This window comes from Pseudorca crassidens, chromosome 6 (assembly GCF_039906515.1).
Source record: "Pseudorca crassidens isolate mPseCra1 chromosome 6, mPseCra1.hap1, whole genome shotgun sequence".
NCBI lineage: Eukaryota > Metazoa > Chordata > Mammalia > Artiodactyla > Delphinidae > Pseudorca > Pseudorca crassidens.
Window position 1 is genome coordinate 28,979,470 of NC_090301.1, and position 144,179 is coordinate 29,123,648.

General features: G+C 41.7%; 1 protein-coding gene and 3 long non-coding RNA genes across 16 annotated transcripts in view; 3 read left to right on the top strand and 1 right to left on the bottom strand.

Annotated features, from left to right (window-relative positions):
• Window positions 1-1,562: 1,562 nt before the first annotated feature.
• LOC137226287 (uncharacterized) lies at window positions 1,563-3,041 on the bottom strand. The gene is made up of 2 exons (XR_010944293.1): window positions 2,992-3,041; window positions 1,563-2,593 (listed from the first exon to the last, which is right to left on the bottom strand). It is a non-coding gene; the product is annotated as an uncharacterized lncRNA (long non-coding RNA).
• Window positions 3,042-3,388: 347 nt separating this feature from the next.
• Window positions 3,389-113,280, top strand: KLF7 (KLF transcription factor 7). 11 transcript variants are annotated; one of them, XR_010944297.1, is made up of 7 exons: window positions 3,389-3,977; window positions 44,341-44,971; window positions 64,340-64,482; window positions 97,603-97,726; window positions 110,990-111,454; window positions 112,069-112,187; window positions 112,542-113,280. XR_010944297.1 is itself a non-coding variant. In XM_067740846.1 (6 exons), exons 2-6 carry the CDS (start codon window positions 3,876-3,878, stop codon window positions 111,025-111,027), a joined length of 1,038 nt encoding a protein of 345 aa, XP_067596947.1. In that variant the 5' UTR covers window positions 3,397-3,529; window positions 3,738-3,875; the 3' UTR covers window positions 111,028-113,280. The 11 variants fall into 11 exon arrangements, 4 of the variants coding, with proteins under 4 accessions (XP_067596946.1, XP_067596948.1, XP_067596949.1 ...); XR_010944299.1 differs by having other exon boundaries at window positions 110,990-111,444; XR_010944294.1 differs by having other exon boundaries at window positions 110,990-112,187.
• LOC137226290 (uncharacterized) lies at window positions 52,118-62,562 on the top strand. Its single transcript, XR_010944301.1, has 2 exons — window positions 52,118-54,673; window positions 59,878-62,562. It is a non-coding gene; the product is annotated as an uncharacterized lncRNA (long non-coding RNA).
• A 27,291-nt stretch (window positions 113,281-140,571) lies between the features above and the next one.
• The window catches only part of LOC137225791 (uncharacterized), a 7,030-nt gene continuing 3,422 nt past the window's right edge, over window positions 140,572-144,179 (top strand). For 2 of the 3 annotated variants that reach the window (XR_010944027.1, XR_010944028.1), the window contains exons 1-2: window positions 140,573-140,641; window positions 142,139-142,246. This is a non-coding gene — a long non-coding RNA (uncharacterized lncRNA). Of the gene's footprint in view, window positions 140,642-141,285; window positions 141,448-142,138; window positions 142,247-144,179 lie in introns of all 3 variants that reach the window. The other variant, XR_010944029.1, reaches the window with a different exon arrangement.

Consider the following 144,179-nt stretch of genomic DNA (forward strand, 5'->3'; position numbering starts at 1 on the left):
TTGCTTGGCTGCCAAATTTCCCTTGTGATCTTAATTTGTTGATTATTTTGTACATTCGGATTCTTTCCATGTGCTTTGCAATGTGAACCTAGGGTCTCTAGGCTATTAAAAGTAGCTAAATATGACTAATACTGAAAATATGCCTTTAGGAGCGCCTTGTTACATAAATCTCTTAGATCTCTAATCTATAAAGCTTTGAAAAAACTCATAATGAGGTTTTTAGGATTTACATTGTAAAATTTTGGTTGAGTTCTTCTATAAGTTGGATGGCTGATATTTACATGTGAAAAACCTCAATGGAAGTCTCCCTCTCCACACCCAAGCAATTTTTATAAACAAGTCTTGACTTAAAGCCAAGAAACTCAAGTCTTTCACCTTGCAGAGAGCCCCATGCAGAGCACAGTCTTGGAAGTCAGGTGGTCCTGGATTTGAACCTCTGTTTGGCTGCTTCCTGGTTGTGTGACCTTGACCAACTTAGTATTTCCAAGCCTGGGTATCTTTATCCATAAAGTTGGGGATAATAAAAATACCTACGCTGGGGCTGCCATGAGGATGAAATAAGACACAGCATAGAAAATGTTTATGTGCCCATACAGCTTGGCACATTGTGCTTAAAATCCTCAAAGTTAACAGGTATGTCATAATTTGTTGAAAATGGTAATAGTGTAACACAAAGAAAACAAAAAACAAGTTCAGTTGAGTCTCAAACAAATTATGTTCTTTGGTCTTGCCTTGCTTTTTGCCTCTTGCGTTTCCTACGTTTAAGATCCTTTCCCTCCCCTAGGTGGTGGTGAGATAATTTGGGAGACTGGGATTGACATATATACACTAACATGTATAAAATAGATAACTAATAAGAACCTGCTGTATAACAGAATAAATAAAATAAAATTCAAAAAAAAAAAAAAGATCCAGGCTTCCCTGGTGGCACAGTGGTTGAGAGTCCGCCTGCCGATGCAGGGGATGCGGGTTCGTGCCCCGGTCCGGGAAGATCCCACATGCCGCGGAGCGGCTGGGCCCGTGAGCCATGGCCGCTGAGCCAAAGATCCTTTCCCTCCCCTATTACTCCTGAACATGTCTTCTGCCCCAGTACTTGTCAGTGATCTCTTCCCCATCCCCACACACAATCAGGATAGCATGTTGGGTTGCAGGGGCAGACCTTATTCCAAACTGGCAAGAGGTTTCTACATTCTTCTTCTCTAAGACTGGTATATCCCCCTACAAGTCTGATGGGTTCAGATATTATTTAATTTACTCAGCTAAAGTCAGGAGATAATGATGGCTAACATTTAGTATTCACCTATTAGCACCAGATACACTATGCTAGGTGAGTTAACAAACATTATAACATTTTGATTGTTCATAACAATCAGGCAAGGCAGATACCACTTTTCCTGTGTCTGAGAAGGGTAGCCAGAGGGTTTGAGCCAGTAATTTGCTCAAAGTCACCCAGTAGTAAGTGGCAGTATCAATGGCCATCAAGATCAAGTTAATGCATTAATTGGTATGTGATGGCTCTAAATGGTTTTCTACTTCTGGGAAAGGCCCACGCAGACTTCTCATACTGGCACTTATATGTGTGCTATCATAATATCACTTTATTCGTGTAGGACTTTTACCCTTTTCATACCATTTATCCCCTAGCACCACGAATGTGTATAATACATAATGCTAAATGTACCAAGATCCTTGTACATTCCATGCACACACACTTACAGTACATTCACCAATTATACACTGGATGCTGGAGATCTGACCAACAGAATTCCAGACATCAAAAAGCAAATAAACTAGACTTTCCTCAACTCAATAATTCCCGTTTAATTTCCCCTGGCAAATACTGAACTTCAAACTGTGTTTGTTCTGTAAAGTAGAACTTTCGAAATATTGTGATATGGAGCCCCACATAGTCAGGAGAGACAGCTGAGAAGGGCGATTAAGGTGGATGTGTTTCTTCCATTATGAGTTGAATTTAAGTTTCTCATTTCAGAATAAGTACCAAATTCTGCAATCATTCCAAAAGTGGAAGTTCAGCTCACACTGCATTTTGGGGAAGCTTTAACCACACTAACCATTTAAGGTCAAGCAAACAACCGGTCAACCCTCACAACGTGCGTAGTTCAGCTAAGAGATAATAGGCTCTCTATCTATACATCTCTATATGTCAGCGCCATAGCGCAATTCAGGTCCTCCTCTCACCACCGCAGCTAGGCAGACGGACACCCTCTCTCCAAGCCGCATGGGAAGTCTCACGTTTAAGCCCCCAAGCAAGTTGCCGGCTCCTGCCTGCACCCCACGTCTACAAGGATTCCCTCTATTGTCTTTAACACACGCCCCAGCAAAACGTCCAGTTCCAATCAACTCTAACTGCGAGGCTGACTCCCGCCCGGTCCCCGGCGTCGGCTCAGAAGGCTGGGCGGGCGGGGTGGGGCGGGGCGCGGCGGCACGCACTGGGGCGCCGGCGGGGCTGGGGGCGGGGCCTGCGCGAGGCGCGCAAGGCGGGCCCCCGCCGCTGTTTTCGCGCATTCCCCTTTGTTCTGCTCCATTGTGTGGCGCTTCCTCCTCTGGCGCTTCTTCTCGGCACCCTGGCAGCCTGTGGGGAATTCGTGAAGGGGCTTTTGGTGACTTTTTCTTTCTTCCGCCCTCCTCCCAACCCCCCGGTTTATTTCTGAGGAAGTGAGGAACTCGTTTGCGCTGCCCCGCCCTCGCGGTTCCCTGCCCTCGGGCCTAGAAGGGAGGCGGAGTGGGAAGTGACCTGCCCTCCTCCCCATGCCGGCTTCCTCGTCCTCCCGCCTCGCTCTTCCTCCGGGAGGCATCCTGACCCCGCATTCTGGACTTTCACCTCCTAACCGGCCGCGTCCACGCCAGAACGGCGATACGCGACCCTCTCCCCTCTGAAGGGCGCAGGCTCCGGCCGCCTGGGGCTCCACCTGGCACCCAAGCGAAGGTCGGAGGCCGGTGTGCGGCCCGAGCCCAGTCGCCTCAGCGTACCGGGAGCCGGTGCAAGTGTCGCCGCGACCCTCCCAAACCCTCGCGCTCGCGCTCCCTGGGCGCCGCACGGCCTCTTCAGCCCCCTTATATAGCCCTCTAAAAATAGCTCGCCTCGCACCGCCTTGTAAGGCAGCAGGGAGATTCGCAGCGTGCCAATCCGCGCCCGCCGCCAGGGCCAAGCCCCGCCCCAGGCCCTGCTCCACGCTTCCCATTGGTCCTCAGTGACTTCATGAGCCCCCTGTTTACCATACATGGTCACACGCGGCCTAATGGACGCCCTCCTCCGAGATCCCACGGCTGCGCGGAGAGCCGGGCGGAGGGAGGGAGTTTGGGGAGGGGGAAGAGCGGGAGGAGGAGAAAAGGAGGAGGGGGGGGAGAGACTACAAACTAGCAAGGATGGGGGTGGGGGTGGGGAGGGAAGGAAAGAGGGGGAGAGAAGCGATCGCGAGAAAAAAAAAAATGCCACCTCCCAAAATAAAGAGCAAAGATTGCATTAGGAGCGAACAGCGCTGCAGAAATAGATGGCAGCTTCGTGTCAGTGAGTTTGCATCCCCCTTCCTGATCCACGAGCTGGAGTGATTAGAGCCCTGGAAGGGAATTGTTACTCCCGTGAAGTCCCCTTTTCCTGGCAGCCGTCTGCACTGTACACGCTGGATGCCTCTCTCCATCCACCCCACTCAGTCTCTCCTCTCTCACCTCCTCTCTCCCTCTCTTCTGCATTGATTTTTTTTTTTTTTCCTTTTTAGTTGACTGAAACAAAACAAAACAAAAGGGCCACTGGATGTCTGCCTCCTTGGGGGGTGAGCCAGACAGACTGACAAACAAACAGACCCAACTGTGTTCGGGGGAGGGTTTCTCCTCCCGTTTTGCCCGGCAGCAGCAGCATGGACGTGTTGGCTAGTTATAGTATATTCCAGGAGCTACAACTTGTCCACGACACCGGCTACTTCTCAGCTTTGCCATCCCTGGAGGAGACCTGGCAGCAGGTGAATGATTTAAATTACTTGTGTAAATCGTGTGGTGGCGGCGGAGACGCAGGGGCTGCGTTGGTGTGGGCTTGGGGTTGAATTTTGTTTGTTCGTTTGTTTAATTCCCCCCCCCCCTTTTTGGCTGTCTGTTGTTTAAAATGTTTTCGGAAACAGTCATCTGCTTACCTCTCCACCCACCCCCTAACCCCTTAGTGTGCTGAGCTGAGCGGCCGGTCGGAGCTGCCTGCGTTTCAGTCACCAACACACATCCTTGCGCACACGTTGTGCGGCTCACTGCCCCCCAGCAGAGACCTGCCTAACTTCTGGGGTTCGGAGGAGCCGGGTGGGAAGGTGGTTTGGGGCTTTACGAGCCATCACAGACAGGTACCGCGTCCCTACATGCACGAGCTCTACCTCCTTGGTACCTTAAATCAGGTTCATCTCTTTCAACTGGTGCTAACGACCGTCAGATGGGGGGGAGGGGGTAGGAGCAAAGCGGAGTGTTTTCCTAGTAATTAGCGAGTATCAGTAAAGAATAGGAACTTGATTTTGAGATTAGAAGCTGGGCAGAAGGAAGAGGAGCCCAGTGATAAAGGATACTCAAAGATATCTCGGAAGAGGATGGGAAGATGTGTCTATCTCATGCTGACCGTGCATTGTAGGTTTCCCCAGTGCGGTGTCTTCGGAAGGAGAACACCGTCTGTGGGTGTCCTTGCTTCTCTTTCGTTTGGTGTGCCTCTCCACTTAGCACAACCTCCGACAAAGGGTGGTGTGTGCTTCCATGCCTCTGACTTTGTTTTAGAGGACTAGTCAAGAAACTCCTAAGATGCTGAAGGGCACCGATGCCAAGTTGGCTAGGCGTCCCAGTGAGGGGGAAGCGGGGCTGGTGACAAGTTCACTGGGCTTTGTGAAGTGGAATAAAGAAAGTGCTGGTTAGTGGAAAGTGCGAGATCTGCTGCGGAAACAGTGGTTTTCTCAGTAAGGATTAGGAGCTGCTGAGGGGACATTCTGCAGGAAAGATGGTGGGTGGGGATGGAGGGACACGAATATTCTTTCAGAATTCTACAGTGTGCATCATGGAACGTGCAAGAAGACAGTTCGGATTTGCACATTGGAAGTGTGAACGTGCACAATCCGTCTGGGAGAAACGTGCTTGCCCTTGGGGCGGGCGGCAGGAGGCTTGGTGTGTGGCTGCTCATGTAACTTCTCTGCTCCGTGACAGCAGCTTGTTAAGGCTAATGAACGGTTGAATTTCCTCCGACAGGATACAAAGCGGGATTTGCCAGTTTGAGCCTGGGATGTAACAGTTGCTGCTTTAGCGAGTGAGGTTTGGCTTGTGGTATAAGGAGCCTATCCTGTGTACCATTGTTGCTAGTTGCTGTTCTCCCCTGATTTCGAGGCTGGAGTTTCTCCAGGTACTGGCCTCTGGTGTCTGTGCTTCCACACATACATTCCTGCCCAAGGATGCTGGCAGATGTGTTTGACTTTGTCTTTCCCTAAACGCACGCACAGCTCACATGTTTCTAGCAGAAGGCATTTCTCCAGTGCATCCTTTCCCCCATCCTTGATGAGACTATCTCACGAAGGGTCTCACTAGAGCTTTTTCCTGCTTTTATTTCACATGTTAATTAAACCAAAAGGTTGCCAGAATTTCATTTTCTGAAATAGTCTTCATTTCACACTGTCAGCCCACTGTTGTTGAATCGGTTGCCTATTAACAACTGTCTAGACAGGTTAGGGAAGAGAATCTGTTGATTTAGTCAGCCTGCCCAAGGCAGCCCTTGTTTGTGACTAACTGTTAAGCAGGGTTGGAGGGAAGAAAGTTGGCTTTATTTGTTACAACGTTCCCTCCTGATGAATCACACAACTTTGTTTGGTTCAAGATTTCACAGTAGTAAAGCCTGCTTTGGGGGAAGGCCTCTCCAGAGGAAACCTGCTTTTCTAGATCTGGTTAGAGCATCCTTGAGAAGGTCTAGATCTGTAAAGAAACATCATTGGTTTGATAATTAGAGGATGTACTGGATCTTTTGTTTCCTTAGAAGCCTTCTCCGCTTCCCACCCACCTCATCCTTCATCTCACCTCCTTCAGGGCATCTCTAGCTTAGTTTGTATCTGTGGGCAAATAAATTTTCACCCCCCCTATTTCTTGCGTTAATCCTCTCCTACTGCCAACTGCCCTCAGCTTAAAACCCTTTGCCAAGCTCTTTCAGAGGCATGCTCGTAATCCATACTGAAACATAACTTGTGAGGACACGGTCCTAAATGAGATATCGTTCCAAGGAGCTTTCTTCTGTGGGCTCTGTAGTCACAAATGCTTTCTGTAAAGGTGACTGTGCCTCCCAGTTCATGCTGATGACATAACCTCCAACCTCTGTCTCTTCCTTCCTCCCTCTACCTGCCCCCTCCCTCTTGCCTCTTCTGAGTATGAAGGAGGGGAGTGTGGTTATATGCAACTGTTGGTTCTAAATCAACCATCACATGGTGAAATTTTAAGGCTCCTGTGCTCAAATCAGCTCAAGAAGGTTGCTACAAAGAACCCCAGGCAGGAGGAAGTTTCCTGATGCTCTGGGGTAATCAGATTTTAGAGGTCAAATGAGGAGCAGTTATTAGATGTACTCCTGAAAGTGAACAGTGTACCTTGAGGAGATGAGCGAAGTCCAGAGATTCCAGTAGTCTGATTTGGTTCGTAAGAAACAGAGTGGCTTGGATGATAAACTCAAGACCATCTGTGCATTTGAAAATTAAGGATGGACTCTTTGGAGTTTTTATTTTAAACTCAAGTCTGGGATAATTGTTCTGCTTAATAGTCAGTGAGCTTGTCATGGCCCTCCTGTCACAGGGGTCGTCATTTTGACATTGGGTTTTTGGGCAATATTGTCTTAGCCTCATACAGCTCCAACTATGAAAACCATTGTTGGTGTAATTTTTAAATCCAGATGGACATCCTACATTAACAGCTCTCCATTCCTGGGCTCTGACTGCATACTTAAGCATTTGGCCCAAGTAACATCATCCCTGCCTGTCATATAACTGTAAATTACACTGTGCTTATGTGGTCTATTATTTTATGGAATTCAGCTGACGCACAACTCTTAAGGCTACCAGCCTTAAGCTCTTTGGAAACTTGCAGGAAAATTTCCAAGAGCTGTCTGAGGAAAAGTAGGAAAAAGTCAAAGGTAGGACAGAAACTAAGAGTAGCGTATAGGGTACCACTTGATGATGGATAAAGGGGGACCCATTCATGAGTTTTGTTGCCATTAGAAATCATGATTTTTCTGGACCCACTGCTGACTTGGAAAATAAAAGAGGATTTGGTACAATACTGATGGTTATTTTTCTTTGGGAAGCTACAAAGACTTTTAGAATTTGGATATATTCTTTATACCTAGACTGCTATTTCATGAGTGCAGGTCAAGTAATGATGTTCTAAGTCTTATTTGCGCTTAGCTTTGCTTCATGCCATTGAGGAGCATGGTATGTTTACTTGAAAACTCTTATGGAATTATGCTTGTTGTTAATGCTGATTCATAATTGGCAGATAGGGTCAGTTTCAGGCCTCCTTTTTGCTCAGAGAAAATTTTCCACTGCTACTGGAAACAAATAAATAAATCATAGAACATTCCTCCCTCCTCCCCCATTCCCCCATTGTTTTAAACTAATGGCATACTTGGCTACTGTAAGAACTACAGCGTCCCCATAACACTGCAATTTCATCTTGGTTTCAGGCACCCTGAAACACTTTTTACAAGGGCCTTTGGTATGAAGCATCTCTAGGGGACAACTTACAAAAATGGTTGCCTGCCAAGAACAGCCTCATGGTGCAAGGGATGGGATTTGATCTGTGAGCTACATCGCTTCTCCTATGTTGGGATCTTGCCTTTGCACTGCCTTCTACAGGCCCGAGCAGCCTGGTGCTGTCTCAGCCAGAAAGACAAAGCAAACTGTAGGGTCCCTGCATCCGCAGGTTTGCCTCTGTCCCCAATTTGCAGAAAACCTTGTCATGAATTAGAATTTCTTGGCAACAGCACCACCCAGGGAAATTTGTAGACACAAAGGAGCCTTGCTAACCACACTGAAAGGATAAAATAGCTGGCTTTTTTTTTTCTTTTTTGTATGTGATTTGTGTGCTCTTTAGTTACCATAACTCTATTTTTTTTTTAAATTTGAAACAGTGACTTGATAGATGAAAAAAAAATCAGAACTGCCCCTGTTCTCCAGATTTTCTAAATAAGGATGCAGTCACTCAATAAATGTAGCTTTACAAATGAAAGCACATGTGAATGCCATCTATCACACAGTTGGCCTTTCCATGTTCTTTTTAATTTTAATTTCCATGTTCTTTTTAATAGATACATCTTTGTGTAGATTTAGGGATTCTCAAACATTATCACTCAGTCTACCTGTTTGTAGTTTGGTATTTTGAAGTGAGTGAATGTTACAACGCAGATGTTTTTACTACATCTGTCTTTAGTTGGGGGGATAAAGGAAGTGGTGACTTCTTTGTTCTCCATGAAACTCCCACCCCCACTCCCTACCCTGAGGAGGATGTGATGTTGGGGTCCAATCCATTTAAAGGGCAGAGCAGAAGATGTGACACCTCACCCTGAAATGATTTATGTATGGGTATGTCAGAGACCTTCAGTGTGCAAAATGTGCTCTTCCTCTCTCCCAGCCCATTCTAAATATAAATGCCAGTGGGGGCTATTTGCCTCTCCACTTGAACGGGAATAGTTTAGAGAAGGTCCTAATGCAGCTTTCAGTAGCCATTCTCTTATAAATCTTCAGATTCTTCTCCCTTCAGAGAATTCCTGTATTTTAACTTTTTGAGTACGAGAAGGCAATGCAGTCTTCTTTAATCACTGTGTGCTTATTTGGGAGAGAAGACAGTTTCCTCTGGCCAGTCCGAACTGGCTCATGTTGATGGGATAGCTGGCCAGATCGGGTGGCAGACACCCGCTATCTCTGCAGTTTGTCAGTAGCGTGCAAGGGGTTTTAAATCACCTTTGCTGGACTCCATGATTGGTGAATGCAGAGAACGCCTCTGTGATTCCGGTTCACTCAATCTATCAGTTAGCATGTATGTTTGGAATTGGGATTTGCTGAAAGTTTAGGACAGCTCCCCAACGTAACCTGAGCGATGCCAGAAGGGTGAGGGGTGGAGATTTATCTCTCTACAAATAAACCCCTTTGTTTCCCCAAATTAGCTGAGTGCTTGCTTAGCGTAAACAGGTGGAAATATTTTAACCCAAATTGCCAAATCTTACCTAGTACAGTGATTAGGAAGCTCTATAAGTACTAATGGTGTTAAAGTCGGTGGAGCAAGATGCAGCATCTAATCATTAATGTTACATGCAACATCCACAAGTTAAGAAACACTCCTCCTCCCGGTTACATTGTGTGCTCATTTTAGAGCACCCGCGTGAGAAGCTCTCCTTACTTAGTTTAATTTAAGTGTTCCCCAAATCAAATATCGCATTACTGGAGCAGGCTTTTACCTAAGATCGGTCATGATCTTGTTCCTCTCCCTTCTTGTTCCTTGGCCTTCATTTTCTGCTGCTAATTTGGAGAATCATTTCTCCTGCCTTGAATCCTTTTTGTTTTCCTCACTTGGCATTTTGCTGTGACCCTGAGAACTTGGTCCTGCTAAGTGTATTGTGTCCGTTGCACTCTCCATTAGAGCAGCTTTCAGCTGCCCCATCCACCACATGCGTGACATAGAGATGGACAGCGGGGGGTCGGCAGCAGCTTTGTGATCAGTCCGGAATCAGCCTGCTTGAGGTGGGAGTGACTTCTGATTTCATAGTGATACCATTCCTGACTGAGCATTACTGGAACAGGCTTTTACCTAAGATTGGTCATGCCTCTGAGCTGGTAGAGGCAGTCAGTCACACCTTGTGGGCTTTTCTCTGTTTATATTAAAATATGGAAAATATTTCACCGCCAGTACTTCATTCCTTTGCTCTGGTTATGTGCAAAATACTGTTTGGGTGATGCGAATTTGAATTGGATATAGTTCTGCCCTCTATGAGCTTGACTTCAGTAGGGGAGAGTGAGCATGTTCAGAATTAAGTAATACAGTATTAGAACACAGTTGCCAAAAAAAAAAAGAGATTTTAAGTCCAGTATTTGAACACTGACCCATGCCTCTCTGTACTTACCCACCTCGTTACAACCTTGTTTATAAAACATACTTGAGATTTACTAAATTTTCTTAGGCTTTTTTAGCTAATGGTGTAATGGGGCTGGTGGCCCTTTTAGGGCAGATGAGTCGACAGTGTGAATGAATACGCATGTCCATAATGACCAGGAAACAGCATCCATGTCTGTGTCATTCGGAAATGATTATAGGTAATTAAAATAATTAATGTAGAGCCATATGCAATATCTATTTCTGAATATGGGTTTATTGACATTTCCTGAGGTCATATTGAAAGTCAAGCCCCAGGCCTTGTACCAAAGCTAGACCCAGAGAATTTTAGAATTTCAAATCCTGAAAGGGTCTTGGTTTCTTTAACTCTAAAACACTAGGCTAGGACCAAATGATTGTTGAAGCCAGATGAAGCATTGAACCTTCCAAGGTCACCCAGCTGTTGTTAACATGGATGGTGGTCCCAGGCCCAGTACTCTTTCAGATGCCCAAATCAGTTTGCTTGCTTTTCATCACACGGTTCTGAATATACTTTGAGTCACTTCTCATCTTTCCTCCTCTCTCTTTCCCCCTCTCCCCTTAAAGGGAAGCAAGAAAACCCCCATTTTACTTTGAACAATACTAGTACATGGAATTTTTGAATTGTCTGGGCCCTAAACCAAGATATTGAATATCTTGGAGAAAGCTTATGTGTGTAATTTAATCTCTTTTCCATTTTTAATAATGTGTGGTAACCTGGAAAATGTACACTGTACTGAAAAAACAAAATAAAAGCCCCCAATTGCAACTCCAGCCTTATGAAAAAAAGTGCTGTCACTTAAATGATAACAAACGGAGCGAGAGTAAGAAGGGTGCATTGAGATGTATGCGGTAGGGAGTTGGATGGATGATAGAACTGGGGTTTTATGTGGAAAGCGTCAAATGCGAAGTTTTGAAATGCTTTGTCTCTGACAACTTGCCAACAAAGGGACTGCATGAAACTGTAGCAGTTATCATGTGCCAATTCAGAAAAATCTCTTTTGAAGTGTTTTAAAATTTCTTGAGAGGGTTGGATGGGCAGTGAGGTTGTAATGTTTTACAAATTTAAACAAAAAACATTGCACATTGTGATAAGCAGTTGGGAAGAGAGACAACTTCTGTGCGGTTTTTAAAAAGTCCTTATGGGGTGGGAGGGTGAAGCCAAGGCTCAATTTTCAGTGTCCCTAGTGAGGAAAGGAAACGCAGGGTGCTCTTCACTCTGCTCAGTGACTTTTGGCCCTTCTCCACCCAATCTCTAGTATAGTTATGATGGTGAAAATTCTCTCTTGAAACTTGGCTCACAGATTGGTTTCACCTCTAAGATCTTAGAAACTGAAGATTTCTTCCCAAATGGAGACTTCTTTATTTCTTCAAAGCTGTAATCTACAGCTCCAACTCCAATATTTTCCTGAGTTTCAGGCCCACATTTTTGAACTGGAAACCTGGGGCTGACACTTAAGGCTTTTGGGGTTGTCCCATGAAGACCTCAGCTGAATATGTCCCAAAGCTTGAACTCGTCAACTTCTTTCCTCCCTTTCCTGGCTTCCTTGTTTCTTTTATTGAGTTGACCTTTCTTCTGTGATCCAGGTTTGAAGGTCCAGCCATCTTTGGCTCCTCTCTTTCCCTTCACTCTGATTGGTTGAAAAATCCCATTGATTTGGTTCTTACAGTACGTCACCATGGTCTACCACTTTCTTCTTGCTCTGCCATTGCCCCAGGGCAGCCCCATCACCTCAGCTGGACTGACTTTCTGCCTCCATCACCATGCTCCAAACTGTCAATGGGGCCCTCTTTTACATACTAAGAGTCACGATGTTCCAAGACTGGGTCTAGGTAGTAGTCACAAGTTTCCCCCTTTGTTACCATGTGCGGTAACCGCCATCCAAATTGAATGACTGTACTTTTCCTGCTTCTCTCTTCATTTATGTCATTTCCTTCAGCCTTTTCCTTCTTCTTCCTCTTTGAGTCTCTTTGTCCAAATTCTACCCATCCTTTAACTTTCAGATGGTTGCCACATCTTCCAGGAAACTCCCTCGCTTTCCCTTGGCCAACAGTAATTGCTGCTGTTTCTATACTCTTGTGTAGAACTTTTTACTTCCTCATGATGCTTTTCAGTTTTGTCCTGTAGTATAGTTTTTCTTTTCTTTTTTTTCCCCCATTGCCTTATTTTTCCAGTTAGGTTGCATGATTTAGAGCAGAGTCCATGCCTTGGTTATAATTTTGATAATAAACTTTTAATACATAACCCTTCAGGTTCTTAGAAAGCCTTGCACGTGGTAGATACTCAATAGATATTTAGGGCTTAATGATGTGACTTAAGATTTGACTATGTCTGTAGTAATGGTTCACAACTGTGGCTGCACCCCAGACCAATTAAATCAGTATTCCTTTGGGTGGAACCCAGGTATCAGTGTCGTTTTGTTTTTGTTTTTTTATAAATTTATTTTATTTATTTATTTGTTTATTTATTTATTTATTTTTGGCTGCTTTGGGTCTTCGTTGCTGTGCATGGGCTTTCTCTAGTTGCAGTGAGCAGGGGCTACTCTTCATTGCAGTGTGTGGGCTTCTCATTGCGGTGGCTTCTCTTGTTGCGGAGCACGGGCTCTAGGCGTGCAGGCTTCAATAGTTGTGGCATGTGGGCTCAGTAATTGTGGCCCGTGGGCTCTAGATCGTAGGCTCAGTAATTGTGGCGCCCAGGCTTAGTTGCTCCACGGCATGTGGGATCTTCCTGGAACCCACGTCCTCTGCATTGGCAGGTGGATTCTTAACCACTGCACCACCAGGGAACTCCCTCAGTGTTTTTATAAAGCTTCTGGGTGATTCCAATATGCAGCCAAGGCTTTGAGCCATTAATCTATAGAGGGTTAATATCAGAGATACCAGAGTTGTTGCAGGTGGCTACTACTTATATGGAAATATTTCATTTCTTGTATAACTTGGAATCTAAGTGTAATAGAGGTTTATAATAAAGCAGGACAGTGGATGTACTTCATCCAGCTCCTCGGTTAATAGCAACTGTCCAAGTGTTGTTTCATCTTCCTTGTTTTACTTTCCCTTACCCTAAAGTGTTTCTCATTTAGCTCACATTTCCTATGACCCACTAGAGGTTTGCTTAACCTGGTCAAATTCCATTTCTGGTACCTTTGTGGTGGTGGGCATTAAACTCCAACCATGCCGTGCTTCAAATAATTCATTCTCAGCAAGCTCTCGACCATGATTTTCCACTTACCTCAGCCTGCTCTGTGGTTTTAAAGGGATGGATGCATGCACAAACATTTGTTGGATGATGCCAGGTAGGCATTAGGTAGCAGCTCTACATATTTCTTTCTGACCTCACTGTTTGCAAGTAGACTCTGTTTATAAAGAATTTCAAAGGACCCATGTTTCTAGTAAGAGGAGCAAAAATAAACTGTGGAAGAATTGCCGCTGAGGACATTCAGGCAAGGAGGCTGCCTCCTCATCCATAGAAGGCTTTAGCTCTTGTGGTAATGACTGTGGGCATGTGGCGATGTTCACAAAGAAGCCTTAGAAATGCCTCTATTTCAAACTGTGATGTTTGCAAAAATGTATGTACTGTAGCTACATCCTTTCATCTATAAACTGTCTTTGATGGGGGTACGGTTGGCAAGAGAGAACATCATGAGAGGAGCTCAGAGCTTAGGGTTGAAGGATATCTTTTGGAAAGCTCAACCCGGCCGTGAAAATGGCAATTAGCTGTGGAGCAATTGCTCTGCAAGGAAGTGTCCGCCTGCTCCTGACCCCGCTTTCACACTCACCTTGCAGAGCCGAGGTAGCAGGAATTCAATGGCGTGGTCACAGTGCTGGCTCTTATTTTTGGAGAGGCGGCAAATTCGCTCATCACACAAAGGAGTGGAAATAGATTGCCCCAGCCCTACCTTTTGAGCTCTTAGTGTTTGTTCATATGGCCACTGTAGAGCCTGTTAATAGAGCACAGTTCCTGCCTAAGGGGTGAAGGATGTCTTCTGTGAGGAGGCCTCTGTGCAGGACTGATTCTCCAGTGAGCTCCCTGAGATGCTGCTCAATGACAGACTGCGTCTCTGGCTTTGCTTTCTGCGTTCCAAGATGGCTCAGCCCTCCCCTGTGCCTTTGCCTCCCTATATCAAGGTCCTTGCTTTCTTTGATATGGACCAAGATATGATTTCCTCTGTGACGGAGATGTTCATGTTGGCTTGTGAGAGTCTAACAAACATCTGTATTGAACTTTTTTTTTTAAGGGCTCAGGGTGTTTTGCTCAGGACCTCTTGTCATCGGCACATTCTTTTTGTAACTAAGGAACGGACAGGTATTACAGAATTTCCCGTTCAGAGGTGAGAAAATTGGGGCAGAGGAAGATTAAGCAAGTTGTCTTAATGTGGCCGCAAAGCAAATGAGTTGCAAAACCAGTGGTGGAACACACTTCCCTCTTCCTTTTTTCCACTTGGCTATTCTGCCTCTTATCATAATAAGCATCATAATAATATCTAATATCTGTCAAATACTTCCTAGAGATGATCTCATCTGAGCACTTTATGTGCATCATTTCATTTAATCCTCACACCAACCCTGTGAGATACATATTCTTCTTATCCCCACTTTACAGATGGAGACATTGAGGTTCGAGTTATTAAATGACTTTGCCTAAAGTCACACAACTTGTAAGTGGTTGAGCCAGAATGCAAACCCAGGCAGTATGCTCAGGACTCCAAATTTTTACATTTATACTGACTCCTAGTTAGGCAGGAGACACCAGGGCAAGAGCCAAAGGTCATGGCCTGGGACTCAGTGGAACTGTTTGGGTTTGAACAGCTTTCTGGTCTGTCTTCTTTCTGGGCCTTGGTTTTCTCATCTGAAAAAGAACTGGGTTGTGCTAGGGCTCCTTAATGTTGTAGTGTTTGTAGTAGTCAAATTACACGAGGCCTTGAAATCAGACAGAGCTGGAACCTTGAGAAAGTCACCTAACGTCTCTGAGTCTCATTCTGTCATGAGTGGAATGGAGTTAATAATGCCTAGGTAAGGGCAGGCATGTTGGCTCTCTGGCCCAGTGTCTGGTACATGGCATCCACTCAACAAATGCTCTTTCCTTCCCCGTTTTCAACCATCCTTCCTCCTGTTGAAAACAGTGCAGAGTGACACAATGCTCTTTTTCTAAATAGTATCACTGGTCTCTCTAAGATCCCAGTGATTCTGGAATGTCTAAGAGAAGGTGAATGATGAAAGGCCAGGCCAGGGAGAATGCTGGGCATTGGACATGGTGTTCCTTTATCCATCCCACAAGAGAGCTCTCATGAAGTCACTGGTGCGTAGAAGTGGGGAAATACTAGCAATATCCATTGTCCCCAAAACTCAGCCCCCTTTGATATCCTTGGAATTTGCTTGACTTGCTCACACAAATGTCCAACTCGTTCCCTTTCTTTCCAGTCTTACTTCTGACTTACTTCCCTTAAGTTTTTCCAGCATGCGGTTATTTTTCTTTACGAGCCAGAATTAGGCACATATACTATAATACAGTGCTGGTTACTACACCTGCCTTTTCTGCCTTACCTGATGACTGAGCTTACAGCAGCTTATGAGAGTGAATCAGGTTTTATGAGATCTATAAATATCTCCGATAGGATTTTTATTTCATTTCCCCCCTTCAAATAAGACATAATGGAAGCAATCACATACACAAGGAATATTCTTTCTGTGATAAAGTGGGTGTTTTTGAATTGGCCTCTGAAAAGCAATAATTTGATGTGGTTGTTCCATGTAGCGAGTTTTATGGGGGAGGGGGAAGAATCATGCCTATGCTGCTATAAAACTCGAATATTATTTCCTCATGTTGAAGGTTTAGCCCAGCACCTATGGGGAGATTTATGTTAGAGATGCCAGCCCTGTGTGCAGACTGCATTTCCTCCTTCTGAGGAGTGTGTATTTGTGTTTTCTTAGACACACAGAATCCAGGGAAGGAAGGTCCCATTGGCTGGCAGGAGGGAGGGCTCCCAGAAAGAAGGTTTCCAGTTCTTTGTCTCATCTGTTTCCAGCTGCCCCAAGGGAGGATGTTCTCATCCTTCTCTGCACTTCATGGATTTCCTAGGAAGATTTCACACCACTTAATATATCTCAATGAGATTTTTTTCCCTTGGAATTTCACTTTTTAAAAAAAGAGTCTTAAACTTATCCAATTTTTTAAAATGTACTCTTCCCCAGTACCAAGTATGGAAAGGATTTTCCTTACCTTGCTCTTTGAGGAGTGTCTAGAAGGAACCTTGAACATGTAACTTTAAAGAATCCATTAAAAAAAAAAAAAAAAAAACCGTGAGAGTTCTATGTACCTCGTTTTTCCTGTCTGGAAAATGGAAGTCAGGAGCTCCATTTGCCATTTTACTCAGGACCATTGTGACAAAGTTAATTATGGATTTAACAATTGTTTTTGAAAAATTGAATATCTGACTCTGACTACTTAGGATTTTTTAATTTATTTTTTTGGTACAACTTCTCCTTGCATACATCTTCCCCCAGTTCTCAGAAGCTTTGTGTTTAGCTAGATGATAATATAATTTGGCCTCTGAAAGAATAACCCATGTGAACTTAGTACCTGATCCAAGGACATGCAGGATTTTTACCTTAATGTCATTTCATTTTTTCTATTTAACTTCATCTCAGTGTGTAATATAATCTTATCATTTTGGCTCTGCTACCTACAAACACTATTCCGTGCTTATCATCAAATGATGTGACTTCTCTGGTCCACAGTTTCCTCATGTGTATATAGTAGCGTAGAGTTAGGAATAGTCAGCGATCAGAGATACCAACAGGAAGCTCCTGGGCTAAACTGGCTTCAAGAGCTGTTTTATTTGGTCAGCATACATATTTCAATTTATTTTTAATTGGAATGCTTTTAGACAGATCATGCACTCTTCAATTAACCTTGTCTCCGCTATTTCTACCTCGCTTCGTTTCTGATCTCTGGCCAGGTGAGCATGCATTTGGGTTTGTGACCCCCAGACTGGCAGCTCTCTAAGTCACCTTCCCCTCCAAAACGCTGTGATTTGGGGACAACCTTTATTTCTTTATCAGTCTCAAGCTGGCTTGATTACTACTCTTACTTGGAATCCATTTTCATTTCTTTTTAGATTTCTCTGCCTTGTTGAATGTCTTTGTTTGGGATTCTGTTTTATAAAGCAGATTCCAAATTGCTTCTCAATTTCTCCTAGTCATCCAGGTTCTGTTGTAGATCATCGAAATCTGGGTTGGAAAAGACCATCTGGTTTACCCCTCTCCCTGCCTGGGCTGAGCAGTGTCTGCAGAGCATGTTTATTACTTATTGGTATTTGCAACATTTTCCAATTTGGAAACTGACTCTAAGTTTCCTGAGCTTGCGGCCTCTTCTTGGTGGAAATGGGAGTGAAATGGGACAATACCAAACAAAAAGTTCTTTTGGTCTAACAGCCCTCATTAACAAATGACTGCCATTGTCACTGTTTCTTTTGTCACTCCTGAGACCCAACTGGTCAGTGGTGGGAAAAACTCCTTTTTGTGATAGAAAAACATGTAACCATTTCTGAGGTTTCTTAGTCTTGACATAGAAGCATGTTGTACAGAACCCCATTAACTGCTTTAACTGCTTATTTTGTGTGGAAGTAGATTTTATATGACTTGTTTCGCTGAGGAAGTGATGCTTTTTGTGTGAAGAACTCCAGGGGATTATAATAAAGTACTTTCCTGAGAATCAAGTAATTTGCATTTTTTCCTACGCTTGGCACTCAAATACTGCCAGCAAGGCACTTGGCCTTCATTTTCTAATGCTTTCAGGATGCTAGTCTACATTAGGGGTGTTTAAAAAAATTTATTCTTTTGTATTGGCTCCCTGATATTACTAAGGATATCATTTAGGTTGACCAGCTGGTGATTTTCAGGGTCATTCTTTTCCTGTTAAAAAAACCCCTGTCATTCCATTAAGTTACTTGATGCGGGGTATTTCTCCTTTTCTCCAATCTCCAATTACTTTTTCTTTCTTTCTTTTTTAAAAACTCTGAGTGTTAAGTAAAGGTCCAGGTTCATTATCTTGTTAATATATATATTAATTAATTTTTTAAACTAACAGCTGTTTATCTTACTGGGTGAATTGGCAGCTATTAAAATATTTCTGAAAAAATATCCCTAGAAAGAAAGAAAGAAAGAAAAGAAAGATAGAAAATAAGGAAAAGAAAAGGAAAAAGGAAAGAAAGACATTATGTGGACTTCAAATGTCCTTGCACAGTTCTTCTGTGAAAGAGAAGCGGAATGCAAACCGTTTGTCTTCCTATCCAGGATGTGCCTGCCTACATTTTCCTCCTGTTTTTGCATTCATGATCTCTGTTTTTATGCTCCCTATTCATAGAGACTAGGATTTTACAAATATTAGAATTTGAGGACCGTTAGACATCTCACTGCAATCTGTTTTCTTCTCCTCAATTTGCGGGTAAGCTGCCTGAGCTTTAGAGAACATTATTTAAGTCCAAGCGAGTATTGGACCATCAAGAAATGTGAGCCCCCTTTCAATATTTTATTTATTTATTTTTCAAATTTTTATTGAAGTATAGTTGATTTACAATGTTGTGTTACTTTCAGGTGTACAGCAAAGGGATTCAGTTACACACACACACACACACACACACACACACACTTTGTCAGATTCTTTTCCATTATAGGCTATTACAAGATACTGAGTATAGTTTCCTGTGCTATACAGTAGGTCCTTGTTGGTTATCTATTTTATATATAGTAGTTTGTATATGTTAATCCCAAACTCACAATTTATCCCTTTTCGGTATTTCAAATGCATTCTCATGTTAACACAATGCATGGTGTGGCAAGGCTCAAGGCAGTGCTTCTCAAAGGGTGGGCTGCACTCCAAGGGCTTCGTGAGCACAGCGTTAAATAACAACAGAATCACCTTGGGAGGCCTTATTATTCCCTTTTTAGTTTTCTTTCAATCCTTCTGACTAACTCAAGGAGAAAGACTCAGCTTTGTGGTAGTATGTCTTTAAGGCTTGATAATCTTTTCTTCTCCTCCGCCTTCTTCTCTGTCCTGTCCTCCCTCCCTCCCTTTGTTCCTTCCTTCTTGCCTCTTTTTCTTTCCTCCCTCCCTCCCTTCCTTCCTTCCTACCTTTCTTTCTTTCTCTCCTTCTCTTTCTTTCTCTCTCTCCCTCCCTCCCTCCTTCCCTCCCTCCCTCCCTCCCTCCCTCCCTCCCTCCCTCCCTCCCTCCCTCCCTTCCTTCCTTCCTTCCTTCCTTCCTTCCTTCCTTCCTTCCTTCCTTCCTTCCTTCCTTCCTTCCTTCCTTCCGACAATAGATCCCAGACCCAGAGATTTTGACAGGCAAACATTCAGCTAAAAGTTAATAATATCATTTTGGCTTTATTGTTTTTAATTTTATGATTATCTTTTATTGATGAACATTTACAGGAAGAGTATTTTAAAATATATTCAGCCTTAATACATAATGCCTTAGTGAGGCAGTTAAAAATGTAAATAATAGGGAAATGATTACACAGATGGAATGCTGATTTGGTAAAAATGTATGAAGGTGGAATGAAATGAAGTTTGAGGAATGCTGGTGTGGTAGAAAATCAAGGGACTTGGAGTCAGAAAACTGGAATTAGGCCTGACTTTGTAAGTATAAACCAGGGCAAATTGCTAAGCTGCATTTTCCCATCTGCAGTATGGGGTTTATAATAATAGGATTCTTATAATCAAATGATATATGGCTGTGAAAGTGCTTTGTAAACTGTCATATGCTATATAATGTTGTTGTTTTCTATTCTGTGGTAGGGGAGACTTTAGTCTCAAACCTTAAACTAGCACTCCTTGCTGACTTGCTTCTTCCTTATGATTTCTGTGTAGTGTTCTCAGCAGGGATATAGTAGCTTCTTACTTGTTCAAATGGGGCTATTACTTGTGCCTTAATTATGGCACTTTGAAAAATCTTCCTACTGGTTTTCTAGAAGTGGGGACATAATTTCTAATTTCTTTGTGTGTGTGTGTGTTAGCTTTTAAATAAATTTTGAAAAAGTAAACTTAGTATATAATTTATAGTATGTCAGAACTACTAGATTAAGATAATACATTTAGCTTAATTGATTTTTTAAGATAAATTTTTAAAAGTTAAAATATTTTACCACACTCATGAAACAATTGTGTGCATTTGTGTGTGTATGTGTGTTGGTGCCCAAGGATGAAGGAAGTTTGGATTTTGTATAGAAAGGAGAACCCTGGGGACAGTTTGCTTCTGCAAGTGGAAGTCTGGGGTGGCTAAAATGACTCATTAACAATGTCTGTCTCATGTTGTTTGATGATAAGAAGATGGGGACTTGCCTGGATAGGAAGTCCTGGACTTACCAGGACCTTTCAGCTGACTTACAGGGAAACCCAGCTTATGCTACACAAGGATTGGAGTGACAGAGCAGCATGCGTGCTCTCTGGGACATGGACTTTTATCCTGCCCAAGACAACCCTGGTAGGAGGTAACTGTAGATAAGAAGGGAGGTTGATTTCTCTGACATGAGGACCACACTATGTTGGTCAAGCTCCATGAACTCTTCAACTCAGGATGCTCAGATCTTCATGCTGCTTAAGACAGGTGCCCTATTGACAAGAATTTGGGGGCCCAGAGTGTCAGGTCCAAAGGCCCACTCTCCTACTGCCTCATCTGGAGCACTGGTGGAAATGAGGGTGCATCTGGATCACTGTCTATGAGGCCACTAGGGTTTTAGCCCATCCCTGTTTTGGGGGGTTGAGTAACTCCGTCTGTCTACATTCTTTCAAAGCGAAGGCTTGCAACTTCGATGGCCCTGGGAGCAGCCCATGTGGTGGCTTGCACGGGCCTCTCTTGTTCTGCCTGCCTGGGTCAGATGGCAGCCACGGCCCTCCCCTCACCCTAGGTAGAGTCGGAGGGGGTCCCTGAAGCTCGCAGCTGCCTGTTTGCTGTGGCTGCAGACTTTCAAGGGGAAGTGGAGATGGAGAGGGACAGGAATCTACTTCTGTAGGGGTTTGTCAGGACATACCTTTGGCTCAACCTCCCACATGAGAAATTTGATTCTGGGGTCAGGAATGTGACAAAACACTTAGGTATGCAGCTGGATTTTTGCCATCAATGTGATTTGCAGGGAAGTGTGGCCATAAAATGCTTGAGATCATGAATTGGATGGACTCCCCATCTGGAGAGCCATACCTTTCCCTGCAAAATTAAATATTTATGTACTTTTAAAGTTTAGTTTTGATTTTTTTTTAAAAAGAGGATAGAAACACACTCAACTATTAAGAAAAAAACATAAATTGCTTCAGACCTAGTGGTAACATTTTCAAGTTTGCAACAAACAGCTTTATTGGAAAACATTGTTTTGTTCTTTAAAGAAAATCAAACGCATCCTAAGATGTTTCAAGACCCGGCTGATGCTATAGTCCTGGCCAGTGAACACCATGGAAGCAGCAGAGGCTGGGGCTGGCACTGGCACATTATATTATCAGAGAGCTTTGTCGCCATCTGTTATTCCTTGTCCTCTCGCTTTCAGGTTCCTCCACTGTGGCTTTCCCAGTCAAGTGCTAACTTATTTCATTTTTAAAACACTTTTTATTTTGAAATAATTATAGACTCATAGTAAGTTGCAAAAACAATACAGAGTCCCGTGTTTCCCCCAGTGGCGACGTCTCATTCTATAGCTATCAGATGACTTACTTCATTTTGAGGCACTTGCTCTGAGGGAGTCGGGCCTGTGTGGTAGGAGGGAACACCTTGGAAAGCAGGGTGATGTCCTTGTGGGGCAAAGGGAGCTGTGGGCAGGGGGCAGAGGGGGAATCAAGAAGGAATCCAGGGCTTCCCTGGTGGCGCAGTGGTTGAGAGTCCGCCTGCCGATGCAGGGGACACGGGTTCGTGCCCCGGTCTGGGAAGATCCCACATGCCATGGAGCGGCTGGGCCCATGAGCCATGGCCGCTGAGCCTGCGCGTCCGGAGCCTGTGCTCCGCAATGGGAGAGGCCACAACAGTGAGAGGCCCGCGTACCGCAAAAAAAAAAAAAAAAAAAAAAAAAGAAGGAATCCAGGCCATCCCCTCCCCAGCCTCTTTTTACCTGGGACCTCCCAGCTATCAAAATGAAAAGCCAATTACGTTCTGTGTAAATGAGAAAAAAGAAGAAATAAAGCTGTCTATTTGCTGATATGCATAACATTTCAAATAAAAGGATATACGAAAGCGCTCATTGACAGTTCGAGGAGGAGGAGAGGGTGCTGGGAGATAGAAAAGGGAGATTTTACACCTTTTCTGTTCTGTTTAAATGTTTTTGACCTTCACATGTGGTCATTACTTTTAATTTTTTTAAGACAATCCTGGTGATGGAGTGATGGGCCACTTACATTTTCCTCGTGTTATATATATATATATATATTTTAGTCTTATGTTCATTTAAAAAATACCAAGCCTCTTGAGAAGATCAATAATTATCAACAATTTGGACTGTTGACAGTTGTCTATAATTATACCATGATTGCCATTATTTTAGTGAGGCCAATAAATTAACCCCACCTCTCCCCTCCCTAACCTATTTGAGAAAACAGATACGGGAACCAGAGAGAGAGAGGTTAAATATCAGGTGTAAAAATTGATAAAGCTGTGTTTGGACCCCGCCGGGCGGTGCGATGTCACTCTGGCTTCCCAGTATTTCCTGTCGCCCTCCCGCTGGCGGCTTGTGGGCGGGCCCATCCACGGGAAGTGTGTGCTCCACAGAACAGCAAGCAGGTTGGCAGCCTTGCCTGCCTACCTGGCCCCTCAGTGCTTCCCCCGCGGCAGGTGGCAGAACCTTCCAGGAAGAGGTCAGGGCAACAAGAGAGGAGCACAGGCTCCAGTATTTTTTCTTTTCTTAATGTTTTTTCTCCCAGTATCACTGATCACTTTCTTTCTTGGGCAGGAGTGAGGGAAGGAAGTAAAAAGAAGTTTGGAAGCTTTACTTCCAGGATGTCCTGGGAGATATTTACTTCTGGAAGAGGGAACCCTGTGCCTCTGTGGAGTTCCAGAGGAGGGCAGGGAGAAGCCCAGCACAGCAAGGGGAGGGGCTCAGGGTGACAGTTTTACATTGGTCTGACTCAGGGGTGGGGCTCAAGGGTCCATTGTCTTAGGCCCACTGGCCGGAAAGGAAGGAGGAGCAGTCTGGGAAGGGGAGCGACCTGGAGCGTGTCCGGTTCTAGTGTGTCCTGAATTCCCCCGACCTCACCCTGCAAGTGAAAATGGAAAGAATTTGAAGACTATAGGCAGGTAGCCTTAACAGAAGAGTGGTGGAGGTGGAGAGACGAGAACAGAAGAATCCTGTGTCTCCAAAACACTCTGGTTGTGGAGACTGCTTTGTCCCTTACCTATCCACCTGTCCACTTACCTCTTCTTGGCCACTTCACGTCAGAACAGAGCTCACTCCTAGTCCCTGAAGTCAGCTGGCCCTTGCTGATCAGAGTTTGTCATCCACCAACGAGGGGTGAAGGAGTTGGAACAGTCACACTCGTCTGCAATAAACCATCAGGATTCTTGAGAAAGAAGTAGAGAACGCTCAGTTTTGTAGTTGTGCTTCATTTCTCCTCTTGATTTTTGTTTGGTTCTCTTTCTTTAGGATTTTCTCAGTGATGTCTTGTCCATGAATAGCTGTTAGTTGTTCTTCTTGTGAAGTCTGGAACCACCTATATCACCATCTTAGTGATGTCACTCTTCTGGTTCTTTTTCTTTAATTTATTCATTTAATTCCTCTCTTTCTCCTTCTCTTCCTTCCTTGAGAGCTTTTGATGTGCCAAGCATTGTGCTAGGCACTGAGAATGTAGTAGTGACCCAAACAGATATTGTCCCTGCTGTCATGGAGCTTAGAGTCTAGAGGTGGACCCATAAGATAAATAGGTACATATGGATGTGTGCGTTGTGATTGGCATATAAGGAAAAGAATAGGGCGTCAGGAGAGAGCATTTCTTCAGTGACTTTCCCAGTCACATCTGAAATAGTTAAGGAATTTTCCTATTCATCTCATAGCTTTTTTATATACTTCCCAAAATGTTCTTCTCAAACCTTTTTCCTGGAAGTGTATAGTTACCACTCAAAAAGGAAATATAAAATGGAACAGACATTTTGGGTTGAGGATACTTACAACCTTTAGACACCTGTATTTCATATATTACTAGTCTCCTCCTGGGTATATAAATTCTTTTCTATGTATGTAACTGGAGTTTTAACCTTGCTAAACAAAGAGGTTGTCATGCTCTGTATCCTATATGTATTGTTACTGTTTGAGTAAGTATATTTTTGTTTAAAGGTTTTTTTTTAACCTCAACTCTTTTTTCTAATAGATTTATTTTATTCCTTTCATAGGAAAAAAAACGAGGGAAGTAAAGAAAAGGAAAAGCTAATGGGTCTTTTCACATCACACAGCAAATCATGGCAGGCAAGAGATTTTGACTAAGCATGTCAGTTAAGGCTTTAATGATATGTTACTGTACAGCACTTCCTTATAAAATCTGTATATGAAAAAGCAGTAGGTAACTTATGGTCATCAGTGGTGGCAGTTTTAAAAATATACAGATGCGATGAACATTCTGTTCCTTAAGTTCTGTCTCAGGATTGGTGAGTTGCCATTGCGTCCTGTTGAGTGATGTGAATAATATCGATAAACATATCGGGTCGTATTTGTCTGATTCTGGCTTGGTACATAGCTAAAGGGGAAAAAAACCTTTCTGGGAAGAGTAATGCTTCTTTAACAGCAAATGGATTGAATTGATGTAAGTATGATTTGCAACAGGGGATGCTTAACCTTCTATCTAGAATCAAATGCCGGAATTAGAGGCACTGAAGGCAACAGTGACTTGAACAGCAGTAAGACTTTTGCTGGATCTGCATGATTGGGAGAAGGATTTGGGGATAAAGATGTATCTGAAATCTTAACTTTGCTTACCTTTAACATCTGCCAGTTTTCAGCCTTGCAGTGACAGTTACTGGCATTACCGAGGGATGGTGGCAGGGTACTGGAGAGACCAAGGTACATTTTCATGTGAAGGCAAGCATGAAATGAACCTTGTTCATCGGGTGTGCATGAGATTTGTTGACACTGACTTGGTGATAGAGGCAGTTGAATTGGGTCATGTGACCTATGAGAGGGAAGCAGTGACTCCCAGCTGGTTGGGAGTCCTAAGCAAATCAGAAGGGACACAAGCGTAGGGCTGGTGGTTTCATTTCCATGCAGGTATAACAAAAGCTCTGTATTTTCTTCTGGTGAAAACATTGGAAAATGTTCATTTTGGTACTTGTAGGTGACCCAGGAAAACAAGTTGAAAAGTTAGCAGCAATGGGATGCTGTACAACTTGTGACTCAACATTTGTACGATGTTTTTGAAACTTTTGCCTTGGGTTAGCCTCCTGGCATGACTTTTTGGAAGTCTGCACTAAACAATAACTCTTTGTCATTCAGACCTAGCTTGGTCTACCTGTACTTCCTTCCACTATGACAGCTCCTTGACCAAGGGCAAGATTTTTATGGGGGTGGGGGAGGTGCTATATCAATACTGGCTTCATCTGTAGAGCTTAAACGCATTTGCCTCCTGAGAGTTAAGCCTTTAATGAGGCATCCTTTCCCTTGGAGCCAGCCTGCCTTTCTGCCGTCTTTGCTCTCCACCAAGGCAGAGAGCAAAGCCTTCTGTTATGATATTGCGGAGTTAATAATGCTGCTCTATTGATTTTATGAGGCTCTCAGTCACAGGGGAATGTATGGGGGATGGGGCCAGCACTCACAGTGCGCTTCCTCCAACTCTCTTTCCAGCCCTGGAGCTTTTGTTTTGAATCTGGAAGCTTCCAACCAGGGCTGGATTTCCAAAGGTCAAATGTGCCTGCACATTTTGTCCTTAATGAGTTAGCTTTGCCCTGGAGCCCTCTCTGAACTTGCCAGCGTTCAACCTGAGTGGTAGCAGCAGCTTGATGACCAGATCCAATTGACGTTCCACCCTTGCGAGGTGCCAAAAGGAGCCACTTAGGGTTATTGGCCAGGAGAATGTGGTCATAAATGCATGTCTACAGGAATGGGCGAGGTTTCCTCTTTGCTTAGAAAGCCAGAAAAACATCAACAGAAAGGGGCTACAAAGGAAAAAAACACATCCAGGCACTGAACCTTTGGTCCCCTCACCAACAAAACAGTTGATGGTTTTAATGAGGAAATTTCACTTTTTTTAAAAAGGGGAGATAATCATCTTCTTTTTTCCTCTTGTTCTTTCTCTTTTATTCCACATTTTCTCGTCTTCCTCCTCTTCTTGCTTTAAAGGTGGCATACACAGGTCAACTGATATCTGAGGAACTGATGTTTCTTTTACTTGATGATGAGAATTTCTTAACTCAGTATTGATCTTTTTGCCTTGGCTACCAGGAAAATCAGGGCTGAATTTAATTCTGTGCATGATCCAGTAGCACTTTTTTAAGCTAAGATTTTTGGTAATATTTATCTTCTTTTGTTCTCATTTTAAGGTTTGTTATATGTATGTCTTAAATTAGTATGAATCTGAAACGGAAAATGCCTTAGATGACTTTGTAAAACATTTGGGTTCAGGAGTATTACTTGGTAGCATTAATATGACCATTAGGCCTCACTAATATCTTTTGAGCTCTTGATCTTTCCCTGAATTATCACTGAGGATCTAGAGAAATAGCCATTGCTGTTTAGTAAGTATACTGGTAAAGCTGAACCTAGAACAAACCAGCAACGTCATTGTCAGCCAAAAACTGTTTGCATTTTCTAGGCCCTGGGGATGCATTTTTTGCTGCCCCTTTACAGATACCCCATGTATCAGTCCCCCTAGACTGCTCACCCTTTTCCAAGCACACAGTGGGGCTTTCATGTGTCTACATCATTGCTCATGTTGTGTGCTCTTTCTAGAATGTTATTGTTCCCTTTCTACATTTGACAAAAGCTCACTTATTTTTCAAGGTCTAGCTCAAATGTGACTTTTTCATGTGGCCTTCACTGACCTCTCTAGGAGAGTGAGTTGGTTCCTTTGCTGTGTTGCCATAACACATTGTTTGTCCTAGCTATTGGTCACACATATACCCTGTTCTCTTTAATTGTATGTGTTTCTATCCCTCTGTCCCTACTATACCATGGGCATCTTATAGGTAGATATTGAGCCCTAGGATTCCCTGAAATCTCTAGCAAAGTGTCTGATGTAAAGTGGAGGCTCAGTAAATAATTGTTAAATTAATTTAAAAGAAGTACGAATACAGCACCTGCCCCTGAAAGGCCAACAGAGTTCAAATGGGTGTAACCTACATATCGTAGCAGAGTTCTTCCTCCCTGGCCGTTATCCTGCTAAGACAAAGCTACCAGTCTGATCCAGTCACCCTTGAGAAGAGCACAGAATGATAAGTAATAGTGGCTCCTAATCAAGATTTTTTAAAAAATTCATTTAGGAAGAATTTATTGAGCAGCTGTTGATTATACCGAGCACTGTGCTTAGCCCAAGGGAGGTTTAAAACTTGGTGCCAGACCTCCAGGCTCTTGTAGATTTGTTAGTGCTTACCCTCTCCTGCTTGACTTTTCGTGGTGACATCTCTGCAGATTTCCCTTTCTTGTGTCAAGATTCTTCTTGAGAGCAGGGATTCCAGCTGCGTGGTGCTGGGCAAGAGTAGCTGGTCAGGAGACGAAGGAAGGTGCTGCTCATTTGTGATTTCCTCCAGCTGGGTCTCTCCTCAAATAAGCAATTTCCTAGGAAAACTTGGTGGAAGTGTTTACCACAGTTCCCACCAGTCTCTGCTGTCATATTCTTTTCACTAATGTGTACTAGCCTCCTGGCCCCTGTAGGTGTTTTGAGTTTGTGAATCCTGACCTAGATTTATCAGGCAGGGCATTGATAACTACTAGAGGAGGGGATCCTTAGAAACAACACCTGTCTACCCCAGCATCTCAAGGACAACTATCTGGCCTTGTTTCATGGGACCTCACCTGGGAGGTTGGGCAGAAATTGCAGTCCAGAATCTGAAATTGAGATACCTGAAGACTCCTATAAGCAGAGGGATCAGAATAGTAAATTCCATCTTCATCATGCCTTGCTTCCTTCAGGCAAGCAAGATTTGGTCACAAGAAACCAAGGATCAAAGAAGAAGTGACTTCAGGAAGGCCACAAAGCTAATTACATAGGAGGAGCTGGTAAAAGTCCTCCTGACTTTAGTCTGTGTTCTCTCCGTGACACCACATTGCCTTTGATTTTATATACCTATAAAAAGTCCCAAAGTTGAAAGATTTTGATATCCGAGATTGATTAGGTACCCCTCCCAATAAGGTGCTACATTACTTGATTTTTAATAAAGATGGTCTTTCACAACCACATATTTCTGAATCGCAATAATAATTCTTTCTTCTTAGTTTACTACCAAATGATTATAGATAAAACCACTTTAAAATTAAGGTTTAGGTTCCATGTAGGGAGCAGGGGTAAGTGTCAGTTTTGCCCTTGTGTTGATTTGCTGCCCAAAGTTTGATGGATCCCCTTGGTTAGAGGTACGTCACCTGATAAGAGCTGCTGGCATCCAGGATTTTTACACAGGAGTGAAATGCTTGCTGTTCATCTGTTTTCCATTCCTGCTATTTTTCCTCCTCTTCTTGCTGCTTCTATTCCTTCCATGTTCTTTTTCAAGCTGCATTTTCTATTCGAATCTTGAACAAAAGAAATAAGTGATTGATAATACTGGTGTTGAAAATGGGCTAAGATCCAGTATTCTGAAGGGCACTGGGTTGGGGGGGAATGTTGAATCTGGTTTAGTGAAATATGCATTTTTATGTTTATTAAAACTAGGAGGGCTTCCCTGGTGGCACAGTGGTTGAGAGTCCGCCTGCCATTGCAGGGGACGCGGGTTCGTGCCCCGGTCCGGGAAGATCCCACATGCCGCGGAGCAGCTGGGCCTGTGAGCCATGGCCACTGGGCCTGCGCGTCCGGAGCCTGTGCTCCACAATGGGAGAGGCCACAGCAGTGAGAGGCCCGTGTACTGCAAAAAAAAAAAAAAAAAAAAAACTAGGAAATTTTCTTTCAAATGTTGAATGGCAAATTCAAATACCCCCTTTAAAAAAAGTGTGTCACTTACAGTTTTCATATATTTGGTATTAATCCAATAAACAAGTAAAATTAAGTCCTTAATAAACCATAATTATAAATTTTCTCAGTTCAGATCTTAAAAAGTGATACTGGTTCCATTTCTTTCTATCTCAGTAATGACATTTGATGTTGACAGATTGGAATGACTAAAATACTGTTTACTTCTAACAATCCAACCAAGATTTGGAACAGTCAGAGAAAACTCAGAAATCTCCTAATAAAGGCTGTTGTCAAAACTAAGACCTCTTTTTGTTCTCACCAGGAGAAATTACATATGTAGTTGAAAAGTTTGTGAAATGAAATTTGGGATCGGATATTATGTTTACAATTTGGGAAGATCCTGAACCTTTGTCAGGAATCCTGTTCCTTCAAGGTTACTGCAGATGGTTTGTTGAATTTTTTAGAATGTTTTGAGATCGTGGTAGAGGGTTCAGAGTTGGACCAGAAAAAAAGCCTAAGGGAAAAAGGCAAGAAACTTTTGGTTCTGTTTCTGGTCTATAGTGTGGCTATAGAAGTATGGAAAACCCAGTTTTCTTTACTAGCTTGGGTTCCCCATCAATAGGATGGGGATTTTAATCCTTGTTGTCTAGTTGGTCTCACAGGGGGACTTTGAGGTTACATGAAAATATTGACAACCATTTTCAGAAGCTTTTCACAAAAGAATTATCCGTAAAAAAAAAGGTATATGTCATTTCATATGGATTGGATTGGAAAAGTCCCAGTTTCACCTGGCTGCTATAGTTATGATTTGTTCCCGATTCTGTCAGCCTGTTTTCTAGAGAAAATGGAAGGTTTCTATAGATCTCTGATTCAGTGAATCGTGGGTTCAGAGCTCAGAGTATGCTTTTAAGAACAGCACAGATAAAGCATCCCTGCCTTAGCAAAAGTGATCCTTTCATTCATATAGTTGTTTGCAAATCCTGGTAGTGTGGATGGCATTTTAATTTTATTTTTCCAAGAAGCACATTCAAGAACTCAATTTATATACACTAATATGTATAAAATAGATAACTAATAAGAACTGCTGTATTAAAAATAAAATAAAATTTGGAAAAAAATAACTCAATTTATTGAAGATCAAGCCAAATACAAGCAAATTTTATGGCAATTGCAGATATAGACACAACATCAAAATATCTCCTAAATTAAGGCTGTGGCTCTGCTGGGGCCCACATTCCAGGATTCTCAGTAGAGAAAACATGTTTTCTTTATAGGGGAGTTTTATTAGCAGCAATGTTCCGGTATGTGGTTCAGGTTAATTAATGATGTAGTCACACTGGTGTCTTGCCATGAGTTTTATTCCAGTAAGTAGGGCACTAGGAAGTCTCATTGGCATATCCTGTCATGCCAAAATGGAATCCTTAATTTGGACCATTAAAATACATCTCAGTGAGGTCTGTCAACAAGGTAGTTTAAGAATTTTTAATGTGGATACTACCTTACACTGAGAATTCACTCACCATAAACTATTAAGTAACATGTGCATTGGTTTCAATGAATATATGCCGTTCTAAAATATTTTGTTGGCTGAGATGATTGAGACAATTGAGACCTCAAAGACCCAGACCACCCACAAGCTCTGGTGGAGTTGACCTTCAATTGTGTAAGGAGATTTGTACTAAGAACCACCTTTTCCCCATGAGAGTTTTTATTAATTTTAAATCATGGTGGCGTTTTAAAACTTAATTTTATGTTGTGCATATGTAGCAACCTTCCTTGGAGGTTGAAACAACAAAGCAACTAGATTGGAAATTAGATTTTCCCCCTTATGCTGCTAATGTAGTTCTTGTTCCATTGGGATTTCCCTTTGCATGGGCTGATGATTTCTTTGAAACTGTATGGAAATTGGTTCAAACAGGAACAAAGGGGAGAGGGGATGGCAGTGATGATTCAAATTAGTGTCTCTTCTTCAATGAGAGTCTAGTGCGCCTGAAAGTGCATGTCTTGCGGTACCAGGCGAGCCACCTAAGGTTAAATGAGATGCCAGAGCTACTGGACACCAAACTTCAGGGCCTCAGCACTTGATTCCTCCCTGTCCAGTTGGGTTGAATTGTTAATTTGAAATCTGCAACATCAGAATGTGGTTCAGAAATGGGCCAAGCACGATTTTTCTTTTCTTTACGTGATGGAAAACCCTCTCTTTCTTTCTCCCTCATCTTTTTCCAGCCATCATGTGAAAGCTTCCTATTGCCTAACATAATAAACAAGAAAGGGAATGACTTTGTGACTCTGAGAACAATGACGGGTTTAGAGAAAGGCATCCGAAAGACGTGAAAAAGAATCTACATTTTATTTTCAGTGGCATGTGCACACACACGCATACATGTGTTCATACACACACAGGGACCCTGTACAGCTTATATTCAATATTTTCACCCTCAGCTCTTGCCTAGTTTAAGCGCCATACCCTCTTAATTGGATTTTGGCTTACTTCCAGGTTCAGTGTTTGAGGGCTCTGTATCCGTGAAATAATGATACTGAAATAAATAGCACCTCTCAGTAGAGATATCTTTTTATGTAAAATTCTTAAAGGGAATGGAGAGGAACAAAATGCTTTGTGTTTAGGAATTTATGGGAAAGTCACCAGAATGGGCCAAAACAGGAATTTCCAAGGACCTCACCTATGTAAGTGAAGTGTGCAGCTATTTAGGATGACAAAAAACATGCGTCCTCCCTGCCTGCGAGATTTGAATGCACTGTTTCATCGAAATATCAGTGAATGTGGGGATGCCCGTGTTGGGAACCAAATGGATGTGACCCTCAAGTGCTTCAGAGACCAGTGGCCAGAGTTGCCTTTCTCAGGGAGGTCCTTTTGGGTAATAGAAATGGGAATAAATGATGTAAGATGGTTGAGTCTCTATCTTAAATCTGTTCCCTCAGGGCACCAGTTAACAGGAACCTGGTTGTGGAGGCCAGGAGAGGGTGGGTTTGTTCATCTGAGCGACACTTGGAGCACATGATGCAATACAGACTCCTGAGAAGAAATACCCTCTTTGCATCTGTTTGAAATGTGCAGGTGTGAGGACCCAAGGCTGATCTCTTTGTCTTGAGCAGAGTTTCCATCTTACTGAGTCTGATGAGTATGAGTCAGTGAGTGCTTTCTCGGTGCTAAAATGTGAACGGAGGAGAAACATTGATGGAGTCCTCTGACCTAATAAGGTAGACATTTTAGGATAGCTTTCCTGGCTGGTGAGACCAGCTAAAGTCCTCCCTGGAATTCAGCATTGACTAATGGCTTCATCGATTCATTTACCCATTAAACTAGTATATTTAGATGCCTTTTCCAGGCCCTGTGCTGGGTGTGGAGATTCATTGGCACATAAGCCCAGGTCCCTACTCTGCTGGAACTTCCCTAATAGTATGGAAAGATGGACAATAAACATGAAAACAAATAATTTAGATCTTTCCAGGGCTTGGTAAGTAACTAAAAAACAAATAAAACAAGGTAGTCTGAGGGAGAATGAATAGGGTGTTTGGGTTAGTTTATCTAGGCAGATCAAAGGACTCTCTGAATAGGTGGCAATTAAACCAAAACATAACATTAAAAGAAAGCAGGTATGCCATGACCTGGGGAGTCTGGATTCTGGGGTGCAGGAATAGCAGGCACTGTGGCCCTGAGCTTGGTGTGGTTGTGTGAATGGAAGGGGGGCGGTAAGAGGTGAAGAAAACAAGACTGGTTCATGTAGGATCTGATTTGCCATGGCGAGGAAGTAAGTGTGATGGCAGGCCACTGAAGTACTATCAGCAAGCACTTGAGCTGGAAGGGGTCTTGAGAGGGTGGTTCACTCACTTTGCAGGAAGGGAAAGAACTCCCTGCTCAGGGTTAGTAGTTCCGTGGGAAGGGAAGAGGCAGTGTTGGAAAGGGAGGTGTTGAATCTGATTCCCAGGCCAGGTTCTTTTTACCAATACAAATGAGAGTTGAACAGCACCTTGTCCACTTGTGTTTATGGCTTCTCTTCCTGGTGGTTTCTGGAGGCCAGAGGAGAAAAGATGAAGTGGCAGGAGGAAGAGGAACATTCTCTGAGATGAGGAAATGGCTTTTACTTCCTACACAGGGCTGCCCTATGGCCTTGTGGGAATCTAAATGTGCCTCTCATTTGGGAATGCTGGGTGTATCCCAGACAGTAAGCATTTAAACTTTTTTTTTTTCTTTAATGAAAAACATTGAAGAGACAAGTTAATATCACCTGTAATTAAATATTAAAATACTGCTGAAGCCTACAAGGACTGTTGTGGGTTATATATGCATACATATTGTTTCTGGTGTTCTTTTGGTGGAGGAAGAAGAATTTTGGGCTTGTATCATACTTTCGACCCCTGCCTGAACAGAATTGTGATCAATTGTGTTGACGTTTTGACTGAATTGTTTGTTTGAGAGTTGCTTCATTCATTCATTCGACAAGACAAATGCTTGAATCAGGCCATGAGTCAAAAACAAGTCCGGGTGTCTTCGAGGAGCCCATATTCTAGTGAAGATTATATTTAGATGCTGGCGAGGCTCATATCCACGGTGAACCAGAGAATTCGTTTCATGGTATCTGTAAACTTGGGTTAGTGAGTGTCTTAAGCTTCATGAGCGAGGGCATGAGGTGCCTGTGAAGAGGCCAAAGACCACCTTCTTCTGGGTTTTGCAGCCTCCTTCCTTTCACCAGCCAGTTGGGCAGCAAAACCATTGGTCTGTTCCTTCAAACCTGTTCTGAATGAGCCATTCCCATGTTTCTTTACCCTTCCACCACTATTTCATGGCCTCCTGGAACTCCAGACTAGTAGGTTCCTGAGAACCCCCATCCATTCACCTGGTAGGTGAGAAAACAGCGCAGTGAGGTAGGTCATGCAGCCGGAGTCCCCTGCTCACTTAACCTTTTCCATTCAACAGCTTTGCTTTACCTTGATAATTATTTGGTGTTTTCATCTTCCCTTTCCGTGCCCTTGATATATTTATTTTCTTCTTAGATGTGTAATGAAAAGAACACATTATATATTGGCTATAGCATCCATAGTGTGTGTTTCAGGCCCTGTTATAAGCGCTTGACACTTGAGAGTGATTGAACTCTCACACACTTCTGCAGGGTAGGTTCTTCTGTTATCTCACTTTACAGATGAGGAAACTGAGGCAGAGGGGTCAAGTAACTTGCCCAGCAGTGATGTGAGCTAGTAAGTAGTGCAACCTGATTTTGGACCCAGGCAGTCTGTCTCCAGGGCCAACTCTTAACCCCCTTGCTTCTGCCTTTCAGGGTACACAGGGCCTGTTTCCTTAACTGGGGTGAGCAGCACAGTAGCACACCCACATAGGCACCTTGAATATTTTGGGAAATTGATTCCAAGGACCCTAAATTAAGTAAATGAACAACCATCTATGTCAGGAAAAGCGGCTTAGGGCTTGGTTTCATTATGTCTTTGGCTGTCACTTTTCGAAGTCTGAGGAGCAAAACAAACATTCCTCTTAGTGCCGCTACGTTGTCTTCAGCATTCCACAGTGGAAGTGCTTAAACTCTCTTGGTTTTGAAAATATCCTCTGTGATCACCAGCCACTAAATTGCATCTGCCACTGAGGGCCCCGATGGGATTTGAACCTGTTGTTCTTGGGAAATTCAAGCTTCGAGTGGGTTTGTGTGTGTGTGTGTGTGTGTGTGTGTGTGTGTGTGTGTGTGTATACATTGTACACCTGGGCAGCTGTGCTTTGGGGTGAAAAACAATCATGTATGTATACGTATTTTTTATGGGAGGTAGAGGAAGGATATATTTAATTTACCCGACTGAGAAGGATATAACAATGGTCCAGAAGGGAGTCAATGAAATGAGCTTGCTTTAAAAAAAAAAAAAAAAAAATCCCAGTAGCCTGAGTCAGCCTGTGCAAGTGATTTGGGAGAGGAAGGGGAGATGATGTCATGGGTTCGGCATGTTCCGATCTTGGCCACTCAGTGCAGAGGGGCCCAGGGAGTTTGGGGAGGGTGTGTGCGTGTGTGTGCAAAGTTCACAGGAGCGGGTAGGGGGGTGAGTAAGAGCGGGTTGTAAAACAGGATTAATAACCCCTTGTCAGACCTTTCCCTGTTACTGTGTTTTTCAGTAATTTTGGTTTGAATGAAGGCTCTCTAGCCAATTAATGTTTATTTGTTTCCTTTGGCAAGACCCATTGGGGGAAGGGATGAGATTGGTGAATTTAAAATTTTTGTTTTGTTTTTGCATTTTGGAAGAAGAGGCAAGTAACGTGAGTGTGGGTTTTCAATGAAGGCTCCCCTGCCCACCCGCCCCCTCCCAGCCGCAATCCACCCCTTTAAGAGGCAGGAGGCAAGACATGGCCAGCTGGTGCCTTGAACTGACACAGGTGCAGAGGCAGTGGGGGGGTGGCGAGCCAAGAATAATTACAGGTTTCTGAACCATCAGGCCCCTCCTGACACAAGCGCTCATCGCAAAAACTGCTCTTTATGGAGAATTAATGGTGAAGCTGAGCAACTGTCAGGATCATTGTTCTCGCGAAGCATCACCCCTCAGGGGGGAGGCCTTCTCCCGAGTCCTTGGGCTCTCATGAGTTGCTGGAGCAGGGTGCCCTTCTTCTCGAGCAAGGACTGGTTGGCCCTCTCCCGCGCAGTGATGGGCTTTTCCTTTGGGGGTGTCTCTTGTACATTTTTTTTCTTTCTTAAACCACACTCTCAGCCCAGATCTGGGTCTTTACTCTAGTGTAGGATGATTTTTCCTTGACTATTAAGGCATGAATTTTATTTTGTCTATGAAAGTATAATAACTGAAGCAGAGACATCTAATGAAACTTACTTTCAAGCTCTAAAGTAACAAATGGGATTTCCTCCAGTGTGTGTCAAGCTAAATGGAGACTTAGCTGGGAAGCAAGTTGATAGTGGACCCCAGCATGTTCTGTGATCTAGCTGTGATGAGCAGTGGTGTCTCTCCATGACTCAGAAGTTGAATTTAGTTATAGTTCAGTGGCCAAGTGAGAGCGAGTGACTCTCCTTAAGGGCTGATGTAGGGTAGGTGCAGTAATTGTAGGTAGAGGCCAGAGTGATAGACTTCTCATTGGTGTGTTCTGAAAAGTAACATATGGAAGAAGAACCCTGAACCAAGATAGGATGGCCTCTCGTGCATGGGCCACCTTGTCCCTAGTGGACACTGAATTTTAAGGGTCACAGACACTGTGAAGGAGGAAAGAGCTCTTCCAGGTTGTTGGAGGCCTGGGAGACAAGGAGCACAAGACGTGGGCCCCAACTCTGCGCAGGTTACATGGCTGTAAAATTCGCCTTAACTCTTAATTCGGATTTGAGTTGTTTGGTGGTTGTTGGTTTGTTTGTTTTTAATGCGCTGCAACTAAGGAATCCTTGGGAGATGAAAGGGGTATTTGAGGCTGTCTATTTCAGAGACGTCACGCTCTCCCCAGGCCTTTAATTTTGTCTCCTTTCTCCCCAGCCTCCCCAAAGGAAAAATATACAACAAATATTTTCTTTGTATGTTGAAAATAGTTGGGGGAGGAGAAACACTGAAGGGGTTTTGGTAGAGATTTCCCAACTTTCATGTTTGTTTAGAATTCAGTTAATTTTCATAGCACTGTCTCTCAGAATTTACAGATTACTAGAGGGAAATACTTAATTTGGTTTCAGCTCCAGCAACCAGTCGATGTGAGAGACAGTGGGAAGGAATGGCATCTTACACTGGTTACAGTGCTGTGGTGGTTTTGCGGAGTTCAGCAGTTCTGACAGTGATGGGTAATACTGTTGTACCTCTGGGGTGTGCTGTTGATGTGGGTTCCTTTTTTTTAACCTAATAGCTAAAAAACGCAGTAAGAGATTTTCACTTATACCATATACTTGCTCACCCACAATTTCTAGACAGAATTTATTCTCTCCTAACTTTCCACCCAAATATTTTCTGGCAGTGAAAGTCAAGAAAAAGTGAATGTTTGTTTAAAATCTATCTCTAGGTCTTACAAGTTTGATTCTTGTCACTGGTTCATACCTCCTCTCTGCTACGAGTTAGGTTCACTGTTACATTCTCCTCCTCAGAACTGCTTTGAAATGTCAAAACCCAGGAAGATGGGCAAAAAGTTGAGGTGCCTGTTATGTGAGGTTCTCCCACAGGCTTACTGAGTTTATCAATTATGGTGCTTCCTTTCCCTCCCCCAATCCCTCAGAAAAATTGGTACCAGAACTCTGGCCATGCTTTCAACTTCCTTTCCCATCTTTCAACTCTGACCTAATTTAAAAAGACTAGAAATGTGTCAGAACCATTACATCATACCATCCTTTGAAGGGGGAAAAAAAAAATCACAAAGTTCCCATAAATATCAATCTTTGCAATCCTATAGAGTTTTCAAGTTGGCTTGGAGTTAGAAGAATAAAGATTTTGCCAAAAAGTGTGAAGTGTGAACTTAGTTAATAATATGTTAGAAAGAATGAGTATTTTAGAAGATTGCTTTACAAAAGAAGCACAAATTACCCTACTGTCAGTAGCTTGTTTTGTGTCACTTTGAATTTCCATTCTGGGTTGTGTGTGAATTTCAGAGCACAGAAAAGTAATTAAGCTTTGGGACACTCCCAGGAGAAAGGTAAGAGCTTCGTCTCCCTGTTTCTATACTTCAGACTCTTTGGGGACTGTGGCACCATGGTTAATAGCACGTGACAAAACCACACATAATAAATGTCAGGAAGGGGCTCCCATGGGCAGCTAAGTGCAGTTCACCTGTGTGTGCAGTTCACTGGGTGAGCATTCTTTCTGGAGCCAAAATTCACCCCTTCCTTGCTGGAAGCATCGGCATTATCATCATCATCAACATCAGTAGGTCAAGGTCTGATCTCAGAAGAAGCATGACTTTGCAAGTTTCCATGAAGGAGATTGCTGTTATCTCCCCATATTTTTGCCTCTATGTTCTTTCCCCAGTTTGTTTGATCTCTTTGTTCTTTTAACTCTTGGATCTTTTAAGTGAATGAAATAGGTGGAATACTTAGAATGAAGGGCAGCTGGCTAAAGGGAACACAAATGACTGATAATTGATTATGAACACAGGTAGTAGTGTAGGTGGCACTTTATTTCAATGACTATATTATTCCAGAAAGAAATCATTAGCAAAATGCCATTTCTTTTATTTCTTCTATTTCTTTTTTGACTCACTAACTCAAGTATATGTGGATCCAAAGACTACAAATAACTACTCCTAGTGACACAGTTATTGAGTGGTGGCAAGAATATTGGACCAATGGCTTTGTCTTATGTTCTAATTAAAAGACAGAAAAAAAGCCTAGAACTTTTTGTGTTTTAAAAACATTTGGCTTTAAAGGGATGGCATTGAGGAGGCTGGACTAGAGTCTGCCCCAACCAAACATGGGTATAGTTTCAGTGGTGGTGATGGATGGGGGTTGTGAGGCAAGCTTATGTTTTAGAAAGTTCTTACAGTGCTACACCACTTCAAATACTTAGACATATCTCCCATCTGAGATAGCAAAGGTAGAATTTAGCTCTAAAAGATTATTTTTATTGTTTGAGACCTATGTGATTTAAACAATATGGTCATTGCTTTTAAGGAGATCATAATCTTAATAAACCAGACATGCTACCAATTTATGGACCCTTAGATTCATTTTGGAGACACAGTTTAATTGTCCAGGATTGAGGAGGGTTGTCTTTCAACACTTGACAGCCAGCATATTTTCTTAACTCTGTGTTTCCTAAACCAGGCTTCCTGAAAGAGATAGACTTTATGCTGAACTTTGGATGAAAGAATGATTAGTGGGAGAGAAAATAAAAGATTGTGTCAAGCATATGGGCATGAGGGGAAGTTAAGGAGAGGAAAAATAGGTGAGGGAAACCCTTTAGGGGGAGGGTTTTAGGGGAAATGGCAAAAGCACCTGGAGATATTTGCAATCTTGACTGGCAATTTTCATGTAAATTATGATGAGATAAGGACAGGTTGAACAAGAGCCATTTGGTAACCTTGGCATCATCATGCCCACATATGACCAAGTTTCTTGATCCTGTGAAAGTAACTACCTCTTGCCAACAGCAGGGAGATTTTGGTGAACTTGATTTGTCCTGCAAGACTTGGATTATCCTGTTTTCTGTCAAATTCTGCCTGTGCATCCTATCATAGAAGTAGCAGGTATGGCAGTTAACAGGTTTGAATTTTTTTCTTTTTTAAAAACTAGGTCTTGGATTATCATTTTAATAAGCATGTTTCAACAAGAAGGCTATGAAGAGAATGGAGAGTATTTTAAAATATTTCAGGGTGATCATTTCAAAACCAAATTCAGGTGATGTTTGTTAGGAAACTAGAAGAAGCCATGCATTTTGAAATTGAGATATCGGACAGCCTTCACAAAACTCATCTGTGACTCATAAATAATAAGGAAGTCACTTTGCAGTTGGGTGCGTTTCCTCCCCATTGCTGACGGTAGTGGATTTTTGAGAAGGTGGAGGCTGATCCAGTGGCTCAAACCCTAAGTTGTATTGTTAGGTCAGGCTGAGGAAAGCCTCATTTCTCCAAGGTGAGGTACCAGACAGCCATGATTTATGTCATTAAATTGACATCTGCTGACTCCAATTTGAAGTTTGCTGGCTAGTGTCATTGGGACAGAGTCCCAATCTCTGGTTCTGGTGGACAAACAAACATTTGAACTCTGTATCGAAATTTGCAATCTGGAGACACTCCTAGTGTGCCGATGGGCATTTCTTCTTCTCTCTCTCTCTCTCTCTCTCTCTCTTTTGAAAGTATTTAGACTTATATTAAGTCGCAAAAATTGTACATAGAGTTCCTGTATACACTCTTTGCAGCTTCCCTTAATGTTACATAATCATAATACAAGTATCAGAACAAGAGATTAACCTTGATAAAATACCATTAACTAATTTATACACTTTATTTGAATTACATTATTTTTCCCACCGGTGTCCTTTTTCTCATCCAGGATCCAGGCAGGGATCCATTGCATTTAGTTGTCTTATCTCCTTAGTTTCCTGCAATCTGTGACAGCTTCTTCTTTGTTCCTCATGATCTTCATACTTTTAAAGAATACCAGCCAGTTATTTTGTAGAATGGCCCTCAATTTGTATTGGTCTCATGTTTTCTCATGATTAGATTGAAGTTAGGTACTTTTGGCAAGAATGGCACAGAATAATGTTGTGCCCTTTTCAGCCTATCATGTCCGGGGAGCATGATATCAATACGCTGCAAAATTTTATCATATGGTGAAGGTGGTGCATGCCAGGTTTCTCTACTGTAAAATTATTATTTTTGTCTTTGTAATTAATAAATGTCTTGTTGGGTGGGTGCTTTGAGACTAGGCAAATATCTTGTTTCTCATTATACCTTCATCTATTAATTTTAGCATCCATTGGTGATTCTTGCCTGTACTCATTACTACTTTGTTGTTTGACTAATGGCGATTTTCTATTTCAATACTTCTATTTTCAATACTTCTATGTTTATTAATTGTAATTTTACTATAAGTAGGAGCTGATCTATCTCCTCCATTTATTTATTTATTCAACCGTTTATTTATATCACTATGGATTCTTGGATATTAATCATGTTCCATGGGTTAGAATCTGTTATCATTATTCATTTTTGTTGCTCACGTTGCCTAGATTTGGACTTTGAGAACTCCTTCAGGTTGGCTCATGAGTCTTTTTGACATGCCTCCATCACTTTATGAGCACTTCCTTACCTTCTGGTATGACAGTATATTCTAGTCTCATCTTTATTTTCTTTGCCTCAGCCTTTCAATCAACTATTTCTCCAAGGCACTCTGGTTCCCTTTATTGGATAGTGATATTTAGAAACCAAGATCTTCATGCCAGGTGTGCTCACTGCTACTGGGGTGTCTTTGCTTGTAGACTCTTCTCATTGATGGAGCTAGGAAATACATGTATATATACACATACATGCATATACACATTTATTTCTATACATACCTCTGTGTGTATATGTATTAAAATCTCTGAGTAAATACTGATACCTTAAATTCCAATTAAACATCATAGGCGTTTCTTAAGGGAGTTCTTATAATTATTTTTCAAAAACATTGGTGATAAACTGTCTCTTTTGCTTGGAAATAATCTAACATTGAAATCCTCCTCCTCATTAACATTTTAATCTCCAACACTCCTGTTGAGTTTCTGGTTGACAAAGTCTTCTTTTCTATCTAAGCTTCATCTCCAGCAAATATTACAAGAAGTAGATTTCTCAAGACAAAAATATTCCATAATGATTTCAGAGGGCTACTCAGCACATTCTGATGGGTACTCATGCTTCTCTAACTCTCAGATGGAATAATAATGCCTTGTATTAGGATTGCAAGTGATAACCTCTCTTAAGTGGTCCAGATTTTCCCACATTTAATCATGGGAAGTATCTCCATCCTTAGATAATTAGTGTGATCCATGTGTTCTGGGATTCAATCTGGGATTCAAACTAGGGCATACTGGGTAGGTTATTTTTGTTTGTTTTTTTTTGGTACGCGGTCCTCTCACTGTTTTGGCCTCTCCCGTTGCGGAGCACAGGCTCTGGACGCGCAGGCTCAGCGGCCATGGCTCACGGGCCCAGCCGCTCTGCGGCATGTGGGATCTTCCCGGACCGGGGCACGAACCTGTGTCCCCTGCATCGGCAGGTGGACTCCCAACCACTGCGCCACCAGGGAAGCCCTGGGTAGGTTATTTTTTATCCTCCCTGAAGAGTGTGTAAATGCATTTAGAATATCTCAGTTCCTTAGAATTCCTTAGAGTATGAAGAGATCTGAGCTTCCTAATAATCACAACAATTTCTTAGTGACTTTTGATTCTGTGAGCTAAAAATATGTAAGATGACATGACATCCGAAAGCTGTATCCACAGACACTGGTGACTGTGAGTGTGAAATCGTCCTTGTTTGTGAGGCCGGGAAGGACCTCTTATAACCTATGATTCAGCTGATTTCTACCTGAAACATATCTGTGTCTCTATGGTCTGGTTCTGCTCTTTGGGCAAAGCTAAAGGAGTATTACAATTATGTTCTAGAAGACATGTATTAGTGGTCATTTCTAGGATTGCTAGCCTCAGCCTAGTCCAGGTTAGGGTCAGCAGGTGGCTTTTGTAGAGTGGAGTAGAATAGAATGATCAAAATAATAGTATAAAGTTGATTTTATCTTTGTTTGATAGACATTATGTACCTGATGGGTACCAGACACTGTACTTGGCAGATGATGGTTTAAAAAGGGAAGGGGAGGTTTCAGGGGTAATATCTTATAATTCAGAAGTGAATTGACTGGGGCTAACACTGAGGGTTTCAATATTGGAAAGAAGTAAATGATAATTTTTAGCAATGAGATGGAAAAATGAAAGGGAAAATCTCTGAAACATAGAATTCAGAAAAGGGGCAAATAAGGATAAGACAAATTCCTAGACCTGAGAAGGTGGTAGTACTTGTTTCGGATATAAAGTGGTGGGAAGCTACTCAGCAAGAGCTATTATTTAATCAATAAGCAAAATAGAATCAAACTTACTTTTCCAATAAGCTTTACTTGATTAATACCTCCATAATATAGAGTACAGAATTCATTGTCCACTCATCCCCTAAGAACTTATCAACATACTTTATTGTTATGTTATTTGGTACCACTTTGCTTATAAATTCATGTAATTTTTAGCTGATAATTGTTTATTCTGCACCTACATCACATGGATCTATCACCGTCTTCTTCTTCTAACATACAGAAAGCCTTGCACCTTGCTGTGAACACAGTAGTTGAGTGAACACTTGTGACATGAGGGTTGAATGAAGATTGGAACCATTCATTAGTTTATCCTATTAAAAATCAATAGTGAGACCCAAAGGTGATTCATTGTTAAAAATCTGCTTTTCTTATTCAGTAATGCAGAGTTTTACCAGAAGGCTGATTAAAAACCAATCTTTTGAAATGTCACCAAAATAAAATCCTTGACAGATACAACACAACTAGGTATATCATTAAAATAGATTCTTAACAGAATAAAAACCTAGAATCAGAACATTGGTTGAAAACATAGAAGCTCTACAGAGGCAGTAAATTAGGAGCTAGTCACATTTTAAATTTGCCATCAGTGTTTTCTTTGTTGAAGCCCCAGAAGTTAGAGCAAATTGAACTGATAGTATAAGTTAGCACCATGGTTTTCTACCAGATTCTGGAAGAGTAGGATTAAGTGAGGAGAGCTTTTAGATTATAAACTTAAAATCCGCTTTGGCCATAATAGCGCTTCCCCCATCTTACAAAGACTTACATGCACCATGGATGAAGATTTGTTGAAACTCTGAACCTTTCTGTTTTTTTGGTTTCTTTTTCCTCACTTCTTTACCGGGTGAAAACTTTATGTTGAAATAGATTGTGTCTTATCTGTACCAATTCAAATAGCTATGATTGAACTTATTTTTATTGTGGAGTCAGAGATGTCAAATTATTATAATGGGACTCATGCTCCTTGCCACACAGTATGTAGCAATTGTATTTTGAATAACTTGCTGTAAACAATGGGGGTTTTGTCATGTGCATCAAAGGTTTTATACAAGGCGTTCTTTAGAACAGTGTCCATTCCTGCTGGTTAGGGAATCCATTCCCAAGGCAGGGCTTGCTGTTGGTTCAGCTCATGACTTAGTTTGGGTGGGCATGGTTTATTCTAAAGGGCAAGTTGGAAAACTGGTCTATTTTTGTGACTTGCTAAAGTCTATTTGAAAAATTAAGTTGGACTGTGGGGAGTCTTGATATGAAAATCTTGTCTGATTCTATTTGCTTCTTGCTTGCGCGGGAACTCCTAGGGAGGCTTAGAGCATCTCACCTGCTGAATTGGATTGTGGAGCATGAGACCATTTTAACATTAAATGTTCTCAGGGAACTTGATGGTGTGAGATAGCCCTTCTGGGCTTCTAGTTCCCCATTAACTATAGTAGTTGAACTCATATCATGTGACCCTTGTGAACCCTTCAGAAGTGTCCAGGGAGAAAATAACAAGGTCAGACCTTTCAACAAGAGAATTTCAGATACGAGCCATGAAACATTCTCTGTTCCTTCCTGTATCTTCTTCCTCAGCCTGTCAACATGTGGTCTCGTGGTGTTCTTTGCTTCTGATGGCTGTTTCTCTCCCTCCCTCCTTCCCCTCTGCAGACATGCCTTGAATTGGAACGCTACCTGCAGACGGAGCCTAGGAGGATCTCGGAGACCTTTGGTGAGGACTTAGACTGTTTCCTCCGTGCTTCTCCTCCCCCGTGCATTGAGGAAAGTTTCCGGCGCTTAGACCCCCTGCTGCTCCCTGTGGAAGCGACCATCTGTGAGAAGAGTTCGGCAGTGGACATTTTGCTCTCTCGGGACAAGTTGCTATCTGAGACCTGCCTCAGCCTCCAGCCAACCAGCTCTTCTCTAGACAGCTACACAGCCGTCAACCAGGCCCAGCTCAACGCAGTGACCTCATTAACGCCCCCCTCGTCCCCTGAGCTCAGCCGCCATCTGGTCAAAACCTCACAGACTCTCTCAGCCGTGGATGGCACAGTGACGTTGAAACTGGTGGCCAAGAAGGCTGCACTCAGCTCAGTAAAGGTGGGAGGGGTGGCAACAGCAGCGGCAGCCGTGGCGGCAGCTGGGACAGTTAAGAGTGGACAGAGCGACAGTGAACAAGGAGGGGTAGGGGCTGAGGCATGCCCCGAAAACAAGAAGAGGGTTCACCGCTGTCAGTTTAACGGGTGCCGGAAAGTTTATACAAAAAGCTCCCACTTAAAGGCCCACCAGAGGACTCACACAGGTAGTGGTACAAGTTGGCCGCACGTGGTTTCTTCTTTTTCCTCCTTTAGCCTCATGGTGGGAAGGGCTTCTCTCTGTTCCGAGAAGTGGCATCCTTGCCAACTAGGAGGTGCAGAGAGGCAGGTGGGCCTGGGTGGGGAAGCAGGCGACTCACTCGTTACCTTAGGATCTCCAGGTGTCCTGAGCACAGGACATGGGTTTGTCACTCACTGGCTCGGAGACACTTTCAGAGGCAATAATTCTACAACCATGGTGTAGAATCAGACACTACTGAGGATGCCTGAACAGGGGCTCTGGTGGTGTGACTCACAACCGTACGTGATATGTGCACTTGTCACTTTCCTGGTACTTTTCATTGTTTTATCAGTGTAATTTTGCAGTTTGGATCAACAGTGGAATCCGAGGAGGTACATTTGAAACTCACAATTGAGCAAGGTAGCCAAGGTGTCCCTATTCACTCTTTTTCCAGCATCCCTGATTTTTCATCAAAGTCACCAACAGCAGGAGGGTTTCAGAGTTCATTAGAGGTGATCATTCTATAATTAATTGGCATCTCCTCTTTTGCATTGTTCTCTGGCGCATGCTTTATGGAGAGATGGCAGAATTGCTTTTTAATGAGCTTGTTACTGAGAAGTTGCTAAAGTGATTACATTGCTGTGTGTGTGGTAAGGGCGCTGGGGACCGGTGGGGACTGTATATTTTCCTCAGGACTTCTGTGGTGACTCCCAGGAATCATGTTGATCTTGGGAGCGATGGGATAATTTGGTAGAGGGGGGTTTGCAGAGAAAAGAGTGAGATTAGCATATTCCTTGAATCCGGTCTTTGTTCTCTGGTTTGAGTTGGAAGCTTAGGGCTGGTGGCTCTTTTTCGGGTTAGCATCATAGGAGCAATTACTATCATTGGGGTTTTTTTAATGAGTCCCTGACAGTGTATTGCTGGTATGGTTTTTGCATACTGCGTGCACAGTACAAGCTGAACAGGGAAAACCTCCGAAAGTATAAACAGCAGAATCAGAGTGTTGTCAGGGAGAAATAGGGGATTGGATCTAGGCTAGGAGATGTGTTGGTGAGAGTTCTTTTTGGGCTCACTGCCTGTCTTCCAGGTACTCTGTGGTGGTTTGTGGGCTGTGTCACCAAGGAAGTGTACAGTGCAAAGTTCATTGGCTGGAAAATCAGGAAAACCTGGGTTCTACTCCAGTGCTATTACTAACTAGCTTTGTGACCTTGAGCACATCGCTTTACCTCACTGGCGGCCTCATTTTCCACATCTGCCAAACAATCTGGATCTTAAGGCCCCTCTCAGCTTTAATCTTCTGGGGGGAGGGGGTCTGTGAAATGTCTTTGTGCAGGACAGAGAAGCTTCCCTGAGGTAGGAGTACATAATGTGTGACTAGAAGCCATCACCACCGCGAACCTGGAAGGTACTCCCACGGGGGGATGAGCGTGGACGTTGCTTCTTCACACCACAGGACTTAGGCATGCTGTCCTCTAACTCCGAACTGACTTTCCCTTCTGCCCTTGCTTGGTTCATGGGAAGGTCCCCTAAGGTAACTTTTGAACCTGTGGCTCAGGTTCAGGTGCCACTCAGGGTTCCCATTGGAGATTGGGTTCAAGTCCTCCAGTCCACATACATCAAGGCGAAAGCTTCCTGCAACTTTCAGCTTTTTTTTTTCCTCTCTCTGATATTGTCCTGGAGGTCGTTTTTATTTATATGTCTTTCTTTCTCAAGTCAATGAGTAAAGTAACAAGAAGACATTGCAGTGCTCCCAGGCTTCAGCCATGACTCATCTCCTGTTCCCCGCAGGAAACCAGAGAAGGCAGGATGAGGCAAGAAGGTTGAGCATTGTTGGGGGTGTGGAATTCATGCTTATGAGCACATTTTTTCATTACTGACGTGAGACAGGCTATGTCCTGCCTAGTATGAGACTGGACGGCTCTGGGGAAGCAGAGAGTCTTTTTTGGGGGTGAGTCCAGAGCAATTTCTTCTTTTCCCTATCCCCTCTTTCCAATGGATGTGTTAGAAGGATAACTCTGAGGAGTGATGCATATTTTGTGCTTTGTTTTTTGGGCATTTTCTGTTCAGAGTGATTATCAAGGTGGAGCTCATTATGTTTCCCAGCACCTGCAACCTCTTGCCTTATAGCGAATTAAAGTGCAAAGACTCCTCCCCGTGGGGAGTTTACCCAAGAAGGCACCATGCATTATTAGAAAGGCAGTACTGCAGAGTGGTTAAGAGCAGGGCTTTGCAGTCAGGGAGACTTGGGTTTGAATTCTGGCTCTACAACTTCCTAGATTTATGACCTGGATACATGATGTATCTTCCCTGAGCCTCAATTTCCTCATCTGTAAAAGAGGGATAATTTACCTCCTAGATTGTTTTGAAGATTAAATGAGTAAACATATGTAAAATACTTGGCAGACGGTAAGAGCTCGTTAAGGATAGTCATAGGGTTGGTTATCGTTGTGACTATTGCCGATGATCTTGATTAGCAGTGATTTTGTGCAAAAACAGCTTTATGTAAACTAGAAATAAACCACTTAAAGTTAAATGCCACCAAAGAACAAGAAGCTTTTCTTTCCTCACTTCCATAATTTCAGTGTAGGGGTGATGATACAAGGACATTACTCATGGAGGGTGAAATTGGACATGCAGGCCTTGGCCCATTGAAGTTGGCAGTAATGTAGAGCATGACTTTCCTAAAACAACACAGGAAGCAATGGCCTTGCACCCTCCAGAAGCATTTTGCCAGTAAAACCTTCTGCAGAGACAAGCACGGAGGGAAAAGTAGGTGCTTTGAGAAAGAGAAAGGATAGGAGGGGAGGCAGAAAGGATAGGAAGGATAGGAGGGGAGGTAGAAAGGATAGGAAGGATAGGAGGGGAGGCAGAAAGGATAGGAAGGATAGGAGGGGAGGTAGAAAGGATAGGAAGGATAGGAGGGGAGGCAGAAAGGATAGGAAGGATAGGAGGGGAGGTAGAAAGGATAGGAAGGATAGGAGGGGAGGCAGAAAGGATAGGAAGGATAGGAGGGGAGGTAGAAAGGATAGGAAGGATAGGAGGGGAGGCAGAAGTGGAGATGGATTAGGAGAGGGAATCTGAATTAATTTGGATGAAATGGATGAGAATCGGAAGTATTTATTTGGAATTGGTGTGAAGGGGGCACATGGGGAACTGAAAAAAAGAAAAGTGATAATTTATGTGGTGTGGATGAACTAAGAATAATGAAAAAAGCATGAAGGATGGAATCAAATTAAGTGCAAACATATCAAGGAGGTAGACTAGTAAAAAGCTTGAGGGCAAAGGTATACAGTGATGGGAATTCAGGTTGGAGACGAGTCTGCTGCTAGAAGTGAACGGAGTAGGAAGAGCCGCTGACCAAGTGTTGAAATGAAGTTTAAAAAAATTGGCTCTGGGGCTTCCCTGGTGGTGAAGTGGTTGAGAGTCCGCCTGCCAATGCAGGGGATGCGGGTTCGTGCCCCGGTCCGGGAAGATCCCACATGCCGTGGAGCGGCTGGGCCCGTGAGCCATGGCTGAAGGGCTCTGGTTGGATTCAGGCAAGCTGTTTTAACACAGGGCTCACTTTAATTCAGTGAAAATATTTTCTTATCCTTCAGCTGGGGAAGTGTTCTGGGACATAAAGAGAGAGAGAGAGAGAGAGAGAGAGAGAGAGAGAGAGAGAAAACCATCCAGGAGAAAGAGGGAAAATATTGGCATTTTGTTCTCTAGAGTTATATATATGATCTATCTCTTCTATATGGTAATATGTTGAAAAAGAGACACTTGCAAATGTGAAATAAAATGTGTGGGTCTCTGTCTATGCATAAAGAAAGACAATACGTTGTTAGTAACATGGACTTCCTTGCATTGAAGAATTTTTAAAAGTGTTATCCATTTAATCTTTATACAGATAGGATTTACTGAGCTGGAAAAGATATGCTGCTGCTTCTTTTTTTTTCCCTTCTGTGTCTGTTTTTTGAGGATGCTGAATCCTTCAAACTTTTTGCCCTGGAGGATGTTAGGCAGTGAGGTGGCCTTTCTTTTTTTCAGGTAGCAGATGTTCAAGTTGGTAGCTAGGGCACAAATACTGGTTGCCCAAGGAGGTGAAGTGAGGGATGGGGGAGCCAGGCTGGGGGTTGCAGAAGATGAGGCAGGAACTGGGACAAAAGGAATATTGTGAAGTAGCAGAATCTTAGTGAAAGGAAGCATATAAAAATGGACATATGGTTTATTCATTGGGAAGAGCACTTAGTGCTGGCATGAGCGTAAAAATGTCCTTTAGCAGCCAAGCCATTACAGACCTTTCTCTCCCACTCTGTTTTCTGGTCTTTGTATAATATATTTTTCTTTCTCAATAAGTCAACCATTATGTTCATAGTTTTATTCATCTTCTTGGAGACAGCTAAATAATTCTTATATTTTGACACAGGGGAATCTCTCACTTTCAATTAAAAAAAAACACTTTATTATGCTTATTTTCAGCAAAAATCAATTTGTTAAAATGTTAGTAGTTTCTATTCAAAATGAGAAAGAATAATATTCCACATTTCTTCTTGATCACTGCTAAGTAGGAAAGGAAGAAAGTCTGTGATTGAAATGGTGCTTTGTGTTAAGTGAGCAGACTTTTCTAATATGGAAATTCATATAAAAGCATGTCCACATTTACACTATTAAGATGAGTCAGGTTGGTAAATTCTGGACAAAGGCCAGCAATGAAGTCTTTGGTTGTTGGTCACAGAAGAGGAAGAAAAGAGGCCACGTCCTCTCTTGTGCTACTTGGAGAGCTCTCTATAGACTGGGGTTGCTTTAGCCTAATCCATGGGTGGTGATAGGACATTCTAGATTTTGCACTGAAAAATATAAAAGTATGCTTTCTAAGTGAAAAGATAAAAAGAACGTGCAATTTACTTAGCATTCTATATCTGCTTTGGGGTGGTCATAATGAATCAAGATGTGGCACAATCTCTAAGTTTAATTAGGATTTAGGGAAATTGTTTTTAAATGGAAAGGTGAGTAAAAACATTACAAACAAAAAGATGAGTGTAGTATTTAAGAGGCAAACAAAAGTGCTTATTTTATACACATAATGAAAGTTCTTTAAAGTTTGAAATATAATTTATTTTACTTTTCAACAAATACTTATAAACACTTGCTATATGCCAGGTATTGTTCAGAGTATTAAGAAACAAAATTCGATTGAGTAAATTTTAAAGATCTTATTGGCTTTATTTAGTGATTCATGAATTGGGCAGCATCTCATCTAACAAATAGAAAGGAACTCTGAAGCACTATGCAAAACAAAAGACTTTTATAGACAGAAGGGGCTGGACAAGGAAGTTGTACCAGCAAAGAGTCTGATTGTTTGTGGCAAGGTCACCTTCCTTTAGGGGATGACAGGGATCTATCACGCAAATTACCTCTCTAGTGCTGATCAGGTAATTCCAGATTGACTGGTTTAAGATTCCATTCTTGCGGCCGGTGAACCTATATTAAAATTGTAAGTTTCAGTTTGGTGAAGTGGGGCTTAGCACAAGTGACTCCATTTTGGGCCAGTTGTCTCTTTTTTTAACAATTCTCCCTTTCTGATCAAACTCAGCCTTAGAGATGTGATCAAAATTTAACGCATTAATGCCACTCCCAGCTACTGCTCTGAAGATCTCACAGTTTTTGCTGATTCTCTGTGTGCTATTCACAGGTCATGACTTAAGTTTCACACTTTTTAAGTTGGTCATTCTCTTCATCCCTTTTCTGACATTTCAGTCTTAGGGTGTTACTTGCTTGGTGGTTAGTGACCATGAACATGCACTTAAACGTGCATTTAAAATGTACCAGGAAGACTACTATGATTATTGTAAGCAAGACAAATTCCCAGTGTCTGGAGTGCACTTCAGAGCCATGCTCCCCAAGACCCAAACCAAGCAAAATCAAATACGTCAAGGAAGACCTCATTGAAGGAGTCACTTTTTAAAGCCAAGTGACTTATTCAGTGATTTTATGTAGCTGAGTTTCAGCTTCCCCAGAAGTGTTAATCCAAGTGCAGCAAGTGGTATTGGATGCAGCACAGACACCTTATTGTTCAGCTAAAAGATAATCAAGGGCTATCCCATTATCAAGAACAACCTTGGTCAGAGTCTAAGGAATTTTCTTGGGCAGCTATTGCTTTAGCAGTGGATTTTGCAATACTTTCAAGAGTTAAGGAAGGTTCCTGATCATAGTCTCATTTGTACTCACTTCTAACCAGGGAAGTAAGTGCCTGCCAAAGGAAGCGAATCCTGAGTCCTGAAGCCTTCTGATAGGTCCCTTCTAACTTGACAATGTAAATCAGGGGAATTGACCAATGAGGTGCCTCAGTTTGATTGTGGATGGTTAGGGGCACAGTTAGGTAACCTAAGAGGCATTGCCTGGTTATGTACCAGCCATCTAGGTATGCATAAGCCCAAGGAGAATGATAATCACCACAGACAAAGATTAATCATGTCAGGGCACAAATCATTCCCATGAAGATGGCACTGTTAACGGATTCATTTGCAGGGATCATTGCACTTGCCCATTCAAGCCAGGGGTCAGTTAGTTTTTCAGTGCATTTGGAAAGTAAATCTCCTAGCCCCAAATAAAAAGTTGTTCTAAATTCCTTGCAAAAATGGGTGCAGCTGGTAAGATCTTTTCACGATTGGGGTAAGATCTGATTTAGATAATCATAAGAACGTCGAGGTGCTAATGTACTATGGTTTGTCTAGGTATTGTGTCTAGTTGGGCAAGTACAGCTATAATCAGAGAAAAGTAAAAACAAGGCACTGAATGTCCTGGCCATAAAAGTTAGACCCTCTAAGTGACTTCTAAGGGGGGTTCAATTGTAGTTTACAGGACATTAGGAATAGAAGAAAAATTGGTCGCAGGAAGGACCAGGGGGTCTCTAGCATTATGGACAGGTTGGAGTTTTTAATGGCAAATCCAGCAGTCTAAAAGGTTATCCCCCTTAGTAATGGCCTGGGAGATATGATGGTGGTGTCGTTCCAGGCCAATGCCACAGTAAAGGAAACAAAGAGAAGAAGAAAGGGTTTTTAATGTTTCGTTAAAGTATGAAGTCTTGATTCAGCATCTTGGGTGGAAGCAGTCTATACTGATGTCAGCTACTTCTCTTCCTAGTCAGTTTAATTTGCAGGTCTCCAGAGTTTGCCCAGGAGCAGATGTCAGGTGGAACCTTCTTCAGCTGTGAGATATGTACCCAAGGTTCAGTGCCTTCTATTTTTGCAGCAGTGTCAGTGGTCAGAAGCACTTGGTAAGGTCCTTTCCATGAGTCTCACTTTTGCAAAAATATCAGAGTAAAACAATAACTGCCTGTAAATTATAAAAGACTTTAAAATGCCCACTGTTAAGATCTGATGAGAACTCATTTGCCGAGGACGTGTATTTATTTCTGTGATATACATTTTAAGATAGTAACTGGAATTACGACTGATAACATTTTACCAGAACATTTAACATTTAAGAATTTCATACGATTTCTGGAACACTTATAACATATACAAATACAAAATAGAGAAGACTTATTGTTACCTATTTGGCAATGCTTCTTATTTAATTTAACATGTCAAATAAGCCTATTTAGTTTAACATCTTTCTTTTTATGAGGAGACAGAATAAATCTCTTGAGATGTTCCAGGGGCCCTCTGGAAAATCCCAAAGAAAGTTTGAAGTCAAAAAACTTCACTTAGAATTTGATTTGGGGGGAAGTGTGTCAAAAATATCCATTTAATAGTGACAGTAGATACTGTTAAAGGCAAATACAGAAGGTTACATAGTTGTAAGCAAAACTTAGCTCTTTTAATATTGAGAAGATTGGGTTTTCTCAGCAGTCAAAGACCTGATAAAGACAGTGTGAAGCACAGTAAGTTGCTGGTAAGACACAAAATCTTCACTGTCCAGGCAGATTACTTAAAAAATAAAGAAAATTTCACAATCCATTATCAAAAGCAGACTAAAAGTCCAATAAAACCTTGTAATTTTAACAGAGAAAACCAATTCTAATTTTATACTAGTGTACTTTTGATATTAAAACTCATTTTTTTAAACGTAAATAAATTCATTCTAATCTTAGCCAGCCTGACTACACATAAAATTTGTTTCCAAGTTTCCTTTTCCACAAACTTTCTACAATTTTGTCCTATTTTTTTTTTCTCTTTCTCATTTTGGAACAATCAGTCATTTTACTTTCCTTACCTACTTTTCATACACAGTTGTTTTCCTTCACCCTTATTTTTTCTAAGTAGTTTTAATTACATATATTGATAATATTGAAAATAAGGAATGCATCCTTAATTCATAGTGAAAACTAAGATGTAAGAAATTGTGGACTGTCTCTTATATGGGCATTCTGTGGATTGGCAAATTTATAAATACATTTCATAATTTCTAGAAGTATATTCTTTCTCATAATAAATTTTCCAATGTAGCAAAAAAAAAAAAAAACCCATGTCTACTAATAAACCCAAGTTTCTCAGTAATAAGAAGCTAAAAGATAAACCTGTGTTCAGGACTAATGTTCCAGTATTTATATGGAAATGATCTAGATAGTCAGTGACTATTCATCATTTAATTTAACTTAGCAAAACTTTAAGGTTTCAAGTTACCAAAAAGATTTGGGGAAACTATTTAAGTAGATATACCATAAACCATAGTTATTACTGGAAAGTGGAAACGCTTACCCACTTACATCTATTTAAATCACTTGTTCTTAACAGTTATGTTTAGATTACTCATGAAAATTTTATCATACCAAGTTATTTTTCTTGCTGAAAAATTTTGTAATGGAGATAACATGAACTTATTTGACTAGTAAACCCAGGTAGAATAAAATTGTATGTCTGCATTATTTTCAATGTTGATAACTCTAAAGACATATCTATTTTAATTAAGCCAACAAACTTAAACTAGCTTTTATTTACTGAAGATTATCCTAGGTCACGTGAACTTGAAAAACATTTGAGTTTTCATATTTCTGAGACTATGTTTAATTTATATAGCATTTGTTTTTAAACCAATTAAATGGAGCCCTTTACAAATTAATCTTAGCAATACCATCCAGAGGTAGAAAATACCACACATCTACAACACATATACAGTTGACCCTTGAACAATGTGGGGTTCAGGGGTGCCAACCCTCTGCATAGTGGAAAATCTGTGTGTAACTCATCATCCGCCCTCTGTATACATGGTTCCTCTATATCTGCGGATTCAACCAACTGCAGATCATATAGCACTGAAATACTTACTCTTGGAAAAAACCTGCAAACAAGTGGATCCAAACAGTTCAAATCTTTGTGGTTCAAGTGTCAACTGTGTATATAGACACACATAAACATACAGACTGACTCAGAGACCTTAGAGCTTCCATCCTCAAATTTTAGCCATGAATTAGGTACAATAATACAAAACTCACTAGTTATATAAAATAAGTTGGATCAAAATTGTGTGTTTGGCAGATGGAATAAGTTAAGGCTCAGATGGTTAAAGCTTTTCACTAATATTTGTGAAGAAGACACTTAAGATTTTTCATTTGTCTAAGTTCCAAATAACTCCCTACCCCCTTTTTTCCCTTTGGTAAGAATTACCTCCCTGGAGTTTGCATTTCAAAGAGATATGGCCTAGATACGATTTCCTGGAGAAGACCTGGTAGAACATTTACATCTCAAAGGCACAGGAAAAGAATGTAAGTTCGTCCAAGAAGGACTCTTGTTTCATAAGGCCAGAATTTTTACAATACCTACAAGTCTTTTGAGATGAATAAGGGAGGTTTGGGGATTGGACTTCGAATTGTTTCTAGAGCTGCATTTCTGGTTTTGCAAAAATTTGTAAGATAGGGGCAGTTGCTTTTAATTTCTCAAAGAAGTGGGTTGTAGCCTAAATGATTATCAAGGGCTTGATTTGCTTATTCAACCACATTATCTTCAATTTGCTTTTTTATATTGGGGAGAGGATTTCCAATTAAGATGGAAATGAAAATTTATATTCTGGATTTAGAGCTGTTTGTCTTTGGAATGTTTTAGTAAATCCTTCCACAAAGGCATCAGAATAGTTTTTGTTATTTTATTTTTTTCCTCCTGGGTACATAGTTTCATTTATCTTAGGGGAGGTTTAAAAATTTTTTTCTGTCAGGCTCTGAATATCAGCTTCCAATTTGGCCAACTTCTGCTCACAGAGCTACTTAAAAAATGCTTTCAAATATCTTGTCAGTTTTCAGCTGACACATGCAATAAATATAAATAAATAAAATGAAATAAAAAATACTGGCAGTATTGAACAATCCTATGGACTCGAGATGTCCCCAAAGAGGGTGCAAAAGTTATTACCCTCCAAGATTCAGAGCCACTCCCAAAGATAGCCAAAAGGAGAAAGAAAGAAAAAAAAAAAGACAATTCCCCTGAGGGCTGGCTGTATACCCAAGCTGCAAATGGGGTTTAACCCACATTTCTGTCCAGCCATATCTAGCTGCAAATGGGATGTAACCTACATTTCTGCCCAGTCATATCTTGAGGCCCTCAAATTGACAAGCCAAGTTCTCAGGACGTAAAACAAGACAAACAAGAAGGTAACAGCTGTCCTTGGGAGAGAAAGGATCAATAACCAATGGATCTGGATTTAGAAAGGAAGGAGCAATGTCAAATTTTATTTTCCTCTCCCAACTGGGCATAACAGACAGAAATTCAGGAGAGCTCCCTCTGGTAAGAACACTCACTCTTTGCTGGCTTCTGCCAGTTTCCCAGGATCCCATCTGCAGGCTATAGTATTTACCAGAATTTGACAAGGTTTTTCCATTAATTTTAATTTTATTTTTCCTTGGCTGTTTAAGGGAATAATGTAGCAGTTTACCAGAAAATCTCTCGGAGTCCTGTCAACTCTGGGAGGGGTGCATATGGGGACCTTCCTTTGAGGGTAGATATGGGGGTGTCTGTATGGCCACTAAATTGGCAGACTTGTTCAGTCCTGTAGTCTCTTCAGAATTGAAAGACAATTCAAACAGAAGACAGTAGAAGGAATGTTACAGCAAAGGGGGGTAAAGGGGAGCAGTAGGAACTGTGTCCCTCCTGTGGTCTTTGGTTTTAGGTACCTCTTGAGTCCTTTCATTAGCCTTTTATAACACATCTTTCAGTGAAGGTAGTTTGGAACTTTGGAGCCTCTGCCTGCCAATTACAGTAGGTATCCCATTCTATTTGTTTGATTTGAGAACCCTTGTTTTAAGGCACGCTTTCTTAGATGATCATGTCTAAATGGAACGTTCCCTATAATGGCCGTTGTAATTCTAGGTTGTCTTTAGTAAGGTTTTGCCATTGTTGTTAAGATATTTATAGCTTCCGGGACCATGGTTCTTAGACATGAAATAAGCAGGTGTGCCAGAGGTAGTGTACTCAGTTCTTTGAAACGTAAGGATCCTAATTTTTTTAGCTAAGCCTTGGGTCTCTCGGAGCCAGAATTAATACCCAAGAGGGATGTGTCACTGGGTTGGGGATTGTGTGGTGTTTTACAGCACACCTTGTTGTGTGGAAATTTTCTTGGGATTGGCAGGTGACCTGGTGTCAGTCTAACCTGTTTTGTGACCAGTTTATCCTAACACAGGAGTCTTTTGAGTTAGGTGACAAGCGCTCTAACAGCTTTTAAGTGCTCGACCATACCCATCAATTTTGTGACTTTTGTCTTCTGAGATTCCCATTAGCAATAGTCATTACCTCATATGCACACTAACATACCAGCAGTAACCAAAGACATGTTACTGCATACTGGCCAAGAGAAGGTGCTAGGTGGACACCACCAGCTGTTCCCAATGAGGAACTACAGACTAAACAGTCTCTAATAAATGGGGACTGTGGACTAACCAAGGGCTAGGGACTTGGGTTCCAGGTGGGACCGTCTGCCAGCTCACGCTGACCCACTAAGCCCTGGACTGGGGCTGTGGTCTAACCAAGGGCTAAGGATTGGCACTCTGTTAGAGCCTCCTGTCATACTAGGCTGGCCCGTTAACCTTGCACTGGAAAGCCAATTGGATCAGGAGCTCAATGCAAAGAGAGCAGAACTCAGAGCTGAGAGGAACTTACCCACAGCCCTTGAAAATGATGACACAGAGAACTCAAAGGTTTACAGGTACCAGTGCCTGTGTTTCTCGTTATCTCTGAAGCCATCAGAAGTTTCCTTTGGATCCCGCCACTGCCTCCAAATCTGTTAAAAAACAAAATTCAACTGAGTAAATTTTAACGATCTTATTGGCTTTATTCAGTGATTCAAGAATTGGGCAGCATCCCATCTGGCAAATAGCAAGGAGCTCTGAAGAGCTCTACAAAATGTAAGACTTTTATAGGCAGAAGGTGGCAGGACAAGGAAGTTATACCAGCAAACAGCTGTTTGTGGCAAGATCATCTTCCTTTAGGGGGGATGGCAGGGGTCTCTCAGGCAGATTACCTCACTAGTGCTGACCAGGTAATTCCAGATTGACTTGTTTAAGATTTCATTCTTGGGGGAGGCTAAAACTATAGTTAAGTTAGGTATTAAGTCTTGATTTGATGATGTGGGGCTTAGCACAAATGACTCCATTTTGGGCCTTTTGTCTTTTTTTTTTTTTTTTAACAGAAATCTTTTACAAATATAACCCTTTAAGCCATATTAATCTAATGACACAGGTGCTATTCTTATTTCAAAGAGGAGAAAAATGAGACCAGGAGAGGTCAAGTAACTCGTCCAGTGTCACAGAGGTCCTAGATGGCTGGTCCAAGATTCAAATCAGACAGTATTGCTGCAGTCTGAGCTCTTAACTTCTGTGCTAACTCATGAGGGGAAAAGAAGCCATACAGATATTTTTCTTCATAACCCATTCAGAGGAAATGAGAAACTTATCATTTAAATACAAATTGACAATGAAAACTACTTTAAGTGTCTTCTAAATAGGTAAGAACCGGCAGGATCCTTAAACATACTGCCTCATCAAGTGACTGAGAGCCAGAGCAAGGAAATTACAAAGGGATGATCTTCCGTTTCCAGGCCCATTACTGGTACTGCAATAGTTACTATTATTATGGTCATTACTATTAAACCGTTTTTTTTTAAAATTAAAGAGAGACTTTCTTATAACATTCCCAATTCACTCATTAAAATGACAAATGTTAATAGTCTATCCATATGAAGTAATAAAAACAAGCATTATCACATATAGTGGAAACTGAGGACCAAAACTATAAATATGCCTTAGTCCAGTGTATACGACCTGCCACTGGCAGAATTAAAATTTGTACCATGTCCCTTAGGCTTGCATTCTATTTAGTAGAATTTAGTAGTATTCTTATTTACTTTGTTCATTCAGTCATTCTACAAACAGGTATTAAGTGCCCGTAGATGTCAGGTGCTGTGCCACGGAAATGACCAGCAGTTAAGAAGGGAAGAGCCAGTCAGATAAGGAGTTCTAAAGGAAGACAGGGCATTAAATGAGATTAGGGCTCCTGTCCGTGGTCAGAAGCAGCATGGATGATTCAGAGATACGAAGCCGCTCTTCTCTTTCTGGAAAGGGTGTTTTTTACTGAGGCTGTTCATCTTTTAAAATGATGCCAATGTGATAATACACTAATGTATATAAAATTAGAAATCCTAATTCGAGGTCAGGCGTACCAGCAGGATAAAATTAAATACCTCAGTCTGGAACTGTAGGGGGCCCATCGACCACTTTCAACCTCCTCAGCGCCATAGATAAGAATTCTTTGAATTTATACAATAGCAACTGAAATAGGGCAATTTTAAGACATTAAAGGGCCTTTAATATGCTGAGACACATGGCTGCTAATGAAGTTTATCCATGTGTTGAGGCAGAAACTCATTAAACCCCTATTATGGGATGGAAACTAGCATAAGGGTTAACTGTTCAGTTCACAAGGTGGAGAGAGTTTAATGGGAGGGTTTGATAGTTTGGATTTAGCATATTCAGGGGCTTAAGGGAAAGAGTGTGAAAGAAGGGGCGTGAATGAGGTGGGGAAAAACAATTGATGGGAGAATTTTATGATTCAGGAAAATCTTAGAGCTTCACCACGTGATAATTTAGCAATATGCTAGCTCTTAACATTTATGAAGATAAATTTAGGTAAACATATATTGAGTAGAATGGCTTAAACTCAGCATATACACAGCAAACACATTTATTTTATTATTATAATATGGTAATAACTGCAGGCTTTGTGGGATGCCTATTCCAGGTGTCCTTTTAATGGATAATTGGTAGTCACAAAGTAAATAAATATGTTAAAATAAGAATTGAGGAGAAAGAAAAAATCATGAAATTAAAAAATATTTCACCATAAACAATACTTATTGAACACCCACTATACTACTGTTCCTTCCCCCATCTCTGAGAACCTCATTTTTTGATACAAAAGCCTGAAATATGGTTTCATAAAACCATTATATTTAGAACCTGATTTCAGAAGAGAATAGAGCATGGATTGGGGATGGGAGGTAGGAAGAAGGAAGAGAAAAGAGGAATCTCATTTCAGAAAAGGCAATGGAAGTAATCGAATTTTATAAATTCTAAGATTTAAAGGTTAGGCCAGCTCTGTTTGCTAAAGAGGTTCATGAGAAGTCTGTGCAAATGAAGGAATGGCATTGGGAAGGCCAAGTGTGAACCTGAAAAAAACTGTTCCCTTTAATAAATAATGTATAGACGCTGTTTCTAATACAGTAAGAATATTAATAACCATGATCATTATGGTTATCCTGTATATATTATATTGGGAGGTTGGAAGAAAGTTAAACGGAGCTTTGTAAAGAGTGCAGGCAAAGATAATATTGTAAGAATTAATTGGTGGTAGGCAATAGTTTTTTGTTGTTGTTGTTGTTTTTTTGCGGTACGCAGGCCTCTCACTGTTGTGGCCTCTCCCGTTGCAGAGCACAGGCTCCGGACGCACAGGATCAGCGGCCATGGCTCACGGGCCCAGCCGCTCCGCGGCATGTGGGATCTTCCCGGACTGGGGCACGAACCCGCGTCCCCTGCATCGGCAGGCGGACTCTCAACCACTGCGCCACCAGGGAAGACCCCGGCAATAGTTTTTTTATGTCTCCTGAAGTTGAAATAGTAATGGAGTGATTCTGTTTGAATCAGGAAACAAAGGGGAGTTCAAGAAAGTCATGTGTAATAAAACCAAAACCAAAACCTTTTTTTTTTTTTCAGCTTTGGAATAATCCTTTTGAAAAAATTAGTTGAAATACAAGGACAGATGAAAAAGTATTTGTAAAATGATGTGCCTTTCTTTGAAAAATATTCAGTTTGAATTTTGTAGAAATTGTAGTTGAAACCTTGAATATGGATCATGAGGAAACAAACTTTTCATAGAAAGAAGTTAATTCTGGTAAGCAAATGGAACTCTTTGGGAATCCAGCCTACTATGGATATATGTGTAATGGGACTCAAAGCCAGGCCATCAGCTACCAAATGGAGAGAGCGTGGCCCTTTAAACCAGGCAGTTTCAATTTGTCCCCAGTCTAATGGAGGCGAACTGGATGGCAGCAAATTTGTTTTCTAAAAATCTCAGTTCTTTCCTTCTTCATGCCCCACCAAAGAATCTTATACTTGATGCTTTCCTATATTGAGTCACTTCCTGCCTTGTTAGCCTTCCTTTACCCTTCATTACCTCAGAAAGGATCTGGACACTATTGATTGGTGGATTACATGTCCATCAACCAGTATAAAACACTGAAATCTTTTATTATGTTTTGAATCTTCAGTTATAGGAGACTCAATGGAATTTCAGGAATCTGCAAGCAAGTAGGGAGTCAAGATGGGGGCGTGTTGGAAGCTGGAGCAGCATTCTCCACCTCCCACTCTTTCCCCTTTCCCTGCTGATGGATTTTCTACATTTTCTAAGAGTAACCTCTTTTCAGCCATTTTTTAAAGTAATATATTGACAGGACAGTTATTAAGCTAAATGTTAATAGAAGGAAGACCATTCAAAATAAACAAAAGTTAGTGACTTTTTAATGTGCCGGCTATTTGGCCAGCCAGTGACAGAGTCACCCCCCATTCCTGCAGTGTCTCCATATTTGGTTGCCAGTGTTAGGACCTGACTAGCTTATATAATGGAAGTCAACCTACTTAAATTATTTAAGGGTGTCTGCAGAGAGAATATGCTTTCTGTGGTCTGTCCCATATTTATGTTCACCTTGCCTCCTCCTCTATTATCTGTGCTTATTGAGGTAGGTGAGTTGGAGACTGACCCAGGATGGAAGCCAATAAGTTTTGGGGGATGGAAGACCAGGGCACCCCATGACTAATTCCTTATGGATCCTAGGTCCAGCTTTGTCTTAAACCAGGCCTACTTGGCAGACTTTCTTCCTTTTTGGACTTTGCATCTTTTCCTTTTCTTCCCTTCAAAAGTTACCTGCAGTCAGGTTAGAATCCTTTTATTTTATTTGCAAAATAAAAATGCACTTACAATTTAAAACTCATTTTATATGATAAGCCACTCATCTGGTGTCAGCAAGCATATACTTTAGACTTCTTTTGTTGTTTTTGTCTTCAGAATGTATCCTCTTTCCATTACTGTAATTGACATTTAATTTATGGAACTCAGTAAAGTAAAACAGTATCATGCATACTGTTTTCAAGCAAACAATGTAAAACTTTTTAAAATCCCAAATCTGTTGGGATACAATAGTTTCAACCATTCCACTAGGTGAGCTAAAGTTGACAAAAGCCATCAGTCCTTTTGTTGTGGGCAGGAAGCCAGAAGCCATCCTCAATGGAGAAGGTCCTTTTCCTTCGTGGAAGAGTATTGCCCAGTGAAGTGTGTTATGGTGTCTAATGTCTTCTTCTGGAGCCCTTGGAGTTTTCATAGCAGGGGAATTTTGTAAGAAGGATGATAAATTGTTCCAATATTGAAGGTACTGTTAAAATGAGACAGGTTCTAGGAGTCTAAAGGATGCCCTAAAAATGTGAAATTATATAATCTGTGCCCTGATGACTAGAACCTAGGAAAAAGGTTGACACCAGTACATATTCTAGTATATAAGATGGGCAGTGTGCAATTGGAAATATTTTAGAATAGCTGCACGATAGTCATGTTTAAATGTTTTCTGTCTTCATTTTGTATGTTCATGAGGTTTAATATCACCTCACTGGAATTCATTACTATGATTGTGAACTTACAACATGGCGTTTGAATCCCCTTACTGCGGTATTCACACACTCTTCACCTGTACTCAACTTCTATTGTAGAAAGGAAATAATGATTTCTCATGCAGAATTCTCAATTGGTCATGAGCCTATTGGACATAGTATCAGTATTTTAAAAAGAGCAACAAAAGATACATCTCCCTTCTCTGATATAGGTAATAAGAGATTTTATGTTCCCAGTGTTCAGGAGAGAGTGTCAGAAAATCAATATGAATAAATTCAAGTACACAGAGGATTCAGCCTATTCGAAAATGTAGTGTATGGAAGAATGACGGTATGCATTATTAAATGTTTCTTGTTTCACTCACATGTGAATATTAGCACGAAGAAAAGGTACCATAGGCTACTTATAAACTTAGGCAGAAGGCGATTTGCTGGCTTTTTTGTTTTTTTCGTTCTTTGTTGTTGTTGTTTAGTGTCTCAAGGCTTACAGCTAATCTGAATTTGAAACTAAATACTGTCATTACAGAAGATTTTTTTCTGAGTTCTTCCAATTTCTCTGGGGACAAAATAATGGCTGCTTGAAGCAGTGGAGAAACAGTAATTAGGGCAAATAGTAATACTGTGCATGATTGAGGAAAATGTGAGGAAGGGAGGGAGAAAATGCAACAGACAGACTTGTACAGCCTGTTACTAGGAAACCACATCAGCATTAAATACAGTGTGCTAATTGGCTATCCTGTTTCTGCCTGGGTACCAGCCTGGGCCTGCTACACAGCTGTTTCTGCTCTTTCTGGTTGCTAGGTAACTGCATCAATTTTTTTCCCCCTCTTTGTATTCTGGAGGCTAATTGGCTACTTCTGCTCCTGGTGTTGCTGCTGGGTACCAGTCTGGGCCTGCTGCTCTGCTGTTTTCCAAAGGGATTTAATGGGGGGAGGGGAGGAAAAAGGGAAAGGAAGATATGCTGGCAATTAATGGAGCATAAGTGCAAATTCTACACAATGTCTGGCACCTGCGTCCCTTCAGCCTGCTTTCTCAACTAAATCCTTTAGCTATGAAAACACATTAGAATCTTGAAGTCTTTCTTCTCTCTGCTTACCTTTTGAATATAGTTTAAAAGAAACAAGACATTTGAAGACTTATTACTTCAATGATGGATCTGATCTTAAGAAAGAATGGGCAAATTATTACACATCTATAGTTGATATGGGCACTAATAGAATTTGTGCAAACATGAACATTTCTAACTTAATAACAAAGAAGCATCTTTAACATCTTAAGGAGAGTACCACTTTATCTCTTAACTGGACCAAATTCCTTTGTAGTCATTCTTCTTGATATCATACAGAGTATAAAGTAAGAAATCAAATGGACTAAAAGCAACTATAGGATTTTCCCAACTGTTTTATTCATTAAGAAAGAGTAAAGGGAAGCTTCTAGACCCATGCCTTTCCATTATGGATTTCATTTCTCTGATGTGCACAGCGCATGTCCTAAGTACTCTTTGGTGATACATTGCATTTACATAGAAATAAGCATGTTTGCACACCTTATTTTTCTTTCCTTATAGCAAACAAACAAATGTGGTGCAAAGCAAACCTAAAATCAGTTTTGTGATTTTTTTTAAAAAAGTGTAATTACTTTCCATATCATTTTTATTTCCTATCTAAGTAGAGGTTTCCATTTCATCATTATTGAAATTCTCCCTGGAAGTATGGGGAGGAAGATTCTTCAGAAGTGAAATGATGCTTCAAGGAGGTTTCACTTTAAATGGTTGAGAAAGTATATGTAAATTGAGGCCCCTTGAAGAGGCAACTTCATCCCCCTGGGAAGGAGCTGTTTTATTGAGAAAACTCAGAGCATGTTGTGTGACTGTGCACAGAAATAGTTAGCAGAGGCAACTCTTACTCAACGCTAATGGCTAGTGCTGGCTTCCCATACTAATGAGATCTACCCTCCTCTATTGAAAGTGAAGAAGGAGAAGCTCTATTCTGAGCAACAGCCCTGCCGCTAGTAGATCAGATCAGGCTCTATGGAATCATTTCTGTTTAAAGTATGCTTAAAATAGGTAGAAGGCCTCAAACTAGGCTAGGATGATGGAGAGAATAGTGCAGTGTTCCATAGATCTTAAGGAAACCAGCTAGCTGTTAGTAGCGATCGAACTGCAAAAGAAAACCTTATTATCAGAGGATAACTACAGAGCAGGTATAGTATTATTTCTGCTGTCTCTATTAAAAGGACCATTGTTAATCACTCGGAAATATTATGGGTCATCTGCAGTCAACGGAAGCAGGATATGGAGGAAAAGTCCAAGGAAGTCCTGGCTGTTTTTGTCCGTTCCTCTTCACCTGTGGATTGGATATATCTGCTTTCTGGCTCTGGTAAGACCTGAGAAACCAAGACAGAGGTCTTGGAAGACTGAAGCAGTCATGATTAGCCCTAGCCATAAACAAACACCGGGACCCACTTCCTAGCTTCCTCTCTTCCTGCTCTTTGGGCAGGCAGGTCTTTATTCTTCGCGTGGCTCCATATTGAAAGCAATAGTGGGAGTGCAAGCATGCTTTGGGGGTTGAGGAAAGGAGATGTTCCATGTAGCTGCTTCAAACTTCCGATTCTCCTCAGTCACAAAAAACCTGCTTTGCTAATTCTCATCTGCACGCAGTGTTGCTACCCCTTGTATGAGGTACATCAGTTGATGAACCTGGAAAAGAGGAATCTGATGGCCGCTAGCTGCCCAGGAGGGCTGCTGCTAACCCACATCATGCTTTTGTGTGAATCAGAAAAAGGTGCACCTTCCGTGGGCAGACGTGGCCTGTGCTTGAGCAGCAGAGCTGGATTCAGCCCTCCTCCGCCCTTCAGCTGGCCACCCTGTGTGCACAGCCTCACATGGCTGCCTGCTCACCACGGGAGCTGATCCACTCGGCGGGCCTTCCCTGACCCTCCAAGAGCTTGAGAAGCTAATGAGGTTCCGGCAGGAACATGAAAGTCGCATGACTGTTGGGGTGGGGGTGGGTATTGGGACCTCCTCTCAGTGGCTGAAGAGGCTGCCCATTATGTGTGAGAGTAAACCTTTTAGCCCAGCTGCACTCCCCAAATGCGAGATCATTAGTTGCCTAATGCTCTGATTCTCAACTTGGGCCCATTTTCCCCCTCGGGGCATTTGGCAATGTCTGGAGACACTTCGGGTTGTCACATCTTGGAGGGGGATTGCTACTGGCATCTGGTACGTGGAGGGCAGGAATGCTGGTAAACGCACTGCAGTGCACAGGACGGCCTCCACAAAGGAGACTCATGGGGCCCAACCGTCCACAGGACCGAGATTGAGAAACCCTGGCCTAACGCAACCTTAGCCGTCCTTTGCTCCTTCTCTTTGGGTTCCTCTGCACCGCTTGCAAAATATTTCCTCATCCTTTTAAGACTACAGCCAGGTCTTGCCTTCCCTTTTGTGCTCTTTTAAAAATTGACAGAATATAACTACTGTATAATGTATTATTTCTTTTGGGTCTCAGAAGATGTGCTGTTCCCCCCCTCATGATATAGGGAAATCTCTTCACCTCTACCCGATGCCTAGCTTTCTAGAATTAACATTCATGATTGTAGCTCCTCACAAGCGACATCCCCTCCCCTCTTGCTGAAGGCTCCTGACCTGTAATAATTTGAGATTTTGCTGAGGCAGGGATTTAAATCACATGGGCTGCCAGGCTGGTAGGTGGTAGAGAGGCTTTTAGCCAGGAAATGGGTCCAGCTGACCAGGCACTAACGATCATTTTCTACCCGTCCTCTCATGTACAGCAGTCTCGCCAAATTGTAACAATTGTTTCCTTATTATCAAAGAGAAAGTTGACTGTTAGGGCAGAAATAAGGCTGAGAATAAATATTTTCAGTCAGAAAATGGACCTTTTATTGGGAAAACTGTATTATACTGGTATGTGGTACCTCAGTGCATTTGCTATCGTTCACTGTCTGGTTCACACCAGCATCGTGAGGAAAGTACCGTGAAGCATTTTGAGTTCCCAGGGAGAAAGGTGCTACCTCACGTAAAAGGATTTTAAGTGGCATTATCTAATGGACACATACTTCATGCTTGCATTTTGTCAGGAGATGTGAATTATGCATTGGCCCTTTCAGCTGCATTCACATGCATAGAAAATAACATTGTCAGACATGTCATCCCCCAGATACAATGGACAATATGCTATTATAATTGTGTGGCATTGTCCTTGCTGTTTGGAGATAATACTGCTGACATTATTCCTCTCATACATGTGAATGTGGCTATAGGGAGGACGTGACATCTGTGTCTTTCACACAGATTAGCTTATCCCTTGCCACTTGGAGAGATTGCGATTAGTGGGCTGGCCTCCTGGGGTCATGGTAAGGGCCATGTTTTGGATCACAGTTGTTATCGGACCTTAGTTTTAGGTACAGTAGGGAATTAGTAATATTTATCTTGATGACCTGAAGAGGCAATGGTTATTTAGTCAGCTCCCCAGAGCAGATGTACTAAAGAAAGGGTAGGCTGAGGCAGTCCTACTCAGATTGGCTTTGGAAATGAGAAGGCAGTTGGGGACCAAGCCTGGATGGCTGCTTAACACATTATTGCTTTATCCAAGGAAGTAAGCAATAAGATATCACTTGTATAGGTTGTCATAGCTCACCAAGTGCTTTTACGTACCTCATTTTATTTAACCCTCACTTACCTGTCAGGTAAATGTTCTCATTATTCCCATTTTATAGATGAGGAGACTAACGCTCTGAGAATGATTTTCCTGTGATGAACTCTAAAGCATACCCCATTCTGTTTGTCCTTTGGAAATCAGTTATTTTTGCAGGGATGGGGCTAAATTCAAACAGAATATAAATGAGTTTAGTTGTGTTTATGGTTCAGCAAAATAAATGGCTTAACTTTTGCCATCCTTATCTCACACATATGCTAAGTAACAGGTGAGTTGTTATATATCCAGTATGACAAGTTTAGAATAGCTAAGAGAACTGAAAGTTTGTCTTATCTATTCCTATATTCTATTTAGATTGAATTTAAGAATCTTTAATCTTGGGTTTTTTTTTTTTTCTATTTTAAGAAAGAAAGCTTTGAAGATGCCAACAAGTGCAAGGCATTGATTCTTGAAGTGATAGCTCAGTACTAGCGCATTTGCATATTTTAGAAAATGTATGGAGAGAAATAATAAATGAAAACTTCTCCTGACCCCTTACAAGAATGCACTTTAGTCCTCTTTCCTTACTAAACTGGAAAATCCAAATGGAGTGCCTTAGAGAAGAGGTGGGAGAAGCTGTGGATGGATGGATCTTGGTGTGTAGGTTACTCGTTGCTGTCTTAGGTATACCAGAGCTTTGCTTGGGGAGTTTGAACAAATAATTTGTGCTTTTATTTTTATTTGTATGATAATTACAGAGTTAAAAAGTAATCCTGTTTATCCCTCTTTTGCCCCACTTTTTGGAGGATGTTTATGGACGTGTTAAACGTCTTAAGGAGAAAAACACTTGATCAGTACAGTAATTATAAATCCCCTAGTGGGCAAAGATCCCAAACTCAGGTGAAGATTCTGCTGCTGTGTGCAGCCATCTTCCCTCTGTATTCACAAAAGCACGTGGTGAAGAATAGCTGCTTTCTAGCATTCTGCCAAAAGGATCTATAGGAACCTCTGAGTGACAAACACTTGCATTGTCTTCCGGAGAGCTGAAGAAAGAAAAGGTTTTAACACCAAAAGCCACATTTCTGGAAGGTGGAAGGAACAGCACACATGACCCCTGAGGGCTCTGCTTTTTGAGGATTGTTCGCCTGTAGATTTAATTTTGTCTGATCTTGGGTTCCTGTGCATCCTCATATTTACTTCCCCCTTTTATTTATTCTACCTGCCAAAGAAATAATCATAACAAACCATTAGAACTGGCAGGGCCCTCATCCTCATTTGATATGAGCTGCTTGCTTGCTTAGAATTTGCTGCTAAGCATTAGAACGCTTTCTAACCGATGTGTGTCTTTTCCCCCCTCCCACAGTCAGATCTTGAAGTTTTTCCTGTGGTTTTCCTTGGTGTCCATCTTTTCCACAAAGAATGTTAAATAAGCAATGGCAGGGACTGGAAATAATCCTTTCAACTAAGGAAAACCTTTCATGCATCTTTCCCACCAGTGTCATCGCATGAGTTAGAAGGACCAGAGGCACAAAGTTTATGGGATCAATTACAATGAGTTCACTATTAAACATTTTTTTAAAAAATCTGTTGTGAGAAGAATAAAGCAATAATTAAAATTAACTGAACAGCTTTTGCTCTATTGAGGCGTTAAATCTTTGTGTAAACACAATCATATTGTGCAAACATGGGTCTTTTCACTTGGCTGATTCAGACAGTGAAACCGCTGAAGTTTTGAGGTCTCGGGGTCAAGGGCCCATTTTGACGCGGCTTGAAAGGTCACCTGCTCATTTGTGTCTCCGCTGTGCAGCACACTGGGCCGTGAGCAGGTATGATTCCTTGCCCACCACGGCGCAGAGAGGAGCCGGCAGATCGCAGGTCTGAGGCCGGCACGTGAAGCCAGCGCGCTGCCCACGGGGCGGGTGTGGGTGCCTGCCGGCCGCTGTGGTCCGAGCAGTGAGCCGGCTCGAGTGTGGAGAAAACAGCAGTTATGAAATATAAATGTGTTTATTATTACACTGGGCCCCATGCTATATAATTTCACACACACTCATATTTGTGATTTATGGCCACAGCTTTATATGGAGGAGAAGCTTGCTAATTAACCCAAATTGATAGGGAGGTCTCTGAAGATGATCAAATTGGAAGGAGCGGGGTAACTGAGAAAAAATGGTCTCCTGAAACAACCAAAAAATAGTGGCTGCCGTGTCGGAGGCATCCTTTGTTCATTTATTTTGATAAGCAGAGCTTTGCCTTAATTATTCATGATAATGCTTGCCCTGCAAGGAGTGTCTGTCCCCTGTCCTGGCAGCCCCGGCTCGGTGCTGGGTTCTCCGTGAGGTTAATGCCGAAAACACCCAGCCCAGCTTCTCTTGAGATGGTGTCATGCTTTCACCTGTGAGAGCTGAGACAGGTGAAGATTAGGAGGTTCACGCACACCTGCCGCCTGTCCCTTTCTGGAAGACGGATGTTGAATGGGTTGAAGGAGGGGAGGCCTCAGCCCCGGTTTGAGGCACTGCTGTGCTAATCAGGCTGCTTGCTGGTGCTGTACCTGTGTCCCTGCCCTGAATCCTCCCAAGGTGGGTGGTGATTTTCCCATCACAGGGAGGAAAAATAGGGGCCTAGAAGAGCCCAGGGATACCCAGCTAATAAGGAGCTAAGCTGACTTTAAGTCAAGATCTGATTCCAAAGTCGGTTCTCCTGCAGTATTCTGCTGGAATTTTCTAGGAGAGAAGCCAGGAAGGGGCATAGGAGCAAAGACCCCACCCAGCTTCCACCACAGCCCATCCCATTGGCTGTGCTTTCAGCCCATTTCCTGATCGTAGCAGCAATAAACATCATCGTTTCCAACAGCTTTCCAAAGTGATTCTTGTCTTGGCAGAATCTTGAGTTACTTGTTCTGGGAGCTCTTCAGAAGGAAAGCACTTTGGAATAGCATATGCTAGTTCCAGAGTACTCAGAGCATCCATGATTCATGACTCTTGCAGAAGAACTTAATGCAGGCAGGATACTGCGACCCCGGAATAACTTGATGGGCTATTTTTACTTGGATGTATAATTACTAGAGAGTGGATACTGAATGGCCCACCCACTCTATTCATAGCAGAACCTTGGGAGTCATCCCTGTACACAACCTTTTGTTTCCCCCTTATTCATTCATTTTCTATAACTTTTGGGCATTACTTTCTAACTATGTTTTGTATTTTGTTCACTTCTCTCCTTCTCTGCTGCTAGGAGCAATGCCGTCCATGTTCCAGCCACAGTCTTCTCTCTCCCAGATGGTTGTAGAGCCTCCTAGAGAGTCTGCCACATCAGCTTATTTCCCTCTGCAGCCCATTCTCCGTTTTGTAGCCAGGGTGATATTTTAAAGATTCAAATCTGATCGTGGTATGCCTCCGCTTAAAAGCTCACAGTAGCTGCCATTGTTCTTAGGATAATGTCCAAATCCTTACGTGTGGTGTGTAAGATGACTGTCCAATAGAAATATGTAATACAAGCCACATGTGTGTTTATATATACATATCCTGGCAGCTTTATTTTAAAAGTAATTAGTTATACTAATTAATTAATTTTAATACTAGACTTTAAAATAATTTCAACATGTAATCAATATTAACATTTATTAATGAACTACTTTACATTTTTTTCCATAGTAAGTCTTTGATATCCAGCATGTATTTTACACTTAGAGCACAGCTATATTCAGATTGCTCACATTTCAAATGCTCGGGAGGCACATGGGACTAGTGGCTTCCAGATTGGACCCAGCAGTCTGGCCCCTTACCGATTTCTCCAGTCCCATTGTGTTTCTCCCCTCCCTGCAGGACACACCAGATCCTCCTCTTTGGGCTTCTGGGCTAGGTGTGGGAGAGGATGTGGCAGAGAGGTAGGAGTTTGAGGAAACAGCCCAACACAGAGCCATCTTCAGTCTACCTTTGGACCTGCAGAGCTTTCAGGCAGTCGGAGGTATGGGTAAAGAATGAAGCCATTGCTTTTCTGTTGGCCTCGGGGGTTACCATTTTGGTTTATCTAGGGCTGTGTCAGGCTAAACTGATGCTTTTTTGAGAAAGTGAAGGGAATTAAATGGAAAACCACTGGTAAAGTTGATATGTGGTATCACTTTGCCTGCCTACCCCACACAGAGGTCCTGTAGTGGGTAGTACCATTATATGAGCTAAAGATGAGACTGTGGGACCTGACAGGGGTGAGTGAGGGGTAGTTCACATCCCTGGCTTCTAGTCTCTGTGGATAATATTCCTTCACATGTTCATTTTTTAAAAGTTACAACAGCTACTGTATGCATGCCTCTAAAGAGTTCTGGTATTCTTTCCAGTTGAAAGATTTATTTTATCAGAAAATATCTCCAAAAGGAATATGAACATTTATTTTTATTGTTGGCATTTAAATAAGAGGCAGAGTGAGATAAGGGTTAATTATGTGGACTCTGAAGGTGAGCCTTCCTGGGTCTAAATCTTGGTTGTACCACTCGTAAGCTGGTGAACTTGGGGAGTGGCTTAATTTCTCTGACCCTCAGTTTCTCATCTATAAAATGCGGGAGGATGATAGCATGTATTTCATAGGGCTGTTGAGAGGATTAAAGGAGAGAATAGCCGTGAAGCCCTTAGAGTGCAGCAGTGCCAGCCCATAATGACTGCTGGATAAATATTAGCCAGTACCCTGTTTCCCCAGGATTTATAAAATATCATCATCAATTGAGGATTGATGGAATTGAGCCACAAGTCTTGGCTCAGGATGATCATGCAGGATGTTTTCTCGGGAAAGATGCAGTTATTGTCTGTTTGTGTATAATGTTTTGTGTTTCTCTCTCTCACTTGGTTTCTGCTATATGTATATCTATGTGAGGAAGGAAAATAGAGACATCTTATCAGGATTTGATTCTGCCATCCGTGTATCCAACAGAAAAAGCAGACATATTTTAGTGGATGAGATGTGTGGCATGGTGAGATGTATACCGTATTTAGTGGTACATGGACTATGAGCTATTTTTCTATTTAAAAAGTTGCGCTGGGGCTTCCCTGGTGGCGCAGTGGTTAAGAGTCCGCCTGCAGATGCAGGGGTCACGGGTTCGTGCCCCAGTCCGGGAAGATCCCATATGCCATGGAACGGCTAGGCCCGTGAGCCATGGCCGCTGAGCCTGCGCGTCCGGAGCCTGTGCTCCGCAGCGGGAGAGGCCACAACAGCGAGAGGCCCGCTTACCGCAAAAAAAAAAAAAAAAAAAGTTGCGCTGTTTGGTTCAAACCCTTTGTGTTTCTAATCAGTGACACAGTGCAAGTTGAGAAGTTGGGGCTTAGGGTGACATCTCTGATCATTCATTGAAAGACTAGCACCAGGAGGTGGCCTGCTCCTAACACCATACACTGATCTCTAACCACATTAGCTAGAAACAGGTGATTGCAGACCTTTTGTTCACCAAGAAGGTACATCCAGCCACTGGGTGTTGATATGAGCCACCTTGCATAAAGAAGGATGTTTGTTGGGAATATTTTAATAATAAGTTTGCTTACGTAATTAAAAGCACTTGCCCAGCCATCATCTCTCTTCATACTTCATAAGAGTCCTGTGAGGCCAACATCAAAGAAGAGGTTAGCCCCATTTGTTTCCGGTTTTATGTTTATCTTAGTATGGTATTTAGTACTTATTATCATTGGTGGATTTGTTTATTGGGTTGGTTGCTCTCTTCCTTATATATATATATATATATATATATATATATATATATATATATATATATACACACACACATATATGTTCTTTTTTTTCCTTTTTCTCTTTTTGTAAGTGTGTATGTTTATGCTTCTTTTTGTGATTTTATCTGTATAGGTTTGCTTTTACCGTTTGTCCTAGGGTTCTGTCTGTTTGCTTTTTTCTTTCTTTTTTTTTGTTTTTTCTCTCTTCCTTTTCTTCTGAGCTGTGTGGCTGTCAGGGACTTGGTGCTCCGGCCAGGTGTCAGCCCTGAGCCTCTGAGGAGAGAGGGCTGAGTCCAGGACATGGACCACCAGAAAACTCCTGGCCCCACATAATATCAATCAGTGAGAGCTCTCCCAGAGATCTTTGTCTCAACACTAAGACCCAGCTCCACCCAACGACCAGCAAGTTCCAGTGCTGGACACCCCATGCCAAACAACTAGCAAGACGGGAACACAACCCCACCTATCAGCAGAGAGGCTGCCTAAAATCATAATAAGGTCACAGACACCCCAAAACACACCTCCGGACACGGCCCTGCCCACCAGAAGGACAAGATACAGCCCCACCCACCAGAACACAGGCACCAGTCCCCACTACCAGGAAGCCTACACAAGCCACTGAACCAACCTCACCCGCTGGGGACACACACGAAAAAGAACAGGCACTATGAACCTGCAGCCTGCAAAAAGGAGACCCCAAACATAGTAAGTTAAACAGAATGAGGAAACAGAGAAATATGCAGCATATGAAGGAGCAAGGTAAAAATCCGCCAGACCAAACAAAGGAAGAGGAAATAGGCAGTCTACCTGAAAAAGAATTCAGAGTAATGATAGTAAAGATGATCCAAAATCTCAGAAACAGAATGGAGAAAATACAAGAAACATTTAACAAGGACCTAGAAGAGCTAAAGAGCAAACAATGATGAACAACACAATAAATGAAATTTAAAATACTCTAGAAGAAATCAATAGCAGAATAACTGAAGCAGAAGAACGGAGAAGTGACCTGGAAGATAAACTAGTGGAAATAATTGCCACAGAGCAGAATAAAGAAAAAAGAATGAAAAGAATTGAGGACAGTCTCAGAGACCTCTGCAACAACATTAAACACACCAACATTTGAATTATAGGGGTCCCAGAAGAAGAAGAGAAACAGAAAGGGTCTGAGAAAATATTTGAAGAGATTATAGTTGAAAACTTCCCTAACATGGGAAAGGAAATAGTCAGTCAAGTCCAGGAAGTGCAGAGGGTCCCACACAGGATAAATCCAAGGAGAAACATGCCAAGACACATATTAATCAAACTATCAAAAATTAAATTCAAAGAAAAAATATTAAAAGAAGAAAGGGAAAAGCAACAAATAACATACAAGGGAAACACCATAAGGTTAACAGCTGATCTTTCAGCAGAAACTCTGCAAGTCAGAAGGCAGTGGTAGAACATATTTAAAGTGATGAATGGGAAAAACCTACAACTGAGATTACTCTACCTGGGAAGGATTTCATTCAGATTCGATGGAGAAATTAAAACCTTTATAGACAAGCAAAAGTTAAGAGAATTCAGCAACACAAAATCAGCTTTACAACAAATGATAAAGGAACGTATCTAGGCAGGAAACACAAGAGAAGAAAAAGACCTACAATAACAAACCCAAAACAGTTAAGACAATGGTAATACAAACATAGATATTGATAATTACCTTAAATGTAAATGGAGTAAATGCTCCAACCAAATGATACAGACTGGCTGAATGGATGCAAAAACAGACCCATATATTTGCTGTCTACAAGAGACCAACTTCAGACCTAGGGACACATACAGACTGAAAGTAAGGGGATGGAAAAAGGTATTATATGCAAATGGAAATCAAAAGAAAGCTGGAGTAGTAACTCTCCTATCAGGCAAAATAGACTTTAAAATAAAGACTATTAGAAGAGACAAAGAAGGACACTACATAATGATCAAGGGATCGATCCAAGAAGAAGATATAACAATTGTAAATATTTATGCACCCAACATAGGAGCACCTCAATACATAAGGCAAATGCTAACAGCCATAAAAGGGGAAATCGATAGTAACACAATCAGAATAGAGGACTTGAACACCCCACTTTCACCAATGGACAGATCATCCAAAATGAAAATAAATAAGGAAACACAAGCTTTAAATGACACTTTAAACAAGATGGGCTTAATTGATATTTATAGGACATTCCAAGTAAAAAGAACAGAATACACTTTCTTCTCAAGTGTTCATGGAACATTCTCCAAGATAGAGCATACCTTGGGTCACAAATCAAGCCTTCGTAAATTTAAGAAAATTGAAATCATATCAAGTATCTTTTCCGACAACAATGCCATGAGACTAGATTTCAATTACAGGAAAAAATCTGTAAAAAAATACAAAGATATGGAGGCTAAACAATACACTACTAAATAACCAAGAGATCACTGAAGAAATCAAAGAGGAAATCAAAAAATACCTAGAAACAAATGACAATGAAAACACGACAACCCAATACCTATGGGATGCAGCAAAAGTGGTTCTAAGAGGGAAGTTTAATTAATTAATTAATTAATTTATTTTTGTGTTGGGTCTTCGTTTCGGTGTGAGGGCTTTCTCCAGTTGCGGCGAGCGGGGGCCACTCTTCATCGCAGTGTGCGGGACTCTCACTATCGCGGCCTCTTGTTGCGGAGCACAGGCTCCAGACGCGCAGGCTCAGTAGTTGTGGCTCACGGGCCCAGTTGCTCCGCGACATGTGGGATCCTCCCAGACCAGGGCTCGAACCCATGTCCCCTGCATCAGCAGGCAGACTCTCAACCACTGCACCACCAGGGAAGCCGTAAGAGGGAAGTTTATAGCAATTCAATCCTACCTCAAGAAACAAAAAACATCTCAAATAAACAACCTAACCTTACACCTAAAGCAATTAGAGAAAGAAGAACAAAAAACCACCAGAGTTAGCAGAAGAAATCATAAAGATCACATCAGAAATAAATGAAAAAGAAATGAAGGAAACAATAGCTATGATTAATAAAACTAAAAGCTCATTCTCTGAGAAGATAAACAAAATTGATAAACCATTAGCCAAACTCATCAAGAAAAAAAGGGAGAAGACTCAACAGGTTTAGAAATGAAAGAGAAGTAACAATTGACACTGCAGAACACAAAGGATCATGAAAGACTACTACAAGCAATGCTAGGCCAATAAAATGGACAACCTGGAAGAAATGGACAAATTCTTAGAAAGGTACAAGCTTCCAAGACTGAACCAGGAAGAAATAGGAAATATCAACAGACTGAAATTTCAGACAAGCACTGAAATTGAAACTGTGATTTAAAATATTCCAATAAACAAAAGTCCAGGACAAGATGGCTTCACAGGTGAATTCTGTCAAACATTTAGAGAAGAGCTAACACCCATCCTTCCCAAACTCTTCCAAAATGTAGCAGAGGGAGGAACACTCCCAAACTCATTCTACAAGGCCACCATCACCCTGATACCAAAACCAAAGATGTCACAAAAAAATTACAGACCAATATCACTGATGAACATAGATGCAAAAATCCTCAACAAAATACTAGCAAACAGAATCCAACAGCACATCAAAAGGATCATACACCATGATCAAGTGGTGTTTATCCCAGGAATGCAAGGATTCTTCAATATACGCAAATCAATCAATGTGATACACCATATTAAGAAATTGAAGGATAAAAACTGTATGTTCTCAATAGATGCAGAAAAAGCTTTCAACAAAATTCAACACCCATTTATGATAAAAACTCTCCAGAAAGTGAGCATAGAAGGAACCCACCTCAACCTAATAGAGACCATGTATGACAAACCCACAGCCAACATCATTCTTAATGGTGAAAAACTGGAACAGTTTCCTCTGAGATCAGGAACAAGGCAAGGTTGCCCACTCTCACCACTATTATTCAACATAGTTTTGGAAGTTTTAGCCATAGCAATCAGAGAAGAAAAAGAAATAAAAGAAAAAGAAATAAAGTCCAAATCGAAAAGAAGAAGTAAAACTGTCACTGTTTGCAGATGACATGATCCTATACATAGAGAATCCTCAAGATGCTACCAGAAAACTACTAGAGCTAATCAATGAATTTGGTAAAGTAGCAGGATTCAAATTAAATCACAGAAATGTCTTGCATTCCTATACACTAACAATGAAAAATCTGAAAGAGAAATTAACAATCCCATTTACCACTGCAACAAAAAGAATAAAATATCTAGGAATAAACCTTCCTAAGGAGACAAAAGACTTGTATGCAGAAAACTATAAGACACTGATGAAAGAAATTAAAGACGATACAAAGAGATGGAGAGGTATACCATGTTCTTGGATTGGAAGAATCAACATTGTGAAAATGACTCTACTACCCAAAGCAATCTACAGATTCAGTGCAACCCCTATCAAGCTACCAATGGCATTTTTCACAGAACTAGAACAAAAAATTTTACAATGTGTATGGAAACACAAAAGACCCCAAATAGCCAAAGCAATCTTGAGAAAGGCAAACGGAGCTGGGGGAATGAGGCTCCCAAACTTCTGACTATACTACAAAGCTACAGTAATCAAGACAGTATGGTAGTAGCACAGAAACAGAAATAGAGATCAATGGAACAGGCTAGAAAGCCCAGAGATAAACCCACACACATATGGTCACCTTATCTTTGACAAAGGAGGCAAGAATATACAATGGAGAAGAGACAGCCTCTTCAATAAGTGGTGCTGGGAAAACTGGACAGCTACATGTAAAAGAATGAAATTAGGGCACTTCCTAACACTGTACACAAAAGTAAACTCCAAATGGATTAAAGACCTAAATGTAAGGCCAGACACTATAAAACTCTTAAAAGAAAACATAGGCAGAACACTCTATGACATAAATCACAGCAAGATCCTTTTTGACCCACATCTTAGAGAAATGGAAATAAAAACAAAACAAATGGGACCTAATGAAACTTAAAAGCTTTTGCACAGCAAAGGAAACCATAAACAAGACGAAAAGACAACCCTCAGAATGGGAGAAAATATTTTCAAATGAAGCAACTGACAAAGGATTAATCTCCAAAATATACAATCAGCTCATGCAGCTCAATATAAACAACCCAATCCAGAAATGCACAGAAGACCTAAATAGACATTTTTCCAAAGAAGATATACAGATTGCCAACAAACACATGAAAGGATGCTCAGCATCACTAATCATTACAGAAATGCAAATCAAAACTACAGTGAGGTATCACCTCTCACTGGTCAGAATGGCCATCATCAAAAAATATACAAATAATAAATGCTGGAGACGGTATGGAGAAAAGGGAACCCTCTTGCACTGTTGGTGGGAATGTAAATTGATATAGCCACTATGGAGAACAGTATGGAGGTTCATTAAAAAACTAAAAACGGAACTACCATATGACCCAGCAATCCCACTACTGGGCATATACCTTGAGAAAACCATAATTCAAAAAGAGACATGTACCACAATGTTCATTGCAGCACTATTTACAATAGCCAGGACATGGAAGCAACCTAAGTGTCCATTGATAGATGAATGGATAAAGAAGATGTGGCACATATATACAGTAGAATATTATTCGGTCATAAAAAGAAACAAAATTGAGTTATTTGTAGTGAGGTGGATGGACCTAGAGTGTGTCATACAGAGTGAAGTAAGTCAGAAAGAGAAAAACGAATACCTTATGCTAACACATATCTATGGAATCTAAAAAAAAAAAAAGAAAAGGTTCTGAAGAACCTAGGGGCAGGATAGGAATAAAGACGCAGAGGTAGAGAATGGACTTGAGGACATGGCAAGGGGGAAGGGTAAGCTGGGACGAAGTGAAAGAGTAGCATTGACATACATACACTACCAAATGTAAGATAGATAGCTGGTGGGAAGCAGCTGCATAACACAGGGAGATCAGCTCTGTGCTTTGTGACCACCTAGAGGGGTGGGATAGGGAGGGTGAGCGGGAGGGGATATGGGGATATATGTATACATATAACTGATTAACTTTGTTACACAGCAGAAACTAACACGACATTTTAAAGCAATTGTACTTCAATAAAGATGTTAATTAAAAAAAAAAAGAGAGAGGTTAACCCCATTTTGCAGAGGAGGAAAGTGAGACTCAAAGAGTATGTAACTGTCTAAGACCAAATAAGTAGTAAGAGTAAAGGCTCAGGTCTCCTGAGCCAGGTCTCCCAGGTCTCCTGATTGTGAGTCGTGTGTGTGTGTGTGTGTGTGTGTGTGTGTGTGTGTGTGTGTGTGTGTGAGTGCGCGCGCGTATGTATTTTCCACTGAACTGTACTTGCAAACATGATACTCCATTTCCAGAAGTTCTGGCAACCTTTCTGAATAAAACAAAAAGTGAGATTGAGATGTGAAATAATGCTTTTACTGTAAGTTTTCCATTTGGGCGTGTATTATTTTCATTCATTGCTTTCTGTTTACCCTTTGAATTAATAAGAACATAAATGAAGCTATTTGTGACAGAGACCCAAGCTAACAGAGGCTTAAAGAAGATGGAAGATTTTTTTTTCTCTTTCACATAAAACTCCAGGCTCTGAGGCAGGTGTGCTCTGAGAAGTTTTCAAAAGCCCAGACTCCTGTCCTGTTGGTCCCTCTCCCATCCCAAGGGTTTCTGTCCTTAAGGGATCGCCCATGTCCATGCAATTCAAGATGGCTACTCCCAGGCCTGCTTTATATCAACCTAGTTTTCATGCAACTATTTTGAAAGTGGGAAGGGGAGAGGATGTCCCAACTTTTAAAAGTACAGCTTGGAATTGCACTTGTCACTTCCACTCACATCTCATCAACCAGAAGTTAGTTATATGTCGATATGCAACTGCAAAGGAGCTGGGAAGTAGAATTCTCATTCTGGGTAGCAATGAGCATGGCTAAAATCTGGGGATTCTCTTATGATAGAAAAAGGGAGAATGACTATAGAAGGACAACTGGCTGTTGCTGCTCTGCTCTGAGTCTTAAGAATAGCCTCTTTTTAAGACATTTAAACATGAAGCACTTCAGTTTCAGAAATTCTAAAAGTATAATATGGTAAGAAAAAAAATCGTAGTGCATTTTAGTTTGTGGCACATTGCACAGTCAAAATAACTGCAGGGAAACTAGCTTCCTGTGGTATGCCAGAAGTTCTGAATGGAAATTTAATTTACATTTTGCATTTTATGAGAATATTGCATTATTGGCATAATATGAAGTGACTGGGAAATGAATAACTTTGAGAAAGTAAGCCTATAGGGTCAAATTAACCACATCTTAATATTCTTGCACTTTTTTCTTTCCAAAGTATCAAATCACATTGCACTGACATTTTCACCCCAAGTTGAAAATTTAGTAGAAGAATGAAGAGAAAAGTATTTTGTAGCTGTGGGTTTAGCACAGACAAAATTAAGGCTGTTTGAGGTTAGAGGGATATAGTCTGACAGATTGTGTGGGGATGTTTTTACATATGTGGGTGTCAACATGTTTGTGCTGAATTGTTTGCAGATTTGGGGGGAGGTGGTTTTGTGTGTGTGTGTGTGTGTGTGTGTGAATGTAGACTTCATGGGTGGCTTCAATCATTGTGTTTTCTTCCTAATTCCTATTACAAAGCAGCAGAAAGAGGTTGCAGGAGGATCTAAGCTACAGTGCTTGAAGGAGGGTTTGAACTAAGGACTAGTCATAGATGCATGTTTGTTCGATCAAGTTAATTGACGGTCTTTGAAATGTCTCCACTGTTCTAAATAAGTCTTGGAAATACTAAGGCAAGTAAACCTGGCCTCTACCCTTGCAGGGACCAGTTGGTTTTGTGAGGCGACAGCATGTAAACACATCACTCAAGCAGTAAGATAAGACCCTCCTGAAGAAGTTATAGGATCAGAGAGGAAGGGGCACCCAGTTCTACCAGAGTTGGTCTAGAATCGCTTCCCAGAGGATACGCTTTGTGAGGTACTGGTGCCACACATTAGGCTAGGCTCTGAGGATACAGCTATGTACAGACATGAACTCTCACTTCAAGGAGATCAGTCTCCTGGGAGGGGGGTGGCTTGTCATCAAGACCCCTAAGGGTGTGGTTCTTACTTCTTTCCAGTCCATTCTTGAAATTCCTCTTCATATACTCACCCTTCACCTCAGCTGCGACACCCCACTGTTCCGCATCTGTGGGCCTTTGTATCTGCTGTTCCTTCTCCCTGAAATGCCCACTTCCCTTGTCCCTGGCATCCCTCAAGTTTCAGTGAGGCTTCTCTCTTCTGGGATGCCTACCCTGAGGGTCCTACAGAGTCTAGGGATGGCCTTCTCCACACATCCACGCACATGCACTGATCAGACACATCGGCCTTTTGTTGTTTGTGTGCACACATGGGGCTTCCCCACCTGGAAACCCCTCTAAAACAGAGACCCTTTACTTTTTTGCTTTAATCTCCGGCACTGTCATTGCTCGGTGCATATAAGAACCAACAAGTAATGTTGGTTGAATCTAGGTTGTCACACTGAAGAGGCTGATGGTATTTTCACCATCAGTGAGTTAGACCAGAAGTCTTGGTATCTGACTTCGCCTGCTCACTTGTGGACAGAGATGAGGTGTGTCGGAAACAATTGCATGTTAGGGTTTGTGAATCTGGAAGGCAGGATGTTACTGTTGATTTCTGATTGATCACTGACCTGTTCATTAGTAAGTGTCATTCTGAGTGAACTATATGCACTGAGAATGCCTGAGCTGGTACTCAACAGTGGGTGATGACAAAGAGGCAAGCGAGAAAGCATCTAGCTCTGTTCCTAGACACATTGGATACTCAGACAGGGCAAAAGATCAAGGCATAAAAAGATAAATATCTATAGGAAATAGCAAACAGGTGGCCAAAGAGTGAAAACTCGGACAAAACTATAGTTTTCTGAGAAGGAGCAATACTTTGGGCTGACACGTAGAAGACAGACACATCTTGAGTTGAGGACATCCCCGTACGCAGGAAGGGCTGGGGCGGGCTGCTTGGGAATGTTGGAGAGTGAGGGGTTTATGGAAGGAGTAGTGGATAGATAAGGGTAGGGAAAAAAGTGAGATGGTTTTGTGGACATCTTTTCCAAAGTACATAGGCAGTGGTATTTGAAGAGCATCTTGCATAAGTTATCATTTGTCAAAATAAGAGACTAATATTTTCCTTTTGAGTTTTATTTCCTTAAACTTCATACTTGGGCAGGTACGCATGTGGGATGGTTTAGCTAATGGGGAAATTTGGTCTCTGGGAAAAAAGGGGGTTAACCTTGGGAGAGTTAAGTTATATAGACAAATTGATGCTTTAAATCTTGACTCGAAATCTCTAGGGAATTGGATCCATATCTATTCAGCTTGAATGGTAGCTGGTCCAGGTGAGGGCCCATATCTCCATCGTCTGTATGTAAATGATACAATTTGGGCTTTTTGAGGATTGATAAAGTTACCTTTTTGTTTTTTAATTTAAGACAAATTACCTTATCCAGTATTGATTTGCTTAGACCACTTCTCTACCATCTGCATTTGTATAATCAGGGAATAACAATTAATGATTGTGTTAGCTGAATCAGAACAAATTCAGGATGCTAACACTAGTCATTTGATAATTTCCAAAATCAGATCTAACGTGGTTTTTGGATTATCCAGTTTTATGGTTTTCTATACCACCGGTCCATCTCTTTCCATATATATCACATATGTAGCAGAAAATTAACTCTGTACCCTAATATATGTGTTTCAAGCTTATATTATCCAATTTTTAGTTAGCAAAAAAGGAAAATTCAGTGTATCTAAGACAATAAATTAGGCATCATCTACTAATGTGATATGTGCCAGTTGGTGACTACCATGTGTCCTGGATCCAGTGAGATTTGTTTTAGCCTACCCTCCCGACACATTGGTACTGGACCTCCATGCCCCTCTTTTTTTCATAAATCCCAGATACACAATCCTCTCCCGCTGCCCTCGGGTTCTCCCAGATCCTCACCAGTAGGTATAAGGCCTACTCTCATTCAAAGCTCTGTGCTACCCATTATTCTTTTTCTTACTACCTCCCTTCATGCTAGAAGAATAAATTCCTGCCAGTACTCACTTGAAGTTGTACACCTGAGTTACCAGCCTCTGAAATTCGTTGGACCTTTGGGGGGAAGGGTTCCTGTTCTATGTTGGTTTGCTTCTGAAGGGCATGGCACACTGCTGCATTAGAGATATTACTACTTTCACAGTGGCTTGGTGATACTTTTTTCATATCAACTAAGCTTGGAACATGTTGATTGGGGCTAAAGTTACATTTTTAAAATTAAATTTTTTTAAATGATTCAAAAATTAATAGTTTGGTCATGGTTGTAATAGTAATACACTGTTCCTGCATGTATCCTTTGCAATCATGCTATATTTACATTTGAATACAAAAATCAAAGATTTTGGCCATGAGTTTGAAATTCATAGTTCTTAATCAAATTCTTACCTAAATACATCACATTGAATTGTGGAGACCTGGCTTACAGAGTAATATCTTTATTGCTAAATGGAGGAAATGCCCTACAAATTAGTTTCAAATAAATTCACATGGTGTAGTTATTGTGACAGGAAAAGAGACAAATGTTTTAACAAATTTTTTCTTCAAATTTAATTTCTATCTAGCTTTTAACTTTTATTGTAACTTTGGTAATCACCAAAATGTACTTAAATTTCCAAATTGATATTAAACTTTCCTTGAATTTATCTTTAAAAAGCTGATAAAAATAATTTTTAAAATTAATATTGGACAACAGCAACCAAAAGAAGCCAGTAAGAATCAAAGCAAAATAAGAAAAAATTAACCATGGTGCCAGAAAGACATTTAGTTCCCCGAATGGTCATACTTACCTGTTTTACAGCTTGAGATCATATAACTTCAGGTATGAGTGTTGAATTTTTAAGTGAGTTTACAGTCTTTTGAGAATTACTCTCTTAAGAGTTGTGGGATTTTGTTTTTGTTTTGCTGGGGGAAGGGAATTAATTGTAACTTACTGAAAATATTAGAATGCTGTATACATTTTGATAAAATAAGAAATCAGTTTGACTTTGAGAATATTATGATACCCCTAGCCTTATGGGACACATGCTGTGGTATCTAAAAACAAATGTATTGGACTCACAGGTTGCACATTTGCAAAAATTCTATAATTGCTGAGAGATATACTTGTTCCAGCATCTGTGATCGTTGCCTGTTTTCATGACCAATCCAGTCTTCCTTCAGCATTTCAGACAAATTCACTAAGAATCTAACAATTCACCTCCAAAGGAACGTTTAGAAAAAGTTAACAGTCATTAAAAATGGAATATGTCCCCAAAGACTTGCTTAATCCTGTGTATTTCCAGGCCGTGTTTTACAAAGCTAGGTGGGTCTGAGAAGTGATTCAGTGTGATGCTTGGGCTCCAGTTTAAGTTTCATGGAGAAGCCCTTGTGCCCTTGCCCTGCATACAGAGGTGACAGAGATCTCTGTTCCCATAGTCTTCTCTGGCCTCCTGCACACCTGCAAACTCCATTTTGATATCACCATCATTGTCAATACACCTTTTATCCATTTGGGACTTCGTAATTGACCACTTTTATGTACTAGATTCCATTGAATCTTCATAACTACAAGAGAAGAGGGAAGATGTTTTAAAATTTCTTTTCTACGCGGTTAAGAACAGTAAATCCAGAAGAAGTTAACTGACTCTGCAAGGCTGTATTGCTAGTATGTGGCAAAGCCAGAGCTAAAAGAATCTGGTTTTGGATGACTAGTCCTTTATCTCTCCACCAGACCAATGATTCAAGTTTCATCAGGGCATTGAGGGAAGCCTACCCTGAGGGTCCTACAGAGTCTAGGGATGGCCTCCTCCACACATCCATGCACACACATTGATCAGTTGCATTGGGCTTGTGTTGTTTGTGTTCACGCGTGGGGCTTCCCCACCTGGGAACTCCTTTAGTGCCAAGACCATTTGCTTTTGCTTTAATCTCTAGCACTGTCATTGCTCGGTGCATATTAGAACCAACAATTAATGTTGGCTGAACCCAGGTTGTCACACTGAAGAGGCTGATGGTATTTTCACTATCAGTGAGTTAGACCAGAAGTATCAGTATTTGACTTTGCCTCCTTACCTGCAGACAGAGATGAGTTGTTTTGGATGATGTGTGTTAGGGTTTGTGAATCTGGATAGCAGCGTGGTAACATAGCTTTTTGTGCTGGGCATTGGTAAGAGTTTAGAAAGGATGAGGCCTTACACTTGAATTAATGGTGGGAATTCTACATAGAAGCTATATTTTAAACTAGTGCTGTCTAAAATAGAAATATATGCAAGCCATATATGTGATTTAAAATTTTCTAGTAACCACATTTTGTAAAAAGTAAATAGAAATAGGTAATAGTAATTTTAATAATATATTTTATCTAAACCAATATATCCAAAATATTCTTTCAACATAAATCAATATGAAAAATTATTGAGCTGTATTTTACATATTCTTTTTATTAATAAGTCCTCCATATCCGGTGTATTCTATACTTATTGCATGCCTAAATCCATATGCTAAATTTTCAATGGTTAAAGTTAAATACAGTCCTACCAAAAGAAGAGTATAAAATATTCTTTATATTGCTTCAGTTTTCAAATTTTAATTTACATTAAATTAAATTGGAAGTTCAGTTTTTTGTTTTTGTTTTTGTTTTTTTTGCGGTACGTGGGCCTCTCACTGTTGTGGCCTCTCCCGTTGCGGAGCACAGGCTCCGGACGCTCAGGCTCAGCGGCCATGGCTCACGGGCCCAGCCGCTCTGTGGCATGTGGGATCTTCCCTGACCGGGGCACAAACCCGTGTTCCCTGCATCGGCAGGCGGACTCTCAACCACTGCGCCACCAGGGAAGCCCGGAAGTTCAGTTCTTTAGTTGCCTTAGCCACATTTCAAGTGCTCACAGCCACATGTGGTTTCTGACTACTGTATTGGACACTGCAGTTGTTGACAGCTGTGGGATTAAGTCAAAATCCTTTCTCACCTCTCTCCATATTCTGAAGTAGGAGCTATACCTCATTAAGGATATAAGGTTTAAATTTTAATTTATAAATTTTTAAACAACCATTTTAAGGTGGTGATCCAGGCAATGAGGAGTTAACCTAATCTAAGCCAGTTATTATTTTATTAGTTGTTTTAAAAATAAAAAAAAAATAGAGTAAATGTTTGTATGGTCTGTAAAGTGTCTGGTGCTTTGCATAAATTCAGAACTCAGGCCCTAGCACCTAGTTGGCTTTTGGGTGAGCAAGTAAATGGATGAATGAAAACAATCAACATGGAGCATAAATAAATGAGTACATATTTTATTTTATGTAATAGTTATAAATGCTTTTGAATTCAAGAAAATAAAGCCCTTGTCTCATTTTTCCATCACTCCCCTAATCTAAAAACCTTGGGAAAAAAATATTTAAAATTCAGCTGGAACAATGATTATTAATAATATTTAACAATGTTAGTAATAATAATTGGAAGCCATTTCCACCTTAAAAGTGGCAATCTGGAAAACGGGGCCATGGTCGTTTTCTTTGAGTTTGAGAATTTACAAACCTGTCACAGCATCATGACCTGTATATTGCATTGCTCACTACAATTTTCCATTAAATGTTTAATTTATTGAATTCATGTAGATCAATCTCAAAGTGATTTAGTAAATAAATATTTCAAACATTATCATTAAAAAAAAAAATTTAGCTGGAATCTAAGAGGAACTCTGAGACAGTTTTCCAAAGCAGCGTTAATAACGTGGAGTGTTTTTTAGTTGTAGCGCATACACCCTGAGAAGGGATTGCCAAGCTATGGAGTGATGTTTACTGGTTACTCTTTTTCCAATTTTTTTTAATGTTTATTTATTTATTTTCTTATTAGTCATCCATTTTATACACATGAGTGTATACATGTCAATCCCAGTCTCCAAATTCATCCCAGCACCACCCCCCACCCCCCGCCGCTTTCCCCCCTTGGTGTCTATACGTTTGTTCTCTACTTCTGTATACCAATTTCTGTTCTGCAAACCAGTTCATCTGTGCCATTTTCTAGGTTTCACATATATGCGTAAATATACGATATTTGTTTTTCTCTTTCTGACTTACTTCACTCTGGATGACAGTCTCTAGATGCATCCACATCTCTACAAATGACCCAATTTTGTTCCTTTTTATGGCTGAGTAATATTCCATTGTATATATGTACCACATCTTCTTTATCCATTTGTCTGTTGATGGGCATTTAGGTTGCTTCCATGACCTGGCTATTGTAAATAGTGCTGCAGTGAACATTGGGGTGCATGTGTCTTTTTGAATTATGTTTTTTTCTGGGTATATGCCCAGTAGTGGGATTGCTGGGTCATATAGTAATTCTATTTTTAGTTCTTTAAGGAACCTCCATACTGTTCTCCATAGTGGCTGTATCAATTTACATTCCCACCAACAGTGCAAGAGGGTTCCCTTTTCTCCACACCCTCTCCAGCATTTGTTGTTTGTAGGTTTTCTTATGGTGCCCATTCTAACTGGTGTGAGGTGATACCTCGTAGTTTTGATTTGCATTTCTCTAATAATTAGTAATGTTGAGCAGCTTTATGTGTGCTTCTTGGCCATCTGTATGTCTTCTATGGAGAAATGTCTGTTTAGGTCTTCTGCCCAGTTTTTGATTGGCTTGTTTGTTTTTTTAATATTGAGCTGCATGAGCTGTTTATATATTTTGGAGATTAATCCTTTGTCCGATGATTCATTTGCAAATATTTTCTCCCATTTTGAGGGTTGTCTTTTCGTCTTGTTTATGGTTTCCTTTGCTGTGAAAAAACTTTTAAGTTTCATTAGGTCCCATTTGTTTATTTTTGTTTTTATTTCCATTTCTCTAAGAGATGGGTCAAAAAAGATCTTGCTGTGATTTATGTCAAAGAGTGTTCTTCCTATGTTTTCCTCTAAGAGTTTTATAGTGCCTGGTCTTACATTTAGGTCTCTAATCCATTTTGAGTTTATTTTTGTGTATGGTGTTAGGGAGTGTTCTAATTTCATTCTTTTACATGTAACTGTCCAGTTTTCCCAGCACTACTTATAGAAGAGGCTCTCTTTTCTCCATTGAATATTCTCGCCTCCTTTATCAAAAAGTAGGTGACCATATGTGTGTGGGTTTATCTCTGGGCTTTCTAGCCTGTTCCATTGATCTCTATTTCTGTTTCTGTGCCACTACCATACTGTCTTGATTATTGTAGCTTTGTAATATAGTCTGAAATCCAGGACCCTGATTCCACCAGCTCCATTTTCCTTTCTCAAGATAGCTTTGACTATTCGGGGTCTTTTGTGTTTCCATACGAATTGTGAAGTTTTTTACTCTAGTTCTGTGAAAAATGCCATTGGTAGTTTGATAAGGATTGCATTGAATCTGTAGATTGCTTTGGGTAGTATAGTCATTTTCACAATATTGATTCTTCCAATCCAAGAACACGGTATATCTCTCCATCTGTTTGTATCATCTTTAATTTCTTTCATCAGTGTCTTATAGTTTTCTGCATACAGGTCTTTTCTCTCCCTAGGTAGGTTTATTCCTAGGTATTTTATTCTTTTTGTTGCAATGGTAAATGGGAGATTACCATTCCTTAATTTAAATTCCTTAATTTCTCTTTCAGATTTTTCATCATTTGTGTATACGAATGCAAAAGATTTCTGTGCATTAATTTTGTATTCTGCAACTTTACCAAATTCATTGATTAGCCCTAGTAGTTTTCTGGTGGCATCTTTAGGATTCTCTATGTATAGTATCATGTCATCTGCAAACAGTGACAGTTTTACTTCTTTTCCAATTTGTATTTATTTTTCTTCTCTTATTGCCGTGACTAGGACTTCCAAAACTATGTTGAATAATAGTGGTGAGAGTGGACATCCTTGTCTTGTTCCTGATCTTAGAGGAAATGCTTTCAGCTTTTCACCATTAAGAATGACATTGACTGTGGGTTTGTCGTATCTGGCCTTTATTATGTTGAGGTAGGTTCCCTCTATGCCCACTTTCTGGAGAGTTTTTATCATAAATGGTGTTGAATTTTGTCAAAAGCTTTTTCTGCATTTATTGAGATAATCATATGGTTTTTATTCTTCAGTTTGTTAATATGGTGTATCAGATTGATTGATTTGCGTATAGTGAAGAATCCTTTCATCTCTGGGATAAATCCCACTTGATCATGGCGTATGATCCTTTTAATGTGTTGTTGGATTCTGTTTGCTAGTATTTTGTTGAGGATTTTTGCATCTCTATTCATCAGTGATATTGGTCTGTAATTTTCTTTTTTTGTGGTATCTTTGTCTGGTTTTGGTATCAGGGTGATGGTGGCCTCATAGAATGAGTTTAGGAGTTTTACTTCCTCTGCAATTTTTTGGAAGAGTTTGAGAAGGATGGGTGTTAGATCTTCTCTAAATGTTTGATAGACTTCACCTGTGAAGCTATGTGGTCCTGGACTTTTGTTTGTTGGAAGATTTTTAATCACAGTTTCAATTTCATTACTTGTGATTTGTCTGTTCATATTTTCTGTTTCTTCCTGGTTCAGTCGTGGAAGGTTATACCTTTCTAAGAATTTGTCCATTTCTTCCAGGTTGTCCATTTTATTGGCTAGAGTTGCTTATAGTAGTCTCTTAGGATGCTTTGTATTTCTGCAGTGTCTGTTGTAACTTCTCCTTTTTCATTTCTAATTTTATTGATTTGAGTCCTCTCCCTCTTTTTCTTGATGAGTCTGGCTAATGGTTTATCAATTTTGTTTATCTTCTCAAAGGACCAGCTTTTAATTTTATTAATCTTTGCTATTATTTTCTTTGTTTCTATTTCATTTATTTCTGCTCTGATCTTTATGATTTCTTTCCTTCTGGTAACTTTGCATTTTGTTTGTTCTTCTTTCTCTAGTTCCTTTAGGTGTAGGGTTAGATTGTTTACTTGAGATTTTTCTAGTTTCTTGAGGTAGGCTTGTATAGCTATAAACTTCCTTCTTAGAACTGCTTTTGCTGCATCCCATAGGTTTTGGATTGTCATGTTTTCATTGTCATTTGTCTCCAGGTATTTTTTGATTTCCTCTTTGATTTCTTCAGTGATCTCTTGGTTATTTAGTAACATATTGTTTAGCCTCCATGTGTTTTGTGTTTTTTACGTTTTTTTCCCCTGTAATTGATTTCTAATCTCATAGCATTGTGGTCAGAAAAGATGCTTGATATGATTTCAATTTTCTAAATTTACTGAGGCTTGATTTGTGACCCAGGATGTGATCTGTCCTGGAGAATGTTTCGTACACACTTGAGAAGAAAGTGTAATCTTCTGTTTTTGGATGGAATGTCCTATAAATCTCAATTAAATCTATCTGGTCTATTGTGTCATTTAAAGCTTGTGTTTCCTTATTAATTTTCTGTTTGGATGATCTGTCCATTGGTGTAAGTGAGGTGTTAAAGTCCCCCACTATTATTGTGTTACTGTCGATTTCCTCTTTTCGAGCTGTTAGCAGTTGCCTTATGTATTGAGGTGCTCCTGTGTTGGGTGCATATATATTTATAATTGTTATTCTTCTTGGATTGACCCCTTGATCATTACATAGTGTCCTTCCTTGTCTCTTGTAACATTCTTTAGTTTAAAGTCTATTTTATCTGTTATGAGTATTGCTACTCCAGCTTTCTTTTGATTTACATTTGCATGGAATATATTTTTCCATCCCCTCACTTTCAGTCTGTATGTGTCCCTAGGTCTGAAGTGGGTCTCTTGTAGACAGCATATACATGGGTCTTGTTTTTGTATCCATTAAGCAAGCCTGTGTCTTTTGGTTGGAACATTTAATCCATTCACGTTTAAGGTAATTATCGATATGTATGTTCCTATTATCATTTTCCTAATGGTTTTGGGTTTGTTTTTGTAGGTCCTTTTCTTCTCTTGTATTTCCCACTTAGGGAAGTTCCTTTAGCATTTGTTGTAGAGCTGGTTTGGTGGTGCTGAATTCTCTTAGCTTTTGCTTGTCTGTAAAGCTTTTGATTTCTTCATTGAATCTGAATGAATCCTTGCTGGGTAGAGTAATCTTTGTTGTAGGTTCTTCCCTTTCATCACCTTAAGTATATCATGCCACTCCCTTCTGGCTTGTAGAGTTTCTGCTGAGAAATCAGCTGTTAACCTTATGGGAGTTCCCTTGTATGTTATTTGTCGTTTTTCCCTTGCTGCTTTCAATACTTTTTCTTTGTCTTTAATTTTTGCCAGTTTGATTACTATGTGTCTCGGCGTGTTTCTCCTTGGGTTTATCCTGTGTGGGACTCTCTGCACTTCCTGGACTTGGCTGGTTATTTCCTTTCCCATGTTAGGGAAGTTTTCGACTATAATCTCTTCAAATATTTTCTCGGGTCCTTTCTCTCTTCTCCTTCTGGGACCCCTATAATGCGAATGTTGTTGCGTTTAATGCTGTCCCAGAGGTCTCTTAGGCTGTCTTCATTTATTTTCATTCTTTTTCTTTATTCTGTTCTGCAGCAGTGAATTCTACCATTTTGTCTTTCAGGTCACTTGCCCGTTCTTCTGCCTCAGGTATTCTGCTATTGATTCCTTCTAGTGTGGTTTTCATTTCAGTTATTGTATTGTTCATCTCTGTTTGTTTGTTCTTTAATTCTTCTAGATCTTTTAAAAACATTTCTTGCATCTTCTCCATCTTTGCCTCCATTCTTTTTCTGAGGTCCTGGATCATCTTCACTATCATTATTCTGAATTCTTTTCCTGGAAGATTGCCTATCTCCATTTCATTTAGTTGTTTTCCTGGGGTTTTATCTTGTTCCGTCATCCAGTACATAGCCCTCAGCCTTTTCATCTTGTCTGTCTTTCTGTGAATGTGTTTTTTATTCCACAAGCTGCAGGATTGTAGTTCATCTTGCTTCTGCTGTCTGCCCTCTGGTGGATGAGCCTCTTTGTCCAATGTTAAGAAAGCTTTGTGACATTTTCTCTCTCAGTGTCTGTATTCCCCAGGTGTTTAAATTCTCTAGTGTTGCTGAGTGTGATGTGAAAGCAATTGATGGGTCTTTGCTGGTTTCCTCTAGATGTGCTAGGTGACAATATAAACCCATTACAGAGTACCCTTTCTCCTTTCCATTTTGCTTTCCATTTTGCATTTCCTGATCTACAGAATTTCAAATTTCTAATCCAAGTCCTAAGGAGACTAGGACCCTAACATGCCCAGATAACAGAAATCTAGTAGCTACATTTTTTAAACAAATAAAAAGAAATAGATAGAATTAGTTTTAACAGAAACATAGGTACATCAACATCCTAGTCTCCTTAGGAAATGGATTAGGAACTTGAAATTTTGCAGATCAGGAAATGACTGCAGAAAATTTGCATTAGCAATGTTTATTTTCAAGAGACCTTTAATGCAAGATTCTGACACCTGTTCGTATTGCATGCTACAATCTATATCTTAAAGGCAAATGTATAGTGCAATATGTTTGACATATCACTTATGCTCTCCCAAACCCATCTTCAGTGAGAACCTCTACCAATGAGTTCTGTAAAATGATGCACTTGGTTTCCCAGAGGGGATGTTTCTCAGGAGACTGATCCCAGGGTTGAGATGAAGATTTACAGGAAGATTTTCAGGATACTCCTTTTTTAGACTCGGGCAGATAGGGAAGAAGTGGGAAGTGATCTTTGATGGTGAAGGAATAGTTAATCCATTGTAGAGTTTCACATTGTAGTCCCTGTTACAGAGGCGTGGCCAGATTTAAACAAGCAAGCAAACATTTTCTACTCTTATGCCAGTTCAGTACATAGCGAGGGACTGAAATCACTCAGGCTGTCCTGCCCCTCTGCTGTACCTGGGTCTTTGTTGCAAATGAGGATGCTTTATTCATGCAGTTTCTTTTACAGGATTGAGCCAGGCCCTGAGTGCTGTTGGTATCACAGTGAACAAAAGAGATGCCCTCATGAAGCTTATACTCTCCTAGGGGAAGCAGACAGTAGTACACACAAACAATATGCAGTCTAATGTCAGAGTGACTAAGTAGTATATAGATGACAGAATCTGCTGTTCAGCAGATGATGGGGAGGGTAGGTCTCTCTGAGGTGGAGACATTTGAACATTGACCTGAATGAAGTGAGGCAACAGGAGTATTCTAGGTAGCAAGTGCAAAGGCTCTGAGGTGGGAGCAGCCAGATAGGGCGTGGGGAATCAGGTTGGCGGTGGCAGATCATGTAGACTCTATACTACAGGACCTTATAGGCTTTTGACTTTTATTCTAAAAGCAATAGGAAACCATTGGAGCATTTACACTTCAATATCTTCTTAACCATTTTTGGGTCATGAACTTCTTTGGCAGTCTGGTGAAGCCTGTGGAACCCTCTGCAGAATAATATTTTTAAATGCATAAAATAAAATGGGGATTTTAAAGAAAACAATTTCTTGTTTTCTTTAAAACAGGGGATTTTAAAGAAATCCAGGGGATTTTAAAGAAAACAATTATATGGAAATATAAAGATTGAAGTCCCCTTTAAGGGACACACATGCTCTGATTTACATTTTCAAAGGGTTGTTCTGACTGCTGCAGCGAGAATAGACCGTAGGGGCCAAGGATAGAAGCACAGAGACCAGTGAGCTTGGAGCCAAGCTGTTTTCATCTACCCTGTAGGGCAACGGTCTCGAAATAGGGTTGTGCAACACAGTCTTTTTGAGTGCAGGAAGAAAAATTTATAACTTCTATTTATATTTAATTGACCCTAATTCTTTTAAATTTCTATATTGAGTGTATGTTTTATAATATCCTAATATATTAGGACATTAGTACATTTATATAATTCATGAATAGATCTGCATGTATTGGAGGTACATGTTCAAAAGGTAATGGTAACAATATACTTTGATCAATCAAATGTGATGTTTGTGATGTAGGAAGAGTTACTCTATAAGAAACTTAAAAAAAAAAAATGCCACACTGCTTTAGACCACATTCCATTTCAGAGGCCATTTTGTGGGGAAGCATGAATTTGTGCCATGATTCAGCCTTGCTAAATGTCAGTCCGGTTTCTCAAGCATCCTTAACTCTCCTTAAGAGCCCTCACATGGCTATAAATCTATTTACACCTGATTAGACCTACTGTCACGTCTGACGTGACACATACTCCCCCAGGGAAATGAGTTTCCTGGGGTTAATAATTTCCAGAAAGGAAAAGCAGTTCTTGATGTTCCCCCTAAAATTCTGAAGAGCGGCTTCTACTGCGGGCCCTGTGAACCGTGCAGGCACTGTCATGCTCTCCTGTACATCCTCTTTGTCACGTGCTTGCCTTCATTCACGCACTCCTTCGGGACTTGAGTCCTGATGTTTGAAGCCTGTGTCCCATTTGCCTGTCTCACAGAGACCTCTCTTGAACATTTTTGTTCACTCTTGAGATGCAGTGAGCCAAATGCTGGGCATTCTAGGTGCCTCAAGTGTAGCGTGGGGCAGGGCTATGACATTTTCTGTTTTATACCCAGGAATAGGACCTGGAGTGGAGCAAGGACAGAAGGGAGGGTGAGGCAGATGAGCTGATTTTGCATGAATCTGTTCAGTTATTACTGAACTGCCTTTTTCTTTTCTTTCTTTCTCCCTCCCTCCCTTCCTTCCTTCCTTCCTTCCTTCCTTCTTTTCTCCTACACCCCTTTCACCCCCTGTCTTTTTTTTCTAAAAGACTTTGTTTTCTTTTATAAAGAAAGCCGTTCTTTTCTAAAGAAGGAAACCCAAGCCTTTCATAAAATGAGCAGAAACCCTCAGGTACGGTGTTAGGATAAAAACTAATGCATTGTGGGTGTAGGTTGTTCTGCCCCCAAGATCCAGCAGTCAGGTGTTGGTGTCTGGGGGATGTAATCTTGGCCATGCAAAGTGCTGACGGAAGAATTTCACTGACTTGAGAGTAGATATTAGTTTGTGGAAGTGGGTACAGAACCCAGAAACTAGGCCAGCCTAACCACACTATTTGTGAGCTTTAGATAGGAAATTGTATTCCCAATTCTTTGTATTTTTCCTGTCCCTCTGATTTCTGAACTCTCCCTGTTTCAGGCACTACTGCTTCATTTGGCTCTGTTCTTTCTTGGTTATTTTAAATTTCTTATTAGTGAGTATTTGCGGAAATGGCAACTTGTAGGTCAATTACTCAGGAGCTAGAAAAATAACCTGATGCATCACTGTAGCATAACTTGGCTAAACTAGCAGGGCACAGAGGGTCTTGTCCGTAGTGTTATTCTGTATAGCACCTGCTGCAAGCAGGAAACAATGTTAGGTGACACGATTCAGAGCTAAGTCAAGCTGTTTTTAGTTTCTATCTGTGCAGTGGCAAAAGGGACACAGCCACTGGAAGGACACTGAAATAGCTACTGGGAAGAGGATGGTTGGTTTGTGCCAGGAATTAACAGAGCATCTACATTATTTTCTGGGAAATAACTAAATCCTTGAAATTATTTGTCAGAATAGAACAGAACAAAACTGGTTTAAAAAAATTCAGCAAGGGGAAAAGCAAACTCCTTGAAATTTTTAAAAAATATACCCAAAGACATCTACTTTAATCTCCCTCATTTTCTGTGTCCTTCCTGTGTCCTTCAGAATGTGGTTGCCTGTGATGGACGGGTCTGTTCGATTGTGGGATTGATTTTGGGGACTGGATGTCTCTGCTTGTTGCTGTAGAATGTCATGGGATTTCCAGATGCCTTGTTGTATTTGGGGTACGCTTGGTACCCAAGGTTCCAGGACCCTCCAATTTTACTCTCATTTGAAGGCCTTTGAGTGTGGAAGGTATTTTGAATTTCTGAAGTCTTTGGTGCCTCATTCTCCATTTCTTGTTGTTGTTTGTGTCAGATTTGTTTGAAGTAACAGAGCCTCGTGGGTGATCAATAACATTAAGTAAATGATGCCAACAGGCCTCTCTGAGAGGGCACTTCTCTCTCCTACTTGGGTCTCTTACTTCCCCTTCAGCATCCCACTCATTCAGAGCAGATCTAAAGAGCACAGTTTTTCTGGTCCATTCTCCATCAGTATACTGAGAAAATACTTAAAACTTAAAAAGACTCTCTGTTTTCCAATATTTAGTTTGCCCAGAGTGACTCCAGACCCAGCTGTCTGGAGCCTGAGCCCTGGAAGTTCGTACTGATGGCCAGTTAGACCTGTCTCCTCAGCAGCCTCTGAGAATATAGACGAACGGGGAGGAAAGGGGGTTCAGATTAACTGAACATTTACCTTGTGCCAGGCTTTGGAAATGCCTTATACACAACAACTTATGTAAGCCTCACGATAAACACAGGCATCTCACCCCCACTTGACAGATAAGGACCCTGAGGCCTGGTGTCTGCAAAGAATGAATAAGATCCCAGGTGTGCTAACTCCAAAGCTGACTTGACCCCTCCACTCTTCACCTTCTCTGCAGCAAGCGCACTTTTCCAAAATTGTGGCTTTAAGTATCCAGAAGCTGAACTTTTAACACCGCTCAGTGATTCTTTTTTTTTTTTTTTTTTCTGGTTTCCAAAACTGAATGGGTTTCCTCCTGCGCTTCTGGCCCTCCTTCATGTCCTCTTGGTTCGATTGAAAAGAAATGCCTGTGTTTCTCATTCCTCTTCTCCATGGGTTTTACAGAGCAGCAGCCCACTAGGGCACCAATTTAATGAAATGAAATTTTTCAATCATGTTTGGTTCAATTCTAGGTGATACAAATAAAGAATTGTGAATGCTTTGTAGTTAGGTTCAAAGGGAAGGAAAAAGGTGGAAAGAAGAAACTGGGTCAAGTATAGTACCTGGGCAATGTCTCCTTAGGTGCTGCCTAGTGAACGTTGAGCTATTAAAAATGGAGAAATAATGGGGCAGCCGTACTACTTTGGCACTTGTGTATCTGGAAATTTCAGGTTTAGCAGTTTATAATACTTACCTATGCCAGGCGTTGTTCTAATTTATATATAGTACATATGTATATTAATTTATCCTCTCCAAACCCTTTAAGGTACATATCTCTAAGAAAACAGAGGCACAGAGATGTTGATTAACTTGCCCAAGGATAGACAGTTAAGGGCGGAACCAAAAGTTGAGCCTAGGAAGGTTGGCTTCAGAGCTGTTGACTGCTATGCTAACCAGCCTCTCAGTTACAGGGCTCAGTAACTCTCATGATTTCAAAGATCATTTTTCTTCTTATTAGAACCAGCCCACCATACAGTTGGAAGGGTAAGTATTTGTCATGTTTGATGACAGACGTTGATGGGTTAAAAAAAGGTCTTAGGAAAATCATGTACTTTCTCTTCCATATTCCTCCATCTGTATTTACTGTGCGAAAAGGTCACTTGAGCACAGAGCTCGAATTTCGTGCTTCTAAGCAGCTTCACCGTGGCTGAAACCTTGCTCTACAAATTGACTTTAAAAATATTTTGTAATAATGTGTATCACGCTCAAATATGAACGCTCTGGAGTCATTAAGTGATGAGCTTCTTAAATAGGACTTTTGAAACTGTATTTTACATAAATGCCGGGAATCGTTAAGTGATTTTTGTTTTACTCTCAGATTGTAGCCTTTTCTCGTGACTGTCCATCCACTCACATTTACTGGAAGGAGCGGGGGTTCTGGGAGACCTGAGCTCTTTGCCTTGTCAGTCAGCTGCCTGGCTACAGTTTGTGGTAGGAGGGAAGAGAGGGGAGAAGACTAAATAGGCTGAAATGGTAAATTACTGTAGGTTCTGGAGAAAAATAGAATTAGAAACATTTGTGGTTCAGATGAAAATAGCACATTTCCTTTCTGCTTGGAGTCGGGGGGAGGGGGTCAAAGTGCTCCAGGGAATAGAAAATAAATAAAAATTGATCCCTCACCAGTTGAAGGAAGTGCTCTGACTCTGGGAACTGAAATGACAGCTCCAGATTTGAAGATCTTGTGAAACCACTTTTGAAGATTAAAAAATAAAATAAAATAACAACAAGAAAAACACCAGGAGACAAAAAAAAAAAAAACAAATGTGACATACTGTGTTAGGAAATGCAGTCTTTCAAGAATGATTTCACAGTCCTTTTCCAAGACTGTAGAATAGGTAGCAGACCCTGATCAGGTGTGTGCCCGTTTTGTTCCTGTTGCTGACCATGGTCATTCCATCTCTTCTTGCAGGTGAGAAGCCTTATAAGTGCTCATGGGAAGGGTGTGAGTGGCGTTTTGCACGAAGCGATGAGCTCACAAGGCACTACAGGAAACACACAGGTGCAAAGCCCTTTAAATGCAACCACTGCGACAGGTAAAGAAACTTAGAAGCTGCTGGGATGGGGAAGGGAGTTGCTGAAATGGGTGGGGGGGTGCTGGTCGTGTGCTCTTGGGTTTATCACAAGCCTCTCTTGCAGAGACTCAGGCCTGGGAATGCCTTTTACTTCTCCATGGAGAAAACCAATTAGATAAGGGTGCCTCCTTGCATGTAACCAAGAGATGATATGAATTCTTGGATCAGTTACATAAGTATTTAATGAACACCAGAACTGTGATAGTCACTGGGTATCAATAAGACATAGCTCCTACCCTCAAGGGGATGATGTGACAGATAATTTTAGTATAATAGGAAAAGTGATAGGATAGAGAATGGTCACCTGTAGCTTCTGCTCTTTTTATTAACATCAACACTATTTTTCCTCATCCTTAATAACGTGAAAGAATAGAAAGCCTGCTTAATGGAGGGAAGGTGAATTATAAGGCTTTTCTTCGAAGCACTGTTAGAAATGAATTTGCTGAAGAGAGTTCCCATTCTTTGGGGGGCCTGGACCATCCTTTCTTCTTTGAAAATAGGTACAAAGTTCTAAAATTTGGTGAGGCTTTGAGAACTTATCCTATAATTCAATTTCAAACCTTCAGCATTTGATAGTGGAAGAAAGAGCACGTAGCAGCAGATTCTACGCAAGTAATAGTATCTGACAGCCCTGGCATTATCAACCAATAAACCCCAAAATGGAGACTCTGCAGGCCAAGGTGAAGGCAGGATTAGGTTTAGACATAATCAAATAATGGGCTTGCATCTGAGCGTGTTAGCCTTCTAATCCTATTTCTGTGTTTAAAAGGAAGCTTAAGAAAATTAACCATCTTTTTAATGCACTACTAAAGGTCTCGGTTATGATGAGAAAAATGCTTCTAATACGATAAAAGCCCTGAAAGCCTCAGGGTTCCCCGGCTCAGCCAGCAGTTCACAGGCTGGCAGGAGGGGTGAGCAGGATGTCTGCAGAGGCCTGGCTCTCTGTCGGAGGAAATGCAGTGGTTTTCCCATCCTGCCCCCCTCATCACTGTGCCGGCACCTCCCTCACCAGACCTTCCTCTGGAGTAGTGCCTGTTTGTTTGGAGAGCAGGGCAAGAGTGGCCAAATCTCATGGGTGGCCACTTGGCTTGGAGCTCCTTTAAGATGCTTATAAAGGAGTATTCAGGTTTTTCCTCCTTTTTTTTTTTTTTTTCCTTTTTCCTGAAGAGGCTATTTTCCTCTTATCTTCATTCTTGAAGAACTAAATAAAGCCCCCCATGCCTCCTGGAGCCCAAAGATAACCTCCCACCCCAGGGCTGAGGAAGTACATTCCATGAAGCTATTGTCTCTCATTCCCTTGGAGCTCTCTTCTGCTACCTAAAAACACAACCTGTTTTTTCATTTCTATCCCATTACCTCAAAGTCCCCCTAAATTTATGTGAATCAGCAGCTGTTCTTCTACAGATTATATTTCAGTGATGTTTCTCCTTATTTGATATCATCTCTCGACTCCCATCTCAAGTTCATTCCTCTCTAACCCTGGCTACTAATAAAGAAGTTATATAGATGGTGACTCTTTGACCACAGCCCTTTGAGGAAGAGCCTTATATCAGTGGGGATGAAGAGGATCCTTCGTGAGTTGTCAAAGTGTGGTGGTAGTAGGTACACACGAGTCGCCTTGCCCTGAAGGGTGGTGAGGCTATTACTTGGAGGTGGTGCATTAGAGATGGCCACAATCTGGGGAAATTGCCAGAGTTAGTATTCCTCTCTTTAGGTCCACCGAGTTACTAAGCAGTATGCAACTGTCCAGCACTTGACACATTAGGATTAAACCTGACCATTTGTGTGATTTATATGGAGAAATATTTCACACCGACTGGATATTTCAGTGAAGGAGATGTCAGGGATGGGTAATTTGGTTAGTCTTTTGCTTTATTTTCCTCATTGAAATATACTCTGGTTTCTGGAGTTAGAAATTTGAGGAACAGGTGGTACAAATTCTGTGATGTGGTATTTGGGGGAGCTGGTGAGTAGCTCAGAGTCCTGTGACATGGACCAAGAGCCAGTGCATTTCAACAGTGTCAGAAATCAGGGGGAGGAGTCTCATTCGTGTGTCCTGACAGGCAGCACCTTGTACTTCAGTTGCAGGAATTATACTAAGAATAGAGCAGGTCTGGGAGGTGACGTGGGGAGTTGGAGTGGTCCCAAAGCCGATGGAAGGAAAGCCTGGAGCGACCGGGGACTTGGCATTCCTTAGAAGACTTTACCTTCAGAAACAGAGGGCATCTGTAGCCCTTAGCAGGACACTGAAGCCTATTGGGCCCAAAGGGTGTATGAGCCCAAGAAACCTATCTCTTGCCTCGTTTAATTTAGCAATCAGACTGCCTAGAGGCCGAACTAGGATTAGGGTTTCTTGTCCTTAAAGCAGGTACCTCCTGGAGCCCAAATTATTTGATTCTGCATTTCTAGATGCAAAAAAGTATAAGTCTAACTTATACTTTTATTTTGCCTGAAGGGTAGATTAAACATACATGAGTTTTTCTTTGTCTTGCTAACATTTAAAATTGCTAAGTGCCACAAAGATCTCTATTCCTGGCTTTGTCTGAAAAACGCGGAAGATCTGGTAACAGTGGGCTCCCATTCCCACGTGGCCGTGATTTTCTGGCGCTGAAGAGTCATCACTACCTTTCAGTGATGGCCCTGTGGTCACTCATTTCTCACTGTCCCTCCTCCCCCACCACATTCTCCCCAGTGAGAAGGCAGAGCATCCTTCGCCGTGTATCATCACACGTCTCGTTATGTCCTCTTAATCCATGCCTTATCAGAAGTGGAATCACATAGCTTAACAGTGCTGTGTGTTTCTTACACTTCACCCGTTGCACCCATTTACTTTATCTGCCTGGCCCCTGAAGACATTGGGTTTTGTGACCTCTGGCTTCAGGTTTGGGTTAGAGGAGAAAGCAGTGAGGTGACTCTGCCATTTTCTTACCGTCAAACTCAACAGTGCAGCCCACTCAGTGATCAGCTGCTTACAGCGCTGAATCTTCTTTCTCAGCCCACAGAGCATGAGGCTGCTGATGGTGGTTGTCAGGGCTGTTTCCACAAGTGGTCATATGCAGATATAATCCAGGGAGACTGCTCCCGGGGTAGTACCTCCAAGATCCTGGGAAGTTTAGAGGAAGCATTTTGATCTTTGATCTCTAAGTCAGCTCAGTAAGAGGTGGTGACAAATACCAACCCCTATCTGGCCCTTCAGTGCCCTAGAGGATTGCTATCAGCTTAATGCCCATGTGACTTTAGTGGGCCTTTTTCATAAGCAGCAGAAACTACAATAGGGGTTTGACTAGTTCTCTGTAATGAACAAATTTCAATCATTAAGGACCTTCTTATTCAAGGTCATCTGACTGCTGTAGAGTCACAGATACCCTCTGGGGGTATATTACCCTTACAATTATTTGATTCTGCATTTCTAGATGCTGAGTTTATTACTTTTTACTTTACTATTCCTATGTGGAACTCGGTAAGTATAAATTAATAAATATAAATTAATCATGGCTAAGTATCTTGCTGGTGTACTGGATTTAAATAAAACCTCAGTGGTGAGGGACCTAGTCTAATTTTTCTTTTTTAACATCTTTTTTGGAGTATGATTGCTTTACAATGGTTTGTTAGTTTCTGCTTCATAACAAAGTGAATCAGCTATACATATACATATATCCCCATATCTCCTCGCTTGGCGTCTCCCTCCCACCCTCCGTATCCACCCCTCTAAGTGGTCACAAAGCACCGAGCTGATCTCCCTGTGCTATGTGGCTGCTTCCCACTAGCTATCTGTTTTACATTTGGTAGTGTATATATGTCCATGCCAGTCTCTCACATCGTCCCAGCTTATCCTTCCCATGCCCCGTGTCCTCAAGTCCATTCTCTACGTCTGCATCTTTATTCCTGTCTTGCCCCTAGGTTCTTCAGAACCTTTTTTTTTTTTTTTAGATTCCATATATATATGCTGGCATATGGTATTTTTCTCTTTCTGACTTACTTCACTCTGTATGACAGACTCTAGGTCCATCCACCTCACTACAAATAACTCAATTTTGTTTCTTTTATGGCTGAGTAATATTCCATTGTATATCTGTTCCACATCTTCTTTATCCATTCTTCTGTCAATGGACACTTAGGTTGCTTCCATGTCCTGGCTATTGTAAATAGAGCTGCAATGAACATTGTGGTACATGACTCTTTTTGAATTATGGTTTTCCCAGGGTAAATGCCCAGTAGTGGGATTGCTGGGTCATATGGTAGTTCTGTTTTTAGTTTTTTAATGAACCTCCATACTGTTCTTCATAGTGGCTGTATAAATTTACATTCCCACCAACAGTGCAAGAGGGCTCCCTTTTCTTCACACCCTCTCCAGCAATTATTGTTTATAGATTTTTTGATGGTGGCCATTCTGACCAGTGTGAGGTGATACTTCATTGTAGTTTTGATTTGCATTTCTGTAATGATTAGTGATGTTGAGCATCCTTTCATGTGTTTGTTGGCAATCTGTATATCTTCTTTGGAGAAATGTCTCTTTAGGTCTTCTGCCCATTTTTGGATTGGGTTGTTTGTTTCTTTGATATTGACCGCATGAGGTGCTTGTATATTTTGGAGATTAATCCTTTGTTAGTTGCTTCATTTGCAAATATTTTCTCCCATTCTGAGGGTTGTCTTTTCGTCTTGTTTATGGTTTCCTTTGCTGTGCAAAAGCTTTTGAGTTTCATTAAGTCCCATTTGTTTATTTTTGTTTTTATTTCCATTTCTCTAGGAGGTGGGTCAAAAAGGATCGTGCTGTGATTTATGTCATAGAGTGTTCTGCCTATGTTTTCCTCTAAGAGTTAGATAGTGTCTGGCCTTACATTTAGGTCTTTAATCCATTTTGAGTTTATTTTTGTGTATGGTGTTAAGGAGTGTTCTAATTTCATTCTTTTACATGTAGCTGTCCAGTTTTCCCAGCACCACTTATAGAAGAGGCTGTCTTTTCTCCATTGTATATTCTTGCCTCCTTTATCAAAAATAAGGTGACCATATGTGTGTGGGTTTATCTCTGGGCTTTCTGTCCTGTTCCATTGATCTCTATTTCTGTTTTTGTGCCAGTACCATACTGTCTTTATTACTGTAGCTTTGTAGTATAGTCTGAAATCCAGGAACCTGATCCCACCAGCTCCATTTTCCTTTCTCAAGATAGCTTTGGCTATTCGGGGTCTTTTGTGTTTCCATACAAATTGTGAAGTTTTTTACTCTAGTTCTGTGAAAAATGCCATTGGTAGTTTGATAGGGATTGCATTGAATCTGTAGATTGCTTTGGGTACTATAGTCATTTTCACAATATTGATTCTTCCAATCCAAGAACATGGTATATCTCTCCATCTGTTTGTATCATCTTTAATTTCTTTCATCAGTGTCTTATAGTTTTCTGCATACAGGTCTTTTGTCTCCTTAGGTAGGTTTATTCCTAGATATTTTATTCTTTTTGTTGTAATGGTAAATGGGAGTGTTTTCTTAATTTCTCTTTCATATTTTTCATCATTTGTGTATAGGAATGCAAGAGATTTCTGTGCATTAATTTTGTATCCTGCTGCTTTACCAAATTCATTGATTAGCTCTAGTAGTTTTCTGGTAGCATCTTGAAGATTCTCTATGTATAGTATCATGTCATCTGCAAATAGTGACAGCTTTACTTCTTTTCCATTTTGGATTCCTTTTATTTCTTTTTATTCTCTGATGGCTGTGGCTAAAACTTCCAAAACTATGTTGAATAATAGTGGTGAGAGTGGACAACCTTGTCTTGTTCCTCTTGATCTTAGAGGAAATGGTTTCAGTTTTCACCATTGAGAACGATGTTGGCTATGGGTTTGTTCTATATGGCCTTTATTATGTTGAGGTAAGTTCACTCTATGCCTACTGGAGGGTTTTTATCATTAATGGGTGTTGAATTTTGTTGAAAGCTTTCTCTGCATCTATTGAGATGATCATATGGTTTTTCTCCTTCAATTTGTTAATATAGTTTATCACATTGGTTGGCTTGCGTATATTGAAGAATCCTTGCATTCCTGGGATAAATCCCACTTGATCATGGTGTATGATTCTCTTAATGTGCTGTTGGATGCTGTTTGCTATTATTTTGTTGAGGATTTTTGCATCTATGTTCATCAGAGATATTGGCCTGTAGTTTTCTTTCTTTGTGACATCTTTGTCTGGTTTTGGTATCAGGGCGATGGTGTCCTCGTAGAATGTGTTTGGGAGTGTTTCTCCCTCTGCTACATTTTGGAAGAGTTTGAGAAGGATAGGTGTTAGCTCTTCTCTAAATATTTGATAGACTTCACCTGTGAAACCATCTGGTCCTGGGCTTTTGTTTGTTGGAAGATTTTCAATCAGAGTCTCAATTTCAGTGCTTGTGATTGGTCTGTTTATATTTTCTACTTCTTCCTGGTTCAGTCTCGGAAGGTTGTGCTTTTCTAAGAATTTGTCCATTTCTTCCAGGTTGTCCATTTTATTGGCATATAGTTGCTTGTAGTAATCTCTCATGATCCTTTGTATTTCTGCAGTGTAAATTGTTACTTCTCCTTTTTCATTTCTAATTCTATTGAACTGAGTCTTCTTCCTTTTTTTCTTGATGAGTCTGGCTAATGTTTTATCAATTTTATCTTCTCAAAGAACCAGTTTTTAGTTTTATTGATCTTTGCTATTATTTTCTTTGTTTCTTTTTCATTTATTTCTCGTCTCATATTTATGATTTCTTTCCTTCTGCTAACTTTGGGGTTTTTTTGTTCTTCTTTCTCTAATTGTTTTAGGTTTAAGGTTAGGTTGTTTATTTGAGATGTTTCTTGTTCCTTGAGGTAGGATTGTATTGCTATAAACTTCCCTCTTAGAACTGCTTTTGCTGCATCCCATAGGTTTTGGGTCATCGTGTTTTCATTGTCATCTGTTTCTACATATTTTTTGATTTCCTCTTTGATTTCTTCAGTGATCTCTTGGTTATTTAGTAGTGTATTGTTTAGCCTCCATGTGTTTCTATTTTTTACAGATTTTTTCCTGTAATTGATATCTGGTCTCATGACGGTGTAATTGGAAACGATACTTGATACGATTTCAGTTTTCTTAAATTTACCAAGGCTTGATTTGTGACCCAAGGTATGATCTATTCTGGAGAATGTTCCTTGAGCACTTGAAAAGAAAGTGTATCCTGTTGTTTTCGGTTGGAATGTCCTATAAATATCAATTAAGTCCATGTTGTTTAACGTATCATTTAAAGCTTGTGTTTCCTTATTTATTTTCATTTTGGATGATCTGTCCATTGGTGAAAGTGGGGTGTTCAAGTCCCCTACTCTGATTGTGTTACAGTCGATTTACCCTTTTATGGCTGTTAGCATTTGCCTTATGTATTGAGGTGCTCCTATGTTGGATGCATAAATATTTACAATTGTTATATCTTCTTCTTGGATTGATCCCTTGATCATTATGTAGTGTCCTTCTTTGTCTCTTTTAATAGTCTTTATTTTACAGTCTATTTTGTCTGATATGAGAATTGCCCCTCCAGCTTTCTTTTGATTTCCATTTGCATGGAATATCTTTTTCCATCCACTCACTTTCAGTCTGTATGTGTCCCTAGGTCTGAAGTGGGTCTCTTGTAGACAGCATATACATGGGTCTTGTTTTTGTATCCATTCAGCCAGTCTATGTCTTTTGGTTGGAGCATTTAATCCATTTACATTTAAACTAATTATCAATATGTATGTTCCTATTACCATTTTCTTAATTGTTTTGGGTTTGTTATTGTAGATCTTTTCCTTCTCTTGTGTTTCCTGCCTAGAGAATTTCCTTTAGCATTTGTTGTAAAGCTGGTTTGGTGGTGCTGAATTCTCTTAGCTTTTGCTTGTCTGAAAAGCTTTTCATTTCTCTGTCAAATCTGAATGAGATCCTTGCTGGGTAGAGTAATCTTGGTTGTCGGTTTTTCTCTTTTATCACTTTAAATGTGTCCTGCCACTCCCTTCTGGCTTGCAGAGTTTCTGCTGGAAGATCAGCTGTTAACCTATGGGGATTCCTTTGTGTGTTATTTGTTGTTTTTCACTTGTGGCTTTTAATATTTTTCTTTGTATTTAATTTTTGACGGTTTGATTAGTAAGTGTCTTGGCGTGTTTCTCCTTGGTTTTATCCTGTATGGGACTCTCTGTTCTTCCTGGACTTGATTGACTATTTCCTTTCCCATATTAGGGAAGTTTTCAACTATAATCTCTTCAAATATTTTCTCAGTCCCTTTCTTTTTCTCTTCTTCTTCTGGGACCCCTATAATTCAAATGTTGGTGCATTTAATGTTGTCCCAGAGGTCTCTGAGACTGTCCTCAATTCTTTTCATTCTTTTTTTTTTTTATACTGCTCTGTGGTAGTTATTTCCACTCTTTTATCTTCTAGGTCACTTATCCGTTCTTCTGCCTCATTTATTCTGCTATTGATTCCTTCTAGAGAATTTTTAATTTCATTTATCGTATTGTTCATCATTGTTTGTTTGCTCTTTAGTTCTTCTTAAACATTTCTTGTATTTTCTGCATTCTATTTCTAAGATTTTGGATAATCTTTACTATCATTACTCTGAATTCTTTTTCAGGTAGACTGCCTATTTCCTCTTCATTTGTTTGGTCTGATGGGTTTTTACCTTGCTCCTTCATCCGCTGTGTGTTTCTCTGTCTTCTGATTTTGCTTAACTTACTGTGTTTGGGGTCTCCTTTTCACAGGCTTCAGGTTCATAGTTCCCGTTGTTTTTGGTGTCTGCCCCCAGTGGCTAAGGTTGGTTCAGTGGGTTGTGTAGGCTTCCTGGTGGAGGGGACTGGTGCCTGTGTTCTAGTGGATGAGGCTAGATCTTGTCTTTCTGGTGGGCAGGACCATGTCCCGGGGTGTGTTTTGGCGTGTCTGTGACCTTATTATGATTTTAGGCAGCCTCTCTGCTGATGGCTGGGGTTGTGTTCCTGTCTTGCTAGTTGTTTGGCATAGGATGTCTAGCACTGTGCTTGCTGGTCGTTGAGTGGAGCTGGGTCTTAGCGTTGAGATGGAGATCTCTGGGAGAGCTTTCGCCATTTTATATTATGTGGACCCAGGAGGTCTCTGGTGGGCCGGTGTCCTAAACTCGGCTCTCCCAACTCAGAGGCACAGGCCTGGCACCTGGCCGGAGCACCAAGACCCTATCAGCCATACAGCAGGGAAAATCTGCAATCTTTTCCTCTAAGATCAGGAACAAGACAAGGATGCCTCCTCTTAACTACTTCTATTCATATAGTACTGGAAGTCCTTTTTGGACAGAAAGATCTTATTCCTGGATTGTCATAATGACTTGATGATGATCAGTTCACCACAATTTGACTTATTCAGGAAGTCTGGACGGCAGTCCTGTAACAGTTATATCCTAGGGCAAGTTATTGAACTTCTCTGTATATCAATTCCTCATCTTCTTCAACTGTTTTATAAAAATGTTAGCCACCCCTCTTTAGATTTATGGTTTTCAGTAACACTGTCTTGATCTCTCAGGAATGATGGTGCTGATAAAGAGTTCAAAGACGTAATCATAAGAATGCTTGCCAGGCTTGGGAGAAGAAACGAGGAACTCAGTGAGAACTTCAACGAAGACCTCTGAATGCAAAGGCCATACTGCCTGTGGTTTATCTTCCCATATTTCTGTAGGTCAGAAATCCAGCTTGGCCTGGCTAGGTTCTCTCCTCAGAGTATCATAAGACTTCTTGCTATGGTAGGCCTGAAGTCCTATTTCCTTGTTTGCTATCAGCCAGAACCACTCTTAGCTCCTAGAGGCTGCCCACATTCCTTGCCCTGCAGTCTTCTTTATCTCCAGTTCAGAAACCACCTAGTCTAATTCTAAACATCATGTACTTCCTAGAATTTAAAAAAATAATGATGCTAGTTTGATTCAAGAGGGGTGCAGTTACATTTCATACCATGTCAAAAATTCGGTTTACTTTTTTCTGAAAGAACTTGAAGGGTAAAGATAGTTGCTTGTACATATATTGCTAGATACCCAGCACAGGCTAGGCAAGTGGTAAATGCAGAATAAAAGTATGGAACACATACATTACGGAGTGGTAATTTCAAATGAAGTCCTATCTCAAGAATACTGTTGTCCTGTATGTTCTCAGGATATGGAAAGGAAAAGAAAGAGGTTTTGTACTGCCATGACTTATACTTTGCTTCTTACTGTCTCAAATCCCCATGTGCCTCTTTTGGACAGGCAGGATTCTTAGTACCTGCTCTGTTGCTTTCTTACAGGTCCTTACTGCTCAGGCCTGACCAGATTAACTTCTGGATTAGTTTTCTAGCTGCTGCCATTACCAATTGCCACAAGTTTATATCACCCTTATTTATCTTTATAAATTATTATCTTACAGCTCTGTAGGTTAGAAGTCCAACACAGGTCTCACTGGGGACAAAATCAAGATGGGGGCTGTGCTCTGTTGCTTTCTGGAGGCTCAAGGGGAGAATCCATTTCCTTGTCTTTTCCAGCTTTCAGCTTTGCCCACATTCCTTGCCTCCTGACCCCATTCCTTCATCATCAGAGCTGTTGAGTCCTTCACCTGCTGCCATCTCTCTGGTTTTCTCTTTTAATTCCCTCTTCCACTTTTGAAGACCCTTGTGGTGACATTGGGCCTACCCAGATAAATCAGAGTAATCTCCCTATCTTTAGATCAGTCGATCAGCAAATTAATTCCATCCACAACCTTAACTCCCCTTTGTCTTTGAACCTAACATATTCACAAGTCCTGGGGATGAGGTGTAGATATCTGGGGAGGGCCATCCATTATTCTGCCTACTACAGACTCTTTAAATTGACAGCTCAGCTTGACCTTCTTTTCAGCCTAAAAAGCAGATATGGCTAAGAGCCTGGGCTCTGGAGTCAGGCTACTTGGGTTCAGATTTTGGCTTTGCCTCTTTTTGATGAGTATCTCATCTGGTAGTGGGGATAAGAATGGTACTGTCTTTATATAGAGTTCTCGTGAGGATGTTAACTTTAAAAAGGAAATACCTACAAAAAGAACTTCCTGGCTTAGATCTTCTTCCTCAAAGCTGTTGAGATGAAGGACAGAGAAAAGAAAGAAGGGAGGAAGGGAGGGAGGGAGGGAAAGAAAGAGAGGAGCCAGTGGGCAGTACTAAGTGTGCCTTCAGGACAGGACAGAGTCGTGCAAGTCAAATACTAAATTCCCTGCAGGCTGTATTGCTTTCTCTTGTACCAGTGACATCAAGTACTTGCTTTTAAGGAAAATTTATCACTGTTTTATAGTAAATCAAATCCCCTTTCAATGGAACTCTAAGGGATTATCCAAGTATCTTTCTCATACCAAATCAGAGCCTGAAATAAGTGGTTATAGTTAGAATTACTATTATTCAACACATTATTGGATTAGATAATTTTCTACTGTAATTTTCCCTTTTTTTTTTCATTTTACCTTTGTTCTGTTTTGCTTCATTTCCTTGAGGTTCTATCCTGCATGTGTACCTGTTTATGAAATGAACACAAAAGGTGTGTGGAGAAATGTTGGGATCAGGGGATAGGGCTGGTTTTTGTTTGTTTGTTGTTTGTTTGTTTGTTTTGGGAATGAACAAATACAGGGAAATTCTGCACTGAACAGGAAACCTTGCTAACCCGAGCAGGACAGCTTGCTAATATCCCAACAAGAGTTTTGGACTGTGAGGGTTATCTCAGGCCTCAGGGGATCCTGGGAACATTCTCCCAGGTAGGAGGGTGGCCAGTTTCTAGAAGAGGATCTGAGGGAGGATGTACACCCAGAGCTAAGAATGACTGCTGTCTGAGATGCTGACTTCACTGGGATTCCAGCCAGAACCTGAGATTGTATGTAGGCTTTGGGGATATGGAAATGGCCACTCTATTAGTTAAAAGTACAGAACTCTAATTCAGACTGGTGTTAGCTTCCAAAGGTATTTATTAGCTCTAATAACTAAGAAGAATAGAAATGGATTTGTCTTTTGGCTTGGCTGGGTCCAGGTTCTCAGATGTATTTCAACAGGACTAGAAACTCTCTCTTCCTTTCTACCCCCTGGCCCCATTTTTCTCTGTTGACTTCGTTCTCAAGCAGGCTCTTTCCCACATGGCCATATGGACACCAGCAGCTCTGGGCTTCAGTATTAGTATCTTAGCCCCAGTGGAAAGAGAGCTTCTCTCTTTCAGTAGTTTCAGCAAATGTCCCAGACCTGGCTGTCATTGACTTTTGTGGGTCACATGACTGTCAGTAAAGCAGATCGCTGTGGCCATAAAACTTCAGCCTTAGGAGGAGGGTCAGGCCCATACAATTGAAAACGCAGAAGAGTTGCTGTCCTGGGCAAGATCAAGTTGGTGGTGTCAGAAGAAGGGGGAAGGAGTGAAAACAACCACTGCATCAGCTCTGAGGCTGACAAAGGCACTCAGCGGTGGACGTCGGGTACCAAGAAACAGTTCAAAAGAGTGGGCTTATAGATCTGCCTGGGTTCTCACCCCATGGCTGCCACTCACTGGCTGTGTGACCCAAGCCTCAGTGTCCTTATTTAGCACATGCACACAAAAGGGGTGCAAAGATTTACCATGGAAGGCTGCTGAGGATATTATTGGGGTGAGATTGGGGAAATAGCTAGCACGTGCCTGCATATGATACCATCCTTAATAAACATGAGCTTTTTCTCGACTTGAATATAGACCTGCAGGTATCACAGGCAGCATTTCTGGGCTTCCATTGTAAAGCTTAGGACTGAAATCTGGGTGTTGAAATGTTAGAGTTTCATCATTCAATGGTACAGGCTAATCATTCTTTATTTACCCTATACGGGCATGACACGTCATTTCTAACACACTTTTACATTCATTTCTTCTTTAATAATGACAATTTCGATAATAATAGTTAATATTCATCGAGATCTTACCATGTGCCAGAGAATTTTCTAAGCACTTTACATAGATCATCTCATTTAATCCTCACAACCAATCTATGAAGTAAGTGCTGTAATTATCCCCATTTTATTGAGGAGGAATTAAGGTACAGAGAGGTTAAGGTGCTCAGAGTCATACAGCTATTGGAAGAGCTGGGATTTGAACCCAAGCAGTCTGACTCCTGAGCTCACCTTCTCTATACACCTTATTTCTCAACACACATGCACTGCTTCTCTTTAAGGTAGGGCTAATTGTTTTCTAAGGGATGATGGAAGTTAAGTTATTTACCCAAATCTCTCTAATATCCTTGTTATTTTTATGTTTCCTAGGTGTTTTTCCAGGTCTGACCATCTTGCCCTCCATATGAAGAGACATATCTAAAAAACCTAAAGGCCACAGTTGCCATGGCGCCGGCCATTGTCTGAAGGAAATGCCATGAGGCAGGGGGCTGGACTTCAGGCGGGGACCCATTGCCTCGCAGAAGAAAGTTCTCACTTATTAAACCTCTGTGTACACACACGCACAGACACACGCAGACACGCACACACGCACTCACACATAGACACACAACACACGCGCACACACACACTGTCATGCACTCAGCTATATTAAAAATATATACGTCTATTCTTTATGCCTTGCCCTAGCCAGATGGTAGAAGACGAAGAAGAAGGAAACCAGGTGAACTCAGCAAGGCAGTCTGGCTGCTTACTTCAGCACTATTGGAATTATTTCCCGCTGTTGCCAATGGAAATCAAAGAAAATGGATATGACGTCTCTGCAGGTGGACGGCAGTAAGAGGGGCTTATTTAACTTGCTTCTCAGTGCAACTTGATAGGAGAATACAACGTCTTAAAGTTGCATATGTGTAGCACTAATGTTTCTTTTTAAATAGTTGGGGGAAAATGACCTAGAAAACCAAATTGCAGTTTGGTAGCCAAAATTAACTCTTGGTTTATTTGTCCTTTGTGTGTGAAAAGTCCTACTATTCCGTGCGTCCGACTTCCTCACAGAACTGTTGATCAGTTTTGGTTCTTCTTAGTACTATTGAGATCTATCCAGTTGATACCAACGGCCTTAGTGGCGGCAGACTCTGGAATAACTCCTTACACCTTTCTGGCCTGCATTTCTCTAGACTTCACTCTCCAGGGAGGAGTTTTCTTTTCTTACTTTTTGACTCTCTTGCACACCATATGCACTAGGGATTCTGGAAACTTCTAGCATGACTGCAAAGTGGCCAAGAGAATAAAGTCCTTGATGATAAATCACAGTATATCCCTTGAGCCTCACCTTATTGCCAGTGCTAGATTTTTTCTTTTTAATCTCTGTTTTTTGCTAACGAAAACTTGAAAAGCTTATTTGGAAGCTTAAATGTTTTATCTTTTCTCCATGGACTAAACCTCTCCAGGACTCTCTCTCGGCACCTGGATGTCCAGCTCTCGAAGCAGCCAATCAGATGGGACATCACACTTTTCTCATCCCCCTTGAGGCATCCTGACCTCAGCTTACAGTGATCAACCCTGTGCTGTATGTCATTGCTACCCTATAACCAGTTTCAGCATAGATGTTGCTAGTCTCAAAGGGCAGCTGCATATTTAACCTAACTCTGGGTTACGACCTGACAAAAAGCCAAAAATATCACTCTTTCCAGGAGTGGGGAGAACAGAGGATGCCTCCCAAGTCTAGTGACTTCAAAAACCATCACCCTTTCTTCCTCTCTCATACCCACTGAGTCGTATCACCCCACTTGTTAAAACACACAGTTCAAAATGCCATTGTGGGAATGAAGGGTGGACATTTAAAGAAAGGGTTGAGATATTTCTCTCATGCTCTGTCTAAAAAGAGAGACATATTTCTGATTTTTTTTTTTTTTTTGGCTAGGCCCACCATGACTTGTGACCTAGAGCACCCGGGATCAACAGAGGCCTCACTTTTACTCTGCAAGCTGACGCCGAGGGGGTTACATGCCTCACTTTCCATCCCACACACACAATCCAATATCGGCCTCCATCTACCCGCATTCTTAGCTAGCTGGCACTGGCCTCAACTCCAAAGACTGCCTTTAGGACCATTAAATGGCCTATGCAAGCAAGCGGGGTGGTTTTAGGGCAGATTGTATATTTTGTATATTCTGGGACCATCCCTTCAAGACACGTCTAAAAAAACAAAAATGGCATTTGGTCCACCCATGGTTGCTGCTCCTTCATCCAGCTGGCTCCCCTCCTGCCCTCCTTGACTGTTTGACTCATTGACTGTTAAAATGCCACCCCATACCTATTTGGGATGCAAAAGTGAAGTCTTTGAAAGGAAATAATAATGTAAGAAACACAGATACATTTATGACAGCAACCTTCAAGATCCTTGGCATTTGGTTTCTCAGCTTTCTGCAAACTTTGATTTCACTGACATGTTGAAACTACTCGTCTGAGGGCAAAGGAGCCTCCTTATCACAAATGCTGTAGCTGCCAATTGGACACTTGGGGCATTCTGAGGTCCGGCCCTTAAAGTTTTCTTTCCCTTTTTCCTTTTTTCAATTTAGACCAAAAAAAAAGAAAAAAAAAGAAAAAGAAAAAAAAGAAAAATGAAACAAAAAAAAAAAAACAGCAAAAAAAAAGAAAAACCACCCTAAACACACATACACACAAAATCTGCCCATTTGCCAGAGGCAATTATGTATATGTTAGTAGGAGGGTATTTTAAAAAATCAGTTTTATTCCAAAGATTTAAAACTAGACATGACTTAGAAACCGTTTCTGGAGCACTGCTTGCTGACAATCTCATAGTTCTCGACTGCATTCGAGTGCATTTGTAGCCAGTCCATCAGGGCGGACCATGGGATTATATTTGAATGTGTGGTGCATCCTTTCTCAATGAAGGATGTGTGAGGGACCTTGTCCCTCAGCTGTATTAGACTGTAGCGCCTCCAGTCAGTGCACTAGATGAAACTTTAGACACCCCAGGTTTTGTTGGTTCGTTGATTTCCCTTTCTAGAGCAGCCTCCAGCATGACTGCACGCACACACCAGTGATGGCGTTAGCCATGGCTGCCACGATTTACAAACGTTCTCTGCCCAGCTGGAGTTGCTCTTGCCTCTCGAAATGCTATTATTATTAAGGGTTTATAATACTTAATTTAATTTTTGAACTGACCAATGCAAGGCTCTATTAAAAAAAAAGTTTAAAAAAAATGCAAAAGAGTAATCATTGCTTGCTCGCTTCCCGTTGTCATCTGTGGTCTTGAAAAGATCTCATTTGAACGTGGCAGAACGAAGGGCATTTGGTCTTCATCAGCGTCTGAAATGTTCGGCAGTTTCTCTCTCTTTTGTATCAGTGAGGTCCTTTGTAATCTGCTCCTGACCTTTCTCTGAGCAGGGTGCACTGAACCTCGATGGTGGGGCTGGCTTGCTTGCTTCAGGTATTTGTTGACTGTGAGAATTGGCCTGAGAATTTGGTGGGCGCTAAGTGTATGGCTTTGAAACTGTTCTTCTCTAGCCCGATTGACACCTCTGAATGATAACCAGTCCTGTCCGTGGTGGGTGGGGTGGGGGGCAAGTAGCCCCAATCATTTTGGAAATGGATTTGTGATCAAGTGTCCATCATCTCTGAAACGGCAGAGATGGTTGGAAAGAGCCTGCTGGCGTGAACAGGCTTTCCAAGAAATAACCTGAAGCTAGTTTGCTTCCAAGAGGACAGGTTATTTAGAACAGTGCTTTAACGGACCTTTGAAATACAGTAAACCGCTTTCTCATTTAAATTGTTACCGCCCAACATTCCAGGGGATCTCAAATTTGAAAGGAAAAACCTGGCACGGTGTTTCTTGAGGTTGTCCTCTCAAGCTCGGTTTATCCAGGGTTCAGAGTTTGACGTATAGGAAAAGAGTGTTTCGAAGCCATTGACAGTTTTCTTTATTTCAGTTTGTGCTTCTATCTCCTACCACACGGCTGTAAGTCAAAGATGTGGAAACCTGAAATTATAATGCTGCTCCTGGCTACTGGCCTCCTGCCCCATTGATGGTTCATTGCCCAGCTTAATGCCTGGTGGTGATGAGTATTATGTCCCGAAAAAGAGATGTTTGGATTCCATGACAGAGCTGCATTTTATAAAAATATCAGAGACCCCCAGAATGAACTTCATGCTGACCATTTCCCTCTCCTCTCTGTGCTCTCCCTTGCAAAGCCCTTCAAGTATCCCCTGTCCTCCCCTCCTGCACCTCTTGTGCCCTTTTCACATCTTTGATTGCCTGATGATAACAGGGTAAAAAAAGACGGCCAACCTCACGCATGATTAGCAGAACTGATTCCTATGTTTTAAAAACTCTTCTTTGAATCTAGAAGCCAGAGAAGATTTTCTTTTTAAGGATCTCAGTTTGAGATAAGCTTCCAGATTAGCCATGTCTATTTGCATCAAAGGGGAAATAAATGGGACTTTCAGGGTGGCTCAGCCAGTGCGTTCAGAACATTCTGCCTATAGCTCCAACTCCTGAATTCTACGGCAAAGTCAAAAGAAATGAACTCAAATGGCAAGAACAACAAATCTTAGTGATTAGTTTTATTGGTTCAAAATGGTTTCCTCTATGGAAGTCACTTCATAAAATCTAAAATATAGTGCAAAGTGCTTTTGGCTTTTCTTTTGCATGAGTTGGTTTTAGGAGAAGGAAGAAGGTTGGGAAAGTCAGAGATGCAACATATTTAACTACAAAAATCAGGTTCATTGTTTCTTTTTGAAAAAAATCTTATGAGGGCCAGCATTTCTGGCCATAGTTTTGCACCCAGATCTTTGCCAAAGTGAAAATTCGTTAAGTAGAACCTGGTTGAAATCTACTTGCGGAAGCGTCCTCTGGCATCTTCCGGAAGTGGCCACTGCCAAGTGTGGGGTGGAGGGAGGAGGAGAGAATTTGCATTCCGGGTCTGGATTACATTTCGGTAAACATGGTGATATCTCAGTTTGAAAAGGGGCTGGCCTGAGTATACATCGATGCCTCTTTGATGGCCTACTTTCCTCAATGAGGATCTTTGGGAAGACTTGAGACGGAACAACGACAATGTGTCAAAGGAAGCAAAAACTGCTTGTAAATGTGAGATCCCATGACGAACTGCCTGAGGCTTCAGGGTTTTCTCTTGCTTTTAACACTGGCTTAAATCTCCTCTGTTGATTCCTAATAGATCCTGGAAAAGGGAAAAATAAAGCTGCAATTAACTTTCTTCCATGCACCCTTCCAGTAGAGTACTGTCTTCTTCAGGTGTTTTGCATTTACGTATAAGTCCTCGGGAAACAGGTATCAAAAACGGAGAGAGAAATCCTAGGCCGTCACTTCACAAATATCCCAAACGAGATACTCTTTTCGAACAGGGCTCCCTCTCAGCAGTCACGAGGGAAGGTTGATGTGTTCTTTGTTGGGGACTGTTTATACAATTTTTTTCAACTGTGAGCTTTGGAATCGTAAACTGCTTTGACTCCAGCTTCTGTCTACTGCCATGAAATGCACCCCACGTCAGAATAATGAGGGTGGTATGCGTGCACGCAGCTAGACACGTGTGCATGTGTACCTAATGTACCTTCGCAGAAGGAAAACAGTTAGGCTACTGACGTTTACGAGGAGTAGCCACCAGTGCCTAATATCTTTTGGGGGGGATGGATGCTTTTAATTGCCAGTATATTGAAAACACACTGGGAGTTCCACGTAGAGGGGAGGGGCTGAGGGTGGGGAGAGGGGACATTTTAATCCTAGGCCTTTGGACCTGAGGCAGAGTGATTTCTGCAAATCTAGGTCCCGAAAGGCTTTGGGGCTCACTGGCTGGTCCTCAACCTTTTTGTTTTTGTTTTTCTCAGCATGCATTTTCTATCTAAACCCAGATTTAGTTGAATTTCTTGATCTTTCACTTCTGCTTCATTCCAGGGAGGAAAAATACACCTGTTACGGCCAAGATCTCCTTGCTAACACAGAGGCAAAAATAAATGTTTAATGTTTTTGAAGCCTCCCCCTTCCTTTCCATAAATGCCCCCCAAACTCCTTCTCTCCTGTCACCCTCTCCCTCCTCCTACCATGCAACCTCCCAGCCACTGCCACTTTTCTTTCAACTCTCTATCATGCTCGTAACAGTTGCTTGAAGAACTTTATTTTTGCACTGTACGTTTTCTTTTTGCCAGACGTGTCTAACAAGTGTGTTTGGAGAGACCTACTCCCAGCCCTACCCCTCCCACACCTCCCTCGGTCACATGCTCTCTCTCAGGCCTTCTCTGGTATTTATAATATATCACAGAAGTACCCAGTCTTATAGCCCTCGGTTATGCCTTTTTTTGACATTTTATTTTTTTTAAGCTTTTTATATATATATATAAATATATTACTTTGTCAAGTTTTTTTGCTGTACAAAAGTCTTAAGATTTAAAACTATTATTTGTATTATATGATGGTGGTATGTTAATGTTACAAAATTATTAATGAAGAAAAAATTTATTTTTGTTACTGGTCTGTTTCATAATTCTTTTTTAAATTGGTATATTGTAAGATATCTATGCAAAAAATGTTATGTGACGCATTTTTATTTAAGAATGTAATATGTGTAATAAACAGTAGAATGTGTTTGGCCTTGGAATGCCTTACTGTATTTCTCCTTAGCTTATCTCACCAGGGAGAAAAAAAATCCTCAGAGAGATCCAAACGGGTCCTTGTATACCTCAGGAGAACTTTCTTTCTCAGAGAGAAAAAGGGAAGGCAAGAGATTGTATTAGGTATTTTTCTTCATTTGGGAGGCTGTTGGGGGGGTGTGTGTGTGTGTGTGTGTGTGTGTGTGTGTGTGTGTGTGTGTGTGTGTGTGTGTGTGTATTTTATGGTTTCAGTGAGGTAGCTCAGAGCCCGGATAAGAAGGAACACTAAAGACAGTTTATTTCTTTAAGGGGAAGTAGAGAGCAAATGGTTGGAGGTTATGAAAAGCAATATTTTCGAACGAGGTGGGTTGTGGGATGTCATTTGTTTAGGGGGTTAGGAGCAGCTTATTGAAAGCAGTTTATTTGGTGAGAGAAGGGGAAGGTTTGTTCTGGGGTAGCATTAAACGGAGCAGCTTTGGAAAGGGCAACTTGAAGCGCTTGGTGCAGGAGAGAAGAAGGCAAATGTGAGAAGGAATAATTGAGGTGAAGTGTTGAGGAATCAATTTATAGGAGTTTGGTGACAAAGTGGGGAAGGGAAGGCTAACCAGAGGCAGAGCCATGTGGGCGGCTAGGCGTAAGTACGAGAAGGTAGATGCAGATATAAGCAGCCGCAAACACTGACAAGAGGGAGATGGAAGGCCTAGGGAGAATTCTCAGAACTGAAAAGAACACTTACTAAAATCTTCTCTTCCCCACACGACTTCCAGGAAAGAACATCCAAGTAAGCAGAAAGGTAGAGAACCTAACTGCTGTTACAATCCCAGCACCCCTTGCAGGGCGAATCTCCGAGAAAAGTGCTATCATTAACTGGGAGCCACAAACGAACACATTTGTCACCTACACCGGACACAGTGCTACTCAAGCTTTCTTTTCACGCTTTGGACTTAGGGAAACGGATGCAGTGGTGAATCACTTCTATCCCTCCTCAGACGAATGTGACGAGAAACTTTTCGATCAATTTTCACATTAAAGATTGTGACTATGGTGACCAAACTTGCTGCCTGGGCACATGCATATCTCTGAACAGGAAAACGGGTGTGAGGAGTGTTGCAGGGGGCTGGGAAGGGAGGCTGAGTGCTTGTGGCCTCACCCTAATAAAACTTAAGGGAAAGAGAACAGTAGATGCGTCAGGGGCCAGGAAAATGGTTTTGAAAGTTGTAAAGATCTGCGGCCACATCTTTCAAGTAAGCAAGTGAGCTGGGCAAAAGGGCAACCCAAAGCCAGCTGACAAGAAGCTACAGGCTCCAGTGGGAAGAGAACCAGCCCTGGAGTCCACAGCCCCACCTCCTGGTCCCTGGTCATTTAGTAGGTCCATGCCTAGCGGAGTAATTTAACCATCTCATAACCAAAGTCATTGGCTTAGAAATTTCTTTGTGCGAGGAAGGATAAGATAGTTTTGCAGTGTTACTTAGAGCATGGCTTATTTTTCCGTAAGAATAAGCCTGACATGTCAAAGCATATCAAATTGAACATTTTAGGTGGGGGACAACCTACACCCCGCTGAGATGATAAGAGGGGAACCTGGTAAGTCTAATATTTTTGCCATAAGGAAAGGAGATGGTTTACATAAGTGAATATTCTAGATGACTGAAGCTTCCACATTTAGAGACATAACTTTTGTTTAAAATATGTCTAAAAATACATTACCCACTTCACAATTTTTCTAGCATCCGTTTTTGCCGTGTAACATAATTCAGGGATGATTCCAGACTGTCAGGTTGTCTGACCCCCAAACTAAATGACTCCAGTCTTTACCCCGAGTGACTCTACTTCCTCTGCTGTGTCCTCCCTGTTTGCGAGTTGCAAGTTCTTTGTGTTGCCTTCTAGCAATATTTATCTCCTCGTCAACTCACAGACCAGAGAAGCAAGCTTGGCCACTTAGTAAGTGCAAAATGTAAGTATAATTCTAGTTCAACAGGCAGTAGTCAGAAAGTGTAACCTGGGTAAACCTAGGGGAGTAAAGTGCACAGGCTTTGTGACAGCTCTAATCTGAGGTTATGTATCCGACTGGAAATTCTGTGCTAATGGAAAGGAACCTTGTAAAAAGCAGAGCTCGGTGGAATTGATAAATAATTTATTATAGCTAGATCATCTTCCACTTAGGATTATAGGTTTAGAAGGGAGATCATTAAAACTTTTAACTGAAATGAGATTTTGAGGTGACTGGTGAATGATGATAGTTTTTTGGGTTACCCCTGATAAGCCAATTTGTGATTCCTTCTTCAACATTAAACATTTTATCCCAGCTGTTCAAAACTATCAGTACTGACTGGCTTGAACGTCAATTCAACCTATTGTTTTCTTAAAATTCTGCCTGATCTTAAAATTAACATAATTATACATACCACCCCACTACATTTAAAAATACTGAAATGACAAAAGAGCTACAAGGGGGCTTCCCTGGTGGCGCAGTGGTTGAGAGTCCGCCTGCCGATTCAGGGGACACGGGTTTGTGCGCCGATTGGGGAAGATCTCACATGCCGCAGAGCGGCTGGGCCCGTGAGCCATGGCCACTGAGCCTGCACGTCCGGAGCCTGTGCTCCGCAACGGGAGAGGCCACAACAGTGAGAGGCCCGCGTACCGCAAAAAAAAAAAAAAAAAAAAAAAAAGAGAGCTACAAGGTTAGGGAAGAACAAGATTTGTTTGATTAGAATTTTCCCTTCGTGTACACTGCATTTGAGCCGTCCAGCAAGACTGCATAGTAATAGAATAGGTATCGTTCACAACCATGACACTTTGCCTTCACAAATAGAGAAACTAGGACTGAAAGAGGGCATGTGACTTTGTGAAGGCCCAGGGGACACAGTAAGTGACAGCACTGGCTCGTAGGTCCCCTGACTCGACTTTCCTCTGCCCCTCACTGTTCCTCAGTGACCCAGGAGCCAACTTGATGCTTATGTGTGTCTATCAATAACATCACCATGGACAACACTGACTTTATTTCCCAATTTCCTTACCTTTAGTCACAGACGGTAACCTATAATAGAGATAAAGCATCACTTGCTAGAATTGGAAGGGATCTTGGAGATCTCCTTCAATGCACCATTGTACTTGAGTATACCGGGGCTCAGAGAGGTGGCAACCTGCCCAATGTCATACAGCAGGTCCTTTGCAGAACAGGAGTCAACCCAGGGTTGTGGATACGCAGTAATGCTCAACCAGTCTTGACGTTGTTTCTTAAACTTTAGTCACTTGAGTATGGCCCTCAAGATTCTTGTGATATCTTTGCTCTAATACTTCCTTAATATTTTTCTTTAAATCGACCCACTTTTTAAAATCTCAAATACCTGTTTTAGCTTTGTCCTAAGCAAAAATTTCCTGAAACCACTGATTTGACTGTTTCCTCTTTAAATATAAATGAAAATAAATGTATAATTCAAAATAAACACACACATAATTGTGTTACATTGCAAGACTCAGTTACTCTTGGTGGTATTGGAGAGGCATCATTCTGTGCCATTCTGTAAAATCTTTTCTGTACCATTTCTCTTTAGCTAATTATTTAGTCCATATGATGCTCCTTGGAGCACATTTCAAATTGAATCTAAAACTAAGTGCATGTGAAAATTTAATAAAGACTGATTTGATGACTGGGAAGTTACTTAAGGACCCAGAGGTCTCTTAGGAGGAAGATAATGCAGCCGTGAGTGGAGTGAGCATGCATTCTCTGCCTTGCTTTCCCATCCTTGGAACACCCATCTTCCCTCAGGGCAAGGCACTCTCAGTGGATGGGCTCATGGCCAGGTCATGCCATTATTCTGGGAATGGAGCTCTGAACACTGAGCGTTGACTGCAGCAAGGAAATCACCCTTTCCTTGTGTCCTCCCCCAGTCAACAATCAATGCCTAGAAACAAATGCATGCTATGAAACATGGCATCAAAGATGTGTTCACCTTCACAGCATGTTTCCTGGGATCCGCAGCCCACCACCTGTACATGCGCACATACACACAACTCAGCCCCCAAAATATTCTTCCAACCAGCTTCCAGGCACCTGATATTCTACTAGTAAAATTTTTTTTTTTTTTGCCTAAACACTTCCCTATTTTAAAACTTCAGCTAGCCAGGAAGAGGTAACTCTATACTTTATCCATGATGTGTACCTTAATGTGAATGAGTGTATTACAACCTTTCACAAGAAAAGACTTTAAGTGCAAGGAAGATGAGAGACATGGGGACTATGGATAGGAAAGTAGGTGGCTAACTTCAGGCCTCAGGAAGGGGGAGGGGTAAGGAGTCAGGCAGGCAGTTCTTTGCCCATCACTGCGGAGCCACAGTGTAGGCAAATGACTTCATAAAGGGACCGAAGCAAAGAAAAGCCCCATCTGAGTGACTTCCAAGGAGGTAGCTGATCAGGTTAAGTCCCAGGAACCTTCTCCTGAAAATGTGCTGAGATGGACCTTCTCTGGGTCTTTTCTTAGATAAGACCTCTGGTGGTAACTCTTTGGGGACAGTGCGTTTTGATTTTGTTGCTTTTGACTCAATCCTCTCAGTTGGCCTTGGCAGTTCATGCCCTGTGCTAAGACGGTCCCTGGCAGAGGTCCTAACCAGGGCATAGGAATGCCAGCCTGTTACTAGGACCTAACAACTTACCTAACACTTTGGGCTTAAGACTGGGCCCTGACCTTGGCTTCTGAGACACCAATGACACCCCCTCTGGGTTAAGTCCTATTTGTTTCTTAAACCTTTGCCGCCTTTATGCCATTGAAGTGCATCCTTCAAGCACAAGTCCCCTGGGACTGAGAGCTTGGAGGGGCCCATGTGAGTCTGCTGTCTGTCAGCAAAGCCCCTTGAGCTAAGCTCAGTTTTACATCCATATTTTATCAACTGAAGGAGAGGAAAGAATTCATGTCACAGTTGGAGAATATGGGCTTTTATATATTCTGAGGAAGCTGTTCTAAAAATAGGCCTGTGGAAGACCTAGCAGGGAAATATAGCAGCAAAGAAGGAATTTTAAAAATGATTGTGAAAGCTCTTCCTGAAAATGTACAGATACAGATTCCTGCTTATCTCCTTCCTCTGACCCACAGCACCCCAGGGATGAGGCAGGTAGCTCAGGGAACAGGAAGAGAATTGCCATAAATCTGAGCTAATTTGGAAAGGGAAGGAAGAAGCAGATACTCAGCAATCAATAGAGCGACGATTTGTTTTGTGGTAAATGTTTACGGCTCTGTTGCTGGAATGAAATCCTGCTGCATCAGAACGTGGACCATTAGAGGTGAAATGAGTTCACCTAATGCCCTCGGTGTGTAATTGGTATGCATCCCTCCTCCACGGACAGCAGCCCAGAGTCCCTGGCTTCCAACTAGAGAAAAGATTTTAGATGATTCTTGACATCCTCTTTACCTTTTTATTACTTCAGGATTCCCAAGAAGGAGATAAAAAATGACCCATGTCTCGTTCCTTAGCCCATGCTTGCAGAACGGGATGTACGAATGGCGCTTAATGTTTCCTTCCACTCCTGAAAGTGCTGTCGGGGAGCAAACGAGGAAATGAAAACAATGAGAACAGGGGCTCGTTTGTTCCTCCACTGACTAAACTCAAGAAGTGATGCCTTGCTCAGCCGCAGAGGGGAAGAGAAGCAACGCTTGTGTTTCCTTGTCATGCAAACGGGAGGGTGTGAAAAATGCTTGACTGAAAGCGGAGTGCACTAATTGATTGTTAATGACTGCGCAACCCTCAATGTCTGGAATTTGGTTTAGATTCAATGTAATTTGACATTTGCCAACCATTGTTAAATCCCTTTGATGCTCTCCCTGTGCAGCAGTGATGAGCAGCTGATTGGCTCTTGGGGTTGAAAATGAGGCTGGCTGGGCACGGAGTCAATGGGGTATCTGGAAGGCAGCCACCTTCACCCAACTCCCCTCAGCTTCACCAGCCTCACAAGCGCTGGCACTCCCAGTGCCTTGTCTTCTCCATCCCCTTCCTCTCTCTGCAGGCTCTCTTCTCTTCCGTTTCCCCTCATTCTCCAGGTCATATTCCCTTTCCAGCTCCTTTAAAAGCAAACCTGCCCCTTTAAAAGCAAACCATCCTCTGCTCAACTTTTCTTTCTCTAACTCAAAAGCCACCCTCTCTTTGAAAAGCACAAAAACTTACTACAATTGCATCATGATGAAAGGATTAATAAAAAAAGTTGCAGGAGGATTTCATGAAAACCCATTGTGGGAAAAATAGTCCCTGAGAGAATCTGAGAGTCCTTGCCTCCCTCATGTTTCATTTCTGTTTTCCTTTGCCTGTTTGCTCGTCCTTCCACAAACGAGCTTCTCTGCTTCCTTACCCGTTGTATACTGTCCAACGTACCTTTCACCAGAGCCACCCCCGAGTAACTCCCTTAGTTCCAGCCTCTGCAGAACCCATCTCCTGGCTCCCCACAGGAACTGACATAGTCTCAGGGTCCCAATTCTAATTTCCCATGAGAAAGAATTTCATTGGCCAGGCTCCGGTCTAGGGCTTATCACTGGCTGAATCAGCTGTTGCTTGGGGGTGGGGGTGGGGGGCGGGGAAGTGGGGAGCAAGGGGTAAGGCAAGTAAAGTTCACTTTTCCAGAGCTGAGAGGGGGAAGGAGGAAAAGATGGCAGCCCCGGTGCAATGTCCAAGAGCCAACCTCTTCATATTGGGGTCAACTATCTTGGAACATCCAACATGGCCTTGCCAATAGTTCTATCTCTATGTTCATAATTTTTAATATACTCCAACACTTGCACTGACCCACTTACTTTACCAGAACCAATTCCCCATCCACACTTCTGCTACATCTCCTTTCAAAAGATTTAGGAGGAGGGAAAAAAAATCAGAAAACATTTTAAGGCAGATCCATGAGAATCAAGAGAAGAGCTGCGGCAATAAGAGAAAAAACATAATTCCATTACAGTAAGGACAAAGTGGAATTTCCTTATCCATCCATCTCTGAAGCAGCATGAAAGGGGTTCAGGCGGAAAGGACAGTGGAGGAGGGAGTCAGGAAACATTTTCCTAGTTCTAGCTATGCCTCCTGAGGGCTGTGTGACCTGAGGCAAATCAGTTAAATTTTCTGGGCATCTCTTTTCCTTTCTTGAAAATTAAAAAGAATAAATTAGATGAATCTTAAGTCCTTTCCTCTTCTTCAATTCTGTGATAATATAACTTCAAGAAATATTTGATACAGAAATCATAGAACAGCAAAAGAATTTGAATGGTTTCAAAGAACTATTCGTCTTTCCGTTCATTCTTGGTTTGTGTTTTTTTTTTTTTGCTGTACGCGGGCCTCTCACTGTTGTGGCCTCTCCCGTTGCGGACCACAGGCTCCGGACGCGCAGGCTCAGCGGCCACGGCTCACAGGCCCAGCCGCTCCGCGGCATGTGGGATCCTCCCGGACCGGAGCACGAACCCGTGTCCCCTGCAATGGCAGGCGGACTCTCAACCACTGCGCCACCAGGGAAGCCCTCTGTTCATTCTTTTAATTCATCAAGCAAAAATTAATGTTTTAATTCACTTAATTAATTAATGTTTTAATGCTAGCTAATATCTGGGCTAGGCTCTGGTTATGCAAATGGCAATATGCAGATATGATCCCTACACTCACAAAAGGCACAATTTAGCACATTAAGGAAAATCTTTATCATCTACATTGCAGTATTTCTGAGATAAACCTTCTTTTATGTATAATGCTGTTTTCTCCTGTAGAACTCTTCATACACTGATGATCTATGGCTTCTTTCTCTTCATCTAACTGGAATGGGAGCCTTCCCTCTTTCGGGGAGACACTTCGAAACCCCAACACTTAGCTGCTACAGAAAAACATGGCCATGACCGGATAGAGAAATTGGCCTGCTTTTCCATCTCTTTCTGTGTCAGGTCTGTGTGTGTGTGTGTGTGTGTGTGTGTGTGTGTGTGTGTCAGGTCTTTCTAACAGGACTTCCTCTTCAGGTTCGGAATAAGTTGCAAAAACATTGGAAGACTTTATATTCAAAGATAAACGTAAAAGCATCATGAAACACAAGCAGACACGAATTATGAATTATGCCCCACGTTGACTGTCCCGTTCTCTCTGAGCCACTGGAAGATCGTTTCAAGAATGACACAAGTGGACCCATGGCAATGAGAGTTGGGCCTGGCACGTGTTACCTGCCCACTAGGTGCTGGCTGTCACTGTTGGTGCTAATAGAAAGCTGGCACATTTCAGGGCAGAGTTTCTTAGATCTGAATCTCATCCTAGTCCTTGAGAAAGCGGACCAGGTGCTCACACTTACTACAAGTCTTGGACTGGGGACCTCAGCTTTGGGCTCAGGGAAGGAGAGACAGCACAGTAGCTACAGCCTCCCTCTTCTCTCCTCTCCTGCAGCCACCCCAAGTGCGTGCCCCCACCCCCGGTCCTTGCCAGCCCAGATTCTCCTTAACTGATGACTCACCAGACAGGCCCAGGGGAGGGGGGGTGGTGCGTCACAGGTTCAATCCTTCTCTTCATCCCCCCAGAGCAAATCAACGTGTTCTCAGAAAACACAACCCCGGTGGAAATGTTTGCCATTTTCTTGGCTAAGTGTTATTTTTTCCATATTAGAGGTCTGATTTCCTGCCATTCTTGGAGAGTACCGGGAGGAAGAAGGGTCAGGAAGCTGGGCCCAGAGGGGAACAGTGATTAAGCGCCCACTCATTTCCGTCCTTTTCCTTCACATCGGCGGGCAAGGGCTCTGAGGTGTTTCCGCATCTGTTATTTTTGCACAGAAAAGAACAGTGTCTTTGTTAAGGGGTCCTAGATGATATGCATGGGAGAGTCTGCGTTTTCCCCTCGCTTCTGTCCCTCACAAGCGGTGTGGCTTTCCGGAGCACTGGCTCACTGGGCCGGTTTCCTCAGCCCTTAAAACGAGACAATACTTGCTTGTGAAATGACTTGGATTTCCTTCCAAATAAAATGCCAGGCAAGTCTAACGTACTATTATTATTGTAAAAGGTCTCTGTCTTGGGAAGTAGCACTCAGTGAGAGGTGAAGAAAGGAGAGGGCAATCTTGAGGAGGGAAAGGGCCCAGACAGGGTCACAAAAGAATATTCCTAGACATTCTCCCCTCCACCCCTCCTCTCTCTCTAAGAGGAACTTTAGAGTGGTTTTCACCAACCAATAACAGGTTGCGGTACTTAGAAGAGTAAAGCTGTTATGGGCTAATGGAACCGATTGACTTGATTTGACTATATGTTTGTTTATATACATTTTGTTTGTTTGTTTTTTGACCACACTTCACGGCATGTGGGATCCTAGTTCCGCAACCAGGGATTGAACTTGCCCCCCTTGCATTGGAGGCACAGAGCCCTAACCACTGGTCTGCCAGGGAAGTCCCTATGTATATTTTTAATAACAGCTCTCCACAGGTACAAAACAGAGCACAGGATTTATCCAAGTGTTCACTAGTGATATAGTGGGATAATGGAGAAAGTATACTCCTTTTGATGATTGTTTTAATAGCTTGTCAATAGCTTTATGACCTCATTTAACATTCATGAGAAACTTGTGCGGTCAGGAGGATAGACTTACGTAAGCCCAAATCCCTACCTCTTCTTTGTCTTTTGAATGAGGAAACTCAAACCCAGGAAGGTCAAGTGGCTGGTCCAATGTCAAAAGTGCTAAGCAACAACGCTGAGGTGAAAACATCTCTCTTCTAGTAATGCGCTTTCCCATCTACCATGTGCTGACCAGCACCTTCATGAAGCAAATTCGGCCCTACTGTGAAGAGATGCCTGAATATTTAGTTCACTTAATAGTTGTTTATGTTTATACTGGAGCTATTATATTAATAGTATTCCAAAAGTTTGTTCAGAAGATGAGTTTCACTATATTTTTATTAAAGTAACTAGTCCATGTTTAAAGGTTAAAAACACAACTTCATTGTTATATTTGGTCCTTTATAGGATCAGGTGGTTTTATTCAGTACTATGAAAACTGTATGGCACAAGAATTGGGGTAAGGCTTATTGAATTTACTAACTTATCTAATGAGTACGATAAGCTAAGACTGTTCAACATTGGGAAGCAAAAATGCCCGAGGCAATATATGTGAGTTAGAACTGTATGTTTATGTTCGCTTATTCATTTTAGGTGGTGACAGAAATTCATCCTGTGGTCTGTGCACAAAGGGGAATTCATTATAAGGATTGCAGTATAATTTATTGTAGGAATACTAAAGTATCCTTGTGGAAACCCTAGAAGTGGAACATGACTTCTAGAACCACTAGAAATAGGGATTCAAGAGCTCAGAGCCCTGCATCTCAGCTCTCTTCCTCTCAGCTCATTTATTTCATTCTTCTCTTTCTCAAGACACCCATTTTGTTTGCTCTGACATGTAAAAACATGGCTGTCGGTAACACATGGCTTCAAAACCAAAAGAGATTGAGTTCCTTTTCTCAGTTCCAATTCCCACATTGGACCAGGAGCTCACCCTAAACCAAATGGCTCTGCCCTTCAGGATGGTATGCTCTGCTTCGGTCAGGTGCTCCCTCCCAACCAATCCATCCGTGCAGGTAAGGAGAGGGATTACATTGGACTGGCACGGAGGGTCCTCTGATGACCACGTGGGTGTAGGGGAAATGAGCTGCCGCTAGAAGAGGGATGTGGAAAAGACAATCCTGCGAAGAAAGGACAGTCCCTACCCTCACGAAGCTCCCAATCTCATCATCTATACACAGATAACGACACTACAGATACATGAACTGTTAGAGAAATATATCAGATGTCTCTAAGAACAGAAGGAACAATGACTCTGCCTAAAAGGAATCAGGAAGTTTGTACAGAGAAAGGTTCAAGCTAAGTCTCAGAAAGATCATCAGTGAGGAAAGGGCATTCCAGACAGAGGGAACAACTTATCCAAAGGCTCGGGGGGGTGGGGGGGGGGGCTTCCCTGGTGGCGCAGTGGTTGAGAGTCCGCCTGCCGATGCAGGGGACAAGGGTTCGTGCCCCGGTCCGGGAAGATCCCACATGCCGCGCAGCGGCTGGGCCGGTGAGCCATGGCCGCTGAGCCTGAGCGTCCGGAGTCTGTGCTCCGCACCGGGAGAGGCCACAACAGTGAGAGGCCCGCGTACCGCAAAAAAAACAAAAACAAAAAAAAAAACAAAGTCTCGGGGGCAGGAAACCATGACACGAAGGAGTGAAAAGATGAGGCTGGAAAGGGGAAGAGCCCCCTGTGCGCCTTCGTACCTATGACCCATTTGCCTTCCCCATCCTCTAAGGAACAAATGAGGTCCTGAAATGCTAGAGGCGCATTATATGGAACTTCTGGCTTCTAATTTACATAATAGAGCACTTTTATATAAATTCTTTCATTGGGTTCACACGATTTGTAGGTAAGACTCACATTTTTCCCCCAATTTTGTTGATGAGAAAAGAAATTCTTAAAGGACTGTGACTTGGCTAAGGTTAGTTTAGGGATAGAACCAGAACTGGATCCCAGGTTTTCAATTCCCAACTCAGTGTTCTTTCTGCCTCTTCTTGGGGTTTTCCTTTAATGTCAACTTAAGGAATCACACCTGTGTCACTAATAATTCAGTCTACTGTGACCAACCACTCAGATGCTCCCAAATGAATTATGTATATTTTATTTTGGTCAGTTATTAGCTTGTAAAATCTCCATTCCAGAAATTATCTGAAAGAGAAGATCCTTGTCACCTGCAATGGGAGGGGAGGAGGACAAAGAAGTGACTTTTCAATAACTAGTTTATTCTTATGATTCTTCGGTTATAATCAGTACATGAAGATTTACACAAATCTCATAAGTACATAAAATGAACTGGTGATCTATTTTCACCATCCAAAAGGCCTGCTAGATTTTAAGCTACCTGAAGACAGGGAATGTATCACATTTTTCAAAAGCCAGAATTTGCCCAGCCTTGCTGTTGTGCCTGGCCCTTACGTTGTAAATTCTCAATAAATGTTTGATAAATGAATGCATAAATAAACAAATGAACGCAGGGAATTTTTAAGAATGAGAACACAACATAGATCTATGATGAAGAGCAGGACTTCAGGTGTCAGATATATTTGGGATCAAATTTTGACTGTATCACCTACTAAACGTGAAGTAATCGGCAAGTTGTTATCTAAGCCTCCACCTCCTTAGTTGTGAAATGAAAATATAATGGAACTTACTTCTGAGGTTGTTTTTTTATTGAATAAAAATTTATTGAGCATCTACTGTACGCCAGGCACTGTTCAAGGTTCAGGAAGCTAGCTCAGAAAACACAGGTGACAAGGGCAGTAGACAAACAAGGCAATAAATCAGTGAATGCGTTAATTTTAATTGTGATGCAGTGCCGTGAAGGAAGAAAACAGGGTAGTGCAGACTCGATCATGGACATGTGGACTGCTTTAGAAAGAATGGTAAGAAAAGGCTTCTCTACGGAGGTGACATTTGGACAAAGACCCAGGGAGAAGAGAGTGAGCATGCAAAGGGAGATCCAAGGAAGAGCTTTCTGGGCAAAGGAAGCAAGAGGCAAGCAGAGGGAGGGGCAGGATTGCAGAGCTGGAAGAAAAGCAAGGAGGTCCCTGGGGCCAGGGGTACGAGGTAGGAGAGAGGCTGGAAATTGGCCAGGTCCCGAAGTGCCTTGTAGGGCAAAGTCAGGGATTGGGGCTTTGCTCTCAGAGCAATGGGGGTCCACTGAGGAATTTAAACAGAAGGGTACCCTTACCCGATTTACATTTTTAGAAAAGCACTCTGCCTCAGTATCAGCATCCAACTAACAGCTTATATGAACAACCTGAGTCCTTTCTGGCTCCTCAATTTCCCTTTCCCTCCCCCTCAACAAATCCAGTGAACTGGGCCTCTAAAACGTATCCCCAGAATCTTAATTTCTCTCCGCTTCGACTAAAACTACCTTCATCTAAGTTGCCTTCCCTGGTCTAGGCTATTGCAAGGCTAAATTAGACACTGTGAGTGTGAGAACTGACCAGACTTTCAAGGGGAGAGGTGAAGTAGGTAGGTGAACATTTAAAACTAAATCTCAAGTTGGGAGTCACATGACATAACACATATAAACACTTGACACAGCACCTGGCTTCAAGAACGTCCTTAATGCACATTTTAAAACATTATTACTCATCCTCCTGGTGCTTTTCAACATGATGGAAAGATCAAGGGATTTGGAGCAGGAGACTTGGGTTGATGTCTTAGTTTAAAAGAATCGTGGCTTTGGACAAATCCTAATTCTCTGAGCTGCTTTTCTTTCCTCTGAGGAATAAAGATGTAAACACCTGTTCTTTCTATTATGCAGGGCTGTTATGAGCGTCAAATATGGTGACGGATATGAAAGCGCTTTGTAATCTGAAAAGCATCTTTTCATGAGTGATCAACTATATGAAATTACATTTAATTCAGTTTCCCTTTGTGTGTGACCTCGCAGGTTCCTATACTGTAAGACAATATTACAAAAGAAATTTTATTATAGGACACTGGGGTCTTCAGCTTACAGGAAGACGGAGTCCCAGATTTGTGAACCTCTGCCTTGTATAGTCAAAATCAGTGCTATCCAATAGACATCTCTGCTGAGATGGAAAAGTGTATCTGTGCTCTCCAACATGGTAGTCACTAGCCATTGTGGTTACTGAGCACTTGAAACATGGCCAGTGTGACAAAGGAACGCTACATTTAATTTTTTAGTTTTTTAATTTAAATTTAAATAGCCACATGTGGTTAGTGGCTACTGTATTGCACAGTACAAGTCCAAAAGCTCTACTTTCTCAGGGTCCTCATCTATAAAATGAGGACCCACTAAGGTCCTTTCTAGTTCTATCAATGCTTCTACGTACATAATTCAGAAATAGGTAAGCCAATTTGGATAAAATAAAAGCTGAATCCAGAGTCACTTTTCTTATTCTTGACTCAAAGATAATCCTAGATTTTTTTTTAAACGTTCATAGCTGCTTTATTTATCAACAGGAGGAAAGACTTTGAAACAATGACAACACAGTCTCAAGTAAAAGGCAATCCTAGAAGATGAACTATTATACTCAAGGAATACATTCTCCTGGGAGCTATATTTTGGTATCAAGTAGCATGCTTGTTCCAAAGTTAACATTCTCCATTTCTCATTAAGAAAAATTGCCAGGGAAAAATGTTTGGAATTGAATAAATAAACGGATGGCTGCTGTGGGGACTGTTTATACGATGATGACAGTTGCCAGGTCATAAGGGGTTTCCATGATGAAGCTGGCACTAATTTTGTCTCTTTGTATGAGAACTGTCTTCCTATTAGGTGGAGACTGAACATAAGGTGAAATACCGAGAGAAACAGACAGAAAAGGAAGGTAACATGACTGAATTGTTTGGGGGGGGGAAAATGAGAGCTCCACAGAAAAGAAACCCAAGACAACTGAAAGGACGAGCGATGAAAGATGGCAAGAAGTGAGAAAAGCATTTGAAGGGGAGAAATGAATATGGAACTGAAATCAAGAAGACAGAGAAGGAACAGATTGGGGTAGGCGGAGTGAGGATCAGAGAAGAAATTCCAGATCCATTTGTGAACGACACCAGGAGCTAAGCCTGCCTGTGGGGAAAAAAATAAGAAAGACCAGAAAAAAAAAATTACTTTGGAAAGAAAGAGAGTGACAAGGTAGTGAGGAAAAGGAGGGACAGCTGTCATCTCATTTAATTAAGAAATTATTAATGGAACAGACGGGCCAGCCACAATGAGCCTTCACTGATGAGATGCTACTAAAACTCCAGATAATAGCAGCTGAAAAGTTATTGAGAGCAAAGTGGTAAGAATGCTAATTTAATTGGTAATAACATTATACTTAGCACAGTGCTTCGGAATTTAAAAATCACACATTAAATAAATTTCAATGACTCTGGTTATCATGATTGTTTAAATAATATAATACAATAAAATGTAAAAAAGAAGTCTTAATAATTTTAAGTGATCACCCTCATGTTCTGAATTCTCCTTTTAAGCATTTACCGTTCAAGCCTGCAGTCCTGGTGGAGGTAATAATACCCTGCTGGCTGCATCTTTACCAAACAGAGATAGTTGTTGGATCAGAAGAAGATAAATGGCAAACTTAGCTTCTAAATGCCTTATTTTTTTCTTCTCCATCCTTTATTTTTCCATTATCAGAATAGGTGGCTTCTTTCTTCAAACAACTACCTTGTTTCCTTCTCCTTCCTCCTCTCACCAAGCAGGTCCTCGGACAACACCTCCCTGCCTTCATTACAAGAAAATATGGCATCAATCCTGTTAGACTAAACGTATTACAGTTCATGTAGGAGCTCAGCCATACAAGGTCCCTTCACAAAATGTTGTCGAGATTGCAGCACTGAGAACCAAGAACCATAGCCCTGTGGCCATGACTATGTTGCTGACGGTTGCTGGAGAAGAGAAAGATATTTTGCTCACCTGACTCCTTCATGGGCAATCCATCCAGAAGTTCTTCTCATAGTGGGTGGAAAGAAAAAGGCAAAGCAACCGATTTATTTGAAAATATCTTTATTTTTCTAATGGTACATGAATGCTGTAAATTGTTCCCTCAATACAGAGAAAGTTAAAGGTCGTATAACCCTACCCAGACCATCACTATCAAGAATTTGATGCATGTTTCTAGAAGTCCACATACATATGAACATAAATGAGATCTTATTTAGGTAGTGTTCTGTAGGAGTCTTTTTAAACTTTATGTATGGTGGCCTTCCTTCCATGTCAATATGCCATACTTCATTGAGTGAAAGATGCTTGTGATTATAAGATTATGTACATGTAAGAAGGAAAAAAAACGCTACAGATATAATTAGCGGCTTCTGTAGACTCTGAGACACATCCTAATTTCAAAGATATTGAGGTATTAAAGAGGCATCTTATAAATAATGAAATACAGTATTAAAATTTTTACTTAATCTTTGTGAGAGCAGCATAATATTGCATTGTATGACGATATCATAAATTACCTGACAAATCCCCCATTAGTAGACATCTGTGTTCCTTCCAGTATTTTCAAATTTTCATGACTTTCCTTAATGTCTGGCTTTGCACACTTGTCCTATTACCTCCTCAGGTTGAATTCCTAGAAGTGCAATTGATGGATTAAATAAGGCTGTTAATCTTGTCTGCATCGGGTGATACTGATTCACACTCTTACCAGCTGTGTTTCAGGGTGCTTACTTCCTCAGGTCCTCAGCGACTGATATATCTGGCCTGGACCTCAAGTAAGAAAAGTCCAAAGTCTAACACCTCAATTGCTATCCATTATCATGCTTATCTTTCTTCTTGGTGTTTCCAGTATTCAAGAAACTTCAGGAACTTGAAATGGTGATGTCCATAGATGATTCCTCCGTCATGAACAAAGCCCAGATCTACTTATTGGCAAAGACCCACCCTTAGCAGCAGGGCTATGTTCAATGATCTACGTTACTGCTCTTCATCTTTCTGCCAGAGACAAGGCCTAAGGGTCACACCTTTGGATGTGACTTAATATTATTGGCACCAGTAATTAGGAATTAAATTGGGACTACTTTCCTGAACTCTTTTGTTCATTTGATGTGAAATCAGTGAACCCAAACTGTGCACTAAGCTGTGGGGAGACAAAGATGAACAGCTTACAGTTCCTGCCCGAGGAGCCTACAATCGAACGAGGGAGATGAGATTCACTCATATAAAGTTATAGAACAACAGAAGACAAGAGCATTGATTTCATGAGACAGGACATGATTTAGTGTCAAATATGCAGACATTAAGCCCAGAATTTGAATGAAATCTGGTGACAGAATGCCCTGTCCCTTTGAGAGGCACCAGGACCAATGCTAATGTGCCGTGACCCTCTGAACGCACAAGGATGACACATGGTCGATCTTTTCTAGGCAGCATCTGCGTCCTGTACTGTCCCCCAGGAGTCTAAGGCACAGCAACAAATGCTCTGTCTTTTCCTGGAGCACCAGAGGCCAGCTGTCCCAGCTCCCTGTGTGTCCTGGAGGGGAGAAACCAGACCTTTTGACTTCAGCCCCTCTTCTGGAGGAGTGCCCTGAGGGCAACACACAGAGTTCCAGGATGGGGGTGCAGGGGAGGGTTGAAGCGCTAAGAAAGTGGAAATTTCTCTCACAGCTCTTTGCCCAGTGGCATAGGAACTAAAGTCTGTTTGTAAAGCAAGCTTCCCAGTTCATCAGCAACTCAAGTTTGGGCACATACGCCTCCCAAACCAAATTTCAAGACAGAGGAGAGAGGGAGAGAGATGGCCGTTTTCTTTGATTGTTTCTGAAATCAGATACACATGGCTTTTAGGAGGCCCCAGCTCGTGTCCTGCTTCCGGGCTCTGATTTAATAAGGGTGGCAAGAAACAAACGACTTGCTTGCTCATATTGGAAAAGCGCAAACACACCTGCCCCAGGCCCTCCAGGTCAGGGCATGTGTTTGTAACTGACACTCGGGTTGTGAGCCGGTGGGAGGAGATCTGGACAGAGACTCAGCAGAGCCAACTGGACCCCATCGGTGGATCTTAATCAAAACTGGGGGTCAGAATCCCGAAACTCTTTCAGAATAGATGCAGGTTTGGACACACCCAGACCTCCTGATTCAGACTCTTGGGGTGGGTGGGGCACTGTTTTCCCAGAAATTCCACCAGAGACTCAGATGTGCTCCTCTTGTTAAAAAATTACTAAACTAGGTAATCTCTAGCCAGGTACTCTCAGAATCATTTCTGACATTTTGGGGCATTTATGTAATTTTTAAAAATGAAGGAAAGTCAAAATGGGGCTTTAAAATCATTTAAAAAGTTAGCACATCTTGAATCCCACAACTTGTGTTTATATTTAACCCAATAACACTTAAGTAGGATTATAATGCAATTTAATCTCACAAGATAAACATTTATGAAAAATATTCATTCTTGGGGAACCATAGGGAGTCTGATCTGAAAATAGAGTGCAAGTTTAAGGTTGTTTGATGAATGGCTTCTTTTGGTCCTGTCAGGGTGACTCTGAGCCTGAAGGTACCACCTCATTTGATGAAATGATTGAAGTATCAGTTTGAGCCTCTTCGTTAGTGGGAAGCCCAGGCCCATGGTCATCCTGCCTCTCTCCCCCCATCCCTGCCCCCCATAGAAAGTCCTGGGCTTCAGCTGTAATGATCAATGACCCCATGGTCTAATATTAGTCATGATGTTTCTAGGCTGAAGACTTTATCCCCGTGGGGGAAAGTTGTTAATGATAATATTAATAAGAACAGCTAACATCTGCTGAACTCTTACAAAGTTTCAGGCGCTATGCTCGGGGCAGAAAATAGATTTTCCTTTCTATGCCATGAATCTGTGTCCCTGAGAGTTGACTATTCAAGAGAAGCAGTCTGTTTTCCAGAACAGGCTCCATATTAATCGTATTACAAGAGTGAAATACCGTTCTTTTCTACTCTTTCAGCCAGCGTATTGGCTTTCACATGATTCTCATCCCTTTTTAGGATATTCAAACACCATTCAGGCCCCGAGACCTTGACATTGGACACAATCTTATGATTTGGTGACCAAGAAATACATGGAGCTGGTGGGGCAAGACTACATAAGTGAACATGAGAATCCAAATGAAATGAGAATAAGAGGGAGATGGGATAGCTCCCAAGTATGCAGCCTCAAGGGCGACTGTGATCCTTGTGGGGTTAGATCTATGCCACCTGCGCCTAGAGTGGCACCCTTCCCCTCTTCTCACATCCTCTACCTCTCTTGGAGTCAGAGTTATGTTTCCCTTCACTGAAGTCTCATAGGAAGAGTCCCTCAGCCCCAACCTGTGTCCTTCACACCAGCCCCTCCCAAATTCTCCTCCAGACATGTTCACATTCCTCATTCCTTCTCTGTCTTACAGCCTCAGTAGGGTCCTCCTCAAAACATCCACATACCCTCAAGACTCCAGGTGAGGACTGACTTCTCTTTCTTCTATGAAGCTCTCTACCCACTCACGTAGCTTTCAACTTTTCACCTTAGCATTTTTTTGTGGATTCTGCAGTTACTGATTCCACACACTTGTCATGTCACCAGTGTGAAATCTGGTTTCTACTCCTACTGGGCTCCACAGTGCCACATGCCACAGCGCTGTCAGATTCCCTGACCCAAGGCCCCTCTTCCTGGGCCTCTTCACAGGATTTGGAACACTCGGTTCCTGGTTCCACACCATCTGCCATTTTGGTTCTCACAGACGACTCCTCTGTCCCTTTTGGACTCTATTCTTCCTCCTGATCTCTAAAACTGTAGTGATTTCAAAAGATTCTGCCCATTTGTTCCCTCTCTATCCTCTCTCTTATCAATTTTATCTCCTCTCACAACTTCATTGCAAACAAGTCACATCCCCAATCTGGTCCTAAGCTCTGGGGTAGCTTTTCCAACTTCCTTTGAGACACCTTCAACTGAATACATCTCTGAAACTTCACACTCTACTCTCTAATACCAAACTTATCAGTGTTCTCCATACCCAAACCTAAACATTTTTTCTCCTACCTTCCCTATTTCTGTTCATTTCTTGATCGAGAAACATTTCTTAATCTAGCAACAGCTCAAGGTAGAAACAACAGCCCTGACCCCCACCCCACCCCGCCCCTGGCAGGACAGAGGTGGAGTAAGGGTGGGCTCTGCTCTAACTGCCATTCAGGGGCCAGATAGACAGTGGTCCTGCCATCTTCAATGCATGCATGCCTTCCAAGGAGGGGTCTCAGGTGATGACATCCAGATGCCAAGAGAAGAAACGGCACTGAGACTCTTGTGTGGGAGGTTTGTACAGACCAGGTCCAGAAGTGGCATACATCATTCTGCTCACATTCCATTGGCTAGAACTTGGCCACATGACCTAGTTGCAAAGGAGGCTGGGTAATGTTGTCTATCTGTGTGTCCAGAGGGAGATGGGTTTAAGTGAGTATTCTCCCTGTAACCTGTATTCAAAACCTCAAAGGAGGTAACCCCTACTTCTTCTTCTGATCTCCTTCCTTTTTTCCGTTAGTCACAGGTCCTGTTGATATTTCCTCCACAATGCCATTCATCATATCCAGTACCACCATCTTAGCTAGGCCCTCATAAGCTCTAACTGGGGGGCTATAATGGCCTTCTAATGAAAATCTTTCCCCTTCTAATCTCTCATTTATTCAACAAATATTTATTAAGGACGATAGTCCATGCATGATGTTAAGTGGCTAGGGGGAAATGAGAAAATGGATAGACCTTGTCCCTGCATTTATAACCTCGTGGGGAATATAGATGAATAAATGGCTCTTACTACATTGGATTGTTATTACCTGTGATGGGGAAGTGTAGGGTACAAAAGAAATATGTGGGAGGGGGGCTTCCCTGGTGGCGCAGTGGTTAAGAATCCACCTACCAATGCAGGGGACACGGGTTCAAGCCCGGGTCCGGGAAGATCCCACATGCCGCGGAGCAACTATACCCGTGCACCACAACTACTGAGCCTGCGCTCTACAGCCCACGAGCCACAACTACTGAGCCCATGCACCTAGAGCCCGTGCTCTGCAACAAGAGAAGTCACCACAATGAGAAGCCCATGCACCACAACAAAGAGTAGCCCCCGCTCGCCTCAACTAGAGAAAGCCCGCGTGCAGCAACGAAGACCCAATGCAGCCAAAAATAAACAATTAATTAATTAATTAATTAATTAAAAAAAAGAGGGGCTTCCCTGGTGGCGCAGTGGTTGAGAGTCCGCCTGCCGATGCAGGGGACGCGGGTTCGTGCCCGGGTCCGGGAAGATCCCACATGCCGCGGAGCGGCTGGGCCCGTGAGCCATGGCCGCTGAGCCTGCGCGTCTGGAGCCTGTGTTCCGCAATGGGAGAGGCCACAACGGTGAGAGGCCCGCGTACCGCAAAAAAAAAAAAAAAAAAAAGGGAAATATGTGGAAGGGGCCCCAAACTCCCCTGAGCACTCTGCTCAAGCCGGGCACAACTCTTCCCTACTCACTGAACCCCTCATTGCCCTCATTGGTCCCTAGCCCACCATCCTGTTTTATTTTCATCACAGTCCTTAATGCCATCTGAAATGATCGTGCATATTTATGTCTTTATTTGCTGGTTTTGTGTTTTGTCTCACCAAAATGGGAGCTCCACGAAGAGCAGGGACCATGACTAATTTGTCAGCAGCATATACACAGGGTCCAGAAAAGTGCTGAAATGTAGTAGGAAAGGACCCAGTCTAGAGGGTCATTAGGTTTCTAGAAGAAATGATCTGGAAGAAATGGTCTGAAGGATACATAAGAGTTAATCAGTCTTCTGGTGGTACGGGAATGGTGGGGGTGGGAGGAGTTATTGTTCTAAATGGGGAGGAGAGAGCATGATTGAAGGTCAGTGTTGAGAAAGGGGAGGGTTGGGGATGGAGGTGTGAGTTTGGATCTGTATGTGTGGGTTTGGATTTTCTCCTAAAACTGTTCATTGTTTTAACGTGTGGAGCTACATTAGGATCCAATTAGAGCTTTAGATCCCTCTGCTTCTCTTTGTGGAAGAGATTGGGGGAGGGCAGGACTTAGGGCAGGACAGCTGGCGAGAACCCAGGGGAGAGATCCTGGTAGCATGAGCCAGAAGAGAACATTTCAGATTAATGTTTCAAAACTATTAGCTCAGATGATATCATTCCCTCAGAAATGTCTCCAAATGGTGAACACTGCAAAAAGTTGGATAATTACTATATTTTTCTACTTCTGTTCTATCTCCCCTTCCAACTCAAGTCTTACCTCCTCCTTGAAGCACTCCATGATTTACCCCTTCCCTGAATTGTTGTAAAATTTCACATTTATCCACTTCATTTTGCACAGATGCACGGTCCTATATTTTTTGTAACCTTTACAGTCATCCCCAGCCTTCCCCCAGTCAATTCCCAGCATCTTCAAAAAGTGACCTTGGTATATTATTTCATACACATGTGCTTACAGAAATGTAATTTGAACAAGTTGATTCACACTCGGGTGTTTGCCACTGATATGACAGCTTCCCCTATGATATTGGGATCTTAAAAGAGGAAAAATAGTTCTTGGGAGAATAAGAAATGTTTAGTCAAAAGAGAAATCCTGTCTCCTTAGGATGTTCTGAAGTGCAAATATGGCCCATTGTTTACCCCAATGCGACAAACCAATCTTCATGGAATTTCTGAAACCCTTGGGGAGAGATCTTAGGTGAAGGTATCCTCTAGACGGTGCCTCCGCCGGGACCCTGAAGCCAGGCACCAGCCATTTCCCAGAGACCAGTACATCCTTCTTGCCTCAGGCACATTTTGATGCGGCCCATCAGGCGCTCCAGCAGGTCTAAATTGGTCCAGGTAACAAGAGGCCTGATGTCTAGGTCTTGTTGACAGGCTCACAGGGCTGGGGAATACGTTTTCATTTCAGGTGATGTTGGAGGGTCGCCCAGTTCTGAAAAGGAGATTTTTCTCTTAAAGGCATCCTCTCTCTTCCTATTTTCATCCTCCAAACTCTAGCTGCATCAAGGCCAAACTTGCAATTCAGAGAAAGAAGAGCACCAGAGGACCAATAGGATTTTTATTAAGTGCTTGTTCTGTGAGAGGTGGAAGCGGGTAGGGAAGAGTGTTTGGAGAAGGCAGAGTAATTGTCACCTGGGAAGCCGGTTATTCATGAACTCCAGGAAGTAAAAATGAAAAAGCCCTTTTACATCAATCCACTTCTCCTCCTGTCAGGGAAGAATGTGCCGGTGATAATTGCTGCTGAGTTGAGCATCTCAAGACATCATTTATTCCACTTTCCTTTGTCTTTCAATCCACATGTATGTTTCTTCAGCTTTCTCCATCTGCTATTTTTCTTTTTAATAATAATTAAAATAGGAGGCATCTATCTTCTGTAGGATTTATCTTTGGATTTTGTTTTTCTTTTGTTTTTCTCTTTGCTTTTGTTTTTCATTTTATACCATCCTTATATTTATATGTAGATGCCCTGCTTTCATAAAAACTGCATTCTCCGTAGCTCTTATGTTTGCAGTGTTAAATCATCGTGGCATTTGTTGGCTTTGGGTGTGAAAAGACGTGGGGCTGCTCAGGCACTAACACACACGTACCATTGACCAATTTGTGCCAGAAGGTCAGCAAGATTATCTTTTTCCCCCTTTTTTCCCCTTCATACAGTCAAAATGAAAATATGGTGTCTGTTACATGCAGAAATCGAAACAGGAATTTATGGGAAGGGTCACTTATATCTACTGATTTTTTGGTATTCAAAAACAACTTTTTGTGCACTCAAAAAAAACAAGGACAGCTAAACAAGCAACACTGCTGTTGCTTAGAAGCCAGCAAACAATAGTTGGCCAATCTGCTAGTATTTCTCAAGTCTTGCCCATTGCCCGCCTTTCTGGAAGAGGTGTTGACGCAAGCAGCTAGTGGGAGAAACAAAATCAAAAGATTTTCATCTGCCACAGACTGGGTAAGCTGCCCCCCAACAATAGAAACTTGACCGTTCTTATTTCTGGCCACACCCTTGGGCTGAAGGACCAAAACCATTTCATACACTTCAAAGTAAGCAGGGGCTTGCAGCTTCTCACCAGTGCCCACGTCCCGGAGGCCAAGGCAGCATGTTCGTATGCTGCGTGCCCATTCTGGACTTCATACTTAGCAGGTTGTCATGGCTTTTGCTCAAAACCAGACCCTGAGAGGAACATGAACTCGATCCATGCCGTAAATCAAGTTCTAATACAGGGTGAGAACCTTAACCCCTCTCCTCCCAGGTCCCCCTGCACTCCTCCACATGCCTCCAATGCTATTGAAATGATTCAGCCAGCCGGGCTGTTATTTTTATCACTCAGTCCCAAAGGTAAAATGGTTGGCTAATTTGGTTCTTATTCCCAACCCCCGCCATATTTAGACATGGAAGGGGAAAGACTAAGAAAAGAATGCTTAGGCAAGTCAGTCTGAAAACAAAGCTTAGGAAAAAATGGAAAGAGAAAAAGGGAAAAAAGCCAGCAGAGAGGAGGCAGCCTGTGTCTAGACAATCCCCCTTTGTTTTCGGAAGCCTCCCCTCCTCCTTTTATGACTGTTTCTTCCTTCACTCTTATTAATTTTTCTCTGCAGCTTATCTCTCAGCCCTGAGGTAGGGAAAGATCAGAGTCTATGCACTGGCTCCAGAGGCGGGCGGCTCTCCGGGCAGCCGGGACCTGCAGGGAGCTCAGGAAACACACTCACTTGGCAGCCATGAGGCCAGCAGGCACCGCAGCTGCCCTCCTGGAGTAGAAGGTGATTTTCTCATCCCTCACAAGCACCCTGAGGGAGATTAATAGTCATCTTCAGCTTTGGACGTTTGTTCTCTTCCCTGTGTCCTTGACACATACAAAAGATCCACTTTAATGCCTCTAAGCAGAAGGAATAACCCCAAAGGGTTAAGGCCGGGAATGGACAGGGTTGTTCAAAGACACGCTGCGTGGAACTCTTAATGAGTGCTATGCCTTCACTATGCAGCGTTGATTGTCATCGAAATGTTCAGAGGGGTTAAAAACTAGGGGCTCGAAATGAACATACTTTCAGATCAATGTTTTGATACTTGTTATCTGCACGACCTTCATCGAGTTACTTAAACTCTCTCAGCCTCAGCCTCTACATCTAGAAAATGGGGAGGATAATAATAATAACACTTAGCTCAGAAGGTTTGGAGAGAATAAGATGAGTTAGTGGGAGTGACGTGCTTAGCATAGTACCGGCTGCATGTAAGCACAACACAAACTAGGGCTGAGTGGTGAGAAATGCTATTATTACTGTTGTGAATGTGTTATTAATTTTAATTATTGGTGAGGCGACCTGAAATATGATTAAGGTGTAATCTGTATCCAAGGAAGAGTCTCAGAAAAGAACAGACTGGACTGTCAAGAAAATGGTAACCATTCGAACTATTTTAAATGGAGGGAATTTAATAGAAGAACTGATTATGCAGGTGGTGGAAGAGAGGAGAAGACAAAACAGAAGATGGGGAAGCAACCCAGAGATGAACAACAGCAGGAAGCTGACGCCACCCTTAGGACGGAAGAAACACAAGAAAAAGGTGATGTGACGCCTTCTAGCCCCTGCCCAGAAGCCAGGGGCTACCTGGTGGGAGCTGGGACCTCAGAGTGAGGGGTGGTCGGGACAGCAGCTTAAACCACAGAGAAGTTCAACCACTACTGTAAACTGTCACCTGAAGCAGAAAGACAGACCCACACAGGTCCTCCCTTCCTTCTATCCTCCTGTGCATGGACTGAACCTGGCCAGAAGCCTACTGATGAGGCAGTCTGGGAAATGTAGTTTGCAGACTCATCAACAGCTATAGATTCAACAGAGATATATTCCAAGCATGGAGGAGAAAACTCTTCATACCTACGAGGTTGAAGGAAAAACTGCTTGATATACTGAGGAGAAACCATCTAGATTCTGGGTTTTAGCTTTTAGCTGGAATGCCTAAAGATCCAAATGTTTAAAGCCAGGTGATGATTTTGTGATGAACGTTACCTGAGATGGAAGATATTAAGAACACAGAAAAGGAGGAAAGCTGACAAGCCCACACCTTTGGGGAAGCTCCTTTCATTCCTTTTCTTTCTTTCTTTCTTTCTTTTTCTTATCTAGAGAGCCCTTATCCACAACGATTTCAATAACTTTCGCCAGACAAGCCCCATTATTATTTATTGAGGCTGGTTGTGTAAGTTATTGATCAAACCACTATTGACCACAGTGAGAAAATGACTTTGCCATCGTAGAAGGCCAACAGTGATTCTTCGGCGCATTAAAGAGTGCAAAGGGGAAGGAAAAATTGTCAGTATCTTTGCTTTCTGCAGAGTTGCTTTCAAGCGGAGGGATGCCCCTTTGAAAATGTATCAGTCTTAAAGTATGAGAGAGGGCACTAGATAAAGACTCAATCTGACACGTGCTGGAAATGTTCACCTAGCGCTTTGGCTTCAGCTCTGTGTCCTAGACCATAACACTTGTTTCTTATAAAGAGCTGGGCTCTGGCTGTCTTCCCAGCACAGAATGGCCTCCCTAGCCATTTCATTACCAGAAATTACAATGATCATCTGCCTAACTGGGAATAGCATTATCTGAAACACAATTATAAGTAAACTCACGGAAAGTCTAGGTGGCCTGGTGATGACTAATCAGAAATATTACTGCTTGGCACCTCACACCAGATCGTAACTCATGATCATCACAGGTGCTCATCATTTTCCGAAGCACCTCAATTACCACGAACGTGGCTGGAAGGAATGAAGCAGTTACTAATATGTTCAACTTCGGTGTCTAGGAATTAAAGCACGCAAAGGTCCAGGGACATTAGGATCAAAAGCCCTGGTCAAAACATGTTCTTAACTACATGAACGTGATAATGATTTGATCTGGTGTGATTCCAACTCTGGGATTCTCACCCAGTGGGAGTGGGAGGAAAGTAACCCTGAAAAATGGGACTGCTCAGGACTAGAGCAGCACCCACTAATTTAATGAGGTAGCAGGGCACACACTTCAGGAGATGCAAGCTCCAGGGATTTCCCAGAAGACAGAAAGCACTGGACTATGGCTTTATTTGCATCTGGAAATAAATGTAGTTATAAAATCATCTCCATAGGACTTATGGGGACCTAGCCTCAAGGGCACTGATTCTGCCAAGCCCAGGTCTTTCCTTTCTAAGCCAAAACAAACTAACCAAAAAAGCAACCGCTCACGTGTTTGCCACGATGGAAGAGAATATTTCAAAGTAGATTGTATGTGTTTAGCCTTACAATAATGCCTAGCCAACATGACAGCAGAATGATTCCTTGTTGTGTTTTTTTTTTTTTTTTTTTTGCGTTACGCAGGCCTCTCCCGTTGTGGCCTCTCCCATTGCGGAGCACAGGCTCCGGACGCGCAGGCTCAGCGGCCATGGTTCACGGGCCCAGCCGCTCCGCGGCATGTGGGATCTTCCCGGAGCAGGGCACGAACCCGTGTCCCCTGCATCGACAGGCGGACTCTCA

What these genes read in the sequence shown, in the direction of transcription:
- KLF7 (XM_067740845.1), top strand. Translation starts at nt 3,876, where the DNA reads ATGGACGTGTTGGCTAGTTATAGTATATTCCAGGAGCTACAACTTGTC. An exon ending in CCACCAGAGGACTCACACAG is followed by an intron (nt 44,972 to 64,339) that starts GTAGTGGTACAA and finishes CTCTATTAAAAG; the next exon opens with GACCATTGTTAATCACTCGG. An exon ending in ATATCTGCTTTCTGGCTCTG is followed by an intron (nt 64,483 to 97,602) that starts GTAAGACCTGAG and finishes CTCTTCTTGCAG; the next exon opens with GTGAGAAGCCTTATAAGTGC.